This window comes from Myotis nattereri (assembly GCF_964212035.1).
Source record: "Myotis nattereri genome assembly, chromosome: 4".
In the NCBI taxonomy this organism is placed as follows: domain Eukaryota; kingdom Metazoa; phylum Chordata; class Mammalia; order Chiroptera; family Vespertilionidae; genus Myotis; species Myotis nattereri.
In genome coordinates this window covers 55,466,348-55,600,996 of record NC_138079.1, presented here as the reverse complement: position 1 = coordinate 55,600,996, position 134,649 = coordinate 55,466,348, and the positions used below count along the sequence as shown (strand labels likewise).

Here is a 134,649-nt window from a genome sequence, read left to right as displayed (position 1 = left end):
GTTAAGTTTCCCCCCTCTCACTGCCCCTCCCACTCTAATGTAAGGTCTCACAACTCCGGAGTCCTTCCCAGCTCTGAAACACACTTATGTATTATGTGCTAACCATCTTGTCCTTGCTCCCCTACACAGATTTTTCTATGTTCTTATGTTCTAGGAGGTATGGCCACAGAGGGAAAATAGAATTTCATTTTTAAAAACAGAATTCATAACCTCAGATAATTTTTGTCTTAGAAAACTATTCACCTGGCCGGTGTGACTCAGTGGCTGAGCATCATCCTATGAACCGGGAGGTCACAGTTCGATTCCTAGTCAGGGCACATGCCTGGGTTGCGGGCTCGACCCCCAGTGAGGGGCATGCGGGAGGCAGCCGATCAATGACTCTCTCTCATCATTGATGTTTCCATCTCTCTCTCCCTCTTCCTTCCTCCCAGAAATCAATAAAAAATATTTTAAAAAAATAACAAAACTGAAAAAATAAACTAGGCACTTTGGGAAACTGACGTCGCGCTCTGACAATGCTGAGGAGTGCCGTATTTGCCCAAGGCATTCCTGTCACAAGCTCCTCCTTGGGAATGGCCCCCTGATTCTGTGCGAACAAAGAAAGAAAAGCCCTCTCTCTTTTGTGGCTGAGAGCACCTTGCGATCCTGAACCAACTGGTTTATTTCAGCACCTCCACTATAAGGCCTAATCCTTAGCCTGCGCTCAACGAATGTTTCTTGGGTAGAAATTTGTCATCGGTGTCTTGGGGCTTCTTACTCCTTGCTTGGTGAGTTAATTCATTCACCAGACCTGGCTCTGTCCTACAGGATTCGTCGGGACTCACTTGGTTGTAAGGTAGACATGCAATTCAAACTTACTAGGCCAAAGGGAGTTTATTTACTTGTGACACAAAAGAGTCCCAGGATAGCTTTTGCTCCACGTACACCTGGGTCCAGAAGCACACAGCAGGAGTTGCTCTCTCTCATCCTGCAGATGTATACGTATGTGCACATACATGTGCATCGTGGCTTATTTCTCAAATCTGCTTGCTATTGCATTGAGTCCATTTTTAGGCAGGCCCTCCCCTTGGAGCAAGACGGTGGCCAGCAGCTTCATGTTTACATCACAGCAGAATGAGAAATTCTCTTCCCAACAGTTCAAATCTGGGATAGTTTTTTCTACAAGTACATCTGGATCTAGAAGCACAAACCAGGACTTGATCTACCATTCTGGATCCCAAGACTCAAATTCTAGAATTAAGTGGTGGTCAAGTCAGTCCACCTAAAACACTTAGACCCTGGGGGAGGGCCGGGGAGGAGTAGTCATCTGAGGTAAATACGGGTTCCATTGCCAAAAGGGGAAAACATGATCATTTTCCAAGACATTTTTAAAACGATTTCTCCTTCAGAGCCTTCAGAAACAGAATGAACAATAGAACTGCAGTCTCCCCAACCATTAGTTGGGGAAAAAAATCTTTGGGTAGGCAACAAACAACAGATGTCCACTATGCATGCATGGTACCATTTCCAAAAATCAAATCTACCCTCAGGGGACAAATTTTGTCACTATTAAGGATGTTCAAAAGAATATTCTTCCCTGAGGGGAAGTCCAAAAGTGTTTCCAGACAAGTCACATCCTGGAGCAAGTGTCCAGGTTCCCTGAGGACTCGCCTGCAGGGGGCAGCACTCATGCGTGTGTGAGAGCTCCCTGTGCGGAGAAGCCTGACGCCTGCCTTACTCTGCAGTCACACTTCATAGATCTTCCGCGTTGATGAATTGTTGCTGTGAAAGTGAGTCAGGAAATTTCCTCCAGTCGATTTCTGGTGGGCCCTGGCTTTCATTATCAGTGGCTGCTAATGCCCCTTCATAGAAAAGAAAACACTTGATCCCAACAATTGAAAAGGGTTGTGGCAAAACTGGGCAGTTCAAAAGCCTGGATAGAATATTTATCCTTTAGGACAGCTACGCCAGGTGGAAGGGCTGCAATGACTGAGTGACTTACACACCTTCCCATGTTCCACTCTGGCCCATGAGCCATGACGCAGGCAGTCCCAGAATGATTTTGGAAAGAACTTATTCTGAGTCAATCTATTGTGTATCTCCCGGCTATTTGCATGTTTCCATGTAGTGATCTGTTAGATGCTGTTTGAGAGTAAATAGGCCGTAGTTAGTGCAAAATTCATAGGGAAATATTGAAAACACAGGTGACTCAATGAAATAACAGGAGAATTGAAAAGTCAACCTGAAAACATATTAAATTAAAACTAAAAAGTAGAAGCTATTTTACCCTTTCCATTAATCTGTTCTCAAAGGATTATTTATCTAGTTATTGTGGCTACTTACATTTTTTAAAATGTTTTTTAGTTACAAGGCCATCTAAACAAATAAACCCAATAAATGGGGGAGGGTATTTCAATTCTCTTAGAGTCTGAAACATTTTCTCTTAAATGATGACTCACATAACTGTTTGATAAAGACTTGGTCCATTAAAGCAGCAAACTCAATGAAGACAAGCCTCCTTCCTGCTGCCTTTCATCCAGAGCAGTCGTATTGGCGTCATGTTTTGCATCCTTTGTGTTTCACAGAAATCCAAGGACAGGGTGCCCATGTCCCAGTCACCAGTTCTTTGAAAAGCCCTGTGGGCTCCCCTCTCACTCAGCTGAGAAGAGGCTTCAACAGACTGCATCTCGCCACCTGGGCAACTTCGTCCCAGGTGCTGCAGGTGTCACACACGTTGACAGTAGGATTTACAGGCTCTCAGATAAAAGGTCTAAAAAAACACACACAAAAAAACTCCATTTCTAAAGGCAGTTTCAATTTGTCCTATAGTTAGAAGAGGGAAATGCCAGAGTTAAAGAAGGAACTGGGTTAAGGAAAGGACTCTGGGAAAGGTGGGAGCAAGTCCACAGAGGATTAATCACACCCAATAGCAAACAGCCACTTACCTCAGCCCCTCCCACTCTAACTCCCTCTCATTTTTCCTTTTCACCCAAGGAGCAAGGAGTGAGCCCTGGATTCAGCCTTCAGTTTCCTCTCATTTGTTGTTTATATTTACATTCAATTCATGTCATCTAAATTACTCTTTTTAAAAAAATATATATTTTATTGATTTTTTACAGAGAAGAAGGGAGAGGGATAGAGAGTTAGAAACATCAGTGAGAGAGATCGACCAGCTGCCTCCTGCACACCCCCCACTGGGGATGTGCCCGCAACCAGAGTACATGCCCTTGACCGGAATCAAACCCAGGACCCTTGAGTCCACAGGCCGACGCTCTATCCACTGAGCCAAACCAGTTTGGCTATCCAAATTACTCTTAATTCACACTTGAGAGGTAGTTCTGTGAGAAGTAATGGAAGGCAATTGATTTTGTGGTAATTAAGGCCTTCTCATTTACATTGAATCCCAATAAAGCTACATTTTGCTCCAGACTGTCTTTCTTTATAACAAACATGCTTCTTATATCCTAACGGCATCAAAAAGGGGTTACCTTTTATGTTTCTGGTTAACCTTTACAAAAATGGGGAATTTAGGATAATAGTGTCTGTGCCAACCAATGTCGATTTCCAAATATCTTACTAGAAGCTTGAAAACTGCCCTCATTCCCGCACCAGGCTGAAGAACAGGGGGTTTTCTGGCAGGTCCCATGTAAATTGTGGGACTTGCCTCCTCCACTTAAGAGGATAGTCTCCGGGATCTACACACACAGGATGAAGGGCTGATCTTACTTCCATTAGCCCAGAAAATGAAGGCAGGTTTTTCAGTTTTGAGAAAGATTCAAGCTCAAGAGGCAATTTATAAAAAAAGAAATTCTATTTTCAATCTCACTACTTACCAAACAAGAATATTTCCACCAATCAGACTGGCAAAAAATAAAGGATTCTATATCCACCACTGGTGAGTTTGTGAGGAAATGGATACACTCACACTGTTTTGATGAGAATGTAAATCAATACAGCCCTTCCTGGAGTCCACGCTATTAAAATTCGATATGTTCTGTCCCTATCACCCAGTATGTTTCACTTCTACAAATTCATTCTGTAGGAACATTTTTACAAATGTTCAAAGATATGTACTAAATTATGTTCTTTATTTTATTGCTTCTAATAGTAAACTTTTAAACGCTCATTGGTAGCAGACTAGTTAGCTTCGTGATGCATCTCTCACTGTCCTGTCCAATACGGTAGCCACTCACCACGTGTGGCTACTGAGCACCTGACCTGTGGCTAGTCCGACCTGAGTACACACTGGATTTTGAAGATTTATATTTCAAAAAGTAAAATATCTCTGATAATTTTTATATTGAGTGCAGGTTGAAAAGATAACATTGTAGATATATTGAGCTAAATATATTATTAAAATTAATTTTAACTATTACTTTTTACCCTTTTAATGTGGCCACTAGGATATATAATGTTGAATACGTGGCTCATATTTGAACCTCACATTATATTTCTCTTAGCCGGCATTGCTCTGTATTATGTACTAGTCATTAAAAGAAGGTAGATCTCTATGTACAGATATAAAAAGATACAATATAGATTGAGAAATAATTTTCAAAGCAATACATACATTGCAAATCCATTTGCTTTTGCTTTTTTAAAAAATTAAGCATTAACCTATGAATCAGGAAGTTGCAGTTTGATTCCTGGTCAGGGCACATACCCCGGCTGCCGGCTAGATCCTCAGTGGGGGATGTGCAAGGCAGCCAATCCATGATTTTCTCTCATCATTGATGTTTCTCTTTTTCCCTACCTCTCTGAAGTCAATAAAAATATATTTTAAAAAAACTATAATCATAACAGCATAATATGCTAATTAGCCTGGACGACCTTTTGGATGAAGCTGGGGGAAGGGTGCCAAAGGGAAGCCAGTGCTGGCAGCTGGCGGAAGGAAGGCCTAATCTTGCATACATTTCGTGCACTGGGCCTCTAGTTAAGTATAAAAAACAAATTTGGAGGACTATGCCCTAACCATTGTTGGAGAAGTGGGGATTGGGGATGAAGGAGAAACTTCTTTTTACATTATGTCTTTTAAATCGCAGTTTTTGTACATTGGGTGGGAGGGGAAATAAAATTTAAAGCTAAAAATTAAAAACAAAATCAAGGGAGAAAAACAACAACATGATAGTTTAGTCTTTCATGTCTGCTGACATCTTCGTATGTGTTTGCATTGCCTTGGCATTCATTGGCTTGAAAATCTCTTTTGATGATATATTACAAAGCCTGAAATTTTTTCCTACTAGAATATTTTTTACTATTACTATTTGTCATTTGTTTTTACCCTAGTAAAGGAAATAGAGAAAATTAAAAGTAGACAAAATATCTTGTCCTGGTAAACAGCAAATCAGATTTCAGTTTATGAAGAATTCAGTTCTTACAATCTTCCTTCAGGGTTGGCAACAGTGGACACAAGATTAAAATCCTTGTGCACCTCAACATCTGATGCTCCAGGTACCAAAAGGAAGCCCTGGTTGAAAATGTCACATGCTGGGAAGGTCTTCACATTTTATGAAAGTAAATTTAGAGGAAGGAAAAGAGTTAATGAACATTAAACTACTTTAAAAAATATATATTTACATATCTCTCAGATATGTTCATATTATTCTGTGTTCTATTTTAGTCATTTAATAATATGTATTACCATATTTCCCAAATTTATCTTGAGTAGTATTTCAGCATATTTAGATGACAAGTTTATTTACTCTTCAGGGGAATTTTTATTATCTTTAGTAGCACCACTCTGAACATATTTTTTAAGTATGATTTATTTTCTCTAAGTGCAGCTCCTCTAAGTATTCCTGACCTCTTTTTTAAAAAAATTATTTTGAGTACATTTTTATGACAGATTTTTACTATAAGTGGTCTCAACTCTTTTTCTGAAACCAAATGAGTAAGTGTTTTTTACTGTTTGTTTGGGGTTTTTTTTACTAAAAGGGAAATTAACTTGACAAATGGTTTGAATATTTTAAAATCCTTAACACATAAAAATACTTAATACACATTACCAGATTACTCTCCCAAATTAGAAAACCAATTACTATGTAGTAATGTATGTGGTCCAATTGTCCCACAATACCACCTTCCACGTTTTTAAGCTTTAGAATCATTATTATTTTTTTAAATATATTTTATTGATTTTTTTACAGAGAGGAAGGGAGAGGGATAGAGAGTTAGAAACATTGATGAGAGAGAAACATCGATCAGCTGCCTTCTGCACACCCCCTAACTGGGGATGTGCCCGCAACCAAGGTACATGCCCTTGACTGGACTCGAACCTGGGACCCTTCAGTCCATAGGCCGACACTCTATCCACTGAGCCAAACTGGTTAGGGCGAGCTTTAGAATTATTGTTCTGCTATGTCAAATCTATAAATGTGCTCCACTACCAAAAAAAAAAAAAAAGTGTTCTATTTCAAAAGCAGACTTGTCATCTGACCAAGAATCTACTCAGGTAAAAAATTTTATTCTTTGTTTTCAATTATTCGATTTGCACTATTAAATTTTACTCAATTAAATAAGGAAAAACCTTGGAATGTTTAAAGATACTTAGAGATAGGAGGCAATTATATAGAAGTAATGCATGCTTTTACAAAGTGACTGTTATCGTCACTGTTAAACACAAAAATATACAAGGAGCAAAGGGAAAGTGTGTGATTCCACTGAACAAATCAAGATTAGCAGCAACTTTATACAAAGATGAAGAAGGCACAGTCCTTGTAGAAAGTGGCTGTATAAATATGTTATAATAAACCCCCCTGCCTCTATATATCTGCCAAATGGCGAATTCATACAAACATATTCTAGTTCTCTGTTTATGAAAAGTGTATCTTAAAATACGCAAACCAGCCTCTGAGTCTCCCTCACATCCCTTCACGGCCGTATAATAGAACTAGGATCTGTTGCTACTTAAACGGAGGAAAGATACAAAGACGTGCACATATTTACTTCTGCAGGTCCCATCCCCTGGAGGACAACTCTGCTCCCTTACAACCGGCTGCAGCAGAGGAACACGTGAAGCTTGTAAACGCCCCATTCAAATCGTACTAGTGGTTCCCTTTCCCTTTCTCTGTGCCTTTCTTCATCCTACCAATCCATTTTGTTATGCCACTGAATATTTTTGTTTCTATGTTTTGGTTCCTACAACACTATTATGTTATGTTTTGGAATCATGTAATACAGATGTTTCATATTCTGTAACAGCCCTTGTGTGTTCTTCCCCACTTCTAGGTAATGTCCCCTCTGACTACCAAGGAAAGGAAGGTGGGGCCTGAAAGAAGAAAGGGACCTAGAAGGAGAAAGGCTCACATGGTGCCCATGTGCTGGTTCTGTACTGAGGATGTCTTGAACCAACATATCAGTAAACAAGTGAACTCCTTCGTCCTCACAACGGAAGCCTTGACAAAACCCACTTGGCATGGCAGGAGAGCCAGGGCACACAGCGGTAACGCCTCACTGTCAGTACAGAGGGACAGTTTGCGGTAAAGGTGAAGTTTTAAATCTGTTAACACCAAGGAACAAAGACAACTGTGAGAATTTCCTCCCACTCTCCTCTCTGGTTTCCCTGGTACAAATGAGCTATGTTTCTCTGATTAATTAGACCTTGAGCACTTAAAACAGAAGTGTTTTCTATATTTAGGAGGGTTATTCCAGCTTACCCAAGTAATTAGAGAGCGTCAATAGTTTGATGCCTGAGCAGTTCAAATTGAGCAAACCCTGGTATAAGAAAACCTGAGAGATTTTCTATCAGCAGAGGATGTTCATTTCTCAGCAGATTTTACTTTATGCAAATATTGTCTAGCATAGGAACTAAATGTCATCTGTCTGCACAATAACCTATATAATCCTCCTCTTTACTATCTAAATTACTATTTGTATATATACTTGCAAAAGAGTTTCTACTACCTGAACACTTGAAGGAATTAATTATATTAATAAAGATAGAGATGATTTTAAAAGACATATTTAGGTCAAATTGAAAACAAATAATCTATTTCATTTAATGATAGATTAATAAGGGAGGAAAACTAATTAAAAAGCAAGAATGATCAAATAATTGTTATAGCTTAGTTCTACAGTATCATAAAACATTATTAATTCAGATTGAGCTCATTTTAAATGTATGATATATGAATGTTTAGTGTCTTTTATTATAATCTACTTATATTTTCCCCATTAGACACAGTTAGAGATTCTGGTATGAATCTATTTTGTATATCCTTATATGTACCTATTCTCCTGCCCAACTAAATTGCCACATAACACACTTGTTAATCATGGCAAATTTAGATTCAACAATGCACATTTTAAAGTTAACTGGCAAGTAACCTTATTTTACTTGTAGAATACATTTTACCAAAAAAATACATATGTGCCTTTATTTGGATTCCTGATTTTAAGAGTACTTGCATGGTCCTTTTATATGGGTCCATTTGTTTAGGTCCAAATCAGTGATACAAATACACTTTCTGGTTTAGTAAGTCTGGGGTGGAGCCCAAGATTCTGTATTTATAACAAGTTCCCATACTGCTGACCTGAGAATGATATTTGGAACAGGAATGTTGTCAACTATGACCTTGTCAAATGTCACGTTCCTGGGCTGTGTTGTGGTACATGGGCCATGCTATTAGTTTTCTAGCACAAATGTAAGCTGTGCAGGAAATAACATTAAGATGCCTGTGAAGATTTGATGTGATTATCTAACTCTTACTCTGACAATTATTAGCAACATTTAGTGGCCTGTTAAAATTCCTTGGAATCCTAAGACTTGTGCGAGTGGCTGGTCTCCTGTCCAACCCATTCCCATCATCAGTGGAGAGAAGCAGGGTTACATGATAATTTCAGTCCTTTCCGATTCATTTCACATAGCTGTGATCAAGAACTCAGAGGACATAGAAGCCCGTGTAAAAATAGGCTTCTGTCCTCTGGGAGACATTGTCCTCAAAGCTACTGCTATAACCTCAACCTCTCAAGACCAGGACCCAGGAGCTGCTGTTGGCTAACAACTGTGCTTTTGAAGCCAGCACACGAGAGAGAGAAAACATCTTGCAAAAACTCAGGAGCACCATGGGCCTATGGCTAGCACTAAGGAAACAAAAATATTTTTTAATACATAGTCATTGAACGAAAGTACATGATTAGTGCCACATGATTTCAAATTAATTATCATATTTTAATTCGCACAACTATCCAGTGAAGTAACTTTCCTATCCCTGTTTTTTAAAAATATATATATTTTATTGATTTTTTACAGAGAGGAAGGGAGAAGGATAGAGAGTTATAAACATCGATGAGAGAGAAACATCGACCAGCTGCCTCCTGCACACCCCCTAATGGGGATGTGCCCGCAACCAAGGTATATGCCCTTGACCAGAATTGAACCTGGGACCTTTCAGTCTGCAGGCCGACGCTCTACCCACTGAGCCAAACCGGTTACGGCACTATCCCTGTTTTTTAAATGAGAAAAAAATGAGGTTTGAGAGTTTTCCATGACTTACCCAAGGTCACATAGATAATATAAAGTAGATCTGGGACTTGGCTTCAAGCCCAGTGTGTTCTCGCCACTATAACATCTTGACATCATATCAGTCTACCCAGGACCTACACAGTCAGCTGGACTTAGATTTGCGCCCCAGCTCTTGTACTTACTAGCACATAACCACAGGCAAGTTGGTTACATTTTTTAAGACTCGGTTTTTTAATATTCAAATTGGGAATAATATCTCCCTCTCAGGTTTTTTGTGCAGATTAAATAAGATTCATTTAACCAGATTAATTTTAGGACCTTGAGAATTATGTAAGGCACATAACAGATGCCAGATAAAGCACAGCATTAAAAAAAAATCTTATAGTCTCATCAAGATTACCAGAGCCAAGAAGACTTACTAAACCCTCAGGCTGAGCTAAGAGTGCACACACTCCTTCCTGGTCTCCCATCTTATCTCGGAGTTCCCCATACCTCTGCATTAATATACATGATGTTTTATTTATTTATTTTTAAAACATGTATTTTTATTGATTTCAGAGAGAAAGGGAGAGGGAGAGAGAGAGAGAGAGAAATATCAATGATGAGAGAGAACCATTGATTGACTGCCTCCTGCACGCCCCCCACTGGGAACCGAGCCCGAAACCCAGGCATGTGCCCTTGACCAGAATCAAACCCGCGGCCCTTCAGTCTGCAGGCCGATGCTCTGTCCACTGAGCCAAGCCAGCTAGGGCAAGATGATGTTTTATTAAAGTGACCTACTTATGTGATCTATTTCCCTTCCAACTATAAACCCCACCATGGCATATTCATATGTGTACCCCCAGTCCTTTGGAACGTGGAAGGCATGCAATTCATGTATACTGACAAATTATAGCACAATAGAAGAGAATTTTAACCTGAGCGGCAAACTAGCTCAAGAAAGTCAGCATGTTCCTCTGGAGTCTAGCTGAAAGGAACTACTTATTGAATAATACAGTGACAGGCACACAAACAAAACTTATTCTCACGGAAGGAGCTCAAAATACAGTGGGGAGCCAAGCCTGTGCTCAGTGACCATGTAAGAGGATCATGCTACACCAGCGACACAGGGAAGATTCAATGGGAAAGCAGAAGGGGCGGGTCTAGGAAGGATTAAGGAAGGAAGATCAGCTGATGGTGAGCTGTGTTGAAGAGTAAGCAGGAGTTTGCAAGGCAGAGTGTAGAAGGTGTGGAATAAGAAAAGGGTATCAATGGAAACATTGTGCAAAAATAGAGAGAGAGGAGAAAGCATGGAGCTTTGGAAGATAACAAATATTTCAAGGTTATTGGCTCATGAATATCTCCTCTATCATATGTGAGCTCCCCAAAAAGCAAAAAACCTGATTTCCTACCTAACCTATTGTAAGTATTTAATGGCATATAGTAGATATTCCAGAAATAATGATTGGATGAACTAAATAAATGAATAGATCAGTGAAAATACTTAATACCTACAGTTAAGCTAGAGTAAGAAGACTGATCTTGAATTGGCTCACACATTGCTATGGTATTTTCAGTGTTTTAAATCAGCTAAAGCCTAGACTCAACCCCAAGTTTCCAGAGCATGCATTTACATCTATATAAATCACTTAGCCATCTGGCCTCTGCATGGGCTGCTATAGCACAGTACCATAGACAGGGTGGCTTAAAAAACGGAAATTTATTCTCTCATGGTTCTGGAGGCTGGGATGTCTCAAGTCAAGGTGCTAGTAGATTCTGTGCCTGGTGAGAGCCCTCCTCCTAGTTTGTAGATGACCACCTTCTTGCTGTGTCCTCACGTGGCCAAGAGAGGAAGCTCTGGTGTCTCTTCTTCTTATAAGAGCACTAATCTCATCATGGGCCCCACCCCCAAATCCTCATCTAAACCTCCCATCCTGGCCGGTGTGGCTCAGTTGGTTGGGCATTGCTCCAAGCACTGAAAGGTTGCAGGTGCGATTCCTGGTCAGGGCATATGCTTGGGTTGTGGGCTCAATCCCTGGTAGAGGGTGTACAAGAGGCAGTCAGTCGATGTTTCTCTCTCTCCCTCTCTTTTCCTCTCACTCTAAAATCAATAAAAAAACAACCGCCTAATTAGAATGACATTGTTGTGGTCCTTGTGATGTTGCTATCTCACATGTCTTTGCAGGCTCTTTGTTTCTGTACAACATGGCATCTGGCTTTTCCTCTTCTCCTGCTCTCTTGTTCTGTGTTTGATGTCTTCTGTGGCTGCTGCTACCAAAAGCATGGTAAAAATGGTAATGCCACCATTGATGGCCACACCTGCCAAAGGCACAACTGCTCCTCCCAATGCTAGGGAAGTCAGGCCAGCAAAGAGACAGGCCTGCTCCTGTATCTTCTCAATTTAGATTGAGGGTGGTCCAGGCTGTCCAGGCTCTCCGGACCTCTTCTCTGCTCATACAGCAACACCAGAATTTCTCTCTACCCCTCAGGCTGCAAAGCTGTGCCAATTTGAGCTCTGGCCGCCTTAGTAGACATTCAGGAAATGGCTCTTCTGGTTTTTATGCAATATTTTTGAAGTCTTTCTTCCAAAGACAGAGGCATGAGTCCACTGGTGCTGAATATTAAACACCTCTCTTCAACACTCATCTGTTGACTTTGGATCAAAGCTCTTCCTAACCTGTCTTTTCTATTAGAGGAGACTTGTTTACCTTCCTGAGTCATCCAGATTGTGGCTGAATCCTGTGCAAACGCAACTGGCTCAAGTTGGGATTCCCGCTACAAGAAGCTCCTTGCAGGCCAAGTCCATGCTTCTTTTGTGCTCTTTATACTCCGCTCTATTATACTGGACAAATATTAATACTTGATCATAGTTCTTAAAGTAAAAACTGGTGGCATAAGGACACATGGTGCTTATGCACTACAGGAAAACAAAAGCAACTCCTTAAAAATACTACGTGTTTCAGTTCTACTGCAAGCAGCCTGATTCTGTATGCCCCGCTCAATACTAGTACCGAGTCCGGCTGCAGCCAGGCCTCTACAAATGCATATTAAATAAGCAGCTATTTTTAAAGTTTCCTGTGAACCAAAACAAATAAATCTCACCTATGGAGGGTGTGGGGCATGATCTCAGAAGAATGACTGTGAAGATTTTCAGTACATAAAAAATTGAACCTTAAAGACAATGGTGTTCACTTCCCCATTGGCATCCTTAAAAAGGAAACATGATATGTCATGAAAGATAACAGAAAGAGAACAAAAAGTACTAAATGGTTTTCAAACCATGCTTCCCCCTACTCTTGCCCTGCTTCTCTCTTGGCAATTTCTTGAATATTCCAGGAGTGTTCCCCTCTCAGGATCTTTTCAGTTGCTGTTCCTCTGCCTGGAATACACTTGTCTCAGATCATTCACAGGCCCTTCCTACCTTCATTCAGTTCTCTGATGTACCATTGGCCTTTTCTGGCTAGCTTTTTTTTTTTTTAATTGATTTCAGATTTTAAGGGAGAAGGAGAGAGAGATTGAAACATCACTGATGAGAGAGAAACATTGATCAGCTGCCTCCTGCACGCTCACCACTGGGTATCTAGCCTGCAACCTGGGCATGTGTCCTGACCTGAATCAAAGCATGACCTCCTGGTTCATAGGTTGAGTCACAACCACTGACCCACACCAGTTGGGCCTGGCTACCTGTTAAAACTTGAGCACTCTCCCTATTTCCTGTCCTGTTACCTTGCTTTATTTTTCTTCATAGCATTTAATTACCACTTGGCATTATATTATTGGCTCATTTCTTTCATCTGGGGTATTAGGTGCTTAAGAGCAGGAACTGTGTTTGCTTTGTTCACTGCTCTATCTCCAGTATCTGACACATAGTAGGTGATTCATAAATAATGTTTAAATCAATTGTATTGGAATATGGATTTTGATGCAAGGTACTATTAATGATAAATATGATTAAGTAAATATTTTTTTAAAAATCAGACTTCTACTTCTGGTAAAATGGAGTAGTTTGCAAGGCATTGATGTGAAAAGGGAGCAGCAGAACATGAAAAGCAGACTACTGTTCTGCTGCACTTTCCCAGGGGACATTTGCTGGTTTCAGAAATGGACAAGAGGCTGAAAATAGGAACTTTTGGTGGCCAAAGGGAAGCTTCTGGGATTAAAGAAACCAGCAGATTAAAGAAAGGCAGAAGCAGTGTTAAAGATTCACAGGCCAGCATCCTGGTGAAAAGGGAAGGGTAAAGAATTGGGCCTAAAATATGACCTGCTTTTCCTTGACAACATTTGCTTGATATGTTGGAGAGTTGAAAGGAACTGCTGGGTTTTGCCAGGCTGAGGCAACACGGATTAAGACTCAGTCTCAGAAGCTGACGGGACAAAGATTAGGGAAAGTCCTTTGTGAACAAAGTAGTCTCTGAGAGTCGCTTTCCAACCTTGCTGCACATTGAAATAATGTAGACATTTTTAAATTTTTTAATTTAATTTTTTAATTATTATTTTTAATTGAGTTTATTGGGGTGGTGTTGTTTAATAAAAATATACAGGTTTCAGGTATACACTTCTACAATATATAATCTGCATATAGCATTGTGTGTTCACCACCCCAAGTCAAGTTCCATTTATCCCCCCTTTATTCTCTTCTACCTCCCTCCACCCTGCTTCCCCTTGGCAATCACCATACTGTTGTCTGTGTCCATGAGTCTTTCATTTTTTCTTTGCTTAATCCCTTCTCACCCAGCCCCCAATCCTCTCCCCTCTAACTCAAAGCAATAAGAAATAAAAGATAATGGGCAGGAATCCCAATTATAACCATAACTGTTGTAGGTATTACATATAATTGCAGCACTGTCTCCTTCAAAGCTCAGAATGTGTTTTCCCGTTGTAGTTTTCAATAACAACCACACTGGTCTGTAGAGAGAGGCGCCCGGTGCGGCTGGCATGTCAGTGCTTCCCGGGACCTGGGCACACTGGGCAAGTCTCCCAGGTTCCATCCACGAGCAGGCCCCAGAAAATGACTGACACAGAACAGTTGCTGTTACCGGTAGGTTAAGACATGGACTAGTTCCAAAGGAAAAGAAAGGCTTTCTCACACCCATCTTTCAAAGTAAAGTAACTGAATAGCTTTAAAAATAACAGCAACAAACAATATATCACCAAAAACCAGGTATCAACTGAAACAATAAACTTCTTTACTCTCTCAGTGGGTGGGAGTCAAAACCAGCTGTCAGACTCGCATATCTGCTTCTTTTCCATTTTTAATTCAATTTTCCCTTCAAATGAATCATGGTATGGTCTTGGTTGCTCTGAGTAGCAGAGAAAAAAGCCAGAAAAAGCAACTGCTGCATATAGATATCAGTACAAGAAAAAAACCTTGGACAATCTGTCTCCTCTCCAGACTTCAGTCCCACCCCCTCACCCCCTACCCCCCACCCCCCATCTCAGTCTGCCTTGAAATTTCATTCTTCTGCAAATATGCTCCTTTTCCCTTTTTGCCACAGGAACCATTCACCAAAACAAAACATGGGATAAAATATATTCCAAGCTGAATTAAAACCATTAGCCCCTTGAAAACTCATTCCAAGGAAGAGAAAAGGAACAGGCAAATTTATTAGGTGCAAAGAAAGGATGTTGGTTACCTGGGAATTCAATTCAACTTTAAAGGCTTTTTAAATTAAATTATTTAATGAGTTGAAAGAAGAGAAGGAACAAAGGTTAGAAAATGAGTGTACATGTTTTCAGTCAGGAACAATGAAAGCAAATGAACCCAGGTTTTCAGCGCTATTGTTTTTCATGGGTTCTACTTCAAACTTCGTGCTGGAAGTCTAACAAAATTAAAACTCCCGGGATAAGGGTGCCACAGACACAGGGAGGGGACAGGGTTAGGGAGAGTGCATCGAGAAGGCTCTTTGAAGTTGGGTGGGCAAGGAGTGTAGAAAAGGGCATAACAATGAAGAACAAAGATTTAGATTCCAAATAAGGTCACTATAGAAAGGCTATACCCTAACTCTTATATTTAATGTGCCTTTAGAGTACATTAACTGTCTTGTTTTGATAAATAATAATAACAATGCTATAATGTACCCTATAGTTTACAAATTTAATGGGGGAAACTTGGAAGAAGCAATGGGTAAAAATGAAAAACACATTCTCCCATTTCTACTTTTTTTCCCCTTTTTTCTTAAAGGTGGTCTTTCCCTGTCCAAAGTGTAATCATATGTGAAACTCCATCATTTCCCCTTTTGCCTTTCCAACCCCAACATGCTTCATTATAGTCACCATCATGCCATTCATCTGACGTCTTTCACTAACTACCACAATTTAGTAGGTGTTTGGTGTTCCTGAAGGTAGTGTTTTTCATTAAAAGACACATTCAAGCTGGTTCTCTAGACTCAGTTGAAGCAAGGGCTTGGTAATGAATCTATTATTTAAATTAATAAACAGTTCTGGGACACTGTTTTAAAACATTTATCTTATTTTAGAATTAAAGAAACACAGTTTGGTCTGTTTTTCTTTTTTAAAAAGTTTTACTTGCTTTACAGCACAGTTATTTGCATTTTTCTTCATCCACAACTGACTGGATTGAAAAAAAAAATAGCAGGAGATGTAAAAATGAAGAAAGAAAATAAATAACAACATGTCAAGGCTTTTTCTTTTCTTTCTTTTTGGAACTGAAAGAAAGAAAGAGAAAGAAAGAGAGAAAACCATCAGGCCTGATTAGTTCAACATTTGGGGGCAAAGAGACATTGTGTATAATGTCAGTAAAGTCACATCAGCAAGAGACCCCAGGACACCATGGGAGGGAATGTTTATCAGACAAATGTGTCTCCAAGGTTCTTGTGCTGGGAGGCACCTTTCCCACCCCTTCCTGTTTGCATTCCTCAGGGTCAGATTTCAGCGGAGGGGGTGGAAATTAAATAAAGGTGCATTGGAAGAGACATAATTAGTCCTTAAATCATAGGATCTCAGATTCGTGAAATTTCATTGAAAATTTAGCTCGAAGCCTTTTAAAAAATGCCTATGGGGCAACCTCTTCAGATTTTTCTCCCAAGAATTTAATGTTTAGCATACACAAGTAATTATTACTCAATAATGCTCTTTTGTTCTGAGCTAAGAATTCCTGTGAGCAGTGCTTTCACCTGTGGAACAGAAGAATTCACAGAAATACACGCACCCAGCCTTGTTCCTCTGTGACGTTTGCTTCAGGTTTTCTCTCAGAGCATCCAACACTTCTCTTGGTTGTTTCTTGCAGTGGTTCACATTGGCAAACACGTCACTGAACAGCACAGCGTCAATCCCAGAGCACCCTGGGATGGCAGGCCCCCTTTATAAGAACCACCCTGGAGGAAAAAAGGATATAATGTGAGGAAAGCCTCAACTAACTTTGAGGGAAGCATAGATTTCAACTTGTAGCATGTTTAGGGTCTACTAACCTTGTGGAATAGCTTAAATATGTGCTAGTTTCTCCCCCCCTCACCTCTAAAAGCAAAGCAAAACAAAAAAAACACAGGAGAAAGAGAAATAATCTATCACAGTCTACTGAGAATTCAGGTCTGGTTGTGGAAAAGAAAGCATAGTTTGCAGGAAAAATCCTGAAAATCCTTATAAAGAGTTAGAGCTAGAAGTTCTCAGATTATTTCTGTTTGAAAGCCACAAACTGGATTGTGAGGAATCCATGAAGGCAAGAATGAAATTCACACTGCAGACTCACAACCCAGCCCAAGACTCCAACATGGCAGCCCCTGATGAACAGCTGGACGCGCAGTCCGGGCAAAGGGGCCCTCACACCAGCTATACCTATGAGATTTAGGACCATACATGACTGATGTTTCTGGTGAGTGTTAGTTTGCTGTGTGTCTAAATAGATCACAGATGATTTTAATAAAGTATTCTGTAATTATAATTAATGAGAATTTACTTCAAATCTCTTACTAAATATAATTTTATGAGCCAAAACTGTAAGTCATTAGCAGCACAGCTTTGGCTTCTTCAGCACTCAAGGAAAACTAGATTGCAAGAGGAGGCTCTTGAGCAATAAAATAAACTGTTACCTCTGATTTATAGAATCATCACGTCCACATGGCAAAAGGAATCTGTCTCAGGGAGCCTGTGACACAGTGTCAGAAAACACTCCAAAGCTCTGAACTGGCTGCCGTTTATTGTATGTTAATCTCCTGTGAGTTTCCACAGCTCACTCAGCCAGGCACTGTGTGGAGCACTCAAGGAAGCAAGCACGTGCCATTTATTTTATTTTTTTTTTAACTTTTTTTTTTTATTGCTTAAAGTATTACAAAGAGTATTACATATGTGTCCTTTCCCCGCCCCCCCCCCCGCCCCCCCCCCTTGACAATCCCCTGGTCTTCCCTACCCCGCAGTGTCTTATGTCCATTGGTTATGCCCATATGCATGCATACAAGTCCTTCAGTTGATCTCCTACCCTCCCCTCCTGTCCCCCAACCCTCCCCAGCCTTCCTGCTGTAGTTTGACAGTCTGTTTGAGGCAGCTCTGCCTCTGTATCTATTTTTGTTCATAAGTTTATAATGGTCTTTATTATCCATAAATGAGTGAGATCATGTGGTATTTTTCCTTCATTGACTGGCTTATTTCACTTAGCATAATGCTCTCCAGTTCCATCCATGCTGTTGCAAGTGGTAAGAATTCCTTCTTTTTTATAGCAGCATAGTATTCCATCATGTAGATGTACCACAGTTTTCTAATCCATTCATCTACTGATGGGAAGCACGTGCCATTTTTATTCTTGGCCCTGCCCTGGCCTGGCCTGCCCTGGGAGGAGGTGGGGTGCTGGATACCAAGATCAACAGTAATTGATACAAATGTGAGGAGTCTGGCAGAAGGCTGACCAGGACTCCTTTTGATATTCACAGGGTGAATATCTACATTTTATTACCTGCTGCTGACTCAATGGCCTAAAGCAAACTCCCCCAAAACCTGACAATCTTACTGTTTACTAAACATTACCATTGATATGTCTGTTGGCATTCCTAAAGGCAATTGTGTATTCTAGCTAATAAAAGCAGCTGGGAAAGGAGCAACAGGAGAACTTGACTGCTATAGTTAAGTTTTCCTCTGGTTCCCCCGGTATTAAAAATAATATTTCGTCTTGTGTATCACTGGTGCAGCAGCTCTTCCTCCAAGCCTTTGAACCCGCGAAAGCCATGCTGGCCGTGGACTCTCACAGCGGGGCTCTTCAGAGAGACACAGCAGCTTGGCCAGAGGGGAAAGCTCATGGATTGTGAAAAACATTTACTACGGAAGAAGATACAGGAGCAAACACCACTACCAACAAGAGCTGGGTGGGCCAAGGGGAAACGGCATGGGTGTGTCTCCCACCTCATAGGAGTGAGTATACTTTACAGCAACATTTCCAACAGAGAGCCACAGTGTACCAGGACGTGTTCAGCTGCAGGTAAGAAAAACCATTCCAGTTACTTCAAGCAGAACGGGGTTTAATTCAGGGGCTCATTGGAATAGATAGAAGAATAGACTCTAGGCTGGGCTCTCAGGAACGACTTTCAGAATAACACTGCAGAACTGGCCTGCTAAGGGACCTGTTGCCCCAACTACAATCAGAGAGCTCTTATGGCAACTGCTGGCTCCAGGACCATCATGCCTTACTTGAAACCTAGGAATCAAGAAGCTGCCTCTTGTGCATCTCAGAAACAGCCTGCCCCACGGTGAATCCAGGGACTGCAGGTCATCACCAGAACTCTTGGCTTCAGAGGCATTCTGTGTCCTCTCCATCTGCACAAGCTAAAATGGGTGCCCCTTGCCCCGCTGCCTCACTCCTGACTTCACTCAGTTCTGGACTCAACCTTGCACCAATGCAACGAATTGATGCAACCTCTTTCTTGTGACAGGGGATACGGAAAATGTAGTGTTTAGCTTTCTTAACCAGAGAGTTCTAAATATGGGTAATGTGTACCGTCAATCTCCAGAATAGAATACAGAGCATGGCATTTTGGCAACTTAATTGATCATTGGCCCTTGTTTGCAGCAGCTACCTTGCAGGACTGGGCCAGAACTGTGGCTCCCAATTTCTGGCTCTGTGCCCATGCCTTATCTCTGCAGAAGAAAATAATATATTGTTTCATATTCAGGCTTTTACCATAGCTATCTTAGCTAGAATTTAATCATACTCATAAATTGTATTTGCTATTGAGTTACACGAAAAGTAATATTTTTCTTTTAGGTAAACAGATGACTTAAAGATGATTTCATCACAATTATGTGTGCATTTTTAAATGAATGGAAATATTATCAGAATAAAATGCCCTCAGAACAATGTCCTGTATATTTTATTCTAAATACTGATCAGCTAGTATGTAGTGATGATATGAATGTTAAAAAAAATAATAATAATAGGAGGAAAACATGCCACTGTTATTTAGATCTTTACCATGTGTTCAGACCATTTTCCTTCATGGAAATTTTTATGGAATGCCTGACTTTGTGGACAATTCCTGGACACGGTGAATTGTCTGTAATTGACAGGGAGCCCATCAGCAGGACACCTAATTACTTCCTCAGGTAGGTCGCTCAGGCATGAAACAGGACCCTGGGGACAGGCTCACCTCCTTCACCTGAAATTCCCTTAAACATTTACAAATATCAGTCAAGTGTGAGCCAAGTCCTTGGCCCTGCCAATGTCAAGGCACTTTGGTCCCTTGGGCAAAAATTGCCAACCTTAATGGGTTCCAGCTGTCTCATGGTTGAATGCCTGCTCCGCCAGCCTGCAGGCTGCCCTGGCATTTCAAAGGGCTCCTAGCAGGCTCTGTCACCCATGCAGAAGGCAAAGCTGGCCTTTGAACATGTGGCCCTGCCAGGTTGACGTGCACTACCCCCAGGAGAAAGCAATAGCTTCCTTATGGCTGCCTGGCCGGGCAGAGGGCTGGAGCTCAGATTACCTGGATCACTCAGGAGGCCGGAAAGCAACCCAGGATCAGCTTGAGCAGGGTGCGGATGTCAGCCACCCAAGCAGCCAGGGGAGTACCCCAGGCAGCGTAGAGTTTTTCTTCTGCAAATCTCGGTAGGTTTTGGGACTTTTGCTTTCTAACATATTATGAGGTGGGAATCCTGTGGACATTTGGACTTCACAGAGAAATGATCTGCATTTGATATTCTCTGCACATAAATAGATGTGTGTGTTTCCAAGGCAAGAATATGATTTTTTTATGCAAATTATGTCCAGTTAATCACCAGGATTTCTTTGTTGTGATAATAGAGAGACAGGTTCTCTGCACACAGCGCATCAGGTGAACTAGCAGACTTCACTCCCTTCAGACTTAGAGAAATGACTGAGTTTATTAGAAAGCTGAGATAGACATTCTTATGTAAGAAAAAAATATTTCTTCCAATTTACTAAATCATTGTAAGTTTCTAAATGAAAAACGTGTATGTTTACAAGTTTCAATAAAATGATCCCAAGGTAAAAAATTCGAAGTTAAGCCATCTGTTCTATAGGTCTCAAAATGTCAGTCAGGGGCCATATACTGCCTGTAGAATGTTTGCTTTGGTCTGCATGATGCTTTCAGAAATAAACTCCGCTTTAAGAGAACGGAGTCAACATCTAGAAATCAGAAGCTAGTACTTTTTTTTTTAATGGGGACATCAGAGGTGTGTAGTGTTTAAGCCAGAAGCGCTGGCAAGACTGACCAGACCCTTCCCAGGAAGGAAGTGAATAACTGAATTGCTAGGTTCAGTTAATGAGGCATGTGAGCTAAACTGAAAATAGAAAGATTAATGGAGAAAAGCCACACAAATTGCACTGATGTTGATTTTTTTTTATGTGCACAGGGTCTTTTACAGAAAAGAAGGGAGAACCCAAAGAAGCAGTTAGACTTGGGGGCTTATGTACCATTTCAACAAAGGACAAAAAACTGTGACGTGATTAGACAAAGGAAAGGGGGTTTGGGGTACTAGGGCCAATGAACTGCGGGAAAGTGAGCAGGAAATGCATGGGGGGCACTAGTGGAAGTGAAGGTTACCTCAGTAAGGTTTGCATATCACACTCATGTGCAGGCTCCGATTTTCAGTGACGAGGGCCACGTGCCTCGCTCTGGTACAGGAGAGGAGGGGATTTATGGCTGCTTTTAGTCAGAAAGGAGGACAGAAGAGAGTTCTTGCACCTACTATTTCTCCATTGCCTTCTGCTCAAAATAATCAACATGCCGAATTGCATAGTTTGGGGTGTCATATCCTGACCCCCCTTGCACAGCAAAGAAACTTTTATAACTTTGATCCGTGCTTTGCACAGATTACATTCTCTGACTACCATGCAATGAGGTGAAAAATCAGTAACAAAATAGCCCAAAATAGCTCATACTTTTAGAAATTAAAATTATATATATATATATATATATATATACACACACACACACACACACACACTAGGGGCCCGGTGCACGAAATTCGTGCACTGGGTGTCGGGGGGGGGGGGGGAGTGTGTCCCTCAGCCCAGCCTGCCCCCTCTCACATACTGGGAGCCCTCAGGCATTGACACCCATCACCCTCTGATCACCTGATCGGCCCCTTGCCCAGGCCTGACTCCTCCGCCAGAGGTGTCAGGCTTGGACAGGGAACCCCCATCTCCCCCCGATCACTGGCTCTGGCCTCCGCCCAGGCCTGAGGCCTCTGGCCCAGGAATCATGCCTGAGCAGGGGACCCCCATCTCCCTCTGATCGCTTGCTCCACCCCCTGCCCAAGCCTGACGCCTCTGACCCAGGCTTCAAGCCTGGGCAAGGGGACCATCATATCCCCCCAATCCCCGGCTCTGCCCCCCGCCCAGGCCTGATGCCTCGGCCAGAGGAGTTGACCCTCATCACCCTCCGGTCACCAATCACCGGATCGGCCCCTTGACCAGGCCTGAGGCCTCCGGCAGAGGTGTCAGGCCTGGGCAGGGGACCCCCGGCTCCCCGCGGTTGCAGGCTCTGCCCCTGTCCAGGCCTAACACCTCTGGCCTAGGCGTCCGGCCCGGGCAGCGGGGACCTGCAGTGGCAGCGGGGGGCGCCGCGATCGTGGGCTTCGCTTTAGGCCCAGGCAAGGGACCCCTAGCTCCTGGGACTGCCAGCTTCGACCGTGCCCAGCTCCCATCGCTGGCTCCACCCCTACTTCCTGTTATCACTGGCCAGGGCGGCAAAGGCGCCTGATTCTCTGATCATGGCTGGGGGGCAGGGCAAAGGCGGCCCCAGGACCGCCTTTGCCCTGCCCCCCAGCTCTTAGCTCCCCCCTGGGTTTCAGATCACTGTCAGTGGCAGGGGGCTTCTTCCTGCTTTCCCTTTCGCCTCCCTGCATTGTGCCTACATATGCAAATTAGCCGCCATCTTGTTGGCAGTTAACTGCCAATCTTAGTTGGCAGTTAATTTGCATATAGCCCTGATTAGCCAATGAAAACGGTATTGCCGTACGCCAATTACCATTTTTCTCTTTTATTAGTGTAGAATATATATATATATAAAATAAGTCATGGATCACAGTGTTGTGGCAAATGGCCCAAGAGAACGCCAGCCGGCACCCAGAGGAATCAGGAAAGTTACCTTTATTACACAGCACTGCTAGTCCAGGGGATTTTGATCCAAAGCCTGAGCGGACAATGTGTGGAGGTTTTGATATATATATCTTCTTGTGGAGGGCCCCTCAGGGTAGGCTTTGCAGCTCCGCCCAAGTCCATTAGAACGGGGAAGTAAGATTACTGTTTAACTAGACACTGAACTAGGCTGTAAGTCCCTGAAGTTGCCCCCCTATTTTCCTTCTCAACAGAAGAAATCATAATGGAAATCAGAACACACTCAGAAATAACAGTAATAACAGACCTTATATCAACACTCAGGGCATACCCAGTCCGTCGTTCCAGTTTCATCAGTTATGCCAATTAAAAGATTGGGTTTCTTTTCTTTTGACACTTTGAGTCTTTTGCTTAAAACATAATAGCCACTTTGTACACTACTCTCTTTAGGGACAGTTCATAAAAAATTGATCACTTTTCAGTGACATACTTCGTATTCAGAGTCAATTATTGTTTCCTGAGGAAATTTTTATGAGGAAACTTTTATTTATTTATTAAAGGACCTTTTTTTAAAAAGTAGCAACCACCAGTTAGTTTAGAGGATAGATCACAAATATGGGAGTAAAAGGTATAATATCTTAGTTTTGTGGTTATTTTTGACATGGACAGACTCTCATCTGGATTCCCCACACTCTGTCTCACTCCTAGAATTTGCTTCTGTGTTGTCTCTTTTTTTTTTGTTTGTTTGTTTGTTTTTTTTTAATTGCTTAAAGTATTACAAAGGGTATTACATATGTGTCTTTTTGTGTTGTCTCTTTGAACGAAGCCTGGCATCCCCAGCCTCCTCCTCAAACGTGGCTCTGCAGAATTATCTTCTGCCCCTGTCACCCCACAAGCGAGGAGTCTCTAGCAATAAATTATTTCTGTTAATAAATCCCCATGAGTTGAATTAAAAATGCAACCAACTAAATGCAGGAATGTTTTGTTTTTTAAAAAATGGAGAAAATCCCAATGTTTTCATCCTGGTTCTATCCTCTTTCTTCTCGAGTTCATGTTCCTGAAACAACTCATAATGCCTTTCACTTAGAGAAAATAAAAATATGGTTTCTATGTTGTGCGACCATCTGCAAAGCCCTCTTGTACTGGCTGTGAAGTGATGCTCTTGTATTTCGTGGTTCTCCCCACGGAGGACGGTTCCCAAGTGCCTAGAACACACCCTACAGGTGCTTGATATTTTTATAGGCATATGTTTTAGATTCCTTTCTTCTAAATTTTCCCAGTTGAGCTTATTTGTCTCCCTGGTTGATCTGTCATGAACGGCCTGAGAAAAAGTTAATACTTAACACAGGAATTAGAAGAGCTATTTGGAAGATTGGCTGGTCTTGATTGGGCTTCTCACTGAATGCTCCCATGCATGGGCACTGAGAATTCCCATTCATAGCAAAGCCCATTAGCTCTTTTGATGAGGATGGAAAACTGCTGTAGATTAACAAGGCAATCAACCAAGAGAACCACAGTGCTGGAAAAGCTATTTTTTAAAAAGCACTAGGTTTTGTTTTATAAAACCAGAAGAATGAGATCCTAGTTGTTTTTGCAAGCCTTGAACAACTTATTTCGCCTCACTTGGTCTTTGTTCCCTCATTTGTAAAACGGGGAGGAGACAGGAGGGAAGTATGTTAATCTAACTCTAAGCTCACAGGGAGAGTAAAAAACTCTAGGACTGTGAGAATCCTACCACTACACAAGCACTTTGGAACAATAATTACAATAACAGCAGCTGCCGTGGCATAACACTGTGTCCAGGGAATTCTGCTGAGTGGCCTTCATGCAGCCCCGGGAGATGGGCCCTTGACAGCTAGGTGACACTCCTTTAACTGCATCGCACCATCAGTTCTGTGGCAACAGGCTTTATTTTAATGTTTAGTTTTCTGTTAATAAATCTCCATGAATTGAATTAAAAACCAAACCAACCAACTAAAAGCATGAATGTTTTAGCTTTAAGTGGAGAAAATCCTAATGTTTCCATCCACATCCACCCCTTGTACCTTCTTGTGATCTTGGAGCTTCTCCCTCAGGACTTCTTGGTCACATTTTTCACAGTGGACTTTCCCAAGATGCTTCTGTCGAAAGTGATACTTCGGAGCCCTGGGACTGAGAAATCGCTCCTGCAGCTTCACAGTTGAAGGTTTTAAGGGCCCACATCCTTTTCCAACGAAGTATTGGATTTAGATTCTATTGATGACTAAAACCAGAAGAGAAGCTAGTCCCTCAGTTAACTAGAATAAAGAAGATGCTACTTCTGGATGTGAACTTGCGTTCCATCACACGAATGTTTGCTATGAAACTTATCCCTCACTACCATCCAATAGGACATCGTGACAGTATCTGTTTACTAGTGGATCAGCTGCTTCTAACCTGAGTTTATAAACATCAGGGTTTTAAAACCAATAAAAACAAGTGCTAAATTGTGTGTGTAGGTATGTATGTATGCAAATTTTTCTAAAAAGGGTTTCACTAGACCACCAACTTGCACCATACACAAAAATAAACTCAAAATGGATAAAGGACTTAAACATAAGACAGGAAACCATAAAAATATTAGAGGAATCCACAGGGAGCAAAATCTCAGACATATGCTGAAGCAATATCTTTGCCGATACAACTCCTAGGGCAATGGAAACTAAAGAGAAAATAAACAAATGGGACTACATCAAAATAAAAAGCTTCTGCACAGCAAAGGAAACCATCAACAAAACAACAAGAAGACCCACTGCTTGGGAGAATATATTTGCCAATGTTATCACTGATAAGGGTTTAATCTCCAACATTTACAGGGAACTCATAGAACTGAACAAAAGGAGGAGAAACAATCCAATCAAAAAATGGGCAACGGACCTAAATAGAAACTTTTCAAAAGAGGACATTCAGAAAGCCAAGAGACATATGAAAACATGCTCAAAGTCACTGATTATACGAGAGATGCAAATCAAAACGACAATGCGGTATCACCTCACACCTGTCAGAATGGCTATCATCAACAAATCAACAAACAAGTGTTGGAGAGGATGTGAAGAAAAAGGAACCCTTCTGCACTGCTGGTGGGAATGCAGACTGGTGCAGCCACTGTGGAGAACAGTATGGAGCTTCCTCAAAAAACTAAAAATGGAACTCCCATTTGACCCAGTGATCCCACTTCTAGGAATATATCCCAAGAAACCAGAAACACCAATCAGAAAGGATATATGCACCCCTATGTTCATAGCAGCACAATTCACCATAGCTAAGATCTGCAAACAGACTAAGTGCCCATCAGCAGATGAATGGATTAGAAAACTGTGGTACATCTACACGATGGAATACTACGTTGAGGTAAAAAAGAAGGAACTCTTGCCTTTTGCAACAGCTTGGATGGAACTGGAGAGCATTATGCTAAGTGAAATAAGCCAGTCAGAGAAAGATAAACATCACACGATCTCACTCATTTGTGGAATATAATGAACAACATAAACTGATGAACAAAAACAGATCCAGAGATCAGACCACCAAACCTCAAAGGGAAGGTAGGGGAGGGTGGGGGTAAGGTGAAGAGATCAACCAAAGTACTTGTATGCATGCATATAAGCCTAACCAATGGACACAGACACCAGGGGTTGAGGGCACGAGTTGGGGGTTAGGGGGCAATGGGGGGGGGGATAAGGACACATATGTAATACCTTAATTAATAAAGAAAAATAAAATAAAATAAATAAATAAAGTAAAAAGAGTTTCAAATGGGTCTGTGACCTAAGAGATGTTCATCTCTGCTGATCTAGATATTACCTTTATTCAGGGACTCTCTCAGAGTCGTTGTTTCTTCCATTTTTATCACTCAATAAATTTTCCATTTTTGAGAAAATCATGAGTGATGATTTACACATAGCTTTTGAATTACTCTCTTGATATTTTTTAAAGTAAAGTCGTTAAGACACACAAAAAAGCATACGTTTGTATCAGAAACTCAGCCTGAAAGATGGTGACTCTAATCTCCAGCTGGCTGCCTCTGAAACTGTTTTATTTTTCTTGTTGCCAGGCAACTCTATTTGCATTTGTAATAACTTGTCTGAAGCTTAGAGCTCCTTCCTCAGAGGTAAAAATTGTGGGATTTGTAGCCACTAGTGTCTTAGCAAGTGATCAGATCCAATTTTCTAACGGCAGTCACTCGCCCATTATTTTGCAGTTACTGTAGCAAATTACCACAAACTTTAGTGGTTTAAACACATACAATTTATCTTACAGTTCTATGGTCCAGAAGTCTGAGATGGGTTTCGCCAGTTATTCACAGCCTGGGCAAGGCTGCACCCCTCTCTGTAAGCTCCATAAAGTTCACTTCCTTCATTTTTGCAGCCTTTACGGGGGACCCACATTCATTGGCTGGTGGCCCCCCTCCTTTATCTCCAAAACCAGCAAAAACAAGTGGAGTCCTGCTCACCTGGCATCACTTTGATCTCCTCTTCTGTCTCCTTCCTCTTTTAAGGACCCTTTCGATGCTATTGGGCCCAGCTAGAAAATCCAAGATAATCTCCTAATTTTAAGGTCAACTAATCAACAACCTTAATGCTATCTGCAAACTTCCAGCACAGTGTTGCATACAAATAGTGGGCATAGACATATTTGTCTTGTTCCTGGTCTTAGGAGGAAATCTTCCAATATTCACCATTAGGGGTGATGATATTAGCTATGGGTTTCTCATGCATGTCCTTTAGCAGATTGAGGAAGTTCTCTTCCATTCCTTCTTTGTTGTGTGTTTTATCATAAAAGTGTATTGTTTTTTATCAGATACTTTCCTGCATCTGCTATGATCATGTTGCTTTTATTTTGTATTCTATGATGTATCCTTGATATGATGTGTTACATTAACTGATTTTTTAATATTAAACCAACCTTGCATTCCTGGTATAAATTCCACTTGTTCATGACGGATAAACATTTATATATGTTGTTGGATTGAGTTTGCTAGTCTTTAGTTGAAGATTTTTGCACCAACATTTATAAGATATTGATTTGTAGTTTCCTTTTCTTGTGATGTCTTCTGACTCTACTATTTTCTAGGTACAGAAATTATTTCCTATCAGTAGTAGGCAAGGGGATAAAAGTGATACACATGTAGTTGAGGAACTAGGCAGCTCCATACATTTGAGATGTTAGAAGCTTTGATCCACCTGCTTCTCTCCACTTCATCTTCAGCCACTGGCTGGCCTGTATGAGGCAAGGGAGAGGCCCCACTGCTCCAGGATGTTTCTCACTCTCCCACGAGGGTCTTCCCATTAGTGTGCATGGAGCATCAATAAGCTGAGTATTCTAAATCATGAAGCACCTGTCTCAAAATGGCATCACCTTGAACCAACACTTGTGAAGACTGGAGCTGCAAATATCAAGAGAGGTTTGCCAGACTGCCTTTTCCCACGGAAGTCCAGTGCCCAATACTATCAAATACTCACTCCTCTTACTAAATTTGTCTGGTCTGAATGCCCCTTTGATCTTTTTCTGACAACCATCTGCAGAGCTTGCCTGGTAAGGAGTGAAAGGACATTTTCCTGGAGCAGCTGTCGGCTGAGAAGGCTGAGCTGCAGTTCTCTTCTGTGCACTTGGGGTAATGTGTCTTGAGACCACATTTCCTGGTGAACCAACAGTCATGACGTCAGCCTCAGTCTGGGGTGAACAGGCTTGTGGGATCATTCAGGAAGGTAAACATGCAACACGCATGAGGACTAGCATTCATCCTGCCTACCCCACATGGACCCTGCTCACTGATCCTACAGGAGATTCTTGCCTGCAGGGACTTGGCACTACTTTTCCTCTCCTGGGATGAGAGGGCCTCCAGCCAAGCCCATGTACTGCCTCCTTCTGGCTGCCCTGGGAAAGTACCACCTTCCAGAGTTCCTGCTCCAGCAAGTCTTCCTCAGGGACAACTAAACTTCCTTGGTGGTCATTGAAGATTTCGAGGCTGCCTAAATCGACAACTTTACAGGAAGTAAATTAACATCTTGCCTCTTATCATTCACTTAGAAAGTAATACCTGTGTGGTTACTCGGTGAGGATCAAAGCCCTCTATTCCCAATCAGTGACACAAGCATTAAATGTGGGCACTTAAGCAGCATCTGTTGCAAGGCTCCCATTCCTCACATTGCACTGCACATCCAAATGAGCCAACAAAGAACTGTGGCTGGGGAATGAGTGCCCAACCCCAGCCCACTCAAGGCAGTTGCTATTATGAAGTGGCTGCAGCACTACCAGCCTCGTAGCCTACAACCTCCCACTGTGACACCCTTTACTTCTGTTCCTCATAAATGCCCTCAGTGATCTACCACCCACCACGCAGGCAGTGTTTATAAAACCCAGGTGGCATTCTCCCAGCTGCAGCCAGCTGCTCACATTACAGTCAAACTTCATGGACCCACCTAGCACAGAGCCTGGGGAATAGTAGAGGATTGCAAATATTTATTGAATGAATGACCCATGAAAAACATCTTAAAAGTATGGCCTAGCTTCCTTCTCCTACTGGTTCAATTTATGGCTGTTTTTCTCTCACCCAAAGCCAGGATGTGCTCAGATGCTATAAGCCCATTTTCATATTAGGTTAGAAAAACATAGTCAGGAGGAAATTGGTTATCAACCTAAAGAGGTACATAGTTCCCTTTTATGAGGACAATGTGTTTCTTTGAAATGAACAGTTGATAAGCTGCCTGGAGTGAGGGGTGAGACTCCAAGGAAGATGTCCACATAGCAAAAGGCCACAGATTGGTCCTAAACCATGGGGCCAGCTGCTAACTACAGGCCATTGGTCTCACTGAGTTCCTGGTGCACTTGGCCATGTGCATCTGGATGTAGGAGACATTTCAAGTTCAGGGGAATATCTAGGAGCAAGAATGAGCAGTCAGCAAGGCGTGTGCGTGCACACTTTGGATAAAATAGGTAGGTGAACCGATCCCCCAGAAATGGTGAGATAAAAGAAAAGGCTCTGGAGAAGGGAAATATTAAGTGAAGATGAAGCTTGTTGTAGCATGTGAGAGTAACTTCCCTCTCACACTCCCCTCTGTGAGTTTCAATGACTTTTCTGTTGAAAAGCAGGAAAGGACAGCAGTCTGCACCCATGGTCTAGGACAGCGATTTTTAATCAGTGTGCCTCAGCTCACTGCTGTGCCACAAGAATTTTAAAAACATGCCATCCATACCTGCCTATTTAATCAGGGGCACTGACCTCTTTTCCCTCAGATTGAAATAAAAAAAATAAAACAATAGCCAACACAACAATAGCCCATCTGGTGTTAATAGTTTCTCCCTATTTTTTGTCAGATCGGCAAAAAGTATGCTTTTTGGTGTGCCGCAGAATTTTAGTAATCAGTTTATGTGTGCCATGAGATGAAAAGGTTGAAATCTCTGGTCTAGACTCTATGGCCTACCTGAGGACAGAGGGCCCATCTCAGGCTGACTTCAACCACTTTAGAAAAATGGTTCATTTCACCTTCTACCTGTAGTTGTTGGATATTTATGTTTCTTCCATCCAGTTCTTCACCCATTACAGCACATTACTCACCAATAATCCACCTCCCTCTTTCCTGAAGTCCCCTTTGGGGTGAGAGAAGTCTGTCTAAACCTCCCTGACATGAGTTATCTTCCATCTGAGACAGGCACTTCAACACAACCTACTCAGTCTACTAGTGAGCATACAGGAAAGACCACTCTTTTGGGATTACAATATCTAGATGATTCACACCATCAAGTTTAAAAGTTAAATGTTGGGACAGTTTAATTTAGCTTTACAGTCCACATTAAAATAATGAAACACTTTCGATAGTACATTCTAATCCTCGTGTCTCCAAGGAAACAGTCTCCTGCAGGTAACTGCACATCATTAGGCTCAAAGGTAATACACACAAATTGTTTCTACTACAAACACATACACAAACTTAACATGTGACATTATGGAGGTCTGAGGTAAGGCACAACCTCTGGTGCCCTTGCTTTCTCTGTAAAATGAGGGAGTTGGACCAGGTCATTTGCAGGGTTCCTTCTAGCACTCAGAGAGAGCCTACATTTGGCCAATTTCTCAGTGTCATAGGTCTAGGCAATGTTTTCTAGCTAGAAGTGAGACTTGGACATGTGTGATTCTTTTGCATATTTCAGGCAAATAAATGGAAAGGAAAGGAGTATTTACCAAGCACCTGTGAAGTACCAGGTCTTTCTCATAGACCTAATTCCTCATGTTTTTACTGCAAGGTGTATTAGTATTACCCCTGCTGCAGATTAGTCAGGTCCAGGGCTTTTCCCTGATGACAACCAATGTCCTTTCACCTTCAACTTAAGATAGTGAGTGTTCCCTGGTTTCACTGGCTTAAGAAGTTATGTCTTAGATTTATTTAGGAACTTATGATAATTATTACTGCATCAATTGGCTACTCAAGTGACATGAGTATTTCCAAGAATCACATCAGCTACAGAGTAAATAATTGCCCTAGATGGAGTTCATCTGTTACTGAGCCCCCGCTCCATGCATCCACTGAATGTTTTAATCCCCACTCCCCACCCCAGGGGACATCTGGCTATGTCTGGAGACATTTTTAGTTGTCACACTGGGGGCTGGGGGTTGCTATTTGCATTAGAGGCCAGGGATGCTGCTAATCATCACACAAGGCACAGGAGCCCAAAATGTCACAGTGTGAGAAACCTTGAGTCAACGTGCGGTAAGGATACTGGGGTACTGGTAAGGTAGGAAACAAGTTATGAAAGACAATAAAATATGGTCGTTGTCCTGGTAGAGCTCATAATCTGAGACAATACCTCCTTTATATACAGGGGTGGGAAAAAGTAGGTTAAATTATCAGCCATCATTACCTAAAAGATAAATCATAATTGAGGATATGAAATAATAACAATAAGAAGGCAAATAATACAAATAAGTAATACAATAATAAATAATACAAGAATAAACTATTTTTCACATACTCACAATTGTGAACCTACATTTGCCCACCCCTGTAAGTTTTTTTCATTCAAATAGTCCACACAATATTTATATTTAAATACTTTTATTTTCATTTCACACAAAAAGCAACAGTGTTTGCAGTACACATGCCTTTCAGTCAGTGCTGGTCATATGCAAACAAGTTATCAGAAGTATAAAGAAAAATAAGCTTTTTCCCTTTACAAGTAATACAACACAATTTGCATATATAATGTTTTATATATATATTTATACACACACACACACATACTATTTTCAAAAACTTCCACAAAAGACAGATTATGATATAAATTTAGAATTCCACCCACAAGCTCAGATTCTAGGAATTGGAGATCTCCATAGGTGTTTTAATACAAAAATGTAATACCTTTACAAGTTTCCAAGTAATTACTTTTCAAAGTGTTTGAAAGAGACTATTCTTTACAGCGACATGGAACACTTGGCTTGAGTCAAGACAGCTGTAAGACTAAGTTTTGTCTTAATGTGAGTTTTGTTGATTAATGCAAATGCTCCAATTATTTTGGAATTCTTATTTTACACACACGCACGCACACACTGGTGTATTATTGTACTAATGGTTTATATAGTTCAACTTCTGGAGCATTTCAGTCAGCTAAGCCATGACCTTTACTTTCTTTGAAGTTTTTTAAATTAAAAGCTGTTCAGAAATATCACTAACTACCATGACTAACTCTAAAAAGGTGCCCCTTCTTTTTTATTTATGATCAAAGTTAAATGTGTCATGAATAAGCTCTTATTTTTTTTCTACAATAGCAGGTATAAGTAACAGCAAAGTGTAGGCTAATTTTCAACACTAGAGCCTGAGAGTTTGATGTGATAAATAAAATATCTGAAATTTTCTAGGAGTCCTAATACTCAATGTTTCTAAAAATGTAATAGCAATATGGCAACTCTTCAGCATTATATTCATTATAAATTGCACAATAAACCAATGCTGCTCAGAAGCATGAAGGAAGGAAGCAAGGGAGGAAGAAAGGGAGGAAGAGAGGGACAGAGGGTGGATTTTACACATGTGTTTTCTTTGATAAAGACAAATGTGGAGTCATATTTATTTTGTGGTGGATGAAGAGTCGATGTGATATATGCTTGAGAATGGTGAAAGCAAACATACAGGTCTGAATGTATGAAATATATGCAAAAGCATACAGCTAATGAGGCAACACTGGCTTGCATTTTTCAGTGCACTTGAAGAGAACATCTAATGGTACTGAAGAAAACAGGAAGGAAGAACAGGAATGATCCAGCTAGTGGAGAACTGAGGAGGAAGGTGTCGCCGCACAGAAGAGCTCTGGGTAGGAAAGGACCAACCTGCCCTTCCACATACATATGAGTGCTGAAAGCTGGAAGGGCTTGTCCCACAAATTATTTTTAGGTTAGTTTTTGGGCCCATTTTTTCATTCACCAGAACCATGGCAATAACTCAAAAGTTTCATTCCAAAAACCAAAATAATTTTTACTGGGTACACAAGAAAATGCTATCGATGGGCTGCAACAGACTTCTGTAGATGAATAGGATTCCAGACTTAAAAGAAGCTACTCTCAAGGCACTTTTATTGGCTGACCAGTCACTGAAAGATTAACCAGCAATGAACTTTAAACATACTTTCACCTAGTACTCTCCTCTTGCCTTTCTGGGATTTCCAATGTTCAGGTCCCTTCCCACCATTTCATTCAGTTTGAATGAAAGCAGGAAAAGCGGAAACTGATTAGCCATGTCCAAGTGTCTTCTCCCATCTTATTGGCTACACGCCCATTGCCATTAGCGACATCACCACAATGCAATGCCTTCAAGTCAGAGGCAGGGACTTGGTGAAACTTCATTTTTGTTAGGCATACTCAGAGCTCTTCAAGGGACTAAGCAGTAAAGGAAAATTATTAGAAAAAAAGCAAATTCTGTATATCTGTGTATATTTACATCTTTAAAGGCATACATGCTGGAAAATAAAACAAACTAACCACAAAACAAAATTCTACTAGCTACAGCTAACTGAGGAAATCTGTGGGAAAGGAGGAAATAATGTGTCAATTTATGAAACTCAATTTTCATTAGGCCCCTACATAGCCATGCAAAGGACTAAATACAAATGAAATAACAAAGAAATAAAAACATATTTATATGTATTAAAAATATTCCCCTGCTGGAAATATAAATCTCTCCAAAAGAAACAAGTCAGTAAACAACACACACTGTTCTAGTCACTATTGCCTCCCAGGCAGTAAGGGGCCGGGGAGGGGAGATCTCATACGCTGATGCTCAGTTTCCATTCGTACCTATACATTCATGCCAAGGACTAGGTACAAAATCAGTAACATGTGCATATAGATATTAATGTTCATCCCCGCCCTTTCCCCCAACCCTACCCACCCAAATAATCCCTCCCCCAAAAACCAAACCCAAATTATTAAACTATTGCCTGTGCCGACAGTGAGGGAAGGGGAGTAGAGGAGATTTATCATAGGTTTGGACCTCCATGTTTCATTATGTACCTAGAGTCCCAGGAAAGGACTGAGTACTAAATGAAATAATACACAAACGTAGCAAATACTTATATACATTAAACACACACACACACACACACACACACACACACACACACACCCCACCCCCCTATCCCTCCAAAAAAGCACCCAAACATCTATTCTTCTACCATTGCCCACCAGGCAATGATGGAAGGGGTATAGGGAAGATATTTCATAGAATCAACCTAAACTTATCATTAAATACCTTAACAGTCGTGCAAAGAACTCGATTCAAAATGAAGTGAACAAAGAGGCAAAACATTTATATGCAATTAAAAATTTACATATCTTGCCCAAGAAGCCAGTTCCTTGTTAAAATCTCAAACAATAAGCAAAAAAACAAACAAAAACAAAACCCAAGCCCTACAGTATTCTCATGAGCACAGGCTGTAGGGTAAGGGAGAAGAGATTTACTACACCTCTGGATCTGGGCCTCTGCATTACATTTGACATCTACAAATCCAAACAGAAAGCTGGGTTTGGGGAGAAAGAACAAAAAACCCAGCAAACATTTACACACACACACACACACACACACATACACACACAGCCAACCCAGAAATCCCCTATAACCCTGCGGGGGAAAAAAGCAAACCCCCAAACCTCTGAACAACTATACCACTAGTCATTGCCTCGACAGGCAATAAGGGAAGGGGAGAAGAGGAGATTTTTTTTCATAGAATGAACCTTAATTTTCACCATGTACCTAAGTTGTTCTTGGAAAGGTCTAGGTACAAAATGAAATAACAAAAACGAGCAAAAACATTTATATACATTTTTAAAAGTACATATTACCACCATCCCAGGGGAAAGAGTGGTAGAGTAAAAAAATAATCTAGGCTACTCTAAACTATTGCCCACAGAGGCAATAAGGAAAGGGGAAAAGAGGAGATTTTCATACATCCGGACCTCCACGTCTCATTCGGTACCTACACGTCCAAGTAAGGGACGGGGTACAGAATGCACTAACACAACACAGTAACAAACACTATATATACAGTTGTTAAAAGGATATATCCAGCCCTTAGTCCCTTCCCACCCCCCAAAACTTCAAAAAAACACAAACTACTTTAAAATTGTTGCCTACAGAGATAAAAAGGGAAAGGGAGAATAGGAGATTGCTACACATCCAGAACTCCATGGTTCATTAGGAACCTACATGTCCAAGTGAAGGATTGGTGCCCAATGAAAACGATAATAAGAAAGTACAAAGCATTTATCCCCAATAACCACAAAAGAACCCTGAAGCTAACCAAGTACTAATAGCCATTGCCCACTCGGGCAATATGAAAAGGGGAGAAGAGGGACTCATACATCTGGACCTCCATGGGTTATCAGGTACTTTCCAGTCTGGGCAACCAATGAAATAATACAACACAGTAGTAAAAACAGGTATATACAGTAAGTACACATCCCTGCCCATCTTTCCCTGCCCCCGCCCCCAACCCACTCCAACAACTACACTACTAGCCATTGCCCACATAGGCAATAAGGGAAGGGGACCAGAGGAGACTGTCATACATCCGACCTCCACATGTCATTGGGTACTTAAATGTCCTATGAGAAGGACATTGTACGAAATGAATTAATAGTACAAAATGGTAGCAAATTTATTTATATACAGTAAGTACATACCCCATTCTCTCCTACACCACAATACAAAGCAAACTACTCTATCAGTTACTGTCCAAAGAGGCAATAAGGAAAAAAAATCTGTCATTCTCTGAACCTGTTTCATTAAGTATATAATGCATCCATGCAAAAGAACATTTATAAAATGAAAAATAAATAAGTAGCATAGCATTTATGTACACCTGAAAGAATGATATACATCTTCCCCTACACCCAAGCCTAGATCAAAACAACAGCAACCACTACTCTATTTGCTATTGTCCATGCAGGCAACAAGGAAAGGGGTAAACGGGACATCTGTCCGACTTCTGGATCTCCACGCTTCATTATCCATGAGAAGGATGAACGAAATACAAAATGAAACAACACCCACAAAATAGCAGCAAAAACATTTTGTACACGTTTTTAAAAGAACATACTCTGCTCACCTCTCAATATCACCACCTCCTTCCAAAAAAGGAAATAAAAATCTACTCTAGAGCTGTTGCCCACACAGACACTATGGGAAGGCAGAAGAGATTTTCATGGACAATATTTCACTTTTCATCAGGACAAAATATACAAAATGAAAGGATATAAAAACACATCAAAACCACCTATGTACATATTTAAAGTATATAACCCCAAAAAGCCACTGAAAGAAATCAGTCAACACTACTCTACTAGCGATTGCCCACGCCGGCAATAAGGGAAAGGGAGAAGAGGAGATTTATCATACTTCTGGACCTCCACTTTTCATTTGGTACTTACTCGCCAATACAGAGAATGAAGCACACAATACAAGAAGGCAAAAAACAGCAAAATTATATACATTATTTTAAAAAATAAAAATGGGGCTGAGGGGAAGCTCTTTAAAAAGAGAGTTAATTCCAATAAAAACACTAAAAACAAAGGCAAAGGGGAGAAGAAGAGCTAGCTCATACCTAGGAAATTCAGGTCTTATTCTGCAAACTTAGCCCAGGAACTGCTATGCTTGGTGATGATACATCTCCTGAGATGCATAGGCCTCCCCTGCAGCCCCATGAAATGCAAAGGCATTATGGGAATGGCCAGCAATCTGACTGCAGATTATGGTTCCAGGTGCTTTAGTCTGAGTAGGATGTTTTTAAAATCCAACTCGGTAACAGGCTATCAGTAATCCAACAAACTCAGCACTTAATTTTCATTTCTTACTGTACAATACTCAGAAAGCATTCTATTCTGTACCCAGTAAGACTGATGCAGCTCAACATCCTCTATGTACCCAGGGCTCTTCTGCCAGCTCTTTTGTTCCTACAATGGACAAGTACAATAAAATGAAAACATGAATGGCAAAGAATATTAGAGTCAAGTGGAACCTGTGATAGCAAGAAAGTTCATGAACACTGAAACAATGGCAGAGAACACTTAAATTCACTTAAAGAGATTTATGTAAATCAGTAAGATGAAAGAAGGTGCAGGCTTATGGTAGAGGCTGACACTCCTTGCAGTTTAATACTTCCAATCACTTGATATTAACAGAACCAACTGGACTCCTTGGATTTCTACTTTCATAGCCTAAGTTTTGTGTTCCCACAACTCCAGATTTTTCATTCTATGTTTCCTAAGGATCAAGATGTGTTTTTGACATTACATTCAAGCAGACTGTCTCTCTACAATGAATATAATACTTGACAAACAATTGTATCATGGACCTATGTGCTTATATAAAAAAGCATACTGTGGCTAACTGCTGTGCTTCAGTCTACTTGACTTCTCAGAAATTCAGTGGCCAAGATAATGTTTTGGGGGAAAAACTTCAAAAGCTACAATTATACTTACTATACTACATGTTTTACCTATTACTTAACCTTATGTTCCTGATTTAGGTTAATTTTTAGATGTCTCATATAGATTGATTAGCATAACAATGAAAATTATGGAATTCTGTGGGAAAACTTGAGGTAAGACCTACTAAAACTGCAAATAGTCTGAGGTGAGGCCCACAAACACAACTATAAATAGTAGGGGCTCAGTTTCATGGGAATGAACGGCCTTTGAGTACAAAGATAGCAATGGTATATGAGTTACCTCTTTCTTAGCTGAAGTTTTGATAAGGTTTTACTTATAATAATAACACACCCCCCCTTACCACACACACACTCTCACAGGAAAAAAATGATATAATTCAGGACAAGATCTGCCATATGCAGTTAACACATGATACAGGAGCCATGTGAAGATGAGCAGATAAAACTGAAGCATCTTAACTGAATTTGAGAAGTAGCAAAATTTAAACTCTGTATCAAAGTGGAATTTAGTAATATAACATGGTAAAAAACAACAACCCAGCAACAACAAAAAACCTCAAAAGTTTAATATTTTTCCCCACTCTAAAAATATAAAAACTCACTAACTTTCACTATCAACTAAATTATCATTCATTTACTGAAGCACAAGAGGAATAAAAACCTACAATTACCCCAGTTTCAATAAGACATCTTTAGATGATGCTGTGGTTCTCAGGATATAATGTTTTCTATTCTAAAACAGACAGATAAATATTTAGAAAAGACTAAATTGGGTGAAAACATACTAGGAGTAAAGAAAGCTGTATTTCAGCTTGCCAGCCTTTTAAATTTTGTTATATAAAAATATTTTCATAAAATAAAATATAGTTTTATACACAATCCCACGTTTTCACTTTACACTTGCTGAATAAAAAAAGGTGACCTTTCCCATTGTCTGATTCTGTGGAGTGTTTTTAAGTGCTCGAAAATGGGTAATTATCCTCTTTTTACAAATATGTTTTTAAACACAATATAAAGTACAAGAATTATTTGGAAGAAAGCTTTTCTCCTAAGAATCAAAGAAACACCATAATCTAAATATAAGTCTGCAGAACTTACAAAATTCAAGTACAGTATTTCTCCTTTAGAAGGAGTAAAAATGCCATACAGTTTTGGATTCCTCCTCCCTTCCTTCTTTCCTTCCTTCCTTTCTTTTCCTTCCTTCCTTTCTTTTTCTTTCTTTCTTTCTTTCTTTCTTTCTTTCTTTCTTTCTTTCTTTCCTTTCTTCTCTCTCTCTCTCTCTCTCTCTCTCTCTCTCTCTCTCTCTCTTTTGACATTCCCTTTAATTTGCTAGTTTGGCCATGGTAAAATAAAACTATGATTTTTCAACTAAAGAAAAGTACTCTATTTGATAGTGGGAAAAAATTCAAAGCCCACCATATTCCATATGAATCAAGTTACTCCTTTCTCACATTCTCTCATTCCTTTAAGGTACTATGGTGAACTTCAAATAAAAATGTTCAATTTCTCCAAGGCCCTACTTTAAAATGTTTCTAATGTGCTACTCTATCATATAAAATGAAAAACCCACCCATGGGTATGATTCAGAGAGAAAGTGTCTAAAATCTATCATGCCAAAAGATATATAAAAACAACCTATATTTTTAGTAACAGTGATAAAGTAATGATAAAAGATACCAGTATAACAAAATGTTTGCCATAACTGTGAAAATACTTATTTATATAAGGTATATCTAGGGCAGGGAATGGTAGAGGTGTACAGATATGGAGAATATTGAAACTTATGAATAAAATAATTATAATTAAAGCTATCTTAGTTTGAAACATTTTCCTAAAAGATGAAAAAGAAAATGTTAAACATGGGGAAAATATAATCTTTTGGCCTTGTTATTTAGCTTTTTAATATAACAAAAATTTAAAAATTCTGTAGCACCTAGCTATTCTGCAGAAAAAAATATAATAGTTATAGTAGATCTTATTTAAAAATTTTCCAGGAAATAAAGGATTAATCAAAACCCCAAATCAAAGTAGATCTGCACACCTGAGATGAGCTCTCTACAGTTGCATGCTTCATCGACTTCACTGATTGCCATACTTTTTGAAGTGTTACCACATTCAACAACTCTATCAACAAGAAGCAACAAATGGCTCACAAACCAGCAGCCTGCAACGATGGCTGGCGGCTCCCATGGTAGGTCTTTCCTTGTTTCACTGGGCCAGTACTTTACCGATACTGAGAAATAGAACAGAATTCCAAGCCATTTTATTCCCCATTTGGGTATCTTCAAAGTATACACATTACTTGTTGTTTTTGTAGATGGTTGGCATGTGAGTGAATGTAATTTTGTAATAAATAGCTACGTTCTGCCCAAAGATGTTTCAGAAAGACCGATGGACCCTGAGCGAACTACAACTCCTAAGAGTGCAAACAACTCAGCAGCGATCCTTGGCTTCCCCTTGGCTTTTGCAAAAGTTACAAACAGAGCCCAAGTTAACAAGCTCTCTGACCGGTGACAAAATGAGGTGCGGTTGTGCATGCTACAGCCACCACGTCAGAGTTTTAAGGTTCTTCTCCATCCACTGGATATTCAACTGAATGACTTCCAAAGCCTCCTGGACACAACGAAGCTGAAAGGTTGCCTCTGACTGATTTTCAAAGAATGCCTGGACCTGTAAGTTGCACACAGAAATATTTCAAAAGAAGAAAATAACAGTTAATCTCAGGTAACTCTTAATATCCTTTTCAAATAAACTTTCACTTAGTTCTGGCTGTGTTGATGTCTTAAAAGTAGAGATAAAAAGTATTTTAATATTCAGGGTAGTTATATCAAGTTACTAATCAAGTATGGTTAAACTGAGGTAATTTTAAAAACGCATTCTCCTTACTCCCATAAGGATGAGTTTTTCAAATATAAAATAAAATAGCCAAGTAATAGTGAGATAAAGTCTAAAGTTAGGCTTGGTGCCCAACTTTTACCCTTGAAGTTGCATTCTTCACAACAATCTCATTACCACTTAGAAACTTGGCATATACTGGTCTTAATTACAAAATTATTTGTGTCAAGGAGACAAGGGGATATTGTTGAGAATGGAATCAGAGTTTTTCCTCACCGGAATTGTTTCTCATTGCTGTATATCCACCCTTTAGACGCAATCCCAATGCAGAATCATTAGCACTGATGAAGGCAGAGGAGGGACAGGAATTGGCATGAAAAGCCACCATCTGACTTAAACTGAGCAGCCTGAGAGGAAAGGTATACCCCATCTCCGTTAGCAGCATTTTATACAACTAACCTCCGACAAATGTGCCTTCGTTGAAAACAGGTGAGTTGATCCAGCAACAATACTTTGTATGGTATAGGAACCCAGATGGAACCTGCAGAAACACAAATACAAGAGCAAAAAGAGCAAAAAGTGAGGCAGCTGTTGGTAAGCTAAGTTCCCGAGTGCACAGGAAATGCTTTCGTGAGAGCTACGTATGCCAAGGCAGAGTCTCGTCCCTCTGCTGGGAACTGCAGCTCCAGAAGTCGGGAGAAGTCCTACATGCACTTACTGCCTGTGGGAAGGAAAGGTGGGCACAAAAGGCAGGAGCTGGCAATACCCAGATAAATTATTAACCCATTTGAAATCATAGGAAACATCCTGAAATGTAATTATTGCTTTAAAAGAAAAAAACCCTATCTGTGCTGTTTACCTGGGTGTGAGTTCTGAACTGATCCCCTGGCAATGAAGAGGCATTTTTCAACACACATAACTAAACTGCTCTTCTGATTTAGCCCGTGCCCATGCTAAGCTAAGTGACCTGGAGTCGGGCATGGCTAGGCTTGATTAGTACCCAAATGTGATTCACATTATGGAATTATGCTTACAAATGTGAAAATTTCTGAGTGTTTTGGTTAAATGTTACTGAAGCATTTTCCTCTCACAGCAAATCATAAGGCCTGTGAACCAATACAACATTGGGAATAGTTTCCAAGTGCAGAGACGGGAAACACTAGGATCTGGGATTCTGAGACACTTACTTCTGTACAAGCTTGTTCCAGTTCTCTTTGACGAAATCCCATGCCAGTAGGTGTCCAGGGAAATGTCGGCCCACTGTTCTTATGACAAATGACAGCTTTTGTGTTCGGATGGTATCTCCACTGAGGCTAGTTTTCATTAACCTGAAAAGCGAACAGATTTAGCTTCCAAAATAACAATTCATGATGAAGTGATGACTGAACTTAGATTAGTGCTGGTCTCCTAATTAAAGCTCTGTAGCAATTCAAGGGATATCACTTTTGGGTTAGTCTAAGATTGATCAATAGATTGAAAACTTGTCATTTTTTTAAAATGAAGAAGGAATTCACAAATGAGATAAGCACTTCAATATACTGTGACATAATAATACATACTTCTTGATATAGTAAAGACATTTGAGAAATAAACCCTGGTAGAATTTATAATTCTGAAGACTGATTTTTTTTTCCTATTAAAAACCTTAACAGAAAAAAAATTAATTTTAATATAAGGTATATTATTACTCTTTAAAAACTGGGCTGTTTAAATAATATGAAAATGAAGACACATTTCAGAATATACTCTTGATATTGATAGTTATTTATTAATATTTCATATGTACCAGGTAATGTTTTAAATTGCTGACACAACAACACTTGAAAAAAGGTAATTATTACCTATGCCCACTCTGTAAGAAACCGAGGTTATGTAATTGCCCCAGTTACACTGCTAGTAAATACCGCAGCCTGGCATCTGAACACAAGCACTTCTCATCTACTGCACTATGAAATCTGTGTATATAGAGAAAACACATTTTCCCCTCAAAAATGCAGCAATACTTTGAATAGAACGAAAACCCAAGTGCTCATCAAGCTGTGATGGGTTAAACAAACTGTGATGGAGCCCTACCTACTATGGAATACTACGCATCCATGCAAACAAATGAAGTAGGCTTCATGAACTGACATGGCGAATCTCAGAGAAGATCACTGGCTGAAAGGACCATCACAAAACACTGGGGACAGTATAAACTATCCTAATCTATATAAAAAGCCAGGTGCCGTCACCACCGGACGGATGACCAAACAGCAGGCTAGGGAGCTGAGGGGGTGGGAGCTGTGGGCCCAAATGACCAAAGGGCAGGCCCGGCTCTCACTGCGTGGCGGAGCGGGGCTGTGGAGGCTGAGGAGCCTCGCAGAGCAGGGCGCTGTGAGCATGGAGCTTCGCAGGGCAGTGAGGCGAAGGAGTGTTGCGGCGGTGGCTGAGGCGGAGGAGCGTCACAGGGCGGTGGAGGCAGGGCAGGGGTTGTGATCATGGAGCTTCGCGGGGCAGTGAAGGAGTGTCGCAGGGCAGGGGCAGCTGACGCCAAGGGAGCCTCGCAGGGCGGGGGGCTGTGAGCATGGAGGTTCAGGGGCCACGGAGATGGAGGAGCGATGCTGGGGGGCGGACATGGCCCTGATTGCAGCTAGGCCTAGGGATTCTAACTGCGCACGATTTAATCGTGCACTGGGCCTCTAGTGTTGATATATAAATATACAGACCAGGACTGACACTGTTAGCAGACAGAACAAGAATGGAAGGATCATATGAGTGAATCATATGAGAGATACTTTCATGTTTTATTCCATTTTCTTAGATATTGTTTAAATACTTTATAATGGGAATTTATTAGTGTGTTATTTGTTTAAAACAAAATTATTACCAATTTAGAACAAACTTTTCTCTGTTTGCTTGGATCAGAGGCTGGCTACTACGTTAAGGAAAATAATTATTTACAGCGCATCCTTTGGAAAGTAGGTGTGGGCCGGTGCTGATGACATCTCGGGGACACTCTTAGGATTTATCTGAGTACATTTATACAAGAGAAGCAGTGACACATCAGTGCCTCCCTCTGACCTTCCCAGCGCTGACCCTCAAGCTCCTTTCATATTTCCCTTGGATCGCGGTGCTCCTCTGCCCCACCACTGCTGGCTCCTGGGTCAGGAGGCCCTGCTCCCTGCCCTTCTTTCACCTGTGAAACTCCCATTTCCAGGTTTTGTCCAGTCAATATTAGAAAGGAAATGTCTCACAAGTTCAAGTTCATATGAAAGTAGAGCCTATACGCTTTTACATAATACCTTTTTCTGTAGTGTTTGCATTTTCAAAATGACAGCTTGGACAGAGCAATGCCTTGACCAGGAGAATGAAGCACTAACTGTGGAATGAAGACAACACGCCAAGGGGGCGAAGCCATGTTTAAGGAGAAAGCAGGTGGGTGCTGGGATTATGGGCAAAGCACCTCTGCCTATCGGTCCAGTTCCTGAGCTGAAAGCCAGCACATGCGGGCTCCTTACCCCATTGACCAAGTCAGGTCTGGCCTGCGAGTAAAAGGAGGAAAAGGGAGATCCCAGAGGAAATGAGCTCTCCACCCGTGCAGCACAATGCTTTCATACTTTTGGTTTCTACATGTCTTATTCCTTGGTTGGTTTCATACCAGTAAAGTTTCCGTACATCCTCTGAGCTGGCAAGAGCTTCAAGTATTTTATTCTTCTCTGCTTCAGAGCCTATAGAGATGTACTTGCTTAAGAGGAACGACCAGCCGCTCTCAGTCCTTGCTCCAACTTTGAACACAGCAGTCATGACATCAGTAGGTAGGCTGTAAGAGAGGTACTCAAATGTGAGAACAAAAACATCCGAAATTCAAAGGTAAGGAAATGACTAGTGGTGATGTTTTAGGGGTCAGAGCAGAGCAGTACAAAAGAGTCTTCACTGTACAACTAACCAATAGTGAAAAAAATAGTTAATTTAGTGGTTGCTACTTTCCTAGTCGGTGGGACTAGAAGAAATATGACTTCAATTTAATACAATAACTATTTGCTGAGCATCCACAAAGAACCAAGCAGGTGACTGGCTGGATAATGGAGAGGGGAAGAAAGAGACACAGTCTCTGCCTCTAGGAACTCGCAGGCTATCACAAAGTACAGAACAAGAAATATATTCATTACAATACAGTGTGTTAAGTTCCATGGTAGAAATATGGAGCGAGGGATGAGAAGAGGGGAGGGAACATAGTTTTCTGCCATTATTAAAATCTCTTTATCTGATGCTTGAATCTTTTTCCATAATGCCCAATAGGGAACCTAGAGAGAACCGATCATCATCAAACTGTTTTTACTAATTGCTAACTCCACCTGCTATGTTTTATTCCTAAATTAAAAGAGACTCTTTGACACCTATTTGTTTAAAACAAAATTATTACCAATTTAGAACAAACTTTTCTCTGTTTGCTTGCAACCTCCATTAGGATGGTTGCTATAAAACACACACAGACAGACACACACACACACACACACACACACACAACCCAGAAAATAACAAGTGTTGGTGAGGATGTGGAGAAATTGGAAGGAACCCTTGTGCATTGTTGGTGGGAATGTAAAATGGTGTAGCTGCTATGGGAAATAGTGTGTCAGTTTCTCAAAATATTAAAAATAGAACGACCATATGATCCAGCAATCCTACTTCTGGGTATATATTTGAAATAACTGAAAGCAGGGCTTCAAAAACATATATGTACATCCATGTTCATAGCAACATTATTGGTAAGAGCCAAAAGGTGGAACCCAAATGTCTATTAGTGAATGAATGGGTAAGCAAAATGTGGTATATACATACAATGGATTGATTATTCAGCCTTAAAAAGGAAGAAAATTCTGACACATACCACAACATGGATGAAGCCTGAGGACATGTTAAGTGAAACAAGCCAGTCACAGAAAAACAAATACTGTATGATTTCACATAAATGAGGTATTTAGAGCAGTAAAAACTCATAAAATAGAAAGGAGAACGGTAGTTTCCAGGGGCTTGGGGAAAAGGGAAGGTGGGGACTTATTTGGGTAAGAAGTTTCGGTTTTGCAAGATAAAGTTCTGGAGATTTGTTGCACAACGAGGTGAATATGCTTATACTACCAACTTGTACATTTAAAATTTGTTAAGATAGGAAATTTTATGTTACATGTAATTTGCCACAAGAAAAAAAAAAGTCTTATTTGAGAACATAAGTGCCTAGAGTTCACACACATTAACACTCAGTTTTATAACATGAATGACCCAGGATGAAAAGATCCTGCTTTTAGTACATGATGGGAAGTAAAGATGAGGAAGAGAGTTCATCTGAGTAAAAGCACACCTCACCTTAGAGTTCCATTGGATGCAACCCACTCGTCAAACAGCTTCAAGGCGGTAGTGCTGCAGCTGTCTAGGTTGTGGACGCAGGCAAATTCTAGCAAGGCTGACCGCAACTCTCGAGCAGATGGAGAGCCATCATCAGTCCAATTTTGCTGCTGAATTTGGCTTTGAAGCAATTTAGATACCCTGGCCTAGAGAGACAAAATAGATTACAATGGAATAATAATAATTAGGACGACCAGGAAAATCAGGACAACTAGGCCTCTTTTTCCCAACATTTACCCAAGAAGAAAAAGAGGGAGAGGGACAGAGATATTACTTATTAAATATCAACTGCCCACAAATAGCTGAGATGAACCATTCAATGACACAGTTTATACAAAAGGCTGCTATAGCCAACAGGGACTTTTAATGACATAACACAGAAAGAATTAATGGCTTCTCTGCAGTAAGGAACCTTTCTCCAGTGTATACTCAGCAAGAAGTTATTTTCCTGACCCAAAGTACCAACTGCTAGAAGGAAGTTGGAACTTCCTGACCTCGTGACTTTAGAATTCATAAATACAAAAAGCAGTGTGAGAGAAAAATATAGTTCTTTACTGTTTAAATATTTCTAAATCTAATATTAAATAAATACTTCAAATATTGATGCTGTAACAAATTAATCTAATTAGTGAGAAAATGAGTACTGTAGGAAAGTATAGTTGTTTATTGTTATTTTCTCTCCCAATATTTATAAAAAAAATTCTGAACCTACAGAAAAGCTACAAGAATAGTACAATAAACACCCATATGCTAGATTCACTGTTTTCTAATACTCTTACATTTGCTTTGTTTCTATGTGCATGTAACACACATACATACATATATATTTTTATGGTTTTAGCTGATCCATGAGAGTAAGTTACAGATATCATGATATTTCATTTATAAATACTTTAGCATGCAACTCCCAGAAATAAGAACATTCTCTATTATCACTCTGAAAGAAATTCAGTTATTCAGTAATACTATCCACTATTTCAGTCCACTGTTAATAGTTTCTTCTGAATAAAATGTCATTCTTAAATGTATACTTATGGTATTAAGAAATCAATATAGCTATTTCTTTTTCATCTCTCCCACAACAAAAGTGTAAAAGCTGTTCATAGTATATGGAAATATTTCAATGTTGCTAGCTGTGGTACATGGGGAGGGGTGAGGACACATGGGTTTTTAAAAAATCATCATATAAAATATGCATGCATGAATGCTACTAAAAGGAACACAAATTTTAATATAAAATGCTTAGAGGTATTTTTTAGAAAACCTCATGGCTGTAAATAAGAAGAAACAAAATAAAAAAATTTACAGCCACATCCTGCCCGCAGGGTCTCGGGCAAGGGCAGTTCTTCTTTCCACTGGTTCTTCTTTAACAGCATCACCCTTATCACGTCTCATCTCAAGTAGTCAAGTACCACAGATGACCACATACAAAAACTCAACCCCAGAAAAGTAGTTCAAGTTCTTCATAGAGCATTATATTCTTACAGAGTACCACTGTCAATACTTAAAATGAATCTGAGGCAGAGACTTGTAAACTGCGAGGCTATTTTCTCAGAAGACCTCTGAATAAATCTCTTGTGGAACTATGAGAATGGAATCAAGAATCCGTGCAAGGAGGACTCAAAGTTTGTGATGACGTGATAACTTGCTATTGTTTGCTTGCTTCAAAGTAATAAACAGGAGAACAGACACCTTGTGGAATGTCTGAGTAAGCTTGTGAGTCATTGGGAGGATGTGAAGTGGAAACATAAAAGCGATGCAGACCCTCCTGGATACACATGACCACTTTGGTACATGCTGTCTTCACTGGCCTGACCTCAACAGTATCACAATAGAAAACCATCCCAAGTGACTGAAGCAAAAAAGAAACTTAAAAGCTACTCATAACTGTCAAATAAAAACAAAGAAGGGATGAGAAAGAAAAAAAGTCACATGCTTGAAATACTATTTTAAAGAGTTCAGTGGAGCCTGGCTGGTGTGGCTCAGTGGTTGAGCATTGACCCATGAACCAGGAGGTCACGGTTCGATTCCCTATCAGGTCACATGCTCGGGTCACAGGCTCAATCCCCAGTAGGGAATGTGCAGGAGGCCGCCCTTCAATGATTCTCTCTCATCATTGATGTTTCTATCTCTCTCCCCCTCTCTCTTCCTCTCTCTGAAATAAAAAACATTAAAAAAAAGTTCAGTAGCCGAAACCGGTTTGGCTCAGTGGATAGAGCGTTGGCCTGTGGACTGAAGGGTCCCAGGTTCAATTCCGGTCAAGGGCATGTACCTGGGTTGTGGGCACATCCCCAGTAGGAGATGTGCAGGAGGCAGCTGATCGATGTTTCTCTCTCATCTCTCTATCTTTCTCCCTTCCTCTCTGTAAAAAACCAATAAAATATATTTTTTTTTTTTAAAAAAAAAGTTCAGTAGAGAAAAATGCCAATGCTCCTTGAGAATTAACTAAAACATAAAGAAGCCAGTACAAAAAAATGTCGTTGGAAAGGACTAGAGGCAAGAGGAGCATGAACCTTGAATAGGCTAATTCCTGAGCAGTTACTCCATCGGAATTACATGACGAAATTTTTCTAGTTATTCCCTGTTCACCAAGAGGAATTACCAAATAGTTGATTTGAAATATATTTCAAATGATAACATAATAGAGTAAAATATTTCCTTTTAAAAAAGAATTAATTCTTTTTTAGAAAATTTCAGGTTATATTTTTAGTACTAACAAACCATAACAAGTGCTTTGAATTACCTTTGCCTTCTACAAATAAAATTAAAACTATTTTTTCCATTTCCATGGTTCTAAATTAATTTTTGAAATTTAAACTCATTAAACATTAGAATCCCATCCTCTGATTGCATAAAGTGAAAATGGCAAATGGGGAGAGGGAATGTAGATGCTATGCACAATTTAAGGAGTTAAACCTTTTGAATATTTTTCTCCTCTGACACTTAAGTAGGGTTATACAAATTACAAACATTGGATATGTAATAAAATACAACAACAACATAAAATGATTTAAAAAATAAAACTGGGATAGATGCTGGCACTTATGCTATGTATTACATTTTGATTTACTACTTTAATTTTACACTGATATGCCCAGGGAGTTCTTTCATGGGTCAACTGAGCTTCTTAAAAGTGAAGTGTCAGCCTCTATTGCAAAAGGTTATCCCACCAATCCTTCATACATACAAGAATGACAGGCTTATAAGTGATGAGACAGGAATACAGCTAGGATCGGATGTTAACATCATATGTGAACAATCTAACACAATTCAAGTGTGCCTCCAGCCCCTACCCACCACAACACCACAGCATACATCACAAAATGTGATATATGGGTATGTGCTACATAGGTATGTGTAGCCTATACAACAAAATGACCAATAAATGTACATTCTGCTCTGGCGACAATGACATAACAATTTGACACCAGTCCTAATCATAAATATTACTGAAGACTGGATGCAAAGACTCAGAAATGTCTGCCATTCCAATCTCCGACTACAGTGGGTCAGACTTCATACTTTGAGAGTTTTGATGCTACAAGAATGTCCTAAAATTTGAATAAGAATTTTAAGGAGACAGTTTCTCCCTCTGGATGAATTGAAGCCAAACTTTTAACTAACCATCAATAGTATGCAATCTCCATCAGTAAAAGGGCCTGTGGTCTTCCAAACACATACTCAGCCTCACGTCCTCGCCTTCTGGACCCCACTCTGAAGTATGTTCTTAATAAGCACATACCTGCCCAGCACACTGGAAGTCATCATCAGGAATGAAGATGCGGAGTTACTTGATTAGGAAAATATTCAAAAGGCTTAACTCCTTGAATTGTGTTTCGCATCTATAGTCTCAGCACAGGGCTAGCTTGAGGTAAGTTATCAAGTGCTTCCTGACACTGGGCCTCAACAGAGTTAAGGAGAGAGGCAGAGGAAGAGTAGCTTCTGGGCAGCTTCAGAGTAGATAGATATTCCGCCTTCTCTTAGAGTACATTCAGTACCAACACTGTTCTTTAATACTGAAAAGAAGTGAGTAACAAATACTAATACGGCTACCTATACTGGGTTGAACAGTATGCCCCCAAAAGTCATGTCTGACTGGAACCTGTGACTGTGGCCTTATTTGGGATCAGGATTTTTGCAGATATAAATAAATTAAGAGGAGGTCATACTGGATTATAGTGGGCCCAAACCCAATGATGGGTGCCCTTGCAAGAAGAAATTCAGACAAAGAAACACAGGAAGCATGCCATGTGAAGACAGAGGCAGAGATTGTAGTAATGCAATTACAACCTAAGGAATGCCAAGGATTGCTAGCAAGCCCTGAAGCTGAGAGAGACACATGGAATAGATTCTCCCCCAGAAGAAACCAAACTTACCCTAATAACACTCTGATTTAAGGCTTCCAGAACTGTCAGAAAATAAAGTTCTGTTGTTTTAAGACACCCAGTTTGTAATAATTTACTACGATGGCCCTAGGAAACTAATATATTACCCCAAATAGTGTTGATTTGATATGGCACTAATAACCCCAAAGTAGTTATAGAAATTCTATAATAAAAAATGTATACAATGGCCAAAGCCGGTTTGGCTCAGTGGATAGAGCGTCGGCCTGCGGACTGAAGGGTCCCGGGTTCGATTCCGGTCAAGGGCATGTACCTGGGTTGCGGGCACATCCCCAGTGGGAGATGTGCAGGAGGCAGCTGATCGATGTTTCTCTCTCATCGATGTTTCTAACTCTCTATCGTTCTCCCTTCCTCTCTGTAAAAAATCAATAAAATATAAAAAAAAAAAATGTATACAATGAAGTACACTGGTGCTGGATCACTTAGATATCCATATTGAAAAGAAAGTAATATTTATGTTTACCTCACACCATATACAAATATTAATTCCAAATGGATCATAAATCTAAATATAAAAGGTAAAAAAAAGTTTTCAGAGAAAAACTTAGGAGAATATATTGGACTAGGCAGATTTCATACCTTAAAATTAAGAATTTATGTTAGTTAAAAAAATCATTAAGAAAGTGAAAAAGCAAGCCAGAGTAGGAGAAGCTATTTAGAAGATATTTGCAAATATACATGATAAACAAAGGACTCATAAATAGAATATATAAAGAAGTCTTTAAAAAAAAAAGAAATCTTACATATCAATAAGAAAAAGGCAGACAATCCAATAGAAAAACAAATGAAAGACTTGGGTACAAGAGAGAATATCCAGCCCTGGCCGGGTGGCTTAGTTGGTTGGAGCATCGTTCCGTACACCAGAAGGTGATGGGCTTGATTCCCAGTCAGGGCACATACCCGGGTTGCAGGTTCGACCCCTGGTCGGAGTGGGTGCGGAGACAATTGATCAATGTTTCTCTCTCACATCTATGTTTCTCTCTCTTTCCCTTCCTCTCTCTAAAATTCAATTTAAAAAAAGAGAGAGAACACCCAATGGTCAATTAACATATCAAAAGAAATTCATCTTCACTTGGGGCAGTGGTTCTCAACCTTCCTAATGCCAATTCCTCATGTTGTGGTCACCCCCAATTTCATTGTTACCAATTGAACATAATTAAAGCATAGTGATTAATCACAAAAACAATATGTAATTATATAAGTGTTTTCCAATGGTCTTAGGCGACCCCTGTGAAAGGGTCATTCGACCCACAGGTTGAGAACTGCTGACTTAGGGAAATATAAATTAAAGCCAAAATTACAATACTATAGTGCACCCATCCAAATGGCTAAAAGAAAAAGGTTACTATTAATATAAATGTTGACAAATAATAGATCCAGAATGGACCTTGAATTCTCATACACTGCTGATAGAGTGTTAAATTGATGTAACTCTGAAAAATGATTTGGTAGTACAGCATTAACCATGCATATGTTTTGATTCAGCAATTCCATTTTCCAGACACATACCCCATAGAAACTCATCAAAGACATGTATAAGAATATTCGTAGCAACACTGTTTATATATAATAGCTCCAAACTCCAAACAACCCAAATGTCCATCTACAGTAGCTGAACTGGCTAACAAATGGCCAATTTCTTTAATAAACTAATAGTAGAAAGTCTGTGTCAGATTATAACTTTGCCCCAAAGAGACCAATAAGTTAGCTGTATACTTCTTGGAAAGGCACATCAGTACTATAAAAAATACTGTTACTAACATTTTAGGTATAAAAGAAATCTCATATAGTAAGTGGACAATTTCATTTTCAAGGAAGTAACTAGATGTGGGTCTGTAATTTTAAACCTTAAGCACATGGTCTCCAAGCTTTTCAATCTGTTTTAATTTAAAATCTGAGTTTAAAAGAGAATGATAGCAAAAAAGAAAAAGCTTTGCTATTTCCCAACAAAAAGGTATCATTGGAAAGATGACATTGTTAGAATATAAATTAGTTTAAAATATAGCAGCATAAGGCAAAGAAGAGGTTCTGAAGTAAAACCAATGTGGGCTAGAATCTCAGCTTTATAACTGACTGGGTAGTGACTTTGGCGAAGTTATGTAGTCTCCTCATTTATCTCATGAAGGAGCATATCCATTTGGCACTGCGTGAGATCAAACAAGGCAATCAACACTAAGCGCTGAGCATGGGTCCAGAATATAACAAACACTGACATGTGCTCGTCTCTGGAGCGTCTCGCTCACTTATTCATTCCACATTTACTGAATGCCACTATGGGCTGGGGCACATTCCAGGAGCTGGTTTTTATTAAGGCTGGCAGTTAAAGCCTTATGAAATAGGAGAATGATAAAAATCTATCAATTAGAAGAAACCTCAGAAATCATCTAACTTAAGAATCTCACTTATGGGTAGAGCTGGGGCTGGTTCCTTTGGAGTCAGATCAGAAACTTGTGAGGGACGGTGTTTTTCAAGCTCCATATGGCCCACCTGCCCTACATTCCCTTCCCCCACTGAGAATCATGCCTGTGATAAGAACTCATCATATGCCGAAACCAGTTTGGCTCAGTGGATAGAGCGTCGGCCTGCGGACTGAAAGGTCCCAGGTTCGATTCCAGTCAAGGGCATGTACCTGGGTTGCGGGCATATCCCCAGTAGGAGATGTGCAGGAGGCAGCTGAGAGATGTTTCTCTCGCATCGATGTTTCTAACTCTCTATCTCTCTCCCTTCCTCTCTGTAAAAAATCAATAAAATATATTAAAAAAAAAAAACTCATCATAAGGGGTACACAGTAGAACAGTAAAAGTGGCAGAAAGGAGATTGTTTTTTAAAAAAAGATTTAATCCAACCCCTTCCTTTTACCAGTGAAGACACCAAAACCCTAAAAGACTTAATCTAATTCCTGGTCCAATACTTTCTTCCTTTTTCTGAAAGCTGCCTTTTACTTGGTCCCTGGAAAACCTGACTAGTTTACAAAGCAAACCCTGTGGTCAGAATGTGCTGATTTAGAGAAGTGGATAAAACAAAGGATGCATCACTCCCTTCCAAGCTTTTAAAGACTCAGCCGGCAGTTTAACACTGAAAGTGTCTACAATAACGACTGTTAAGATCAGGCAACTGTTTTTTTAAAAAAGGTAAAACAGATTCCAATACCAAGACTCCCTTACTGCTTTGCAGAGAAATACCAGCATCCTCATCCATAAGACAGGTATCAGAAGGGCTCCTAAACAATAATCCCAATACAAACATGACTGCCAGTTAATATTGACTACTAGGATATTAATGGAAGCACTCCTTTTCAAAAGGGTCCATTTAAAGCATTTACTATATAAAAATTTGAAAAGAAAAAGTTTCTTTTCATGTGACAGCAGTATGAGAAATCTATATGTTGATATTCAAACAAGACCACATCATGCTAAGCCTTTATCAGCTCTTCATGGTAAGCAATGATATTTTGATTAAAAATAAAGATTTCTTGGAAAGTGAAGAAAATGGAATTTCATTCCCTTTAAAGCCTATTACTGAATAACCACATTAAAAGCAATTAACAAAGAGAAGCTGGCAAAAAAGGCAGACTCACCACCAGTCTTGAGGCCAGATCCATATATCCTAGTTTTTCAAGGAGGTTATAGATGAGGCCTGTCTGAAACAGGGTTTCAGTGATGGGTGCAGTATGGGTCTCATTTCCAAGATAACCAATCAAATCAAAGGCCTTCTGAAGAGGCACTTTGCCTAGCCTAAAGGGTAAAAGAACAGAAAAAGTAAACATGCTGAGAAAGGCAGATGAATTGTATGCATGCTGAGAAGTTTTATGGTCAGATGGTGTCTTGAAGACCTAAAATTTAAGCTTAGAGTGTCATTCTGTAAAGTTAGACTAAATATGATTACCTTTGATTAACGTCATGTGTGTGACCCAGGGTTAAAGACACATTTCAGAAAAAAATGATAAACAATTGCTCCGTTTTTATTCCATGTCACCTGTAAATTGCTAACTCAGGAATTACGACATCTTAGATGAGAAATGATTCAAAGTACTAATTTTATTTGTTTTTTAAATTTCTTATATTTACCAGGTGAGAACAGGTGGCATGAGGAGAATTTTAAAAAGAAAGAAAATTATTTATATGGGAATTTATTTGTCAAACTTGTTAAAGTGAGGTCCACTATTAATTTATGCTGAGTACATCCTTAAAATCAACCATTTTATAGAAATCATAACAATGATGGCTGAGATAATATAATGTCATTTCATTAAAAAAAAAAAAGAACCAAAATAGGAAGGTCAAGAGCAGTCAGAAGGAACATTTCTGAATATTCCTTGTGTTTCTAGATCCATTAAAAACCTAAATTGGTAATCTTCCTATTCTGAAGATTCTCTATACACAAGGTCTCTGCCATTCTTGGCTCTGGGATTCCAGTAGCACACGAGGTGATGGAGGAGGCAAGTGGTACATAAATAAGGAAGCTCCAGATATAAGAACTGCCCTAAGCATCACACAAACCAAGTGCTGCTTGAAAAGAATTCTATCAATAAGTAAAACAAAGCCTGAACTACATCAACTTATTCAGCAATATGGGTCGTGCTTGCTGGCATCTATATTCTTGAAATGTTATGTAAATCTTGTTACTTAACTGTTCAATATTTGTAGCTAATTTTTCACTATAGATTATAAAGTCCCTCAAGGCAAGGACTATGCCTGACATTTTCCAGTTCCTCCAAAATGACGTATACCTAACAGGCAATACATGATACTACATGCTAGTTCTTTTGAACTTTTTTTCTAAAATGTTCTTTTTCTCAATATCACTTGTTTAAAAAACAAACAAACAAAATAAAACCAAAAATACTCTACCCTGCAAGTTCAAAGATGTTGTTGATGAGGTTGGCTCGGTCTTTGTCACTCAGGACATAAGGATTTATTTTCAACTGTTTGATTAGTGCATCCCAATCATCATCTGCATAATGTACAATATAATAGCCAGTCATGTTTGTATTGACTTTGATCCACTGTACTTCTTCTGTAAGATTGATGACATCTAATACAGATAAAAAAATGAGAGAGAGAGAGAGAGAGAGAGAGAGAGAGAGAGAGAGAGAGAGAGAGAAAAGGGTAATAGGGTAAGAAAAAAATTAAACAAATGCTTTGTTTCAAAGTTAATATGGTATATTTTTATGTTTAATTATCCTACTAAGAAACAGCCTTTTAATGCTGTTATTTTCACATTAACAAAGATTACCACTCACTCATTTAATAATTACTGGTAATTATTTAATGGTGAACAAGGTACTTATATCTCTTCTCGCATAGATCTTATAGTTTACTGTAACCAGGTAGGTAGAATTCATATAAATGTTATTGATGGAAAAAGAAAATATGATATTCTATGGAAGTACATAGAAGAAATGCTTCATTCCCTAGGGAAGTTAGGAGATTTCCTGGAAGAAATGACTGCTAAGTTGAGACTTCAAGATATATAGATGTTAGCTAGGTAAAGAGTGTTCAAGACCCAGAAAGAAAGAATACATGGTGTCCATGCACTGAACTGGCTCCCAAGTTCATTGTGGCTAAAGGAGAGAAGCAGGGAGAAAGGGAAAATGTGTGTGGGGTGGGGCAGCAGGGGAAGATCATGAGAAAACTATATAAAATGTGTTCCATTGCAGCCTTTGTCTTTATGTTAGCAAAGGAAGAACAAATAAAGCCATTTAAAAAAGTCACGTAATTCAAATCTAGCAAAATAAACTTTAGGAAAGGATTAATGTCTCAACACGCACAAATAAAAAATAACTGAGTGAAAATAATAGAAAAGTGATTTGAATTTTTTTGGTCCAAACCATTACATACATAAATGTTGACAGAATTGTTAGAAATTAATGTGGAATGATTTCAATTAATTTATAATTAATAGGGAGGAACAAACTATATGACTACAAAAATGTATTACTATAAAAGCTAACTACAAAATATATGTAATAAATTTTAAAGTCCTTAAAAATACTAATCAAGAAATGTCCTTCAATATCACTTGTTTAAAAAAAGACATGATTTGCAACAAGGACATTATCTACACTAATAAAAGAGAAACATGGTAATTGGCGTACGACCGCTACCCTTCCCATTGGCTAATCCCCCTGTCACTCACAGAGTAGGGCCGAGATATCCAAATTAACTGGCAGCCAAGATGGCGGCCGGCAGCCAGGCAGCTGATGCGAACAGGGAGGCTTGCTTGCTTCAGTGACGGAGAACTCCAACGTTCCCCGCCTGACTTGCCGGCCTCTCAGCTGCAACTCTAAGCAACTATGTTGCGAATATAGAAGCTAAAAAAAACCCCAGAAACCTGCTTTACTCAGCGGGGCTTCAGCCAGCTGGACCACAATATTGTATCAAATACAGATGGTAAACAAAGGCCAGAAACCTGTTTTCAGCAGCCAAGGCCGCAGAGCTAAAGCTGGCCCAGAATAAAAAGAAAAAAAGGAGCGGTTGGGAGCTTCAGCCCGAGCCTGAAAACAGCCCTCAGCCCCTCACCCAGACTGGCCAGGCACCCCAGTGGGGACCCCCACCCTGAAGGGTGTGTGACCAGCTGCAAACAGCCATCATCCCCTCATCCAGGCTCGCCAGGCACCCCAGTGGGGACCCCCACCCTGATCCAGGACACCCTTCAGGGCAAACCAGCCAGCCCCACCCATGCACCAGTCCTCTACCCTATATAGTAAAAGGGTAATATGCCTCCCAGCACCGGGATCAGCGTGACAGGGGGCAGCGCCCAAACCCCCTGATCGCCCTGCAGCTCTGTGTGTGACAGGGGGCGGGGACCCAAACCGCACCCCCCCACCCCCCCGCCACAGGCCCTGCTCTTTGTGTGACTGGGTAGAGCCATAACCTCCCCATTGGCCCTGCCCTGAGTATGAGAGTGGCGGTGCCCCAACCACCTGATCAGCCCTGCTCTGTGCATGACAGGGAGGAGGTGGCGCTGCAACCTCCCCATTGACCCTGCCTTGAGTGTGACAGGGGGCGGTGCCCCAACCCCCCAATCGGCCCTACCCTGAGCATGACTGAGGGTGGCATCGCAACCTCCCAATCTGCCCTGCTCTGTGCATGACAGGGGAAGGCGCCCCAACTCCCCAATCGGCCCTGCTCTAAGCCTGACCAGGGGCTGCACCTAGGGATTGGGCCTGCCCTCTGCCACCCGGGAGCAGGCCTAAGCCAGCTGGTCATTATCTCCCGAGGGGTCCCAGACTGCGAGAGGGCACAGGCCGGTCTGAGGGCCCCCCCCCCCTTCCCCCGAGTGCACAAATTTTTGTGCACCGGGCCTCTAGTTTTAATATAACAGTTGAGGGTATACTTCTAAGTGCCTTAAGGTTTACTATTTATTAGAATACTAGAGGCCCAGTGCACTAATTCGTGCACGGGTGGGGTCTGGCGGGGGGGAAGGGTGTGTGCAGGAGGCATCCAATCAATAATCCTCTCTCATCATTGATGTTTCTATCTCTCTCCCTCTCCCTATCTCTCTGAAATAAAAAAATATATTTTTAAAAAATTATAAGAGAACTGGTGCAGACACTGTGGAAAATAGTATGGAGCTTCCTCAAAAAGTTAAAAATGGAACTCCCATTTGACCCAGTAATTCCACTTCTAGGAATATATCCCAAGAAACCAGAAACACCAACCAGAAAGGATATATGCACCCCTATGTTCATAGCAGCACAATTTACTAAGATTTGGAAACAGCCTAAGTGCCCGTCAGCAGATGAGTGGATTAAAAAACTGTGGTACATCTACACAATGGAATACTATGCCGCTGTAAAAAAGGAACTTTTACCATTTGCAACAACATGGATGGAACTGAAGAGCATTATGCTGAGCGAAATAAGCCAGTTGGAGAAAGATAAATATCACATGATCCCACTCATATGTGGAATATAATGATCAACATAATTTGATAAACAAGAATAGATCGATCTAGAGACAAATGGTAGGGGAAGGGGGGTTAGAGAGCAACTAAAGGACTTGTATGCATGCATATTAGCATAACCAATAGACACAGACACTGGGGCAGTGGGGGCTTGCTCAGGGTGGGAATGGCTGTGGGGGGGGGGGGTCAACTGGGGAAAAAGGAGACATGTAAAACTTGAGAAAATAAAAAAAACCTCAATGAAATAAAAAAAATTATAAGAGAAAGAGGAGTAGAGACATAAGAAAAATAATCTAAACTCAGATAATAATAGTACTTTGGGGTATATTTCCTGCCCATATTTTTCCTATACACAATTTAATTAATGTAATATTCCATACTATGGATCTATATATATGCATTCATTTTTATACTTCATATTCATCTATCAGATTCCACCCCCTGCCATTTTTCCATTGTCTTCCTATGCAGTATTCAAATATCTTCATAATAAGTCTATTTCAAGACCTACTGTAGTTTAGGAGTTTCCTATTTGGAAACAGTTAGGCGGTTTTAAAATTTTCACTATCATAATAATGCTGTGTGAAGGTTTTTGAACATATATTTGAACATATATTTTAGAAACACACTTAAATCCTTTAGTGTATGACATCTTAGGGTCTATCAACTTCAAAAGCATGAATTATTAAAATTTATCAGATCAGATTCTCTTAATATTTTATTTATTCTACTGAAACTACAAAAGATGTTTAAGATGGAAAAGATTTACATTCTGATTTTGTCTTAACATGACATATCTCAGACCATGTATTTTTCATTTAAAAATTCCATACTAATTTCTGTTTTATTGCTAATATAGCAGAAAAATCAATTATATTAACATAGTCTATTCCTTTTTCTAGAGCAGAATGAAGTTCTAAGGAATAACTGTGATGGCAACAGTAGCTGCTCCAAGTTGAAGACATTTTTAACAAAACTATGACTAAAGAAATTAACTTTCTCATTAGCTAATACAAAAATATCAACACTCACCAGGTCACCAAACACAATTTTCTACAGATCTTTTATCAAGAAAGGACCTTGGGGAGGAATGAAGAGCTCCAACTCTCCCTTTCTCTTAAAAGGAGGCAAGTAATGACAAGTATGGCATTTTTCCCACTGGATGGATGCGAGAAAATATTGAGAATCTGGCCGATAAGCAAGCAACTTGCATGTTGTAAACCTAGCCAAGTCCAAATGGTAGAAAGGAGAAATGCAGCTGGGCGTGTACTTGAAATTATTACTGTCATCTCGATGACAGGATATAAAGCAGTACAGCCAACAGCACAGAGAGGAGAGCTATCATTTAAAGAGTCAACATGTTAGTCTTTTTCAGGTCTTCTGAATGATCCAGAATAGAGATCCTTAAAACCACGGGTATCAAAAAATAATAGCTTTGCTCACAAGGGAGGTAACTACGTCCTGTAGCTCAAATGTGGATGCGGCTACCCTCATATGTTTTTAATTTATTATAATCATTAACAGATTAACAGTTCAATTTTCACAATCCATTGAGTAGTAAAAAAGAATGAGCAATTCCAATGTTAAATGGCAGAAGCCCAGATGAAGTAATCTAATATTGATTTTAAAAAGACATTTGTCCATGAGTTATGAAAATCAACTACTGTTTTATAAAGAAACATTACAGCACAAAAACAAAAATCATGTTTTTACTAGAAAGTCACAAAATTTCCTGTGTAGTTTGCTACAGAGGACTAGCACGAGACATACGGCTGAACTGCATCCCCTCTTGTTCAAAAGCATTCCTTTCTGCAAAGCTCCTTTCTTCTCCTTTATTTTATTAGCGGGGGTTGGGGGGGGGGGCGAGAGTAGAGAAAGGCACATGATAAATATCTTAATTCTATGATTTTCCTTCTTCTTTTTTCCAGTTGCCTCTCACTACAATGACATGTCTTTTAATTTCGGGGAAATATTTCTGGCACAGTGATATCCTTTTAGAAACATGAATGTTTCAAGTTAGATTTTGTATAAAAACTTCCTATAGTTAAAGAGCTTAGAGGTCTGAGTAAGATGTGGATTGAGACTGAGACAGAGATAGAAGGGGGAGGAGGGGAGGAAGAAAAGGGAGAGGGAGACACATTTTTAGTATCATCTTCTCAATGTGTAGCTTGAAAAAAAAAAAAGGCCTCTTTAGGACCTTTTTATTTTTAATCCTCACCTGAGGACATGATTAGAGAGAGAGAGAGAGAAACACCAATGTGAGAGAGAGACATCGATCAGTTGCCTTCTATACAGGACCTTGAACCTACAACCCAGATATGTGTCCTGACCAGGAATCAAACCAGCAGCTTTCGGTGCACAAGACGGTGGGTGCTTAACCAACTGAGCCACTCTGGCCGGGCCTTTTCAGGCCTTCTTCTGCACAACTATTAATTGTTCAAAATTCATGTATGCAGGAAAGTGACAAAAATATTAACCAAATACAGTATAACTCTTACATTTGACTGAACTAATGGACTACCCGTGGAACACATGGGACTATAATATAGATTCAACAGACTACCAAGATAACACCCTGTACTAAAGTCATATGACATAAAATAAGCCTTTGTAGCCACCGCCTCAGCTACATTTCTTTTGAGAACAGAAAAAAATTTAAAAATTAAAATAATAGTGATTCTCACTAAAGTATCAGGAACCAAGAAGAGCCAACTGTCCCTTAGGGTCCAACATTTTTTTGTGAGGACAGAACATTTTCAATGTGGACCCTCAAAATCCAAAATGCCAGGGATGAAAGCCAGCAGCAGCAGCAGCAGTACAGGAAATCGCACAGTTGAGAAGAGGAACCAACAGACACCACTTTCCTCATGTATTGGCTCAGTTACAGCTCTAGATTAAGCCAATTATATTGTAGTGCATTTTGTATATTTTCCTGTACCAACAGTATTTTGAAATGAAAGGAAACAGAAGATATAATTTCATTAGGCTTTGAATGCTCTTTTCCTAGAACTTTTTACAGTGAGATCTGAAATTGAGTCACTTCACTATAGGCAAGATTTATTCATTCAATAAATGTTTATGTGCCTACTGGGTGTTAAGGTTGCAAAACTGATTCATATAGTCATGATATCTACCTTCAATAGGGGACATATCTAATGTGGGGACAGATACTAGTATAAGTGAAACAGTACTTAAAGTATACAAAAGTAGAGAAGTAGAGAATGTTATTAAAGCACATACTAGTAAGTAGGGCCTCTAACCTGTCTCGGGGTGGGGGAAGGCTTTCCGGAGCAAGCAATGGGTGAACCGAGATCTGAAGAATGAATAGGAGTAAATCAAGGGAGTGGGGAGGCAAGAGTTTTCTTCCAGGCGACAAAACAGCATAAACAAAGACCACCAGAGACAAGAGGAAGAATGGCCTGTTTGAGTTGCTCAAGCTATTTTTGTGCGGCGGGAACACAGAATGCCAGGTAAGGGCTGAGGAAGAAAACGCTATAAAGAAAAATGTGAGCTGGACTTTGGGATGTGAATCTCAAAGAGTTTAAAAGGCTCACATGTAAACTGAGCTAAAAAGTAAAGGGTTAATAAATCAGTTATCTTATTGTCCAATTACTTCTAATGCCACCAAAAACTTACAGATTACCAGGATGTTTGCAAAATATCTTTATTGGTCCCTTTCAAACAGGGAAATGAGATTATTTCTTCTCTCTTAGGTTAGAGACTATCCTTGCAGGGCTCACTTAAAGTATGCAGATTTGTTTTCATTTCATTTGTTTTCTGGCCGGTATTTCTAAGTGGTTAGAGTGTCAGCCTGTTCACAGAAAGCTCCAGATTCGATTCCAGTCAAGGACATATACCTGGGTTGCAGGTTTGTTCCCTGGCCACAGTGAGGATGCATGTGGGAGACAACCAACTGATGTGTCTCTCTCACATGGATATTCTTCTTTCTCTTTCTCTCCACCCGCCCCCCCCCCCCCTTCCACTCTATCTAAAAACAATGGAAAAATAGTATCAGGTGAGGATTAACAAACAAAAAAGTGGTGAATCAAGTGTCCAATAGTAAAGAAAGATTAAGTCAATTACTATATATATTAAGCTTAAGAAAAGATACAAAAATCACATGTACACAATGACATCACCTAAGTAAAATATGCTTTAAATGACTAAAAAGAAATAACATGAGAGTAGTAATGATAGGGTAAGAAGATTTGTTCTCTTTTTCTAGATTTTCTGTAATGTGGATATATTATGTTTAAAGTATTTGGTTTTTTTAGTAATAACATCAATAATAATAGCCAACCCTTATATAGCACAAAACATATGCCAGCTGTTGCTCTGGGTGTTTCATATAATTGAACTCAATTAATCCTCATCATACCACTATAAAGTAAGTATAACTACTAGCTCCATTCCAGAGCTGAGGGAATGAGGTTCAGAAAGGTCATATAATTTACCTAAAATCATACAACTGAGCCAGGCAATCTGGCTCCAAAGTCTGTTCTCTTAATCACTAAGCTACACTGCACTCTAAAAAACACGGGATTGAACACCAGATCCAAATTCAAACAAGAAATTTTCCCTTTACATAAATCTTGAGTATCACTAGTGATTCCTTGAAGACCTCAGAAGCCATATATTCTTTCAGGGTGTAAATTAAGAGGATACATGATGTGGCAGGATACATAGAGGTAGTTAACAGATGGTCAGAAACTACATTTCAATTGCTTTTTTTAGACTCGTTGTGGGTCAGCATATATAATCTTTACATTTTATTACCCCTTCCTTGCAATCATAATGTTTTGCCCCATTTTTTTCATTACCAAAAAATGTATACTATGTCTATAGGACATTCTCTAATAATTATTTACTATAAATCTAGGTCATCAATCAAACTTTAATGTGCATAAGCATCATCTAGGGTGCTTGTCCCTAGATAGCAGACAGCAGAGCATCCTTTAAAAAAACTGCTCTACTTCTTATTTTCTTACATAAAGTATCTACCTAGGCCAGTGGTCGGCAAACTGCAGCTGGCGAGCCACATGCGGCTCTTTGGCCCCTTGAGTGTGGCTCTTCCACAAAATACCACGTGCGGTGCGCACGTAGAGTGCGATTGAAACTTCATGGCCCACGCGCAGAAGTCGGTATTTTGTGGAAGAGCCACACTCAAGGGGCCAAAGGGCCGCATGTGGCTCGCAAGCCGCAGTCTGCCGACCACTGACCTAGGCTATAAAGGTATAGCATTTGTTATTTTCTACCAGGAATGCTAGCACTTTCTGTGCAACTTTTTATACCTTATGTTACCTGAATAAGACCAACCAATTTTATACATGGTAGATACATAGACCCAATCTCATTTTAGTCACATCATGTATAGATGACTCACAAAACCAGCTTCGAGAGTGTGTACACTGGAAAGTGTAAACTCCTTTCTGCTGCTTAGTCAGATATTTTAAAAATATGCTGCTTCCAACTTCTTATACAGAAAGTGTTAAGTCAAACCTGATTTCTTGTCCAGAAATGATACCAATTGATGTTTTGAATAATTTCTTCCCTCAGTGACAAAGGATAGTGGAATATGCCACAGATAGCTATAAAAAGAAAATATTGAAAGATTATTACACTTTCCAATATTTCAGTCAGTTACATATAATGTGTCCATTTTTGCTTTATTGTTTTTTGGGGGCAGGAAGATGAAAATTTTCAAGATATTTCCAGAAAGGGGTAATCTTGTTAATGTTTTATAAGAACCTATGGCCGTGGCCAGTGTTGCTAAGTGGTTAGAGTGTCAGCCTGCACACCAAAGGGTCTCTGATTTGATTCCCAGTTAAGGGCACATACCTGGATTGCAGGTTCAATCCCTGGACCTGATTGGGGCTCCCATGGGAGGCAACCAATCGATATATTTCTCTCGCATATCTCTCTCTCTGTCTGTCTCTCTCGCTCCCCCTCCCTCCCTCCCTCCGCCTCCCTTCCACTCTCTCTAAAAAGTAATGGAAAATATATCCTCAGGTGAGTATTACAAAAATATATACGAACCTATGATTACAAAACATTTAAAAATACTTTAACCTGAGGGTCCAAAGAGATGGTAGGCAGAGAAAGTGGGCGTGTACCTTGCATCTGAAGGCTGGATTTCAGGCTTCATATTTAAAAAGAATCTTTCTTGTTGTACAAGAAGCTCCTTTCCCTTTCTTTGCACAGTCACTAAAGGAAATCCTTTCTGCAGGGTCCAGGTTTTCATCATTTTCTTGACATCTACTGTTTTGTTTGTGACCTATAAATAAAAGAATAAATTATTTTTGCTTAAAAATAAACAGTTTAAAAACTTAACAGTTTGTATCTTTTCCTCTTTCTGTACCACATTCTATGAAGACTGCATTTAGAGTTAATATAAAGCAGCACAAACGCTGAGCTGAATTTACATTTCTCATATAGGTAAATGAGCAATTGCTAAAAGGCAAGTGACCTGGGACAGAACTAAGTGATAACTAAAGAGCATGAGAGAGGCACAATGTTGAAAAAGCAGTAGATATTATCAACCAAGTGTTCATTAAAATCCCTAAGGCGGTATAAGCGCTCTTTCAGGCCACAAGACTAGCATTGAAGGAGATTGAAAAACTGCAAAAACATAATAAAAGATTTTTGAAGAAAATATAGTAATATATATTAATTTGGAAAAGACAATTTTCCTACAAAGTAGGAATGGAGATTAAGATGTAGAACAAAAATGGTCGCACAAGGCCACACACAATTTTTCAGTAATTAAGACTAGTACTTCCATTTCTTTCCAATTCTGTGTTCTATTAATGTTTATATCTTAAGCTCTATCTCCCTCTTTCTCAAATAACTATCTTTGTTACCACAACTTACTTATATACTTGATAAAAATATAAATAGAACTCCTCTCTTCTTACTTCAAGCGCCCAAGAAAACACCAGGTCAGTCACTTACCTCATTAAAACTATCCCACAGATCATCACTTTGAATGGATGCATAGCTATGCTTTTGCAGGTAAAGAACAAGAGCACGTTGAAATACATCTTCACCAAGATATGTTTTCAGCATCAACAAGAGAGAAGCTCCCTATTCAAAAAGAAAGAAGAAAAAAAGTAGAAAGGGAGGAAAATAATAGAACACAATATGTAGAATTGAGAATCTAAAATTCAAAATATAGTCAATTTAAGCATATACTTCCATATATATATAAAGCCTAGTTATGACACACTGCTACTTGGTCTCATATAACCACATGTGGACTATGTTCAAATTGTCTTAAAATTATTTTAAAAGATTTGAAAAGAATTAATGGAGTAGATTTCCATGTGCATTAATTCTACTATGAGCCATTTTGTGTGGTCTGTCAGTTACTCACTGTTTCAGTGTTAATGTTAAAAAACTAAGCAATTATAAATATATTTTTAACAGAAAAACATGCCAAATATTCTGTGGCATCCCACTTTTATCCCCAATGTTTAAGGTACCAGTTCAATTCATGGGCACTCTACTGGGGACAATAAATTAAAGAGCTCTCAAAAGTCTCTCTGCTGGGACTACATTAATTTCCAATGTTAGTATATCATGTCGCTAAAGTAACCAAGATCTCTCTTCTTCCTGAAGAGTCACTTCCAATATGTTTGGAACTGATGAATGTATAGGGTAGTAAGTATACACTAATAATCCAAAATCAGGCATGCACCTATTAAGGTCACATGATAGTCACTGATGCACACATCATCACTTCCACTCTTAAAATAACAACCACCTCATTTGTGAAGCCTTCAATTTGAGATAAAAATCATATTTTTCTATCTTCAAAAGAAATTTATATCACTTCCTGCATCTGCTGTAGATATAGTTATTTCTTCTTGTAGAATGTGTGCTTGTTGAGGGGAAAACTAAAAAATTCAACTCCAATGACTAAAACAAGCCTAGTACACAGTAAGCATTCAAATGGTTTTTGAATGAGTTTCACTTCTGATAAAAATGTAGCAATGTCAAGTCATTAAGATTACCATACACACATTAACTGAATTTAATATCTATTGCTCTCTCTGGTGTCACTTGTTCTATAAATTTAAGTACTCACTCTTTTCCAACATTTCCCCTTCTCTCCTATATCACCTACTTTCCCTCTCTACTGTAACTTTCCCATTAAACCCACAGACTCTGTAACATCCCTCATTTTAAACAAATAAAAGATGTTCTTCCTTTCCTTAACCTCAGGTCTCCTCTAGTTACCTCTTGTTCTCGCTTTGTAGTAAACTCCTCGAAAGAGATGTCTGCATTTGCCATCTCCATTTGCTCTCTTCCCATTTTCTCTTGAGCCATCTTCCAATCATCACTCCACTGGAAATATTTTATCAAGGTTTCTTCAAGGTGAACTTCATAGTGTCAAACCAACGTCAATTCCGTGGCTCAACTTATCAAGCACTAATAAGTGGCTTTTGCTATCAACCACTCCTCCTGAAGGCCTTCTGTACTTGGCCTTGGGACACCACTCTAGATTTCCCCCCTATTCACTGGCTAAACCTCAGTCTCTTTTGCTGGTTCCTCCTCACTTTCCCAAGGACTAAATTTGGATGTTCCCTGGCATTTAATCTTCAGACCTCTTTTCTTCTCTCTCTCCAAATTTTCTTCCAGTTGATCTCAAATTTATAGTTGATCTCTAACCAGACTTTCCCTCTGAATTCCAGACTCACACCCAAATGCCTGCTTCATATCTCAAAAAACTGAACTTTTAATTTTCTTCTTTTCCCAAATCTACTCCTCCAATAGTTTCCCCCAATGCAGCAAATAATAATTCCATTTCTACAGTTGTTCAGGCAAAATTTTGAAGTCATCCTTGATGCCTCACTTATATTCCACATGTAACCCATTAGCAAATTCTATGGGATTGACCTTTACAATAAATTCCATTTTCCTCCAAAAAATGTATCTTCATAATCCCAGGCAAAAATACTCTACCATTCCTTTAGTACATGTTATCTCTTATTGCTTCACAAGTACCCACCACCTAAACTTTGAGTTTCTGGATGACATGGACTTGGGAAGACAGATCAAATGAGTCTCCTGTAGGGGCTGGTGCCCACCACTCCTGCAGGAGGTGGGCAAACACGCCTCCTTCCTCCCACTCTGCAGGCACACGACCCTGCACCCCACAGAGTCCCAGACAAGAGCTTTGGTGGGAGACAGGCTCCAAAGGTCCCAGCTCTGAGCAGCACTCCCTTCCCCATCTGTCTGTGGAACTGAGCTCAGTCAGGCAGGGCCACCAGGACCCAGGAGGACAGATCAAAAGAGTCTCCTGTTGAGGGTGGTGGCAGCTGAGGCTGCGGGAGGGGGGCAAGACTAACCCCTGTTCCAAAGCCACATGGCTCAATGACTGGTAACCGCTTCTCCAGAAAAAGAGCACATCAAAGTTCCCTGTTGCATGCAGCCCACAGACCCCTCCTCAGGACTCAAGCTTGGTAGGAAGGTGTCGCTGGTAGTTAGAAGTCTGGGTTAGTGCACTCCACAGGCTGGTGCTGCAGGAATAGGAGTGCTGGACCCTGGGGCCAGAGTGCGGTGTGGGATAGGGACTCAGCACAGGGACCTCAGTGGTTGGACCTCCCAGATCTCTCCTCAGGGCCATGCCACCCAGACCTTCTCTTTATGGTTCCCACAGCCCTGAGTCACCTTCCCTCTACTGGAGCCCCAGGTGAGTGTCTGAAAGCAAGATCCTGTGTGTTGGCCCTTTAAAAGAACACCAGAGTTTCTAGAAGATGCCCTCCTCTTCCAGGAAGACAGTCCCCACTGATTTTCACTGCCAGATGCTATGGAGGCTTCTCTTCCCAGCTCTGATGCTCTGGGCTGGGGATCCTGGCATGGGACTGAGACCCCACACCCTTCAGGGGGATGTTTGTAGCCAAGATTTCCCTGTGGCTTCTCAGCTGCAGCATCTCCTCTTCTTACCAATCTTTATGTGGGCTTCTTCTGTAAATCCTTGGTTATAATACACCTATTCAGCTGTTCTTCAGTTGGTTATTCAGGTTGACAGCTCTACAATTTACCTGTAAATCTGGTCTGGTGCCGGACCACCAGATTTACACCTACTTGATAGACATCTTGGAATCTCCTGAACTTCAATTCTTTTAATATTTGTTTGCTTACTTGTTTTGGAAATTCTGACTTTAGAATATACCTCAATCCTGAATCACACATCCAAAGGCTTGCTTAGAATCCTCCCTGGACATATTCTACCTACAGATCTAAAGAATGAACCAACTTTAAAAGATATATTGCTATAAGACCTAAATGCCCAGAATACTAGTCAGAGAACTTAAACGAGACAGAGAAAAAAAAGGACAACCCAGAAAAAGTTAAGTTCAAAATTTAAATAGAAGCAAACATCTTAAATTTTAACAGGATGCCAGAAAATAATACTCATTTAATTTTTATAACAATCTAAACCATGTAGCTTGTTCACATATGAAATTAATTTGAAACCTACTCCAGGTACTAATGTGTATAGTAATACCTTAAAATAGGAAAGAGCATCAAACATTTCTTCAATCTGTTCTGAAGACTGAACAGATGATGATATTGGATGAGATGAATTCAAGGAATCTTTCTTCATGGTTTTAAATCGAGCATCTAAGAAATCTTCATACTAGTAAAAAATGAGACAGGTTAGGAAATTATGAACAGCATCAAAGGCAGAGGCATGTATAGCAATTATTTATATAAATTAGACTACTGCTTAAGGACATTATTAAAAAAATAACCAGATTTATTCAACTTCAGACCATAAGCTTTTGCAAGATATAGGAAGTGTGATATTCACGCATATTCCTTAAATTTAAAAATAAAATTATAACCTCCTGGCCACATGGAAAACAGTGTTTCTTTTTTCTTTTTTTTTTTTTTCATTGCTTAAAGTATTACAAAGAGTATTACATGTGTCTCCTTTCCCCCCCCCCCCCCCCGCCCTTGACAATCCCCTGGCCTCCCCTACCCCCCAGTGTCTTATGTTCATTGGTTATGCTTATATGCATGCATACAAGTCCTTTGGTTGATCTCTTACCCAACCCCCTCCTGCCCTCCCACCCTCCCTGGCCTTCCTGCTGTAGTTTGACAGTGAAAACAGTGTTTCTTATGCAACAACAGTATAAGGATAAATTAAGATTCTTTTACTAAAGCAACAAAAAAATGCCAAATCCTGCTATTCAAGATGAACAGTATAAAAAGTTTAGTGTATATTTTAAAAATAAAATCTAAAATTAAAAAACAAAAATAAAAATCTGAAATTAAAAAATAAAAATTTAAAATAAAAAGTCATCCTGAAGCCGATTTATTATATACAGTCCAGCTTTTCTGTTAAGATAATATACATTCCCTTTAACTGGGGTTCATTTGAAATAAAATATAACTCTTAAACAGAAAGAATTCTTTGAAAGCTCAGGAGATGAGCTCCCTAAGAATATATATTAGAAGCTTTTAAACATTCTGGGCACCACCAAGTGGTGAAACTGTGAATCTCACTGCTTAATTAAGGAGCGCACACAGATTTAAAGTATCTTGTTTAGTCTTCTAACTAAAGATGAGTTCATTCTGTGCCATTTGAAATTTTTGAATAGGCCCTACACAAAAATTTCACATTGAAAGTTCTAAGAATATTCCTGTTTTAAAGAAGTCTTAGGTCATATAGCCAGGAAATTTAATAGAAAGTCACAGAATTTTAGGATTGAAAGGGATCTTTATGCTTTCCCACCTATTGCTTGAATTATTTGGCAATAACTGTCATATCATAACCTAGTGTGTCCAAATAATTCTAAGGATGGCAAACATCTCCAAAGAGTCTAATAAAGTGGCAGCATTACTATGCTCTCTATCACAAAATAGTGTTCCAAGTGTTTGAAAAGGAACAGAATATGGTTTGTATCTAAAAAGGGAAAATTATTTTTCTGTATCACTGTTATAAGTATGATCAGAGTGATAACAGACAGTATTGCTACAAAATATCTTAATTTTTTTTCTTTCTTTATGCACAGGATAAAATATTTTGTTTTGCAAAAAAGGCCTTTCAATTATATCTAAATTCCTTCAAGCAGAAGAATCACAACTTTTGAAAATAAAATGTAGCAAATCAATTTAAAATATTTATCCTAATAACAAAATGTAAAATAATTTCACATACTTTTAGCTTTCAATGAAATATGTCAGTAAATAAAAGCATAACTTTCATTGTCAGATCTCAAGAGGTACAGATTTAAGTAACAGAGGCCAATTTCATTGTTTCTTTCTAGAAATAGTTTCATTTCTGCAAATGCATAGAAAACACATGGCGAATATGATTTGAGTCTTTCCTCCCTTAGCACTCATAGTAGGCAAAAAACAGAAAAAACACTGTACTTACACTAGAGAGCTTTTGGAATATTTTTTCCAAAGAGAAATACTCCATGAAAGTAGCCAAACCTTCATTTAGCCATAGATCGTTCCACCACTGCATTGTTACCAGATTCCCAAACCACTGTGGGGAAAACAAACCATTAACCAACACAATCGTTACATTCTCAAGAATGTTCTAATAATTGAATTGTTAGCTTTATCACCTATAACTAGATTATAATTACATAAAAATATAGTCACTATAGTTAAAATAAACTATATTCAAATTAAAGGCTTATAAAAGCTGTGTAAATTTAAAAGTAAAATAAAAATTTTAACATTTTACCTTAATTGAATGAGAAAACAAGCAAGACATATGCAATTAGCATATTTTTCAATTTAACACATGTTACATATTAGGTAAATAACAGTTTTTATAGACCCCTCATTAAAAATAAGATTTCCTAGATAATGAAATTCTTCTACTTTCTAATATCAAGTTAGTAAGATTCTTTTCTGTTGTTGCTACAACTACCTATGACAACTAAAAAGTAAATTTCTGTGTGATAATTTCCTATAGTTAGAGAGTCCATACTTCAAATTTCTCCTCAGTTACCCAAGTTGGGACAGTATTTACACAACTCAAAATAGAATTTAAACAACATTCCTCAAGCAAGTTGGTATGCATGTAAATAAATGAAATCAGAAAGATCTTAAATGCGTTCTTCTATGAGGAGGAAGTAAGAAGGAAACAATGAAAGAAGACTCTTCTTAAAAATGTCTCAAAAAATGCCTGAAATAAAGTGTGGTGATAGGCATGCAATAGTCAGTGTGGCCTAAGGCTTGACTCAAACCAGCAGTAAAACAATAAGGTTACTAGATACTGAAACAAAACACTTTTGAATGACCAGAATATGTATTTCAAAGATATCCTAAAGCCTGTTTCAGACAAAGATGATTTGTAAGTCCTAAAGACGAACTAACAGAGAAATACTCCCCACGTAATGGTGGGAGGCCCCAGAAATAACAGATCCATAGGAAAGCCCCTAAAGACCCCTTGTCTACAGGCCTGACACCATAATAGTGAGTGAGTATACGCGTCATATGCCTGCTTGTACTGAAGTCTTCAGAAGCACTACACAGTCGTGCTCAGGTTGAGTTTGGACAGGGAGTAAACAGCCCAGAGCATGTTCTACTCTTCTTCCATATCCTCCCACATGACACCCCTAAAGCATACCCAACACTGATGAGCACCTCATCAAGGATACAAGAGAGGTGCTGGGGAAGACAGAGGGAGGTTCATGTATCCGTATAATTTTCTTGCTTTTTCTCCAAGGCATACAAAGAGTGCCCTTCCTCTTTCAAATTAATTTAAAAAAAGTCCAGTTCTAGCAAGAGAGAAAAAATAAATCTAGTGATGACAACTATAGTTCAAGTGTTGTGAGAGTGCAACTTAGGAAAAAGATGTTTTCCCACAAAGCTGTACTGAGCAGCTGGCATTTGTCAGTGGCAAACAGCTGTGTGTTGTGGGGGAAAGAGAGAGATCTTGATGAGATAGTGCTACTTTAGGACCCAGTGCTGCCACTCATTAGCTGTGTGACTCTGAGCAAGTCATTTACTTACGGTAAGTTCCGTTTCCACATCTGTAAGTGGGATTTTCACCTGCCCTACAGCAGTTATGAAAAGTGAGATCATACATGTGATCATGTTTTATAAACTGTAAAGTCCTATACAAATATTAGATGGCATTTTCATCTGAAATTGTTTGTGTTCAAAAGCATCATTTTCTTGTGAAAGCAATACTACAATAAACAGCTAGATTATTATTAGCATCTAAACTTATTCTAACACTCTAGAACAGTGATGGCGAACCTATGACACGCGTGTCAGAGGTGACACGCGAACTCATTTTTTTGGTTGATTTTTCTTTGTTAAATGGCATTTAAATATATAAAATAAATATCAAAAATATAAGTCTTCGTTTTACTATGGTTGCAAATATCAAAAAATTTCTACATGTGACACGGCACCAGAGTTAAGTTAGGGTTTTTCAAAATGCTGACACGCCGAGCTCAAAAGGTTCGCCATCACTGCTCTAGAATATGGAATAGATCACAGGTATGAGATAAAATGGCCTTGGTTGCTAATACCTGATGGGCCAGCTCATGAGCGATGACTTTAGTAACCAGTTTTCTGTCTGCTGCTGAAGAAGTATTATTGTCATACAGAAGTGTCTCTTCTCGGAAGGTGAGCAGACCCCAATTTTCCATTGCTCCTGCTTCAAAGTCAGGAATAGCCACCAAATCTGGACATAACAGGAAAAAAGTAATCAACTTTCCCTCATTTAAGGTACTTCCTGGTTAAATCAAAATAGTTCACCCACTGTTTTATCACTGTGGATCAGGAGGCAGAGTTCATTTTATACTCCTAACAAATGGAACGTTCCTTAATCTAGCCCTGTATACTCCTCACCCTAGGTCAGCTGATGAAAACCTGATAAAACCCCTGCAGAGTCACTGTTCCTCTGCTCCTTTGCAAAAGAAGAGATACCTAATTCCTTCACAATGGGCAGGGCCAACTCTCCTCTCCCCAGAGCCAGCTCCATGCCGAAGAGCACTGAAATGCTCTTGCTTTCCAGAGCTTCCATTACTCAGTTTTTTAAAATATATTTTTATTGATTTCAGAGAGGGAGGGAGCGGGAGAGAGAGATAGAAACATCAATGATGCGAGAGAATCACTGATCCGCTGCCTCCTGCACACCCTCTATTGGGGATCGACCCCGCAACCTGGCCATGTGTCCTGCCAGGGAATTGAACTGTGACCTCCTGGTTCATAGGTCGAAGCTCAACCACTGAGCCACACGGCCCAGGCCCATTACTCAGTTTTTATTATCTGAATCAGGAACTTTTTAGGAAGTTAGAATCAGTTAAACTCCAGACTAAGCCCTAAGTGCATTCCCACTTACACAGCACCTTTGTAATAGCCCCATAAACTTGAAGCTCCACATTCAGATACACTCATGAAATCTAAATGATCTTAAATACAAACAATTTTTAAATCATTAACTGTGTTTCTTGGTTTTCTTTTATAATAACTTTGGCAAGAGCTCTTTTTAAAAAACATTTTCAAAATGATTCTAGGTTATAATGGTAACGAAAATCAGAGGCACTGTTTGATTCTTACCCAATTTCTTAAGTGAGTATTGAATTTCAAAGTAGTTTTGAAAAAACTCAAGAAGCTTCACAGTTGTTTCCAAGGCATGGTGAACTTGGCCAATCTTTTCTGGTATAGAATATATAGAAACCTAGAAGGAAACATTATGTATGATGTAAGGCCAGGTATAAATAATTACTCAGGTGAACGCTGTCAAGATTGGCATAAGTGAAACTGTAGAGAGTTACAAGATTTTTCAGGACAAAAATCCTTGCTTACAGTTCTTTTAGCACCCACAGAGTTTAGCAAATTACTTCCAGGCATACAGAGATGTTAAAAAAAAAAAAAAAACCTTAACAATTCCTTTTTTAAAAAGTTAACATAACATCCAAAATAAACTATTTTGGGTCAGATTACAGCAATTTATAAGCATTTGCCCATTTAATTTTACAATACTCTGTTCTTCCTCCCCATTACCTATAGTTACCCTCCCTTGCTTATGAGCTATCAAGGTTGTGAATTATTTAAAGGACAAAACCAAATTTTAATTCTTTTGATACCTATCACAGTGCCTGGCATTGAGCAGGCAGGCACTCGATACAGAGGAATCGCATCTTAAGAGTGAGTTAGTTCTAAAATAAACACGTAAGGCAGAAATTGCACATTTGTTGAACTTACCCTAGAAAAAAAAAACTATAAACCAACACATTCTCTTTCAGTAAGGCACAGCCAGTTTTCCTTCCAGCCCTGGGAGGGCTTGCTCTTTTCCAGTTGTATAAAAAATAGACCACATTGTATAAAAAAATAATCACGCCCAGAAGAGTGAAACACTCCATGAGTGGCACATAGTAACTAAAGCCAACTTAAGGGGATGATAAATTCATGCCCCCATTCCCCATTCACTCCAGGGCACATGCTCGCTCAGGGGGATGGCAGATGCAATCAACCACATTACTTAAATTGTTATTCTTTCTCTCTTTTTCTAAGTGCATAAGTTAAACACATACGATGTGACTAACTGTAAACATATTATTCAATAAATATCAAAAGACAAAATGTAAACCATTATGTTAAAAGCAATGGGTTTTTAAAAAGCAATATTTACTGTTTTTTAATTGATTGGAAAAAAACAAAAACCTCTATACTCCCCTGGAAAAGGGAATGTAGACAAGACATGGCAGAAAATAAAAACCTCAAAATAAAGATTTCATCAGGTGGGAAATGGAGACATTAAGTAATTCAACACTTGGTGAACTCTCATTTTAAATTAATTTTAGTCTCCCATTAAAGGACTGAAAACCTGTTAACTATTTCTAAGAGGTCAAATAGATTTAAGCCATAAGTCCCTTTATGTGGGGCTTCAGTCTATAGAGCCATATGCATTAATCACAGAAACATGGAGGACACATGGCGTCAAATGTACAGGCTCTGTAGTTAGAGTGCCAGGTTCAAGTCTCTGCTAGTTGTATGACTCAATATCTTTATCTATGAAACTAGAGGCCCGGTGCATGAAATTTGTGCGGGGGGGGGGGGGGTCCCCCTCAGCCCAGCCTGCACCCTCTCCAATCTGGGACCCCTTGGGGTAGTGATCGGCAAACTCATTAGTCAACAGAGCCAAATATCAACAGTACAACGATTGAAATTTCTTTTGAGAGCCAAATTTTTTAAACTTAAACTATATAGGTAGGTACATTGTTATTAACTTAATTAGGGTACTCCCAAGGCTTAGGAAGAGCCACACTCAAGGGGCCAAAGAGCTGCATGTGGCTCGCGAGCTGCAGTTTGCCGACCACTGCCTTGGGGGATGTCTGACTGCCGGTTTAGGCCCAATCGCAGGAATCGGGCCTAAACCGGCAGTCAGACATCCCTCTCACAATCTGGGACTGCTGGCTCCTAACTGCTCACCTGCCTACCTGCCTGATTGCCCCTAACTGCCTCCCACCCTGGCCTGGTCGCCCCAACTGCCCTCCTGCCAGCCTGGTCACCCCCAACTGCCCCCCTGCCGGCCTGGTCGCCCCACACAGCCTGCTATTCAGTTGTTTGGTTGTTCCTCACTAACCCCCTGCTGGCCTTGTCGCCCCACTCAGCCTGCTATTCAGTTGTTACTGTGATGGCGTCCTGAACAATTTGCATATTCCTCTATTATTAGTATAGATGGCGATACAAGTAGCTCCTACACTCACAGGGCAGCTGTGAGGATTAAATGAGCTAATACATTTATAGAACTTAGAATAGTACCTGACACAATATAAGGGTTCAATAAATGGTAGTTATTATCATTACTAATAGAGTTCCATCAGAAATGGGAAAAATATGTGTGACTAGAAATTTGTGGCAAATTACTGGAAGAATGAAGTGTCTAGAACTAGAGTTAGCCAATTAAAAATGTGTTGCTTTCTAAAGTAACTATGGAAGAAATGTAACCTCCCACAGCATGTGGCCAAGAGTACTTCACCAGCCCAGCACTCTACCATCCACAGCCCTTGGTACAGGACTGTGACCACAGCTTATTGAATTCAGTCACTACCTGCCAAGGGAACTCAAGCTCGTGCTGCTGACAAGTGCCCTTCCTGCATCCTTTCCCATCTGAAGAAATGAGTGTTATTGCTAAAAAAATTAAAAAGCTTGACATATTCTTTTAAAGTGTGTTATTATAAATGATTGTATCAAGATCACTTGGAATTTGAGATGTCTTTATTCTCTCTGCCTGTTCTTTCCAAACATACATATTTTATGTTATAATTGATGCAATCATCTAGAAGATGCTATCCCAATATCACCCAGATTCCTCCTAAACATCCTCTTGCCAGGCACACCATTTGCCCACTTCCATCACTGTACGTGAAAAGCATCTTTCTTCCGAGGAAAAGTAAAGAGGAAGGGGGAGTTTATATAAAACTGAACTCTGACCAAAAGATCCACTTAGTCCCATTTCTGGTATACAATAATTAGGAAAAAAGGTACTTTGGTATATTTTTACCTCTTTTCTTTTTCCTTAAAAGAATATGTGCTATGAGTGCTCAATAGAGATAAATTGTCTGGTCCTTATAACTAAGATCAAGCTTGTTTTAGGAGCAACAGAAGCAGTGAGAAGTTAAACAAAAAGGGCAATTTAGTTTAACAAAGAAAGTGTTGACCAGCATTCTGGTCTTGCACTCTAAATACTGGTAAATGGAACTCAACTGGCACTCAGGCCTTAAGACTTAACAACTTAAAACCTTTCTTGCAAGATTTCTTGTGAAGACCTTTAGGAGATTTCTAAAAAAGACTCCACTAAAGACTCAGAGCAAAGGGTTCTTAGACTGAGGAGTAACAGAGTTGTTAGGTTTAACTTAATCTGTCCCTTAATTTAATAAAAGCAAAAAATAGATAAAACAAAAACAAAACCAGAACTAAACCTCATTCCCCACCCAAAAGGATAATAATATAGCCGCCTCCTAAAAGAATATCAGCCTTCCTAAACAGATAGCTGAACACATAAAAAAAATATATATTCCTAAAAAACAAAAAAACCAGTATCAAGTCTATCCAGAATAACTAATTAGATGGGACTTCAGGAGAAAGATATAAATTATAAACTATGTCCCTGGCTGGTGGAGAGATACTTGAGGTGGAAATGCTTTAGCAGAAATTTGGAACTAAGCCATGTTCCTGACTGAATATGAATAAATTAAAATTATAACTTCATATGGATAATGCTGTTGAAGGTTCTGTTCAAATGTTAAATAGTCCACATCTGACTAACCACCACTGAATTCTGATTCTACTAATTAGACCTGCCTATGGTAAAAACAAAGTCAGGCAATGGGAAAAATAAAACAAAACAAAAACCTCAAGACAAACAGATAAAAGCAGTGTATTTTAAAACTGGCCTGGAATGTCCTACATAATTCTGGCATTCCTGCACACTGGAGAATGGACAGAAATAATAAAACAATGTTCCTCTTTCCCTGGGCCTTTGACAACATAGTAGTCTCTACCGCTGAACACGATATATTTAATAATCTACAGCCAATTCTGACATTTTTAGTTGTTTGGTAAAACTGATTAGTAAGCAAAGCCCTACTGCCTTATTCCTGTATCTTGTGAAATAGGCCTAATGTCAAATATTACAAAATAGAAACCATCCTAGACACTGTCACATTTTAAAATAACAAAACTCCTTTGGTAGACTCCAAGTCTGAGTTTCTGGTCACCATACCTACAGAAGTTATTTAAGTCATTTGGTGTAAGAGGCAGCATACTGTAGTGGACAGTACAATTCTGATTATCACTTGCTGGCTATATAATTTTGAGTCAACTACTAAACTTCTCTGTGACACTGTTTCTTCATCAGCAACACAGGGCTAATGCCTCCCCCTCATTAGATTTAGAAAATAAAAAGTGTAACTCCATGCATGTTAGATTCTTCTCCATTTCTCACTAAAAAGATATCAAATTAATAAAAACTATTTATTCATATAATGTTAAATTTTTCAAAACACATTTACTACTGGGTAGCATTAAAAATAATAAAGGTTATTCATATTTACAGACAGACATACAAGGAATTCATAATGTTTGCATATGCAAAAAAAGAGACTGTACTTTCCGCACACACACATGTGTGAGTGTGTGTGTATTACTATCTGCGAGGTACTGAACATTTTACAGGAATTTAAAAAAATGTAATCCTTGAGAGAACAGGCTAGTCAGGCAATATAGTGCTAGAGTTGTGGAAGGTAAGGTTTAGAGAGGATCACAGAGCAATCTTCCAAGGGCATACAGCTAGTAAACTGTAGAGGAAAGATTTGTAGACTCCACATTCCATGATGAACCATGTTGCTTCCTAACATGTAGATAAAAAGCCAAAAAAGTTTCTCAATTCTATCTGTCTGTCTGTCTGTCTATCTACTACCTACCTACCTATCAGAATGAGGTATAAAATTTGAAGAATTCACACTGGAGCAATTAGAAATATAGTCTAATTTATAAGAGGACTTTGAATATCAGATGAATTTGAAGCAGTTAGAAGCCAATATAGCAGTAGAAAGAAAAAGAGAAAGACGGATGTATTAGGAAACAGATGGAGGGAGGGAGGGAGAGAGGAGAAAAAGTGGGGAGGAGAGAGAGAGAGAACAGAGGGAAAAGAAGCCAAGCCTGCATATATTTCAGAATATAATAAAAAGTGTGTGTGTGTGTGTGTGGGGGGGGGGTTAATAATAAACAGTGTGACAGGAACTGCAACAGAGACATAACTGAAGTGCCCTGAGAGATGAGAGGGAATGACTGAGCCCAGCTGTGGGAAGGCTTCAAGGAGAGAGGATGGCTTGGCACCCGCTGGGCCATGAAGAAGCAAACCTGACTTTGTAGACTGAGCCTTTTAGGTTTTGTCAAGGCACAACATCTAAATCGGGGGCTAGCTTTGTGCTGCAACACTTGAAGAGGAATTTATTCTTTTTTTTTTCCAGATTGAAAACAGTCTTAATATCCTTTTGAATGGATTCTGAAAAATTATTTGGTTTAGACTTGACAAAAACTCTTTCAACCCAAAGGTAAGTAAATCATATTGAACACTTACTCAATATGCAGTCTACACTTACCCTTAACACTCACTTTACTTCTTGAATAATTCTCCATTCTTTAACATTGAGCATAAAGGCATACCATGTTATTGCTAATAAACAGTCAGATAATCCTTATGTCTGTCTTTATATTCTAAGTTATCATGGGGTAGACATGATAACGTATATATATAAAAGGCTAAGTGACTGGCCAGTAGGTATGATGCGCACTGACCACCAGGGGGCAGATGCTCAACACAGAAGCTGCCAAGCAACAGCAACTCTGCAGAGTGCCCTCTCACACTCTGGGACCCCTCAGGAGATGTCGGACTGCTAGTTTCAGCACAATCCCCGCAGGCCAGGCTGAGGGAATCCACCTGCTGGAGGGACCCTGCTCACTCTGCAGACACCCTTCAAGCCCCAGTGCCACCCCAGGTGCAGCTGGCTGGGGAGGGACCGTGGGAAGTTGGCTCCAGGGTGTGTCCAGCCCATCTCACCCAGTCCTGCCCCACTGGCCACCTTCTAATTAATTTCCTTTCAATGTGCACGAATCCATGCACTGGGCCCCTAGTCTTTTATAACAGAAGAAGTATACCCTTTTAATTAACAAAATAATATGACCCAAGAATACTGTGAGTAAAATAAAGCTCTTTAGTTTAGACAGGAAACCCAATACAATTGAATGTGTTCAAAAGTAGACAATATTCCCTGGTGGGGATCAAAAACATTTCTATCATAAAGAATAATTACTATTGGCTTTAAAGGACCTATTTCTTCTATTTTGTCAGCTTTATTAGGTCTCTACTGTAAAATTAATGCAGAAAATTCATTTACAGACAGTCACTAATGACAAATAGAAGCCTAATTAGAACAAATAATCAATTTTGATGAATTACAGATATACGAGACCCTTAAACAATTTTACTCATTACTCCAATCATAACCTGGAGTATTCCTTCGAACTACATTTTTATGCTATCTTTTAAGTCTGAACAATGTTCTAGATTTAGCACTGGCTGTCCAATAAAATTTTCTGCATTTATAGAAATATTCAGTATTGATGATATACCAATATGGTGGCTACTAGCCCCAACACTAAAAATGTGGCTACTAACTGAGGAAGTAACTTTTAAATTTAATTCATTTTCAGTTGCAATGATATAATTAACAAACAATACTGTGTAACCTTAAGGTGTACAAAGTATTGATGTGATACACTTACATATTGTAAATGATTACCAGAGTAGAATTAGTTTACCACCTCCATTACCTCAACTCTTTCAATTTCTTTTTTTGTGTTGAGAACATTTAATACCTGCTCTTTTAGAAACTTTAATGTATATAATACAGTATTATAACTATAATAACCATGCTGCACATTAAATACTCAGAACTTATTCATCTTGTAATTGCAAGTATGAACCCTTTGACCAACATTTCCCTATTTCCCCCATCCCTTAGCCCCTGGCAACCAGCATTCTACTCTCTGTTTCTGAATCTGGTTCTATTAGATTCCCCATATAAGTGACATGCAGTATTGGTCTTTCTCTGATTTATGTCATTTAGCTTTCAAGGTCCATCCATGTTGTTATAAATGGAAGGATTTCCTCCTTTCTCATGGCTGAGTAATATTTCATAGTACATATATACCACATCTTCTTTATCCATTCTATGTTTTTCCCGGTATCTATTTCACTTAATTCTGCTCCAATCCTTCTTTCCTCCCTTCTGCTAACATTGGGTTTAATTTATTCTTCTTTTTCTAGTTCCTTGTGGTGTAAAGTCAGATTGTTCATTTGAGATTTTTTTTATCTTAATGTAGGCATTTATCACTCCAAACTTTCCTCTTAGAACTCCTTTTTATGCATCCCATAGGATGCATATACCACCATATTACAGTATTAGAGTATTCTAAATTTGACTATATACTTAACTTTATTAATGAGTTGTACATTTTCATTGTTACTAATTAGCATCCTTACATTTCAGCTGGAAGCACTCCTTTTAGGATTTCTTGTAAGGTAGGTCTAATGGGCTCTCTCAACTTTTGCTTATCTTGGAAAGTCTTTATTTCCATTTCTGAGTGATAACTTTGCTGGAAAAAGTATTCTTGGTTGGCAGTTTTATTTTTTTAGCACTTTGAACAGATAATACGACTCTCTCCTGACCTCTGTTTCTGTTGAGAAACCTACTAATAAACTTACGGAGGTTTCCTTGTAAGGAAATTATAAGGATTTGTTTACATTTTTCTACTTTTAAGTTTTTCTTTGATTTTTGGTGGTTTTATTATAGTATGTCTTGTCTTTAAACTGAGTTTGTCTGGTAATCTATGAGTTTCATGAACTTGGATATCCAAATCCCTCCAGTTTGGGGAAGCTTTCAGCCATTATTCCTTTAAATAATCTTTCTGCCCCCTTCTCCCTCCATTCTCCTTCTGAAAATCCAATAATTTGCAAATCATTTCATTTGATGGTGCCATAAAGCACATTGGCTTTCTTCACCTTTTTTCCTGCTTTTTCCTTTGTTCTCCTCTGACTAGATATCAAATTTTCCTATCTTCTTTCTTCTGCTTTATCCATTCTGCCGTTCATGCTCTCTATTTGCATTTCTCATTTCACTCATTATATTCTTCTGCTCTAGAATTTCTAATTGGTTCTTTTTTATTATTTTTAATTTAATTTATTTTTATAGCTTTTCATTTTGCTTGTGTGTTTCCTGATTTCAGTGAATTGTTTTTCTGTGTTTTCTTGTAGCTCATGAAGTTTTCTTACAACAGCTATTTTATGGTCTTTATTGGGTAAATCATGGATATCCATGTCTTGGGGATCAGTTACTGGAAGATTATTGTGCTTTGGAGGTGTCACATTTCTTTGATTTTTCATGTCCCTTGATGTTTTGTGTAACTGTCTTCACACTGAAGTAGCAGTCAACTCTTCCAGTCTTTACTAACTGTCCTCTCCAATGCATCCAAACTCATACTTTTTCCCCTCCAATAGTACGCTAGAACTTTTCTGCTGGAAATCTGGACTTCCACAAAGGCTCTCTTGTCCAAGAGCAACTGTCTAAGACAGCGACGTTCAATTGGTGTTCTACAGGAATTTTTAAAACATGCAACATCTGACTATTTAGTCAGGGGCACTGACCTCTTTTCCCGTAGACTGACAAATAAAACAAAAAATGACAACAGACAAAACAACAATAGTTATCCAGTGTAAATAAAAAATAATTATACCTATTTCTTGTCAGGTTGGCAAAAATCTATTTTTTGGTGTGCCACAGAATTTTAGTAATTATTTTATATGTGCCATGAGGTGAAAAAGGTTTAAAATCACTGGTCTAAGACAGGTTTTGAAATGCTCCCAAACTGTAGCCAGGAAGCTGAAACCATTTCACATGCCACTACAGGGTTCACAAGCAGGACCAAGGTCTGTATGCTTAATAGCTGATGCATGGGTGGGCAAGACTTCTCCAGCTCCCATGGCATATGGTGCTGGATCCCACAGCTTCCACAAAGGCACTTTTCCCATGGTTGGATGTCAAACTGTTGTTAGGGCAAGGGGGGGGGGGCATAAATGAAGGACATCTTATTCAGCCACTACACTGTTGTCTAATTTTAATTTAAATCTACATAGTCACATTAAGCTAGTAACCACCATAGTGCATAACACAGTTCTAGAAGCTTTATTACACATGCAGTTGTGAGTATGTGAAACATATAGTTTAGTCTTGTATAATTATTTATTAATTATAGTAATGTTTACCATATGAACAACTATAAACCTACTTTTGCCCACCCTGTATATTGTCTTACTAGGATTTACTTGTAAAAGTAAAATTAAAAGAAATTTGAAAATTATTGACTTTCAGGTATTCAATTGATAACAGTAAACAACTATGCAAAAAGTAATAATTCTGAATTGTAAGATGTCAGAGTTGTGATCCAAAACCTTGTTATCCTCCATAAAGCAGTTACCAGAAATAATTAAAGAATTCCTCTCAACCTCTTTCAAGACCAATACCATAACAACATACCAGGGTTCCATTTACGTCCTTGCTCAGATTCTTCATCTCCCCCACAATGAAAGCAACCAGGTAAGTGCTCATCTTCACGCTTTCAAAAAATTCATCCTGAACAAGTCCATCTTTCATAGTGACTGATGACTTCTACAAGCAAAGGGGAAAAGACGACAGTTCTATAACTATGGGAATAAATGACAGTAACAAATAAACTGAAAAACTGAAAAATTCAAATAGGAAATAAATAGCAAAGATGTTGGCATATTTTAATCTGTTAGGACTGGTTTCTAAACTAATGGCCCTTAGTCTCTGTCTGTTCTACCATCCTTCATCATGAGGATATATTAACTACAGTGAAAATCCTTAAGCAGTTTTTAGTCTAAAAAGATGGCTTTAAATAAATGTAAGTTAAAGATAATAAGTAACATTGGCTCTGTTTCTCCCCTTTAAAACAACATCAAAACCAAAATCCTTCCTTATGATCTAGCATGCTCCTCTCTACTGCTACAAATAAACTCATTGAAGGAGCTAAAGCTGGGATATCACTATAAACTGATGCCATTGTAACAGCCTGGTTATTATTTAACAGGAAAGGCATGAAAGGGAAGACTAGATATAGGCATACCATTTATACAGCTTTGCCAAAAAGCTTCATTGAACACTCTAAGTCTGTTCCCTGCTGACTGTGGGGGAAGGGTCTAGACCAGCGGTTCTCAACCTGTGGGTCGCGACCCTTTTGGGGGTCGAACGACCCTTTCACAGGGGTTGCCTAAGACCATCGGAAAACACATATATAATTACATATTGTTTTTGTGATTAATCACTATGCTTTAATTATGTTCAATTTGTAACAATGAAAATACATCCTGCATATCAGATATTTACAATACGATTCATAATAGTACATTAATTACAGTTATGAAGCAGCAACGAAAATAATTTTATGGTTGGGGGTCACCACAACATGAGGAACTGTATTAAAGGGTCGCAGCATTAGGAAGGTTGAGAACCACTGGTCTAGACAAAGGCAATTTAGACACATGCCCAGTAAGGTCTGAGAGATATGGGAAAATGCCTGCCCGTCAATCACACCTAGAAACAGATATTGGGCCAGGATGGGTGTGACCACTGCAATCGAGCAAAATCTAAATAATAAACTTCCAAACAAAGGAAGTTCACTCTCTAGGCTCCAGGGCACTGGGCCTTCTTGGTAGTCCTGCTGCAGGGGGCTGTGCTCTCCTGTGCTTGCAGGGGGCATGGCCATGTTGGGCTTCACACATGGACTTTAATCTGGCCGGAATGCTGAACCTCACCTGGCTGCAACATGGAACAGAAACTCTGGACACCAGCCCTGTTTCTGGCTTTTCTGAACTCTCAGTTGCCCCCTTTTCAGGACTGGCTTCGGGGGAAGGGGACATTGGAACTAGAGAAATGTCACTCCACGCCAATAAAATCTTCCACATTCCATCCTCCCATGGAGGCTTCTGAAAATGCTTCTTTCAGTAGCATCCCAAGAGCCTCATTCCCACCTGTGTCTGGGGAGTCTTGCCCTAATCCTCTGGCATCAAAATGGCTTCAGAAAGTACCAAGATGACCCCAAGAAGGTTTAGTGGGATTAAAACCATTAGAGAAGTCTGTAGTGGCCACAAGATGAGGGAATGAAGGCAATCTTACAGGATTTTCTGATCGTGAATTGCAATATGTTGTGGAATACTAGGCAAGCAGGCATTCCACCTCTTTCAGAGAAAGATGAAGGTGAAGAGTATGTCTGGGAGTGGAGCTGTTGAAGTAACGTTCCCGTTGAAGGACAGATCATGTCCTCTCTGGCCTAAAAGGCTCAGTCCATAGTCTGTTGAATGTGACTATTCCTCTCCACTAGCCACATAGGCTCTGGGAGGCTCCTATCAGGCTGCACACAGCCCCTCGGGTGTCAACAAAAGGACCCCCTCCATTCTGTTTGGCATAAAAACAATTCTGCTTGGTTTTATCCTCATTGCCTCCCATGTAGAGCTTACATACAAGAAAGTTGTTTGCATTCTTGTTAAACCTCCAGTTTACAATACTGACTTAAATAACTAATAAAAAATCCAGGTCAATCATGATTCAACACTATCAAGTATCATTGTTTAGAATAGCAAATATACCACATATTAGAAAATACCACTCTGATCTTCAGTTCACAGTATTAATCATTTTGTACATTGTTCGTACATAGCACACACTTCACGTTTCCTGCCCATACATTCCATACCCAGCAGGTCTTTCTCTTTCCTCAAGTGCTCAACGGGCTGACTTCTCAGTTGATTCCAACATATATTTTAACTTTTATGAATGTATTTTAAGAAAGAATAAGAATGTATGAGGTTTCAATCATTCTCAACAATATGATAAAGAGGATTCAAGTCTTCTCAAAAAAGAAAGAGATCCACTCAAAAGTTTATAATCAAGAACTAGAACAGTACCTTAGGCATATTTGATAAAGCAGTGTAGTTCTCCTCTCTTACGATTTTGACGGTATAAGTGGCTTTAAATGCTGGCTCATCAAAACAAGGAAAAGCAGATCTTGCTGCCAGAGGTTCAAATTGAGTTGCTGCAAAGTACCTAAAACAAATGCAAATTCATCCAATAGTTATTTAGCAACTACTTATTCGAGGTACCTTGCCAAGAACTAGGGATACTAAGATAAACACTGTACAGTCCTACTCATTAAAGGATCCACCATCAACTGGGAGGGGCAGAGGTTATATGATGAATAAAAACTTGTCAGGCTGCAAATCATGTCATAATAGTGAAAACAAAGCACTGGAGTAATTACTATTACTCCTCTGTAAACAAAGGTTAGGGAACAGATTCTGACTAGCAGTTGAGACATTGTAAGGAAACTGGTGACAAAATCTGAAGAGGGCATTTAAAAAGTGAGGAATATTTGAAAAGGTAGAGAGGGAAGAAAGTACAATCTGGAATGGGAAGCACAACGAAAGAGCAGTATATGTTCAGGGACTAAGGGTGGCTGTCCTGTACGGCCAGTGTTGCTCAGTGGTTGAGCACTGACCTATGAACCTGGAGGTCACTGTTTGATTCCTGGTCAGGGCATATGCCCGGTTTGTGGGCGCGATCTCCAGTGTGGGGAATGCAGGTGGCAGCCGGTCAATGATTCTCTCTCACCATTGCTGTTTTTTTAATCTCTCTCCCTCTCCCTTACTCTTTTAAATAAATAAAAATATTAAATTTTTAAAAAAGGATGGCTGTCCAATGGGCTAGAGATGGCCACTGAGATCATAAGAAGGCTTCTGATGGAAAATCAGTATGAAGGGTGATCATTAATTACTATTTACTCATCTGTAAAGTCTCTGGCTTTACAATGCTAAACCTTAAACTTGCACTTTCAGGAAGACTGAAAAAAAACAGTTTTCCTATAGTATGTTTGTTTCCTTTACTCTCTTCAGAAATGAATTAACATTTTCCTCTCCCTCCTTGAACACAGCAACAGCACTTGAAAATTTGACTCATCTAAAGACTGGGAGTAAAGTATATAAAGAAAAAGAGAAATGCAAGTTTTCAATTAAGCAGAGGAATAAAACATCTGCATTTGGGAAATCATGGAAACATGGCTGTAGAATAATCAGGGCAAGTGTGGCCCTGGTGTGCATATTTCAGGTACCAGTTATTATGGTATGTATACAACTGCCACTTTAGACATGATAGCCTCACTTGCTTAGGGCTAAATTACCACTTTTAAAAGATAGGTAGAAAAGAGAGTGGGATTTGTAATCAGAAGATATAAACTCTTCAATTTACCACCCATCTGACATCAGGCAAATCAATGACTTATGTCTCAATTTCCTTATTTATCAAATTTAGGACTGAGATAGGATCTCCAGACAAACACCTTCGGTTTTTGTTAGAATCAAATAAAACTATTCATAATAAAAACTACTGACATGCTATAAAGTCCTACATAGATGTTTATTATAAATGCTAGATAACTCTTCTTTCACGGTTAAAATTATTGTACTTTCTTTCTGGTAAGGATTTGCCCAAATAATTATTTCTATTGGGTAAACTGTAAAGAAGATAACCATCAACTTAAATGAAACAATTTAAATATATTACATTTCTAACACTACATTTCTTCACCCCACTCCTAAATTCTTACCCAGTTAAAAGATTTTGGAGGAAGGCCACTAGGGGGGTAAAGTTTGATGATAGCCATAATATTTGTTTGATGATAGCTATACTATTCATATACAAGAGTTTACTTGGACCATCACTTTGGATAAAACTTGGATCATAATATGCTAAGACAAATAAAATCTTAAATTATTGTTAAAAGAGATGTAATAATAACTATTTCATATAAAAGTCCCTTTGCGAAGGCTGCTGCTTGATGATACTTATAATCTATCTTACTTATGTTCAGTACCTTGAAGCTTATTTTTGTATTAGTGACTGCATTTGCTTACAGAAATACTAGTTGCAGTTTGAGTACTACCTCTAGTAGTCCTGAAGACAATTATGAATTAGCTGGGGGTGAGGTAAGAGAATTCAAAGCACTGGGGATAACAATGGATAAAGGAAAAGAGTGTGAACTTGGGAGGCAGTACAAAACAGTGGTTAAAAATGTGGCCTCAGCCCAGCCAGTGTTGCTCAGTGGTGGAGCATTGACCCATGAACCAGGAGGTCACATTTCGATTCCTGGTCAGGGTACATGCCTGGGTTGCAGGCGCAGTCCCCAGTAGGGAGCCTGCAGGAGGCAGCTAATTGATGTTTCTATCTCTCTCTTCCTCACCCTTCCTCTCTCTGAGGTCAATTAAAATAATAATGATAATAATAATAATAATAATAATGTGGCCTCTGAGTTAAAATGGCCTTGGGTTTGAGTTTCCCCTCTGCTACTTGCTAGCCATAAATTTTAAATGAGTTACTCTATGTGCTTCTGCCTCCTCATCCATAAAATAAATAAAATATTGCTATCCTGCTGTTAGTGGGTTTAATAGGATAAACAACTAAACATATAAAATGCTTGGAACAGCTTCTAGCACTTCAGTTTTCAGTAAATATGAACTCCTGTTATCGTTGGAATTCAGGAATGAAGTTCACTATGACTGTGAAAAAACAAGGGCCAGATCTTGAACTAAATCATGTTAGAAATGAGGAACTGCTACAGGATCCTAACATGGTCAGATCTGTATTTCTAGAAATATGAGTCTGACAACACTGAAGAAGATGGGAAGAAAAGGAGGGAGGAAAGTATGGTAAGATTAGAAGCCAGGAGATCAGTTAAGAGGATGTTTCAAGAGTTCAAGAAAAAGACACTGACAGATTGAAAGACGACGACATAAAACACATCCCCAACCTAAATTTGTTTACTAGTTCCTTTAGCATCAGCTTGTTATCTAGAACTTAAGTCTAACATCAACAACTTCTAGATTTACTGGCCATCTTCACCTCTCAGATGACACTGCTAAGCTTCCTTTACCACAGCAGTGTCACACATGTTTGACATTTACATATACTCTGATTTTCCAGTCAAGAAGAAATATATCCCTTAATTACTTTACCTACTTGTTTAAATATTTATTCTTCTTAAACCTAGGAGGGGATAAAAAGTACAAAAAAATTCTCTAGTAGAACTACGCAAAATTAAAAGTGGGAAAAAGACCCAAAAATTGCTTTGAATTATAGTTTTCAGATATATTCAAAGGTATAAATAATCTGCTAAAATTTTATTTTGCATTAAGATATGCATTCTTGTGGGGCACTCCTTTTATCTAACCAAGTAGGTTAATGAATTTATATATTTTTTGTAATAGCAGAGTTTCACAGACTACTGGTAATTTAAGATTTTAAAATACTATTTCTTAATTTTAAGGAACTGTGTTCCATTTTTCTAGCATTTTCCACACCTCAATCCAGCCCATAGCAAGAGTCAACAAGTGACCATACCACAAATCATTTATTCTGCCACATAACATTTTCCCTCTCATTACACAGTAGCAGGCACTATGGGACTCCTACTCAAAGGGCAATAATCTGCTTGGAAGAGATGATAAAGGATTTGCCTCATAGGTTTGTTTGCACACTAAGAGCACTTTTTTAAATGTATACCCTACAATTCCTAGAATGACAGAGATTACGGAAGGAGAAGTAAAGCAAAGAAGCCCAAGCTACCATTGCAATTATAAATTTGCTTTTAATGTCTGATCCCATGAAGAGCCAGCATGCCATTTATTTTAAAGGTATTACATAAAAAGAGAAGAATTAGTTATCTGAATAGAGCTACAGATCCTGCTTTTGTCTCTTTCCCCATTTAAGAAAGATCAAAAAACTTTCTCAAATAGATTTTAAATATTCTTTCTATTTTTCTCAATACACCGGCATGCATTAGCCAAATGGCATCAGTAATTCACATGCTGGTTTATAAAAAATATGAGACAATGCTCCAGCTGTGTGAAGCAGATCTAACAAGGACTTTGAGCACACAAGAAAACTGACATTATTGCTACTTTAAGAATAACCTGTATGCAGTGTACACTGCATCTTTCTGGAAATTCAAACTACATGCTATGAATACTACAATTAAAGTGCAAAATACATGGTCTAAATAGGGAGCTGAATACTTTTATGTTTTGAGTCACTTTAAAATATATATATATATATATATATATATATATATATATATATATTTGTATTAATTTCAGAGAGGAAAGGAGAGTGAGAAATAGAAACATCAATGATGAGAATCATTGATCAGCTACCTCCTACATGCCCCCTACTGGGCATGTGCACTGACTGGGAATCAAACCGTTACCTCCTGATTCATAGGTCGATGCTCAACTAGTGAGCCACACCTGGCCAAGCTTGAGTCATTTCTTTAAAAAACCAAATTAAGTCTCGCCTAGATTTTAAAAAAAATTTTCTGTCAAATTCAAAATAGCCAGTGGCATTAAAAAAAACAAAAAACAGTAAAGAAAAACAAACAAACAAACAAAAAAGCAAAGATTAAACACACTAAAAATCACATATGTAACCACACGCACTTAACACCCTCTTTCTCATCTCACTAAGCACCTCCTAAAAGTTCCGCACATAAGGAAAATAGGTCTTAAAGAATAATCCATACTCTTCTTTACGCTGCTTCCCACAGAGATCCTGTAAGGCGACAGAAAACTAGGTTCATCTTATAAGATATAAAAACTCAAAATAACATATGTTTTGTGTTAAAGACTGTAATTGGTATAATCTTTATCTATTTCCTTCCATCAGCATGTCCGCACCCCCACCATGATATATGATATATGTTCAAGGTTTTGACTAAGAAAGAAAAAGCATTTTTCCAGATCACCATACTACTCTTTCACACATAACATCCTAAATGTTAAAGAATTGTAGTTACTGTCTCTGGGGTGGGCAAAGGAATCCATATTGCAGAAGTCTCACAGAGCAAAGAAACAGAATTACTTAAGAGGGCTACGTACTTTTTCTCATTATTTTCATCTGTGTAGGAGATACCATAAAACCCATAGTAAGAACTAGATATATTTGCCGAGTACTCTATCTTCAAGGTATAATTGTGCCCCTTAAGAAGGGCTTCCGGGGCAACAATGGCGATTTGTTCATGGAATGGATATTCCAGAACTTCAACTTGTTTTTCTTGGCTTGAAACTGCTGACATAAAGGTCACTCTTGAAATGTTATGGCCTGTGCTGTGAAGAATGATATTCCATGTGGCCTGAAGGGCCTGAAGCGAAAGCGTCACAGAACCCTGGAATGTCATTGTGGTCAGGTTTGGGTGCAGGTTGAGTTCATAGTGCAGAGGCTTAATGGCAGTGGGAAGCCTGACTTGCGCCCACGGAAACAACTTCCCGTTGGTTGCAATCGGCTGAATGAGTCCCATTGACTGGTTTTTCTTATGGCAGCCTTCTTTGGTAAAGGTACATCTGGGCAGGAGATAAATGACCATTATTACAGAAATGGCAAGCAAAATGACAAAAGCACAGACCAGCATGGTCCTTGCAGAGGGTACTGAACAAGTCCCATCTGAGCTCTGCCTGTAGCCAGATGCACTGTTCCGAAGGCCTGAGCTTCTGTTCATAAAGGACATGCCCAGCAGCTTGGCAGACGACTCATAATCCTCTTCCTCCTCGTCCATCTCATGCTCACCCAGGCCCCGCACCAGCAGTCGTGAACCCCGGGGCTCATATTCCACCTCGTCAGGCTCTAAAGGATGTAAACAAGGCTCTTTGGCTAAATCCACCACATCTGGTTCTTCCTCAAACATGCTGTTTTCAATCATATTCCTGGGGAGTGGAAGCCGATCTAAAAAACCAAAACATAAGGACAAGGCACAGAGTTAGGAAGAAAAGCTCATAATAAATTGTCTATTAGCAAGACTGCATTTAATCTAAGAATTTTTTTTTATCACTAAGATTTATTTCCATCTCAGAGCTACTGAACTAAATAAGATGCTAAATTTTCTTGTACCCATTAAAAACGCAGGCATAAAGTATACTACAGTCATGAAACAAGAAAGCTAAATACAAAGGTTAGTATCAAAAAAAGGTAACTGAGATTAAATACTAATTTCCTTCATACACTCCTGCCCAACAACCTGGGCCCTTGTCCTGAACTTCAGAGGGCCCTGCTTTGGCCTGACTCTGGCTGTGCTTGCCCCCTAGGGTGAGGAGTCAATAAGATCAAAGAGATGTGCCCTGCCCACCCACAGTCCATGTCCCCCTTCTGGGGTACGGGCACCAGAACCCAGAATCCCTGCTTCTAGGGCCTCTGTGGGTCTCTTCTCTGACTCCCTACGGAGGATCACTGATGTGCCGTTTATAGACTTAAATAATGGCTAAGCAAGAGGCTGGGTTACTTTTTCCTCCTGGAAGAAGAGTGTTCCTGTTCCACAACAAACTGAAAGTGGTAAATTATATAGAAAATTTCCATGATCAAGATATACTAAAAATAAAACAAAAGATTGGTAATAATCAGATAAAACTGTAATCCAACCTATTTGCTCATGCTTCCAGAACATTCAGAAGTACAACATATACCCCTCTGTAACAACCATTTTATATACGCCATGAGTATAAGTGGACCTTGGGGTTGGGTAGTGGTAAAAGCTTTTATAAACTACAAAGAACCACAGTCTCCAACTTGCGAAGATCACACACAGATCAATAATTCCTAGGATCAGATCATTCAATGTTCTATTTTTTGTTGTTGTAATCCTTACCTGAGGATAGTCTTCCACTGATTTTTAGGGAGAGTAGAAGAGAGAGGGAAAGGCAGAGAGAAATACTGATGTGAGAGAAACACATCGATTGGTTGCCTCCTGCTTGAGCCTCGACCAGGTCCCAGGCCAGGGAGGAGCCTGCAACCAAGGTACATGCCCTTGACCAGAATCAAACCCGGGACCCTTTGGGCAGGCCGATGCTCTATCCACTGAGCCAAACTGGCTAGGGCCATTCAATGTTCTTTATTTAAGAATCACACAATTTTAGTTTTTAAGGGATCTCAAAAGTTTGATCATTGAAACCTCCATTAAACTTTCCTACAAGGTACTTTATACATATCATTTCCCTTACAATTCTATGAAATGGAAAGTATTATACCTATTTCAGACAAGAAGGGGGAAAAAATAGAAAGAGGAGTTGGGTTAATTTATCTTCCTACAGTCACAGTTATTTAGTCACAAAACTGAAACTGGAGCTTAGTTCTAAAAATCTGATACCAAATTTTAGATTCTTTCCATTATAATGTTGCATTCCCCTACTCAACTAATTCAATAAGTGATGAGAGCTTTATATAAATTATTTATTTTGTATTTGTCAATGAAGTTGCTAAGAGTATTATTTCTCCATCAGCACAGCAAACTTACATAAAATTACTTAATATCTAGCTTAACAGAAATGTCTTGTATTTTGTGTATTCAACAAACACTAAATAACAGTGGCATCTCATAATCCATGAAACAAATTATCAATAAATATTAAGACAAAATTTATAGTCTTTCTGCTCAAAATTGTAGCTTTTTGGAAGAGCAGACTCTCAAGTCCCTTCCTTTAATCTGAATTTTAATAAATCCTCAGGTGATTTAAGAGCCCATAAGTTTGAGAAGTACTGGTGTAAGCCTTCTCCATGATCAGCTAGACCAGCAGTTCTCAACCTGTGGGTCGCCAACCTGTGGGTCGCAACCCCTTTGGGGGTTGAACGACCCTTTCACAGGGGTCGCCTAAGACCATCGGAAAACACATATATAATTACATATTGTTTTTGTGATTAATCACTATGCTTTAATTATGTTCAATTTGTAACAATGAAAAAACATCCTGCATATCAGATATTTACATTACGATTCATAACTGTAGCAAAATTACAGTTATGAAATAGCAACAAAAATATTTTTATGGTTGGGGGTCACCACAACATGAGGAACTGCATTAAAGGGTCGCGGCATTAGGAAGGTTGAGAACCACTGAGCTAGACACTAGTCACTCCATGCCTGGGTGAGCTCCTGCCATTCCAAACTGCTTTCTACTCTGAGAACAAGCCAGGCCGCTATTTCATGCTGTCCTCCACATGCCTTCTCACCTCTCTGTTCCCTTCGCCTACAAGGTCATCATTTCTCCTTTCCATCCAGTCCACCTGGTGGACACCTCTATTCCATAACTCAGCGGCACTTGCTACAGTGTAAATTAACAAGTTATTTATTTTTTCTTTATTACCATTTAAAATACATATTCTTTCACTTTATCTCACCCCTTTTTTTGCTTTGGGAGGTGGATAACTAATAGAAATACCAATTAGGTTGCCTTTTCCTCCCTCCTCTCCATCCTCAACTTTACAAAAGCTATGCTAGTTTAAAAGTTTTCTTTGAATAAAACTTTGAATCACTTTCTAGGTGTGGGTTTAGCAAGTTGCCTTCTAACCACCTCCTGTGAATGATCTGGAAATGGAAGAAGGATGATAGTTATAACATCCTGCTTTGGGAATTTAGTCTCCTAAACTTCCTACAGCACCCCAATTTCTGTGACAAAGTTTTGTTTTGTTTTGATAGTTTACCATGTTTGGGAGTCTAGTTGACAGCAAATATTGCTGTAATTGAATTAAAAAAAATTTTTTTAACTCTTAATGAACACTTAATGGTTAGAAATCTTCTGTGGTAATTTTTTAGTACCTGGCTACAGATTAGTTGCTTAAATTTGCCTTTTCATTTTAAAATGTCTAAAAGACCTTCTTTTATGATTTAAAAAAAAAAATCTCACATAGGAAAACTATGTTCTCTTAGGCATCTGTCCATGTGTTTTGTTCTGTGTTGGACCTGATATAGACAATAATGGGGTCTGGGCAGTATGGTTTCATTTAATAAATTTCTAAACTAATTCTAGGTATGATCTCAGCTTAGTATTTAGAGCATTTCCATCTCTGAATTCATCTATCCCTCTAGAACTTAGTTTTTGGGTTTTTGGATTCCTAAGCCATGCCCTGTTTCAAGCCAAGGGATAATCAACAGTCTGACCATTTTAGCATCTCCTGTCCACAATTCATCAACTTCAAAACTTTGACAAGGACTTAGTCAGATGCCTGTCAAAATCCAGGTAACTTTATTATTTATCACCCAGTCAGATTAATACATATATAGAATTTTAATCTTTCATAAATGTAACACATCAACCCATCTGCTGTATTTTACTGCCCATTAGAAACAAACTTCTGTATATGTGTGCCATCATATCAAGTTAAATATATCAAATGAGGGGGAAATAACTTTTATTACAGGTAGCCCATGAAAACTGTACTTTAAGCCTATTTAAGAAAATGTTGCTTTAGATTCTGAAGTTTGTAAACTTTGATCTTAGCATTAAGTTATAATGTAACATATGACTACCCCTTGCTCACATGGGATTTATTCACATTGAAAGAAGGGGTCTTAAACAAACAGGAAATTTTCTAAAACCTCTTAAATCCACATATACAAGCTCTCCATAAGCCAAGAGCAAAGAATGTCCTAGTTGAAATATTTCAGTTTTAAATAACATAGGCCCATGTGGTTATAATCTGAGAAAGCTGAAGACATTTCTTTTCATCAGATACCATGAACTGGGTGTTCCTCAATGTTGTCTATGGACCAGGGCCAATCCACAAACTGTTTGTTATCTGTCTGTGACAGGATACACATAGAAAATTAGTATTGAATTCTACAGAAATTTCAGAGTAATTTTATATCTGTCAAATTCCAAATGGAACTTATATTCCATGTCTTTTTTCATTTTGAGTTTTCCAAGGATTCATTTTTTATATGCCTACAAAATTTCTGCAATAGATTAAAAACAAAAAAGAAACCTTAGTTCTTCATCTCAGATAATGTGAGAAGCAATGAGTTGGATTGTTGCAATAAAGGCAACCCAGGTCGATATAAAGTCCTCAAACTGTCACAGTAGCAGTGGAAGTAAAAAGGAGAACATGACGAGTCGTGTTGAAGGAGAATTATACAGGAATTGTTTGACACCAGCTTGGGCTGGATGGGCCTGTAGGGTGAAGAGATAGAGGTAAGTATATGTCAATTCTCTATACAATTCTAGCTTGGATAACTAAAAGAAGGAATGCCATTCACTGAGATTGGAAAATATAGGTTTTCATACTCTCTCTCTTGTTTTATTGGGGGAGGGGGGGGCCATAGTGAGAACAGAGTATGAGATGGTATTTGGTATGCGACATGACATATTTAATATCTGTCAGATAGCCAAGTGAAGGTATTTGATTAATAGCATATTACAGAGTTAAAGGCCTAACTTTATTTTATTCTATTTTAAAGGCCTAACTTAAGACAGAGGTTAAAATCCTGGCTCTTTCACTAAATGCTTGATCTCAAACAGGTTACCAAATATGCTTGAGTTTCACTTTCCTCACCTATAAAGGACTGTTAAAAGTAAAGTAAAGCTATGGCAAACATGGTGAAGAATTTGAATTAAAAAGAGCAAACTTCCAACAGACTTTAATTCCTTCAAATTACTATCATATTTTCAGAGAAAATGAAATGGAGTGTATTTCCAAATCAATAAGCCAAAAACAATTTTACAAGAATAGGGCTAATAAAAATAAGGCTTCTTTGGCAGATACAAGATTTACTATATTTAATTAGGTAATACAGCAACCAAATTAGGCTCTAAAAATAAAAGATTAGTCTTCTGAGGCCCCAATGACACATTTAAATAGAGCTAAAAACTCCAAGCCTGAGACAGCATTTAAATCTTCTAGATCCTCTCCAAATGGAAACTTCATTAAATTTCTGAAGTGATGGCTAATTACCAAAAAAAGTAACTATTTGTCTATGTCACTCTATGAGCATCTTCTTTCATCAAAAAGAGATTTTATTTTAAAGACATTTAAACTTAAAAAGAAAAGAAAAAGATTACAATTTAGAACAAAAGGAGGTAACTTTTTTGAACGGCTCTAATCTGACGAAAAATTCTCCACCCACCCCCAATCCCAGGCTTACGGCTAAGTTACAAGTTTAGGTATGCCATCATCCCATCAGATCTGAAGGGCAGTCATTACGTTTTGAAGATGCTCTCAGTAGTCCCTTCCCCCACATCCTGTTTCCTTAAATCTCAGTGCATAAGCAGTAATCATAAAACACAAACACAGAAAGTCTTGTGTGCATGTCTACTATTACCCCTAAAATATAATTATTTTTCACAAACCACATTTATTTTCCAGTTGGCAGGCCCAAGGTCATAAACCAGGATTCAAGATCCAAGGAAGGTCTCTCTCTCTTCTGTTCCCCTCTCCCCACTTCTGAAGAAAGAAGTGAATGCATGACTGAGGGTTAGAGGCAAGAAGATCAGAGAGAAAAGATTCAGTTCATGAGCACCGTAAGCTCACTTTACTCTCTTCAGTTACTAGTATAAGAGAGACTAAGATTTATTTTTCCCTTTTATGAAACCCCTATGGTTCACTTCAACACCTATAAAAATACTGTTGGAGATTTGAACCTCCAATATGACAGAGTAACCTGTACCAGACACTTTCTCCTCTTGTAAACAACTATTAAAACGATGCAACTATTTTGAGGTACTGGATAACAGACAGCGCAAGAATGTGACCTCTGAGAGAAGGAAAAGGTGAGCCCATATTTTCTCTGATTCTCTGCCTAAGGACAATTTCCCAATTGTAGAACAGTGAGCTAAACTGCAAGCAGAGTAGGGCTGGCGGGCAGAGACAGGGCACCAGAGAGGAGGGAACTGAGCAGAGGGGGACCATAAAAGGTTTGTACATGGGAATCCTGAGAGTCCTTAAGCAATGCAGGACATAACTACATGAGGCTTACCAAATGGAGGCTGTAATAAGGGTAATATAGAATAGAAAAGCTAAAAGTCAAGCAGAATAGAAATACACTGGCAGTCTAACCCAAGACTGAACAAAGAGAACGCATTAGCACTCTGGGCATCAACTTGAAACACTAGAAGGGCTTCACTTTAGGAGCAAAAGCACACCCAAGAATAAGGTCTGCTCTAGCCCCACACTAACAAAGTTTAACACCAAGCCCTAATAAAATCCACAGGGGATACAGACTTTGGAGGATGAGTCTTGCTACATTAGAGGGGCCTGAAAAAAAAACCTTGAGCCTTCCACAGATCTGTACTAATAAAACAAAGAACCAAGCTTACACAAAGTTGATCAGCCAGTAACTAAACTGCCTACTAAAACAAAACCCAATACTCTACAAAGAAAATTTTTTAAATATTCAGTATCTCAATAATGTATCATCAACACTGTCCAATACATAATGAAAAATTGCTGGACATTCAAAGAAACTAGAAAATGTGATCCATAGGAAAAAAACTAAGTCATTAGAAACAGGCTTTAAGTTGATCCAGACATTGTATTTAGTAGAAACTTCAGAGTAGCTATTAGAAATGTCTCAAAGAGTAAAGAAAAATGTGTTCAAATAACAATAACAACAAAAAAAGAGAATATATGAACAGATGGGAATCTCAGAGAGAAACTAAAACTAAAAAAAAAAAAAACCCCAAAATCAAACAACAACAACAAAAAAGGTAAGAAAAAAATTAAAATCATAGGACTGAAAGGTTCAATAACTAAAATGAAAAACTTACTGATTGGACTTAGTAGATTGGAGATAGCAGAAGAAAGAGTCAATGAACTTGACAGGTCATTAGTCACTAGCAAGTACCAATTTTAGGAACAAAAAGAAAAAGGGATTAAAGAAAAATGAATATAGCATCAGGGATTATTGGGACAATATCAGATGGCTTAACAGATACATAAGAAGATGAAGAAATAAGAGTTAAAATTGTATTAAGTTTGATGAAAACACTATTTACCAGATCCAAAAAACTCATCAAATTTCAAAAACAATAAATACAAAGAAAATCATACCTAGTTACATCATGGTCAAACTGTTAACAAAGAGAAAGAGAAAAATCTTTAAAGGAGCCTGAAAACAGTGTGTATATAAAAAAGAAGAATGTAATGAAAAAAACACTAGACAGATTTAAGAGGCTGGAATAAAAAAAATTGTCAACTCAGAATTCTATACCAAATGAAAATATCCCTCAATAAAAAAAGATAAGGACATTTTCAAATAAATGAAAGCTGACAGATTAATTTCAAGCATATGAGCACTATAAAAAAATTATAAAGGAGGTTCTTTAGTCAGAAGGGAAATGATTCCAGAAAGAAATTCAGATCTTCAGGAAGAAAAAAAAAAGGCAGAAATTACAAATAAGTTGTTATGAATAAAATTTATATTCTTTTAAAAAATTATTGATTGATTTGAGAGCAAAACATTGTTGTTCCACTTATTTATGCATTTATTGATTGTACCCTGACCAGAGATCAAATCGCCAACCTTTGTGTATTGAGACGACACTCTAATCAACTGAGCTACCCCGCCAGGGCAAAAGTTTGTTCTTTTTTCTTCTTAAAATTTCCTTAAAAGACTATATTTTAAAACTACCTGCTTAAAGCAATTATAACATGTTAGTTTTTAACATATATAAAAATAAAAGAAATGACAACAAGAACACAAAAAATGGAGAGGGTGAATAAGGGGAATTATATTAAATTGTATTTGTGAACTGAGAAGGAAAAATGAGAAGTAGAAAGTGAGAAGGATCAAGTATAAAATGTTAAGTGGTACAATACTGATTATAAACAGACTTTAATAAGTTAAAACTGCATATCATGAGCCTTACAGTAACCAATGAAAAAGTAATTTAAAAGATGTATAGCTAAAAAGGCAATAGAGGAAATAAAATAAAATATTAAAAACACCTAATTAACCCAAGCATTAATAGAGAAACAGAGAATAAAAAACAAAAGGAATAAATGAAACCAATATCAAAATGATGAACTTAAACACAACCACATAATTACATTAACTAAGTGGATCAAAATTCCAACTAAAGGATGGAGACTGTCACACTGGATTAGAAAAAAAGCAAAACTCAAGGATGTACTAGCTGTAAGATATACATTTTAAATTTAAATATACAAATAAGTTAAAATAGAATGAAATTTTATGATGATAAAAGAAGAAACTCATCAGGATAAGATACTAATCTTAAATAATAATAATGTACCTAAGAATAGAGCTTCAAATTTTATAAAACAGAAAATGGTAAAACTCAAGAGAGAAACTGAAACATACTTAAAGATTTTTATCATCTCTATCGTCATAATTGCATGAACAAGTAGACAACAAATAAGTAAAGCCATAGGCTATCTGAACAATACTATCATCCAATTTGGTCTAACTGACATTTATAGAACATTATACCAAATAACTATAGAAGAGATATAAAACATTCACTAATATGGATTATAGGCTGGGCCATAATAAAATCTAATAAATTTCAAAAGACAAACCTAGCTTTTTTCAGAGACTATTTTCTCTAAACACAATGGAAACAAAAAAATCATAACAGTAAATTATCTATATACTTAGATATTTGAAAATAAAAAATAAACGTCTAAATAATCCATGAGTCAAAGAATAAACCACCAGAGATTTAGAAAAATATTTGAAATAAATCAAAATTTGAGAGAAATTTACTGCTTTAAGTGCATATATTAGAAAAAGGTTTAAGATAAATGATATGTTTCCACCCTAAAAACCTAAAAAAGAACAGCAAATTAAAGAGAAGTAAATGGAATAATAAAGAATAGAGCAGAAATTAATGAAACAGAGAAACAACAAAAAATTAATTGAGCAAAAAATGCTTCTGGAGGACAGTAAGGCAGTGTTATTGGCTCTAAATCATATTCTCCTAGAAACTGGCCTAAAAGTCCACATAAAGCAAGTATAGCAGATCTCCAAGACTAATTTTTCATATCTCCTCAAAAATTTAGTTAGGTTCATTAAAGAGACAAATCAGAATTGATTCCTTGGCTACAGACAGAGACTCTCTTTTACAAGCCCAACAGTCTTATCTGTCCCTCTTTTAAGGCTATCTGGCAAACACAAAATCATTTAGCTAGTGATAATGCTAGTTATACTCAAATTTAGAAATACATATTTTCTCCCCATACTCTTAAATAAAAATCTAGGGAATTTTTTGATTTGTAAATGCAAATATTTAAAATGAACCAGACAGGTTCCTTTGAAACCTCATTGTGATCTCTTCAAAAGTAAAAAAGTATTCCTAAGGAAAAAAACTGTACTTAACTCATCTAGTTCTGTACTTAAATTTTTGCATATTTTTTAAAAAATGAAAAACCCTTTTTATTTTAAGTGTCCATATAAAATTTTAACCGAGTAATTCTCAACAGGAAAATCTAAAAGAAAAAAAAAAAAAGGCCTCATTTTTAAACATTTGAATTAAAGTGTTTACTTCATAGGGTAATCACAACTCTGAGGCTCATTCTGCAGAAATACAGCCATCATGCAATAGATCAGATTGCAATTATATGAAATCAGTCTCCACAGCTAGCACCTCTGTTCTGAATCTCAGTGACCCAATGACCAAAACCTATATATAAACTAACTAAATCGGTCCTTGGCTCTCAGCCACATTTCTGCAAATCCCAAAGGACACACAATCACGCACAGTGCCTGCTCTGCCTCTGACTAGTATGAGACCACACACATGTTATAAACTTCTGTTTCTCTCAAGCATGCATGGCTGCTGTGACCACTTCATCATCATACCCTTATCCCACCATCTTCACTCTCCTCAGCCCACAGACTTGTCTTTTCTCCCTCTTTAATTATACTAATCCAATGCAATGGTTTGAAATCCCTAGTTTCTTTTACCTTTTAAAAATCAATTCAACTATTATTGGAAAAAAGGTCCCACTCTGACCCTTTCGACTACTCTCCCCTAAACATTAAGAAGCCTATCTATTGTCTTAGGATGAAAAAGTTAGAAGGACTGCAATAAATGCTTAGGTGGGCCCTGAAAAAAATAACCCAGTGAGACATCACAAATATTATTTCCTCCCTATGATAACTCTTTGGACAATCTAGGAAAAGCCTGATTTAGAGTAAACTTGACATTATCTAGTCATTATTCTAAAGTAATTCTGCCAAGTTAGAAAATTATCCCGCGCAGGCTTGCTTCTCGGTAGCCACTGTCCACAGAGCTGTGTTTATAATTAGACTGTGCAGTGTTCATTGTGCTGGCTGCCCAGCCAATATTCTACAGAAACTACCAAGAGAGATCAAAACAGTCATCCCCCAATTATGAGTCATCTCTCCCCACACTACACACCACTCACTGGCAGCCTCTGAAACCTGGAGAATGGAAGCTGTGCATACTCCATGCCCATACAAGTCTTTCACATTCACGATGAAATACTAAGTTCCAAAACCTGCTTCAGATACTTTTCTAGACTAATGGGTACATTTTAATCTTGGTAACTTTTCACTTATTCAAGAATTACAATCTGAAGGACAGAGGTTTAGAAAAATTTCAAGGCCTGGTATACCATAGGGAAGGGCATTTCTGCATAAGTAAACTACAATTATAAAGTTTGCTTCACACTTAGACAATGCCTCCAGGCAGGGCTCTTGTTTCATTCCTCTTTGTATCTCTGGTACCTAGCGGGGAAGAAGCCTGCAATAAGTGTTGAAAAGTTGAAATGAAAGTAGCAATACCCAATACATTAAAAGGCAGTATTAATTAATGAAAATTATCTCCATGTCTGCTCATAAATTTTCCAGGGGCTGAACCCAGGTTCACTAAAATCTGTATAAGTTAAAATTAACATGCTAGCTATGAGGTTATCAAAGTCCTTCTAACACTTACTGTGATGCAGGGTGTAGTAGTTACTTCAGTGATTATGGGCTGAGTCGCCTCATTTCATCACCAGTGAACAATGATTCTTCAGACTTCTTACTACATTTCCTCTTCTTTTCTCAAAGTCAATATATAATTTAAGTTCATTATGGTTTAGGAGGCATAAAGTGTAGTAAATAGAAACCTGGGGATTTTAATTCTGGCACCACCATGTAAGTGTGTTGGAACTTCAGTTTTCTCACTTTAAAATGAGGATAATAACTGGCTTGCCAGTTATTAGATGATCATTGCCCAATAAGCGGGTCACACTACTCTGCAAACTAGTGCTACATTAATAAAGAATTTATTGCTAATATATTAAATAATTAGGGTAGGAGCTTTAAAATCATAAGCAAATGAACGCTTTTACTTTTCAGCCAAGCACACTAGTACTTCTCTTTAAGATCCATCAGAAAAATTTCCCCCAACAACTTTAACTGTAAAAGATAGTGCTTAAATGTTGCTCACAGCACTTATCAGTAGATAAAGCCATAAAATAAGAAGAGTCCAGAAACCTCATTTTTGTCTTCTGCGCCATAAATACCAAATGATAACACAGGCAACAAGTTTGGCCTCTTGAAGTCTCTTAGAATCAGCACCAGCGGTGTACATGGAGGACTTCAGGCAGTGTGGAACAGGATAACTTCAGATAATTCTGTTTCAGAGCTTTTCATATACATTTACATTTTACATTTTAAGTCATCTGACTTCTAACACATTTGTCCATAGCTGTCTTGACTATAAAGACACTATAACTATTTCAAAATATCCCTAGGGATTAGTGTATCTAAGGGCTATGCTCATTTGCAATAATTGCATTCACACAATAAAACAGATATTAAATGACAGATACAATTTGTTAAGACGGCAATTTAAATGTATAAAATGCTCAAGATTTTCTAGTTGAAATAACCTAAAGGGCAGCCTTACATAGACATTGATTTAACCTTACCAAACTAAAATACTCAGTCAATAAATTTTCCACCATCCTCAAATTCTACGCTGCATTAGATGTACTCTAATCACAGCTGCTATTTTCTGTGCAGTTCTGTATTCCTATGAGTAAAAATCAACATTTTAGTGCTGGGAGGAAGACGCAAAGGAGATGAACTACTTGCTAGTTTGATGTTGTAGCTTTGAAGCACATTATTTTTTTTTATTGTTTAAAGTATTATATATAGTATTACATATGTCTCGTTTCTTCCCCATTGACGCCCCCTCCCCTCCCCACCCCCCTCATATGTCCTCACCCCCCTAGTGCCTGTGTCCATTGGTTATGCTTATATGCATGCATACAAGTCCTTTGGTTGATCTCTTATCCCCACTCCCCTGCCTTCCCACTAAACTCTGACAGTCTGTCGATGTGAAGCATATTATTTTAAATATCTGTCAAGGAGAACATTTAAGAGGAAAAGGAGGCATTCTGCTAGAGAATGTCAATGACCAATGAGAGTATCAAACAAAAACAAGAGCTGTAGCTACATAAAGAATCTACATAAAATGTTTCAGGTACAGAGTTTAATGTCAAAAATCAAGGAGTGAAACAAACACTTGCAGTTTAATCCAAACCTTAACTTCTAAAACAATAATAAAATAATAAAGGAGTCATTTCTTTCAATAAAGGAAGGAAATATTTCATTTCAACAAACAAGGTGGATGTTCTTTTAACAAACCTCCAAATTAACCAATGTTTTCCATTTCCTCTGTAAGACATTTTCTGATAACAACTGCTCAGTGAATGCTACAACTAAAGAGTTACTCTAAGGTCCAAGCACTTATTACCCCAGCAGAGCAGCTGCATTCTTACCGAGAATAAGCCAGGTTATGCTAGTGCAAATTATAATTGTAGTTATGTAATAATTATTACATTAAATGAAAAAATACAAAAATGAATAGTTTCTATGAAAATTGGGTTCTGTATCAGAAAGACCCTACAAAAGTAAGACCCCAAAATAACACTGCTACCAAATTAAGTATTAGCAAGAAAAGCAAAAAGATTAAGGGACAAGGATCCTAAAAGGATTTTTGCACCCAGGCTTTAAAGTGTTTGAGTTCTCAAACCACTTGAAGAAAAAGGACCTAGAAATTACAGATGTATCATGGGGAGCACATATCATATACAAGAAAGATGTAGATCTCTAATCAGTGGGCCCATATGGAAAATAAAAGCTTCAGTCCATAAGATGATATTATCAACTAAGTTTATACATTTTGACTTGAAATGCTACAGGAATGTATTTTTATGGTTTCCATTTTCACCTAGGTTTTAAAGAGTATTATGTTCCATTTTAAAGGGAAACTAATGTAAACCACACCTAAGAGTTCATCCTGACAGTCAAAAGAATACACCCAAGTTCCTCCAAACACAAAGCACAATGAGTACATTTATAAGTGCATGTCTGAAGAATAATTTTACTAAAGTACCTAAGAACCTAGCTCTGCAAAATTATACTCATTGATGAATTTAAAAATCATGTTTCATCAATACCTGTTAAAAGCCTAAGAAACTCCTTTGGCCAAGTAAATCCACAAGAGGAATTTATCCTGCGAATCTACAATTATATACAGAGTGGGGGGCAAAAGCAGGTTTATAGTTGTGAATACATGAAATTGAGTTTATTTGTATTATTTTTCATACAAATAACTGTAAACCTACTTTTGCTCCTCCTATATGTAAGAAGGTTTATAGCAGTTTTGTTTACATAGCAAGAAAAATGAAACAACCTAAATGTATAATGAAAGGGGATAGGTATATTCATACCCAATAAAATATTATGCATACATAAAATTATTTTAAACATGGAAAGGTGCTCAAAATATAGTATTGAGAGGCAGGCTATAAATTTTAAATAAATAAATATTTGTCTAGATGTACACACTGTAAATAAAAGTGTTAAAAATGTTAACAATATTTCTTTGAGGTGAAGTTGTGGGTATGTTGGATGTTTTTATTATTTTCTTTTTAATGTTAAATAATAGGAAAACACATTCAAACATGTACAGATCATGTTTTAATCTGTTCAAGATGTAAAGTTAATAAATTAATGAAAAATTATCAAATGTTGGCATGTCTTAGAAATGGTCCTGATCAGTAAAATCAGAAAACCTGATACCAGGACAGAATTTGCTCATTAACCTCCCATAGGATCTCCTATTAAGAGGTGGAGTCTATTATCTCCACTCCTTTAATTGGCCTGGCAATTTACTTTAATCAGTAGAATGCAGCAGAAGTGACTAGGTAATATTTCCAATCCTAGGCTTAGGGGCCATGTAGCTTTCACCATTTCTCTTTTGCTGACCTGAGAGTCATATGAGAAGAAATCTGAGCTAGTCTCCTTGAGGATGAGGAACCACAAGGAAAGACAAGCCCAGCCAGCAATCAGCGCCAACTGCCAGATAGGTGAGCAAAGCTATCTTAAATCTTCTAACGCCAAGTTAACCTGCCAGGTGATGGCTGTTACAAGTGACCTCAGACAAAATCAGACAACATCCAGCTGAGCCCAATTCAAAATATTGACCTACAAAAGTATGGGCAAATGACACTTGTTTTAAATCATGTTTTGTGATTTATTATGCAGCAATAGATGACTGATATATCCATCATCCATACAGTATACCTTTAATATTCTGGTATGTCTACTATTCTTATAGGCAAATGTATCCCCTAAGACAAAATTGATATATGCTATAGATACCAGTTCTTTGATTCTGTGGCATCTTTAAAACACATGCAGGGTCTCACGGTTATTTCGGACTTCAACTCAAACACATAAGGAGAGAATGGAACACATTTTGCATTCTTTATACAAACACTGTGTGCAGCTATAGGCTTTTCCTCCAAAGCTCAAGTGCCTTGATGCCCATGACTTCATAGTTTCTACCTCCCTCATCAATGGATGTGAGGATGCTCTCTGCTGAGTTCCTAGAAGAGGACCAGGTTAAGACACTGGAAAAAGTAAAATCCAAGTTCATCATCACCATTACCATTTCAATACCACCACCAATGAAAGTGATGATAAAAACCAACACTCACTGAGGGTTTTAGCATGTGCTAAGAATGGGCTAAGCACAGCAGAGTAGTTAAGAATGTCTCTGGAACCAGAGATATTGCCTGCCATTTCCTGTGTAACCCTGAGCAAATTATTTCACCTTTCTAAGCTCAGTTTGCTGTTTTGTAAAATGGAGATAATAACAGTACCTCTCTCATTGAATTGAGACAATTCAATGAGATACGTATAAAAGTTTTCAAACAAAGCCTACCACATAGTTAAGTGCTCATAATTATTAGCTTTCTGTATTATCAATCAGCATTTTACATGTGTGAGCTTATTTAATTTAATCCCTATACCATTTTATGGATGAAGTGAGAGTGTAAGAGGTTAAAGAACTTGCTAGTAAGTAGCACAACCAAGTTCCAAACCCACATTTTTCTGACTGTAGTAGCTAAACTCTCCAATAACATATGATATCACTTAAAATAGCCCAGGAGTGTCAAACCAGGCCCCCTCCTTCCTGCTAGGCAAATGTTTCATGTCTTCACAGCCTCTAGAGGAGGGGTGGTCACAGACCCACGTGTAGGTCAGAACTGAAGAGGTGCAGGGAGGTTTAGAATGGTCTCAGAGATTAAAACAACTACCACATTGTGTCAGACACTGACACTGCGGTTTCCACACCTCTCTCAGCCAGGCACTTAGTAGGTATTCAAAAGGTGATGCTGGATATTGACCAGTTACATTCACTGTATTACTACCCCATCATGGGCAGGAAGTTGGACTTTCCCCCTTTCTCATTAAGATTATGAAATTATCCAAATACAACACAGTGTGTGTCCATTTTACTGAAATTTTTTATTTTTTGCTATTTTAGAAAACTATCAGCTTTTCTAGAGACCCTCTCCAGCGGTTCTCAACCTATGGGTCGCCAATAATGAAAATACATCCTGCATATCAGATATTTACATTACGATTCATAACAGTAGCAACATTACAGTTATGAAGTAGCAACGAAAATAATTTTATGGTTGGGGGTCACCACAACATGAGGAACTGTATTAAAGGGTCGCGGCATTAGGAAGGTGGAGAACCACTGCACCTTTATGTTTTACAGATAAAACAATTAACTTTGGTCTAAAGTTATCCAGCTGGTTAGTAAAAGTGACTGGAACCAAGGAGATTTTTTAAAATCTTAACTTTTCTACAGGAAGATGGAAATGAAACAATGAGTGGGTTTTACCCACAGAATCACTCAGCTAAGTTTAGTTCTCCCCGAATTCAGTTTGGTGATTTTAAAAACAACTACTTTCTCAGACTTACAGGAAATGGTTAAGTAACCTCAGAGAAGTCACTTATTCTTGCACCGTGGTAGGCAATTTTTTTTTAATGAGTCTTCTTCAGATAGTAGAACATCCTAGTATTGTCCAAGCACTCAACTGAAATAGCAAATCTATTGTTACAAGTTATTACTCTATTCTAGATATCTTTTATCCTTTAAAGGGGGCAAAGAGAGCTATAATATGTTTTTAAAAAACGAGTTTTTACATTTTATAGTAAAATTAATTCTCAAGACTGTAAGACCAAACTAGAAGAATAAAAATCATTGCAAACTGACAGTTCAGTGCTGAGCAACATGGTTCCATCCTGATCTTGGACAAAACAGAGACCAGATATAATTGAAAAATTATTATTTTTAAAGAAATTTCTCATGTTGTGCGATAGCTGATTTCTTGAGAAAAAAGTATCTGCTGTCTCCTTTTTTACCCTATAGTAAGTACTAGCTGGATCCTGATACAGTAAAATGTCACACTTAGGATGAGAGAATCTGTATAATTATTAATATTAGAGTTTTCTGGCTGAATGATAAAGTTTATTTGCTAATTTTTAAAATGTTTTTGATGCAAATATTCTAAGAAATTTTATTACTTTCCCATCTTCTTACAAAGAATAGTCTCAACGTATGGTTATCATTGAAAAATAGTAACTACACTGCTACTTGCTGCGACATAGAACTCAGTGTCTTGGCTGATAAGAGTACTAATATAGGAAATGGCACCCTATACCCTAGGATTTGGCCAATTTGCTTAAATGCATTTAAACTAACAACTTAAAATTAACAGCAAATCGTAATGCATGAGATTTTTTTTTTTCAGTTTTAGTTTAGATTTATTCATTGAACCAGTGTTTCACTGAAAACAAGTTTCACTGCAGCTGTTCACTACAGCTATTTTTCAGGAGATTTCTAAGTTCAACTGATGTTCAGTTTTAATTATGATTCACATATCAGAGAGTAATCATTTCTTAAAGATAAATAGAATGGACATAAGACACTGGGGGATAGGGGAGGCTAGGGGACTGTCTAGGGCGGGGGGATAAAATGGACACATATGTAATACCCTTTGTAATACTTTAAGCAATAAATAAAAAATAAAAAAATTAGAAAAAAATCATATTATTTTAAAAAACCTTATTAATAAGTTTTTGGGGTTACATGTGATATTTTAGATATAAGGGTTAAATAAAACAGACCCCTACATTAAAAAAAAAAAAGATAAATAGAAAGTATTCAAACTGAATAACAGGAAGAAAAGAAAGAATGAGAAAAAATGAACAGTGCCTCAGGGACCTATAGGACAATTATCAAAAAGACTAATGCACATATAAAATAATATTGGGGCAGAAAAATTATATGAAAAAAACCACAATGGTCTAAAACTTTGTAAATATAGTAAAAGATATAAATTTACAGATTCAAGAAGTTCAACGAACCCAACAAAAGAATAAACCAAAGAAAACCAAACCAAGACACAAAAAATTAAATTGCTGAAAACAAGAAGTAAAAAAACCCTCAAACCAGCTAGAAAAAACAACATATTAGAAGGTGGCCAGCAGGGCGGGACTGGGCAAGTTGGACCAGACATGCCCTGGAGCCAACCTCCCTCGTCCCTTCCTGGCCGGCAGCCACAGCTCGAAGGTCGTCTGTGGAGTGAGCTGGGTCCCTCTGGCAGGTGGGATCCCTCAGACTGGCCTGCAGAGATGGGGCCGAAACCAGCTCTCCGACATCCCCTGGGGGGTCCCGGATTGCGAGTGGGCTGTTCTCGGGTGATGCACCCTGGAATCTGATTCCCTCCTCTCTGGTTCTGGGTGTGTCACCCAAGAACTGCTGCTGCCAAGTCACTGCAGCTCAGCAGCTCCTGTGTTGAGCATCTGCCCCCTGGTGGTCACTGCACATCACAGCTACCGGTCAGACAGTCGGATGGTCGCTTAGCCTTTAATATATATAGATGACATATATATAACTATATGTGTTTGTGTAATACACATGTTTTACATTACACAAATATATTTATATCTTTGGGTAAAATTGAATCCAGAATGCATAAGGAACTCTTACAACTCAGTGTATGGGCAAAAAGTTTGAATAGCTACTTCACAAAAGAAGATTAACTAATGGCAAAAAACAAACAAACAAAACATGAAAAGATACTCAACATTAGTAGTTCTTAGGGAAATGCAAATTAAAACTGGATGAGCTACTATTACAAACCCACTAGGTTGGCTAAAATTAAAAAGATTAATCATACCAAGTCTTGGTAAGGATGTGCAGAAGTGCTGCCTTATGGTACTGATGGGAATGTGAAATGGTAAAACCAATTTGAAAAACTTGGCAGTTTCTGAAAGTTAAAACATACAGCTACCAGATGACCCAACTAATCAACTCCTAGACTTTAACCAAGAGAAACAAAAACTAATGTCTACACAAAGACTTGTATATTAATGTTCAGAACAGCTTTACTTATAATAACCCCCAAATTTCCATTAAGAGGTGAATGGGTAAATAAATTATGGTATATACACATAATGGAATACTATTCAGCAATTTAAAAAAAAGCAAAAAGAAAAATAGTAAATATTGATATTACCTGGACAAATCTCAAAATTATTATGCTGATCAAAAAATACCAGGCCAAAAAGATAGTATATTATTCTACTTACATAAAATCTATATAATTCCACTTATAGAATTCTAGAAAACATAAATTAATCTATAGTGACAGAAAGCAGGTCAATGGTTGCCTAGAGACAGAGGCAGGGGTAAATTGTAGTTTTTTTTGTTTTGCTTTGACTTTAAGTTTAAAAAATGTAACACAAAATCAGGAATATGCAACACTGATTTTAATTAGACAAAGGCCAATTTGAGAGGCTTATTCATTTGAACAATTACTGTACATTCACATGCCAGATTCCAGGCCTTTGTTCCATAATTACTTTTTGTTCACTCACAGAAAGGAACCATAAATGGTCTTGTTTAAAAATATTCCTGGCACTTACTATGAACACCAACCGAGTAAAGAACTAATTCTTTATAATGTTAGTATTTCAAAGTACTTTAAATGTATGCATTAGGATGGTTGGGTATGTGACCTACCTTTATAGAACATGAGTTCAGTTGGCTGAACTTATAACTGACCTACATCACTATATAAGTTTAAGGTATACAGCATGATGGTTTGATAAAGTGATTACCACAATAGGTTTAGTTAACATCCATCATCTCACACAGACACAGTAAAAAGAAAAAAAAATGTTCCTTGTGATGAGAACTCTTATGATCTACTCTAAAACAACTTTCCCACATATCATACAGCAGTATTAACTACAGTCATCATGTCATACATTTCATCCCTAGTACTTATTTATCTTGCAACTGGAAGTTTATACCCTTTGACCACATTCCTCCAATTGCCCCTCTCCCCACACCTTGCCTCTGATAACCACAAATCTGTTCTCTTTATCTATGTGTTTGGCATGTTTTTGGGGTTTCAGTGTTATTTTTCTTTTTAGATTCCAAGTGCAAGACAAATACAGTATTTGCCTTTCTCTGACTTATTTCACTTAGCATAATGAGGTCCAAGGTCCATTTATGTTATTGCAACATGGACACTTAGGTTGTTTCCATGTCTTGGCTATCTGTATATAAAAGGTTAATATGCAAAGTGTCCCCTCATGAGTTTGACTGGGAGACCGGAAATTCGACCACTCGTTATGACACACGCTGACCACCAGGGGATGGCGCGGAACGAAGGAAGGCCCCAGCTGGGGAAGGGAGGCCCCAGCTGGCAGCCGGAAATTTCTGATTGGCCCTGATTGCCGGCCAGGCTTAGGGGCCCTATCCATGCACGAATTTCATGCACTGGGCCTCTAGTTACAAATAATGCTGCTATGAACAAGGGGCTACAGACATTTTTCAAGGGGAAGACAGTTTTAAGTAGATCAATACTAGTTATTCATGGAACTAGAAAAAAAAGGGGGGTTGATTCTAGTTCTTTTAAAGGTTTAGATCCCTGTATGGCAGGTAGTACAGATATGGGACAGAGGGTTTTATATCATTCTGGACTCCATAGATCAGAATAAGTTGTAAAAAAAATAATTGAATTTAACCATGTAGGCCTTGAATTCATTAAAATAAGTCTAAGAAATCACTAAAGGGCTGAGAAGTTAAATGATGTATCCATATTATGTGAATGTTGGAAGAAGGGGGTTTGAGAAAGAGGGGCAGCAGATTGAAAACTCTTCAGGTTTAAACATAAAATAGATAAAACTCAATTCTTTTTTCAAGGTAATTAAATCACTTTTTAAAATTTTGTGTCCTCTCTAGTTTAAAACTACCCAGGGCTGAAATAAATAACTGTAGAATCCTCATACAACCAAGGCACCCGATACGTGGTTTGTCAGATCTGCCTGACTAGAACATTTCCTTCGACTGTGACCTAGATCTATCTTAAGAAACCTGCTGCCCAACTCCAACAGCTCCACTTTCTACCTGCTGAGGATTCCTAAGGTATTCCTCTCCAGTCCCTGTAAAAGGAGGATTAAATGTTTAAATGAACAGTTCTCAAGATGTGGTATGGGTATGGTATACTCTTTCATCGGATCTTCAAGGTCAAAACTATTTTCATAATTAGAGGTTATTTGACATCTTCATTTTCATTCTCTCATGAGTATATAGTGCAGTTTTCCATAGATACATGACATGTGATATAACAGACTGAATGAATGCAGAGGCAAATCTGAAAATCTAGTTGTCTTTTATTAGGCCAGACATTGAAGAGATTTGCAACAATATAAAACAATGCTTTCATTAAGTGTTTTGGAAAAGTTACTTTTCATTAAAATATTATTTATGTTAACATGTAAAAGTTTTTTATTGTTATGTAATAAACTAATATTCTAAAAGTTATTTCAGTGTTAACTTCTAACACAGCCAAGATCTAGAAATAGAACTCATATAAACAAAAACTTTTAAGGGTCCACAATAATTTTAAGAGTATAAAAGGCATTCTGAGACCAAAAAGTTTGAGAAGCATAATTTTGCCTTCAAATATAAAGAAAAAATTCCCAAACTCTCCAGACATCTTGATTTAAGAATGGAAGTTTCAGTATATTGTTTGAAACAGTATAAATATATAAAGGAAAATAAATATAGGAGGTTTAAATCACTCTCTAGTAGGGCAGGAAGAGATAAGGGGTTTGGGATCATCCTGGATTTCTGGGTCCAAAAATAAATCATTGAAGTTAAATTAACAATATATGCTCCTTTGAGCATCCTCAGGCAGGAATGTAGACTTCAAAATTTTGTTCCTATGGAAAAACATAATCTTTACCTAAAGGTAAGCAAATTATCCATAAAGAAAGCTGCCTGTTATGGATTGCACTGAGCCCCATTGCCCCACCCCCTCCAAAAATTCTTATGTTGAAGCACTAGCCCCCAATGTGACTCTATTTGAAGATAACGGCCTTTAAGGACATAATTACAGTTAAATGAGGTTATAAGGATGAGGTTGATAGGACTGATGTTCTTACAAGAGGCATCTGAGACACCATAGCTCTCTCTGCAAGCGCAGAGGAAAGGCATGTGAGGAAAGAGCAAGAAGGTGGACATCTGCAAGCTAGGAAGAGAGTCATCAGAAACCAACCATGCCCAGCACCTTGATCTTGAACACCTAACCTCCAAACCACAACTGTAAAGAAATAAAATTACTGTCATTTAAGCTACCCAACTCAGTCTGTTGGTATTATGTTACGACAGCCTGAGTTGACTAATACACTGCCTATATTCTGTTTCCATATAAGTACTTCATATATATACTGAGTGAGAGGAAGGGAAAATGGAGGGTTTGTTTGTTTGCTTAAGGGGGAAAATATTGAATTAATATCTTCACAGTTCACACACCATAATTTACGTTACATGGCCACTAAAGAGTTGTATTGGTTTTGTTCTTCTCCAAATGCCATTTAATTTTTATTCTTTCATTAACATTAGAACAGAAACATCTACATTTTCCCACTTGGTTAGTTTCATGCTTTCATATTCCAGCTCATATTGTAACTAATTCATACCATTAGTTATTGTGTTATATCAACTAATAGAGAATCTTGCCTCTCAATGGTTTTGCCTAATTGACAGCAATGATGTAAGTTCACCTCCTTTACTCTTTCCATAAGGTCACACAAATGCTTACGTATGACCAATGTATGCCTTATCAATTCTGGGATGTTAGGAAATTCCCTTTTAAAAGTTGAATCTAATTGGCTTGGGAATTGTTTTTGGCTAAAGAAGGGCAAAAGTTCCCCAATAGCAGGTCAGCAGAAGGCCCTACACACTGCCAGAGAGAAATTGATTTAACAGCACCATATTAGACTCAATTGCACAGCAGCTCTCTAGCTATGAATAAAGGAGGGAAATGTGAAGCCATTCTTTAATTTTGATTTTGAAAATGCTTCAGAGTAAGAGATTCCCTCCTATTAACCATCATATTCTTCCCCTCAAATACTAAGGCCACTTCTTATGCAGCACTGTCTTTCCAGTGCTAAGCACTTGCTGTGTCTGAAACACAGCACTCAAAATGCATTTCAGTAAAAAGGGAAGCTGAATGAACACTGATAAGAATATTGCCCCAAAAAAGTGATTTGAATTTACTCTGTTGCTATTGAGAAATGAATAGAAAAAGGAAAAGAGCACTGAAATTCAACTTTATTTGGGGGGGGGGGGGAAGGGGGGAGAAAAACCTCTAACTTAAAACAAATAAAATTGTTATTTAAATATTTGTTTCGGAGTTATCTGAAGTAATACTAGCCTCAGATAACATTTATTGAACATTTAATATGTGTGGGACACTATGTTAGGTGGCAACTCTAGTAGCAACCAAATATGAATCGTGTTTTTATTTTATGTAATTGATGGTTTTTAGCTAATAAGTATATACATTCTTTATACACAACTCAAAATGTGGTTTTAACCATTTAGAAAATGGAGTCCTAAACAACTGGTACGTTTGCTTTCATAACATACCATTTATGTTTCTTTGGGCATCTTTGGGCAGAAATATGGGCTCCAATAATTTACTCTTGTGGAAAAACACTATCTTCTTAACCCTGAAGTTTCCCAGGAACAAATGAGGCTCAAGATGAGAAATGCCTTTACTCTGTTCCCATGCAATCCTTCCATAGAGCCACTTGAATGATTTTTCCTTACATTCTTCAGCTTGCTATTTGGTCAAAATCACTGCCTGATATGTTTTAGAAGTTGAAAGTATTATCTTTGTGAGGGAAAAAAAGAAACAGTTCTGGAGACTCCTGGCAGGGTGGAGGTAAGCAGGCAAATTGCCATGATTCATAACAGATTCTCAGAGCCAAAAGCTGCTGCCAAGTTACAATCCTTCTGCAAAAATAATAATAATAAAATAAGGTTGTCACAGTCACTAGCAGAAATACAAATTCACTAGTAAAACTAGCCACTTATTAAGCTTACTGTGAGAAAACATAGCAAAATAGGTATGAATTTAAACACAGACGTGTTTGTTTGCATCCCTGGTACCTATGAAATACAGGCCTTGTACCAGTTAATGAAGTAACCTTATTCTGTATCTTCATGTTAACACTACCTCTTTTTGAGTTAAATTCCTAACTACTTCAACCCCACCTAACAGACAAAATGTATTTAATACCTAATCTAAGACTGAAACAAGTTCTACTTGTATGGATAATGAGGTGTTGCATATTACATTTGCTTAAAGAACCAGAAAAACACATCCAAGCCAGAATCAGATTGAATATAGAAATGAATAGTTCCTCTACTCTTACACAACACCTACCTGAAAGTGTTACAAATGCATGATAATTGTTAATAAGTATGAAATGGAAAGAATCCTTCTATACTAGCCTCAAGGCTTTAGTAAACAAGATGCAAGAAATACCATTTGTTCTCCAATTTTGAAAATATCTATGGCTAGAATGTCAAACCACCATGTACCTTTGACCTCAGCTAATAACATGAAGAGTTTGAGTTTCTATGCACATTTTAGTTTTTAAACTAAATATAGTAAAACCTCTTGCTAATATCCTTAATTAACTCTCACAGAGCTCGTTCGTGAGGAGCCAGGATTTGAATGCTGCCATCTGAACTGCTCTTCTCTATTATGCTACACTATGCAGTAGTCTTACAAAATGAGATAGACAGATAGACAGACAGATAGGTAGATAGATAGATCATCATGACAGATCTACAAAATGAAAAAACAAAAGTACAAAACCAAGTGTCAAGGAAAGTGGTAGAAGATGGGACCTGTGCTTCTGGAAGCCAGGCCATTTTCTAATAGAGTGCACTATTTTGTATGTCCGTATATCTTTTAAAAAAAATGAATTCTGCTGGACTATAAGCTCCTCAAAAACAGAGACCATGCTGCATTCACATTTTTACTCCAGCTTTAAGAACAAAGTTCGGCACAAGTTAGAATACAGTTACTGTGTATGTTAATGTACTTATTTGAAGTGGGATCTTTTTAAAAACTATTCTCTTTTTAAAAAGAGGTAAGTGGGGACATGTCAAAAACAAATTAAAAAAATACTTGTTAATTGAGGAAGTTTAAAATGTTATGCAAGAAGAATCTGTACTAAACTATTCACTCTATGCTTTTTCTCTGACCCCCTACTCCTGATTCCCCAACTGAAAAATAGAGCAAGGAGACATGAAAACTAATTTTGGTTTGTTCTATGTTTACTCGTGGTGATAAAAAAATAAGAGCTAAAGAAAAACTATTAGCATGATTTAAAAAGGAAGAAACTAAAAACAAAAATGAGGAAAAGAAGAAAAAAAAGAATTAAGTAGACTTAAACCCCATTATTATCTGATTTCAATAAAACAGAACTGAGCCCAAGGCATTCCTTTTCAAAAAAAATTTTTGTACAATATATCCCAATAAATACATACTTCTGTATTTCTTTTCTCTGGTTGTTATCCACAATCGAATTAATATAGAATCAAAAGAAGAATAAAATTTACAACAATGGACAAAGTTCTAATAACAACCATTTATTTCTACAGTCGGCATTCAAAACCATTATAGATTCCACAGAAAAAAAATATACTAGTTAAATTTCTGGCTAGAGGATACTTAAAAAGCATCAAGTTAACAAGTGGAACATAATATTCCATGGACTAAAGAATACAGCCAAACAGTAAAGAAAACTAAGAGCATTTGCTTCCTTTATCCTTATATTTATCATTATGAAAATGATCAGATATGCCATTTTTTTCACTTAAAAGATAGCCAATAGCCTCATGGGCAAAATAAAATTATTTGAGCTTAATTTTCCATTTTCTTTGCTTTTCCTAGGCTAAATTACAAAACCCTAATATTTATATCAAACTTGTTTATAATATTTTTAAAAATCTTCATAACATAGGTCCCATAGTCCTTGACAATCCTGATGGTACTGCTTAGAAAAATTTAGCTATAAAAAGCAATTGAGCCCTGACTGGTTTGGCTCAGTGGACAGAGCGTCGGCCTGCGGACTCAAGGGTCCCGGGTTCGATTCCGGTCAAGGGCATGTACCTTGGTTGCAGGCACATCCCCAGTGGGGAGTGTGCAGGGGGCAGCTGATCGATGTTTCTCTCTCATCAATGTTTCTCTCTATCCCTCTCTGTAAAAAATCAATAAAAAATAGTTTTTTAAAAAAAGCAATTGAAATTGTCAATGATGCCTAAATATTTATGCTCACTAATCTCTCAGGCAAATACCTTTTAAAGAACTAGTTAAAAAGTTTATTTTTAATTCCATCCACTATCTGGATATAGTTTCAAAAAAATCTCAATCTACTGTAATACCTTATTTAAAATGAAAATGGCATTAGGTTTAATGAATACCTATAAGTGATTTAGTAGAGAATGTATATCATTGAAAGACATAAGAACCCTTCAATGTATACAGAATGCTATGAGTTAGAAAGTACTTCAATTGGTGACTATATTTGTTAGACTTGATCTCATTAAACTGATAAAACACAAGTAAATGATAGTATTAAATCTCTATAGCAAAAACTTTGCCATCAATTTACAACTTACTAAGGGTCAGTTTATCATAAACCCAATTTAAAAAAATAGTGATGATTATCCAAAAGTCTAGGACTATAACCACATTTTTTTCTACCAATCACCACTGTCATTCGACTATCTGTCAAGAAAAGTTTCTATGCATGATTTCTTCCAATCTTTCTCTCTTCGGCAGTGGTTCTCAACCTTGGCTGCACATTAGAATCACCTGGGAATCTTGTTAAACTCCAGAGGCCCAGAAATCAGGATTTTAAAAAGATTCCAAGGTGATTCTAATGTGCAGCCAAGGTTGAGAACCACTGCTCTACAGCATTTCCCAAATTGGCAACTAATTAAAACAGAAATATATACCCAACTGCAACAAATAACTACACTCGAACAAAGGTAGCTACACTTTAGTGAATGTGTGCTTATTTCTATCTAACTCAACACGCTATATTTATTATCTAAACCCCACTTCAGACTAGACCCTCTTGTCTACATTCAATCATTTCTCTGTGTGCTTCCTCCAACTGGAGCTTGTATTGATGCAGATGGCAGTGAGGTTGCTGTTTTAAAGAGCAATGCATTGCTTATTCCCCTTAATACCCAATACCCAATGCTCTGAGTTGTTTTCTTAATCTAGCCACCCAATCTAGATACTGCCAAGGACAATGCTAGTGGCCCAAAGAGTTAGGAATTAGAATTTAGTTTTGAAAGCAGAAAAACTACTGCTAATACATATAAGGGGGAGCCATCCCTAACTCATGGACATAATCTTGATAAACCTAAGACACACTAGTTTCTCCCATCAAGCCCCAAGGTCCACAGCAGCCTCTCTTACTAAACCATTGAGGCCCTTTCAACAATTATAGGAGAAGAAGAAACTAGACAAGTACTACACTACTTTCTATTTTCAAATCACATGACCAAAACCAACTTAAAGAAAGATCTTTTAAAACATTTACTCAATCACTCCCACTAATCTCCATGCATTTTTCCTCTAAAGAGAATCTTGAGATGATACAATGCTGTTGAGTTAATGAATATTCTAACAACTGTTTTAAATCTTATAAAAATAACAGTTGCCCTAGCCGGTTTGGCTCAGTGGATAGAGCATCGGCCTATGAACTGAAAGGTCAAGGGCACATACCTGTGTTGCCGGCTGGATCCCCAGTAGGGGACGTGCAGGAGGCAGCCAATCAATGATTCTCTCTCATCATTGATGTTTCTATCTCTCTCTCCCTCTCCCTTCCTCTCTGAAATCAATAAAAATATATTTAAAAAAAAATAACAAGTTTCAGGGGGGTGGGTAAGAGATCAACCGAAGGACTTGTATGCATGCATATAAGCATAACCAATGAACACAAGACACTGGGGGATATGGGAGGCTAGGGGAAGGTCAAGGGGAGGGGAAAAAAGGAGACATATATAATACTCTTTGTAATACTTTAAGCAATAAAACAATTTAAAAAATAATAAATAAAGAAATACGAATATAGGGGGGGAAAAATAAATAACAGTTTCAGCTGTGAGAAATACTATGGCCCAAGGCCTCCTTGCCCACCAGAACTTCCTCTATGACACCTAAAATAGCTGTCTGGGAAGCATTGCCACATAGTCCTGGTCATCATCGCTGTGAGATCCAGGAAGAAAAGGAGCACACCCAACCACAGAGAACAATTCTGTCACTGCACTTCCCATTTTCCTGTTCTCACAGCTTATGGAGTTCTCCTCACAGAAACATCAGGAAGTCTTTCACTCCCTTCATTCCAGATCACTGGCTTGGCCTCCCTGGAGAAGACTTTGGACCATCCAGCCCCCCAACCTACAGAAATCCTGACAAGTGGCTTGAGTTATGTTTTGGTGACTACATTCTTTTTTTTTTTAATTGTTTTATTGCTTAAAGTATTAAAAAGGGTATTACATGTCTCCCTTTTCCCCCCGCCCTGGACAATTCCCTGGCCTCCCCTACCCCCCAGTGTCTTATGTCCATTGGTTATGCTTATATACATGCATATAAGTCCTTCAGTTGATCTCTTACCCATGCCCCCTTCTGCCCCACTACTCTCCCCGGCCTTCCCGCTGCAGTTTGACAATCTGTTTGAGGCAGCTCTGCCTCTGTATCTATTTTTGTTCAAAAGTTTATAATGGTCTTTATTATCCATGAATGAGTTAGATCATGTGGTATTTTTCCTTCATTGACTGGCTTATTTCACTTAGCATAATGCTCTCCAGTTCCATCCATGCTGTTGCAAATGGTAAGAGTTCCTTTTTTTTTTTTTACAGCAGCATAGTATTCCATCGTGTACATGTACCACAGTTTTCTAATCCATTCATCTACTGTTGGGCACTTAGGCTGTTTCCAGATCTTAGGTATTGTGAATTGTGCTGCTATGAACATATGGGTGCATATATCCTTTCTGATTGGTGTTTCTGGTTTCTTGGGCTATATTCCTAGAAGTGGGATCACAGGGTCAAATGGGAGTTCCATTTTTAACTTTTTGAGGAAACTCCATACTGTCTTCCATAGTGGCTGCACCTGTCTGCATTCCCACCAGCAGTACACGAGTGTTCCTTTTTCTCCACATCCTCTCCAGCACTTGTAGTTTGTTGATTTATTGATGATAGCCAGTTGGTGACTGCATTCTTAAATACATGGAAGGAATGACCAGGAAGACCTTCATTAAGAAAAATACTCTAAAAGGAAAAGAACTTCAAAGGATCTTCTACAGTTGAACTTGATTCTCCACTGTTTCCAAACTCCCTGGGGAGCCTGAATTTTCTTTACTTGGCAAATGGACTGCTTTAGATGCTGAGGTTGGAATTTTAAAAAGTTAATTGGCTCATTGTTCAACCATAAGCATCAGTATAGAAAAGTGAGGTAAAACCAGGCAATAAAGAACTATGACTGCTATCAGGAAGGTTCCACAAAGCCAGTGGCTCTACAGTCCTCTAAATTTTTTTTCTTGAAATCTAAAACTTTCATGAAAATGAACAGTCCTACCATACAACTGACTATAACTTTTCTGACTACGAAAAAGAGAAGTACGTCGTACGTTTAAACTCATGGCAAATATTTTCTATTTCGTTCTACGGCCTCCAAATGCCAATCCTAACTCATTTATCTCCCTCACCCCTCAATTTCTTTTGTCTGACCAGATCCACCTACTGCCCCCTTCCAACTCTAATTCTGTCTTTCAACCTCACACAATAGTATCATGCTCCCCAAACCAGGCTCATTTCTGAACAAAAGATTTGCAAAGTTCAAAGTATGACCATTTTGAAAATCTCTGCCCATCAGTTTCCTCCTTTACCTTAAATCTCAACATTGCTTTCATCTTCATCATTAATTCTTTTAAGTCCCAATTTTCCCAAAAGATCTTTACAGCTGAAGTCCTAAGGAACTCCCAGGACAACCACAAATGGATTCCAATAATGAATCAGGTTCCAGGGGAGTCCTAACCACTCTTCCACTGGCACAGGAACTCTTATTGTCACATTCACTGTACAGAAACACCAGGACAATGAGCAGCCTTCTCTGCAAAGGCCATTAGGTAGATATACAAGGAACTGTACCATCAAAAGGGCTCCTAAATGTCCCTCCATTCCCAATCCTGTTTTTTGTGAACACTCAAATTATCATTTATCTGTATTATGTATCAGGCTATATGCATATCCATGGATTCAAATGTAAAAAAAAAAAAAAAGACTTTCTCTCGGTGTCCCCCTAGTATTATGGAAAGGCTTAGTAGTATTATTGTCACCTCCAACCTCCTGCAGTTTTCAAGACATTGGGTAACAAATTTACAGAATACGGTTGCACTGCCGTCCGTCCTCATGTCAACTACCACGAACCAGGGGTCAAACCTAGCTCCATCCCAACTTCTGGGATTTCCTAACACTTTCATGGAAAGGGCCAAAATGCTACTGTTTTCTAACAGGAGTATTCACAGTAGAAATGTGAAATTACTGGTGATAGATGTTATATGAACAGGTTATAAAGACAACCCTGTACATTTATTTCATAGTTAGAAAACTTTCTTGAAGTTTTATTGCTTCTTTACTTCTGTATTTTTATATTAGCATGAAAACAAAATTAGATTCTTCCATTTCGTTTCTCTCATTTAGGTTTGCATTATCTATTGACAGGTTTGTGGGGTTTTTAAAACTGTGCCTAACAGAAAATCTCTTGTAATGGGCTTTCGAAAAATGGCATCTGACTGAATTACTAAGAAGGAAATCACCCCTTGCTTATTTTCTATATGATGATTTCTTCATAACCAATCTTACTGGTTATATAGCTTTCAGGCTAAGTTCTCAAGGATCATCTACAGATAAATGATAATCATTGGTTTTAATTGCATCTAAAATATGTTATCTTGTCACAAGACACTCTTGTTTTGGAGGTTGTTACAACCTCAACCCCAGACTATTAAATGATGTTAACATGCAATTCCTAAATAGCTCCTATTTCCCTTTACTAAAATAAAAACTTAAGACAGGTAGATTAAAAACAGAATTTAACTTATATTCCATCACAGACTAAAAACACTCAGATTTTCCATTTCTTAAGGGTTTTCTCTCAATGTGGTAATTTATCATAGAAAAAAAGGAAAAAAAATATATAAACAAAATGTGGTAAGTTCACATTTTTGATAGATGATGCTAAAAATGTTTTAAAATGTATACCATAGGACAATTATTATTTATAACATGAAAAGATGAAATCACAATTTTATACTGCCTTACAATCCATGAATATCTAACTTGTACAGACTTCTCATTTTGGAAGTTGGGAAATACTTCCAATTGGGCTGTAATTTTAAAAAAGCACAAAAAAAATAATTTTGTAAGACAGGAAAGTCTCCCAGTTTGATTATGTGCCAGGTTATACTGGTAGTACTACAGTGATTTCTGGGGGCTTCGTTCATATGAAAAAAAATGACAAACTGTTATGTTTTCAGTTCTGGGGCTTCAAAATATCAGTGCTTTTTTATCCTCTAGATTTCCTTCAGGCTTAGAAAGCACAGGGGGGAAAACACACACACACACACACACACACACACACACACACGGCACATGCAGGCCAAGAAGTCCTTCTCTGTCAATATGCCTCCAAATTCTGAATTTGCTCCCTTCTGGTGAATACTTCTAACATCCTCAAAATGAAGTCACAGATTCCTAGGCCCAACACCTCAGACCTCCTCAATCAGATTCTGGGGTTTAATCCCGGCATTTACATTACTTTAACAAGAATTTAAGTTACCCTGAAATACCCCAACCCTACAAGCACATGAGGACAAATAAAGTTGGATAGTCATCAAGTAACTACTTGCCCTATCACTTCACTTTTGTTTGTTTGTTATGGTAAAATATAAATCACTACTTCCTAGTAGTTTCACCTCTACCTGCCTAACAGGACATAACAATTACTGTTATAACAATCTTGAGTGTTGGTCTAGCACATCTCTCTCCCCACAAAAAAAGTCACCAAAGATCCAAAGCCAGAATGGATATCCAGTCTTTGGCATAAGAGTCAGTAGTTCCTCCCAAGGGCAAGACCTGAGCCAAATGGGAATGCCTGGCACTATGGTCCCTCTGTATAAGTCTTTTCTGGAGATGTGCATATTAAATGGGTTCCAGCAGTCTTACCTGGACAGGTTAACATAGGATGTTCACATGATCAGCAGCAGGCAGAGAGCAGGGATCAAGAAAAATGAACCATACCAGCAGCAAGTTTTAACAGGGAAAATACAGCAACCCCTACTGGAATAGATGAGTACTGAAAGCCAGAATGACAAAACAGAAACTAAACTTGCCTCCTTTACAGATTTATAGGTCAGAGGGTGGTGAAACCATTGACAAGATTTTAACTGAAGGATATGTTGTCCTGAATTACTAAAACTGTCTTTGTTAAGCTCTCACGATTCTTTCCATATACCGGGATCAATGAGAAAGTGTAAGTGGTGACGGTTTTACTAAAAGAGCATGAATTTGCAACAAGAGTTAATACCAAGCTTAATAATTCCTGCAATCATAAATTCTATGGATACTGAAATACTCTGTATCAGAACGCCCAGGTCTATGGCAGAAGAATTAAATGAACGTATGCTTTGTACTCAAAAGGATTAAGTATAAAGATGTCCTGTTTGAAGACACTAGAAAATTCTACAGCTATCCTTCAAAAGTCCTGAAATAAAAAAACAGTCCACCTTAAACCTAAAAAGCTAATTTCATGTTGACTTTAGACATCGTAGTTTCTATTCTCCTTGTTAAAGAATGCTAGATAAGGCTCCAAGGAGTGATTAAAACATTAAGTAAAATGCTGCATTGCCAAACTATCTCCAACACAGACTTTCAAAATCTGAGGGGAAAGGATCAGAAATCCAATTTTTCACATGAAAGTTGAAGGATTGTTTCTTTTTTGTTTTTCTAAGACTTTTCCACTTCCTTCCCAAATGTGGCAATTCGTAAATATTCGTATGTAGGGGAGCCTGTTCTAAGAGGGGAGAAAAGGCCCCAATTTTTAAGACTTGAAAATGTACTTTATTTCTGTAGACACAGATTCACGCAATCAGCTAGCAATGATCTTGACCAAATGATGACTTAGCCTTGTGGGGATTTTTTTTTTCATTAAATGAAATTTCACATTCAAAATCCTACAAAGATGGAAGCTCCAAGCATTCAACTAGAACAAAGGCCTTGAAATACTCATTTGAAAGGATTTAATGATTTATATCAAACATATTTAACCCAAAGTACTTAGATGATCTTTAAGGCCCCTTTCTGTTCAAATCTTAATTGCTTTAGTAACTTTCTTAGACTCTTCTTAGAGCCTTCATGAGTACAAATCGAACCTGAATGAGAAGATTCAGAATTAAAGCGGTCATCGTTAAGCCTGATTCAACAGGACAGACAGAAAGATGGCAGCAGAATAAAGCATCCTGAACTAGGGACAGGGAGAAGACCATTAAGTAGTTCGCAGGCCCGCCCGTGAATGAATCCCAACATACAACTAAGTCAGGGTGAGGGTTGGGAGATTTAGTGAACCATGTCAGTCTTTTGGGTGACAAACGACCCACCCCAACAGGCGTAGACTCGGGCTTCTAATAATATGACAAACCATCTACCTGAAGTCATCCACCACAGCAGGAAGACACAGGTCAACTAGAGAATGAATTTTCTCTAACTTAAGAGTAAATTGTCCCTTACTGGCAGTTTTCCTACTTTCTATCCCCAAATAGAATCCATATACTCAACGTCGCAAAAAGGTTAGCCATCTCACCCTTCCATTGTGACTCTGGCACTTGTGTTCCACACAAAAGCCATCCTCTACATTGGGGTGGGGTTTATTCTCTCCCTCCCGTCAGGGGAGGGCCGTGGCAGCCCGTAAGGCATCCTGCAGGCCCCCCTCTGACCTCCCCCTCGGAAGTCACAGCGATGTCGCGCTGACGGGCCCTCGGTGTGAAGGACCCTTCATCGGGAAATCTGCGATCCGGAGCCTGAAAAGGGAGCCTGAGCGCCCTGCGCGGTGCCCGGCCGCCGGCGGGAGGGTAACCACGCCGGCAGGCACCTCCGGGGCACCGAGCGGGGCCAGTGATCAGCACGCCTCCTCCGAGTTTCCCTTCCTTCCACGCAATTAACCGGCAGCTCCCCGCCCCCACCCGTCCGATCGGGAAAAGTCACGCCGGCCACTCGCTGAAGGGCAGGGAGACAGCTCCCGGTGCGCGCACAAGTTGGGCTCCGCAGGGGCCGCGGCGGACACCGCCTTCTCCGGGGCGCACCCGAGCTGCCAACTTTCCCGCGGCCCCCTCCTCCGCGAACAGCAGCCCAAACTTTGCCTCTCGCCCACCTGGCCGCGCAGCGGAGCATCGGGGCGGGCCGCCCGCTCACTCCCCGCGCCTCGGGCTGGGGCAGGCGGCGGCGGCGACCTTCACGCCAGCCCCCAACCCCGCTCCGGCCGCTGCCCGATCCCCGCCCCCCAGCCTCCGGCCGCCTCCCCCAGACCCATCTCCCCGCCCCCAAACCCTCGCAGAAAACCCGCGGCCGGGCGACCGCACGCCGACCCCTCGGGCTCCGACGGCCCCCGATCCTCCGGGTCCCCGGGAGCTCGGGCCCCCGCCCCTCTTCCGCCCACTCACCACCGGTGAAGGGCTCCATCTTCCCCCCCGGCCCGGCTCCTCGCAGCCCGAGCGCCCCAGCTTCCTACTCCGAGAGCTGAGGCGGCCCTGCCGACTGAGCATGCCCAGCGCGGCCCGGGGCCAGTGCGGAGAGGCGGCGAGGGGCGGCGCCCGTCCGTTCGGGGCTCCGCCGCTCCGGGTTTTTGCAAGAGCTGCGGAGCAGGCGGGGGAGGGGCGGGGTGGGGGTGGGGCGGGAGGGAAAGGCTTGGGCAGCCCGCAGCCAAATCCGGGGGGTGGGGGGTGGGGGGTGGGGGGGGGGCGGAGGGCTAGGGCCCGGGCGGTTGCAGGGGCCGGGGTGCAGCCACGCCCGCCAGGAGGCAGCCCCCCCGCCCACCCTGGGCTGGAACTGCAGTCAATCGCTCAGCAAACGTGCTGGCCTCCTGCGTCCGCGCTGCGCGGTCCTAGGCGCCGGGAACCCGGCCCTGCGGCGGGAAAACGCGGGCATCGCTCGTGGGGCGGACATTCCCGCAGCAGACTCCAAACAAACGCGGGAGACCCCGAGACCGGAATTACTGCCCCGCTGAGCATAAGATGGGGGGATGGGGGGAGAGTGAGGGGTCGCTAGCTGATTCGATGGTGGTGGGGAGGCCTCGCTCGAGGCGCCCAGGTCTGAAAGGCAGAGCGGCCCCAGGAGGGGAGGGCTCCGAGGAGCAGGCGCTCGGGCCGTCCCAGCCCGGCTGCCCGCCCCCCGCGGAGAAGTCCCCAGAGGCTGGTCCCGGAGACGGGGGGGCGGGGACCCCTGGGATCCAGCCCTCCGGCTGAGGTTCGGCAGCGGCCCCTACAGGCCGGCGAGTCACAAAACCCGGCGCTGGAGGCTCCAGGCCTGCGGTCGCCGCAGGATGTGGGCAGGAGGCCTGTGGGAGCCGAGCCCCAGATCAACACCTGCGGCTCCGGGGGTGCCGCCGCCGGGCCGGGCGGAGCTAGACCGAGCAGCGGAAGCTCCCTTAGTCACCCCTGCCCCCGGCACTTGCGCTTTTGCCTCCAGCCCCTCGATACCATTGTTTCCGATGTCAAATCCTGGCAGACCTGGCAAGTCTTGGGGACGGAGCAACTGGGGGCTCCGGGAGCCCCGGCGAGGCTCGTCGGGGCGGCTCCCTCATCCCTGGGTCGAGATGCGCATCGCCGCCACTCTCGCGGTGGAGGCCTCGGCCTTTCCAGACGCTGCCACCACCTCCTCTCCCTCCTCTTCCGCATGCCCAGCCCCTGCAGCAGCTTGGCTTCGGCGGAGCCTCACGGCGCCTGCCAACTGTCACCGGCTGCGCCCAGGCTGTCAGCCGCGGGGCGCAGGACGCACACACGCCGGCGGGAGCGCAGCCAGCCTGGTACACGGGCGGCCCGCTGTTCCTGGCCCCGCACGGGAATTAGAAATTAGATGTCAAAGAAGTAAAAAAAATCGAAGTGCAATATTGCCTATGACATGTCAGTTGTATCCACGCACGCACTTTCCACTCCACTTTAAAACCTCCAATGGCTAACCATTGCGCTTAGAATAAAAGCGAAACTCTTTAGCCCTGGGACCTCATCTCTCCTACACGTGCTCGCTGCTCTGGCCACAAAGGATTGCTTGCAGTTCCTGGAAGTAGCCAACTTCCATCAGCATGTTCCTCTGCAAGAACTGTTCTTGCCTGGTACTCTGCTGGCTGCTTCCTTCTGGTCATTTAGGTCTCACCTCAAATGTCACCTCTGCAGAGAGCTTTTCCCTGACCACACTCAATCGAAATTAAGCAGAAACATGGTCTACTGCCTAGTTTTCTTAGAGCACTCATTACTCCGTAAAACAGTGTTTTTGTTTGTTGCGTTATTATTATCAACCTCCCTCTCAAGAACTGAAGCAGCATGAAACAGGTAGGGTCATTATCTGTATAAGGGTTGTATTCCCAGATAAGTGCAATAAATAATTTTCGAATTGATATGGGAGTGGATGCAACGGTATTTAGAGTTCTAGTTCACTTGCAATGTGGAACGCCCTCCCAGAGAACATGTCTATATTGAACGATGTGTTTGTGATCAGGACAGGGAAGGTGTCTTCATCAAATGACACCTCAAAGCAGCTCTCTCCCCGCTGTTAAAGATCATCTCAGACCTTAGGCTTTCCCCAACCCCCACCCAAAGGAACTTAACTGAAAATAGGAAATGAACTAGGTGGTGCATCAGTGTTCAGATATTACATAGTATATGCAGGGCTGGATTTTGTTAAAAGTACCCCACACATTGTAATTGCTTAGATAAGAGGCTTTCCCCTGTATTTAAAGTCATGTCATATCCCTTTGGAGTTATTTTTGCAACCAAAGTACTTAGTATCACAGAGATTTTTAAAACTCCACCGCTTGTTAAATCCCCTCACCTTGCCTGTAAGTGAGAGTCTATCGTGCATTTAAGTGTCGAACACCTTATCCTGAGTTTTGTCAAATATTTCATTCCGCAGAGACTTGCAATAAAAATGCTTCACCGTGGCACTAGTAAATATAGGTGGATAATCATGTCTTTCAGTGATTTCTTTGGCAAAGAGACAATAATTTCTTTATCCTCTCTTTGCCAAGAGGGAGAGGGAGAGGGAGAAGGAGGGAAGGAAGGAAGGAGAAAGAGGGAGAGGGAGGGGAGGGGAGGGGGGGAGAGAGACAGAGACAGAGACAGAGAGAGAGAGAGAGAGAGAGAGAGAGAGAGAGAGAGAGAGATTAAGGAGCATTTAAAGACCTGTGGTTTTGGTTTGGGATTGGAGATAAAAGTATACAAACTTAAAATGTATCAGGATTCTACCTCCCCTCAAATAATAATGAATTTTGTTTTGTTTTATTATGGTTTTTGCTTTTCTTTTTTAGGTGACATTTTACAATTGATTTCCTAAAGCCAATTTCACTACTGAAACCCATCATGGTTCAATCCTCCCACACAGAACTTCCTCTTTAGTTTAAGGGCATACTACTTTAAATTATTAAGAAGTTACTATTGATTATCAGAGGCAATAGACATTATCTACTATACCCATTTACTATTTCAGAATCCTTGCTTTTTACCATTTACCATTTGAAAACCAAAAAAAGTTGGAAGGCTAAGTATAACGTAATAAATAGCATAAAAAGAAAAATATGAGCTCCCTGAATAACAAACAGCATTTATTTTAAAAAAAGCAACAAACTTGCTAATCAATAAATATAGGAACTTTTTCCCCCATCAAAATAAAGCAATTGGTATGCCATGAATGAATTAATCCAAGCCTCAATTTGCCTGGTGAGGGAACTGAAGTCTAGATAGGTTGGAGGATTTACTCACAGTCCAGTGGCAGACATTGACTGGAACTCAGGGGGTCTGTGTTCTAAACCAGAGCTCTGAAGTTTGTTGTTGCTTCCCTATTTCCACAGGGACATTAGGATAAATGACAATAATCTGTGAGACAGATATGGAGTAAAGAGAAATACAACTAACTTCAGGCTAGTACTAGGCAGCTATTCCATTAGTTAATTGATATTCCAACTTAATTTCTTGATATTCCCTGTCAACTTCAGGTTTAGCATTATTAAATAATCTTTCTAATTATTTTGAAATAAGCAATAAACAATACATTCATTCAGTGTACACTTTTGAAAATATTTGTTCAGGACTCTTAAAGAAATGGAGGATGCTGTTTGCTGCCAGGACACAACGAGCACTAAGAGGTTTCCAGCTATGCCAGACTCTACTCAGCCATCCCAAGAACCAAAGGAGTCAGCATCTCATTACCCTGTAACCCATTTGCAGCATACATGCTCAGCATCTATTAGTGATTTTTGAAGTTATACCAAATTAAGCAATGTTTAGAGCTCTAAAAAAACAACAGACAGAATAATTATCCAACAGAGTTCCTGTATAGCTTAGACATTAGCAAAAAGATTCAGCCAAATAAAGTGAAAGGTTATCAGGAAAGAATAGTTCTATAGGAGTTCAGATGCTTTGGAACACAAAAGCAAAATGCTGATAAACTGGTTTAAACAATAAGGAAATTTATCAGCTCACGTGACAAGTCCAGAGATAAGGCAGACTCCAGTCACAGCTCCCCAACCTCATCAAGATCTCAGCTTCTCGCTCTGTCTCTTCTGTGAGCAATTTTCTGAAAGACTGAGTGCCCTGCGGCCAAAAAAGCTGCATCGAGGGAGGAAGGAGGAACCTTTTCTCTGGTGTCTCTTTCTTAAGAGTGAGGAAACTTTTCTCAGAAACGCCCCATTAGAATTCTCTTTAGGTTTTATTTGCCAAAACTGTATTTTATACACTTCTAAGCAAATCACTGGAAATGAAAACAGGGTTACCATGATCTGCTTCTTAGACAAAGCAGTTTAGGAGTGCTGAGTTTAGAATCAGTTTTCTTATATTATACTAGAGGTCCGATGCATGAGAATTCGTGCAAGAGTAGGCCTTCCTTCCCCCGCTGCCAGCACCGGCTTCCCTCCAGCACCCGGGACCTGGGATGCTTCCCTCCTCCATCTGCCAGCAGGCACTCGGAACCCAGGCCAGCTTCCCCAGCCCCCCACCCCTGGCAGCCCGCAGGCACCTGGGACCCCGGCCTTAACAACTTTGAGATTTTAAAGCCAATTATTATTATCCAAGGCATTTTCTTTGGCCAATTCTATAACAGAGATAACTTACTGACTTTCAGTCACTTTATTATTTTGTTTTATTTTCCTTTATAAAAACAGGAGTGCCCGGGACCTGTGAGGCAACCTTGGAATGCGGACCATTATTCTTCAAGAGCTACCCATTATTATGGAAACAGTCATCTTTTTTGCCTAAGTCCAGCCTGTATATTTTCCTTGTGTCATTTTTGCCATCCTTTAAAGAAAAACTGTCTTGGGTTTATTCTATAGCAGCTGTTCTCAACCTGTGGGTCACGACCCCTTTAGCGGTCGAATAACCCTTTCACAGGGGTTGCCTAAGACCATCAGAAAACACATATATATATATTACATATTGTTTTTGTGATGAATCACTATGCTTTATGTTCAATTTGTAACAATGAAATTGGGGGTCACCACAACATGAGGAACCGTATTAAAGGGTCGTGGCATTAGGAAGGTTGAGAAACACTGTTCTATAGCATCCGTGAAGAGATATGGGGCTCAGTTCAAGAGCCACCCAAAATTGGGTGGGGTGCGCCATTTCTCTTAATCTAGCCTTTATCTTTTCATGAGTACAGAAATCCCAGACATATCCCTAAATTGTGAGAAATGTCTCATTTATCCAAATTTCAAATGATGGACTGAGAAATAAAAACATGGCAAAATGAGACTTTTGAGAGTTCCCCTGCACTCAAGTCCCTGGAACCGGGCGCCAAATGTAAATGTTTCTCTCTTTTCTGTGTCCAGCGTGGCTACAGAGAAGTCGGTTCCTGAGTAGGGCTGCTGGGGATTGAGGAAATGAAAGAAAGAGACAGACACAAAGAGAGAAGGAAAAAGCTGGGGCTGGGTGGGACAGCTGTCCTCTGATGGAGAGACAGTGACCCAGAGCCGATATAGCGCATTTGTTTTATACAGCAAAATACCAGGAAGTTTTACTAAAGCCCAAGACAAAGGAGATTATGTGCATTCTTGTACCTTTTTGTGATCGTCACTTCTGTGTGGGCCCGGATAATCGTGTTTGTTCCTGGTGCATGGCTGGATTTAGATAATGAAACCCACCGCCTGGTGCCTGAGCTGAAGGTCAGGCTGACAACACACCTGTCTCTGGCAAGGTGTGTTTCCAGGATGTGGCTCTGCCGACGCCACTGGATTCAGCTGGCAATAATTAAAGAAATGTTCATGTGCCTTCCCAGGTGCTCTCTACAATGGATAACATCAAGAAGTGAAAAAAAATTACCCACAGAATGGCAGATGACATTTGCAAATCATTTATCTCACAAGAAATTTGTATCTAGAATATATAAAGAACTCTTACAACTCAATAATAAAAGACAAATAATAAAAAAAAATGGGCAAAGGATCAGAATAGACATTTCTCTAAGCAATATACTAGTATATAAATGGCCAATAAATACATGAAAAAAATGTTCAATATCATTAGCCATGAGGGAAATGCAAATCAAAACCACAATGAGGTACCACTTCAGGGTATGGCTACACACAGGTATAGGATGGCTAGAATAAAAAAGCCAGAGACTAATAAATGTGGGCAAAGATGTAAATAAATTGAAACCTTTATACGCTGCTGATGGGAGTATAAAATGGCACACCTGTGCTGGAAAAGAGTCTGACAATTCCTCCAAAGGCTAAGCATAGAGTTGATGTAGGATCCAGCAATTCCACTCCTATGTATATATCAAAATTTCTGTCCACATAAAAATTCTGTCCACTTATGCATGAATGTTAATGCAACACTATTCCTAATGACCCCAAAGTATAAACAACATAAATGTTCATCAAAGAAGCCAGTTATAGAAGACTATATACTGTATACTGTATTATTCCATTTACATGAAATATCCAGATGAGGCAAATCTATAGAGACAGAAAGATTAGTGGTTGCCTAGGACTGAAGGGAGGGAGGAATCAGAAGTGACTGCTCATGGGTACAGGTTTCTTGTTAAGGTGATGAAAATGTTCTAAAATTGACCGTGGTGATAGGTATATAACTCTGTGAATATGCTAAAAATCAGCATCTCTGTGCCTGGGCAAATTGCTTAACCTGCCAGGGTTTCATTTTTTCTTTCACAAACTAGGGACAAGTGCCCCACCTTAGGGTTATTGTGAGGATAAGATGAATAAACACACTGGAAGTACTTTGAACAGAGACGGGCACAAAATAAGCTGCAGAAACGGATTTGCTAGTACTTTTAAATGTGAATTGTGAAACTTACAGTGTCATGTAGATTACATGCAAAAAAGTTTAGACTCGCAAAGTATAACGCAAGAGCAAACGAATTTATATAATGCCGACATGTTACAACCTGAGGGTTTAAAATAATGAAGTCCTGAGAAAACCAAGTTCTTGGTGCCAAGCGGATGCCTAAGCCCTGTGTCAGGTGGGGCCTCGCTGGGCCAGGAAGCGGCAGGGAAGGTGGGCTCTGCTCCAGCCAGGAAAACCAATCACAGGCCCTCTCGCATAAAAGTCAGGAGGAATAAAAGATATTTTTAGAAATGATATCTAGCTGGAATTCTTGACGTTTCCACTCCTGAAGATACTGATTCAGTTTTCATTTCCCTTTATTTCTTACGTCTATCCTGAAATAAAGCCTGTCTAAGGTTCATTGCCATAAAATGTGTCCTCAGGTTTTTGTCTGTTTTTGAGCATGAGAAAGTCCTATAATATTTATGCAGAAAATTACACTTGAGTGTGATTCTTGGCTGCTTCTGGGCTGACTCAGATGTTTTCCCCTCCCCCTGGCTGATACCTGCCAGCACAGGCTGTCAGTCAATCAGCAACATTTGCGACATGCCTTTAGTGTACAGAGCACCAAAGAGAACAAAAAACAAAACGAGAGCTGAAGTTTTGCTTTTAAGGCACTTACGAGGCATTGAGCCAGTCAGGACAAGCACACAAGCTATACACATAATGCACAAGACATGCCACAGGAGCCTACAATCACGTTCTAGCAGGACCAGCCTGAGGCAAAATTGCCAAGTAGGCTTATCTCTGAGTTATTCTGGTCCCATTTTTTATTTTCCTCCCTCATTTCTAAATGCTGCTGCACACAGTCAACAAGTATCTGTCAAATGCCATCTGTATGCACACCCTAGAATAAGTGACAGATACTACCCTCCAGAACGTTCTACCCAGGTATTGCCCTCATTCCAGAATCTATCCCCCACCCGAGTCCTCTCCCCCAGCTCAGGCTCTTTTCTCTCTCCTTTAAGGCCCTTTTCTCAAATAGAGAAAACAAATTTTTTTTTTAAACTCACACTAAAGCATGATTAATAAATTGTAATTTAATATGTTAACGTTCTCAGCCCGAAGGAATGAATCTGTAATGATAAAATGGTAGAAGAAAAGGCAATTGGATAAGGAGAAATGTATTGTGAAACAAAACCTATGAGATCTGTTTTTCAGACAGCACTTTTTAAATTTGGATTTGCAAGGTCAACAGAGCAGGTGTTGTTTCTTTCTAGGTCCTCAAGTGAGACATAGGAGCCAACAGTATACTCCCTCTTGGCCTTAAAATACAAACAGCTAGGCTTCCCAAAGAAACAGTTATCTGAAACAAGAATATGTTTTTCCTATTTGGCAATGGCTTTTCTAGAATATAGAACACACACACACACACACACACACACACAACTTATTATTTTTAAAGATTTTAAAATTGCTTTCTAGAGAGAAAGGGAGGAGGGGAGAAAGAGAGGAAGAGAGAAACA

The 134,649-nt window shown here is 39.0% G+C and overlaps 1 protein-coding gene across 1 annotated transcript; it reads right to left on the bottom strand.

The window, feature by feature from the left end:
- Window positions 1-39,089: 39,089 nt before the first annotated feature.
- On the bottom strand, window positions 39,090-96,745 carry LNPEP (leucyl and cystinyl aminopeptidase). Its single transcript, XM_081090560.1, has 18 exons — window positions 95,827-96,745; window positions 90,960-91,800; window positions 85,944-86,082; window positions 83,497-83,628; window positions 73,952-74,072; window positions 72,919-73,073; window positions 70,797-70,910; window positions 68,919-69,050; window positions 65,357-65,488; window positions 64,519-64,679; window positions 63,905-63,993; window positions 55,348-55,531; window positions 54,075-54,231; window positions 46,056-46,240; window positions 44,353-44,514; window positions 41,903-42,043; window positions 41,175-41,256; window positions 39,090-40,550 (listed from the first exon to the last, which is right to left on the bottom strand). Exons 2-18 carry the CDS (start codon window positions 91,775-91,777, stop codon window positions 40,419-40,421), a joined length of 3,036 nt encoding a protein of 1,011 aa, XP_080946686.1. The 5' UTR covers window positions 91,778-91,800; window positions 95,827-96,745; the 3' UTR covers window positions 39,090-40,418.
- Between the last annotated feature and the right edge of the window lie 37,904 nt (window positions 96,746-134,649).

Bases quoted from the DNA above. Each gene is read 5' to 3' on its own strand.
- LNPEP (XM_081090560.1), bottom strand. From the start codon at position 91,777: ATGATTGAAAACAGCATGTTTGAGGAAGAACCAGATGTGGTGGATTTA. The intron at 86,083-90,959 runs GTACGTAGCCCT...CATTTGTTTTAG, and splicing joins GATGAAAATAATGAGAAAAA to GTACTTTGCAGCAACTCAAT. The intron at 70,911-72,918 runs GTATTAGCAACC...TTTTCCCCACAG, and splicing joins CTCATGAGCTGGCCCATCAG to TGGTTTGGGAATCTGGTAAC.